The following is a 144,179-nucleotide window of genomic DNA, read 5'->3' as shown; positions in this document are numbered from 1 at the left end:
GGACCTGTTACAATACAATAGATTCCTACTCAGGGTATAAATCCAGGAGATGAAGGACTAACCCCAGGAAGAAAAGCCTCTGTTGACCATTCTGTGATCACCCTTCCAGACTCATTTTTGCTGCGCTCCAGGCATACCTCAGACCCCACACTGCTCACCACCGCAGCACCCATCCTCAGCCCTGCCAGCCCTCCAGGGCAAGGCCCCTGTGTCTCCTCTCCCACTTTGTCTTGAGGTCTTTTATTTCAGGAAAGAGGCACGTGTAGGATGGAGGGATTTCTCTTCCTCGATTACTTTCCAAATGTTCTCTAAGAGACCATCTATCCCCTGGTGATTCTTGAGTCTGTATCGCCAGCCTTGTCCTGACTATAGAATAACAGCTCGTGGGTGTGACACCCCCTAGGTACCCTACCTAGAATTCAAGCTCTAAATGCTAAAACTAGAACATATTAACTTGTGCCACCCTGCCCTTAGATACCCCTATGTCAGTAATTAGAACCACCAACCAGTTGACTTAATTAGAAACCCAAAGTCATCAACTCTTTTTAAATGTTCTTTATTCGCCACCTCCTCCAGTCCCATGACTTCTGACTTCATTTAGGACTTCACCATTTCCTGCCTGGATCATCACAATAGCCTCCTGACCCATCAAACTCCAGTATACTTCCCACAAAGCCAGATTGATCTTCCCAAAACACAATGTGATTGTCACTCCCCTTTTTAGCATCCTTCAGTGATATCTCACTCTTCTGCTTTTCCATGTCATATAAACTATGGCCCTTGGCTGAATCCAGCCTGCAGCCTCTTTTTGTGTGGCCTTCAAGATAAAAATGGATTTTATATTTTTTAAGTGTTTAACCAAAAAAAAGATGAACACCCAGCAATTGTCATATGTGGCTTACAAAGCCTCAAGTTTTCAGATCTAGCCTTTACAGGAAACGTTTGCCACCCCACTTAAGTTTAAAGGACTCCACTCTCGCCCTTTCCCCACCCATGCCCCTCCCCGCTCAGGGCAAGAAATCCCCAGCTATCCAAAGGGCTTTCTCACCCAGAGCCTGTGTCCTCCTCCTTCCAGACAATACCCCTGGGATTCCCAGCCCGAACAGCCTGAGCCCACCGCTAGGGCTCACTCAGGCCTCAGAGGAGGCCAAAGGCAGCTGTTTGCAAGGAGACAGGACAGACCCTGGACATGCAAGCTGAGTTGTTCACAAATGTGTGTGAGGAGGTTTGAATAACAAGAGCAGGGATGGGAAAAGAAGGGACCAGCCAGGATGCTGTACTTGTGCTTTTGGCCTGGGCCCCACAAGTGTATCTTCCCTGTTGCTCAGATGGTAAAGAATCTACCTGTGATGCAGGAGACCTGGGTTCAATCCCTGGGTCAGGAAGATCCCCTGGAGAGGGGACTGGCAACCCACTGCAGTATTCTTGCCTGGGAAATCCCATGGACAGAGGAGCCTGGTGGGCTACCTACCGTTCATGGGGTCACAAAGAGTAGGATACAACTGAGCGACGGACACGGCTACACTGCCACAAGTGTAAAGATACTTATAGAACCCTCTGGCATAATAAGTAAGACTTTTCATGATACATACCCTTGCACACCGCACTCAAGACAGGCGCTGACAAGGTTGACTCTTGGTACACCCTGCTCTTTCATCAGCATCTATGTACTTGCCTCCATTTTGCTGTTCATTATCTTCCTGGAATCCTCTCAAATTTGAGACTCAGCTCCAAGGTCAGTTCCTCAATGGAGGTTTTCCTACTCTCTCTTCTCTCCTCTCTCATCCTTTCTCATTCAATCTTGGGGGCCACTATACCCTACACAAATGTCTATCACAGTATCTCTGACACTTTGTTCTACCTGGTTTATCACGTCTGTTTCCTTCCAGTGGACTGGACCTTCCTTGTCCAGTGGACGGGACCTAGACTAAAAAGACTTAGTCTAATTTTTTTCTGTGATCCAATCAGTATAATGGAGTTTCTAGCACATAATATGTCCTCAATGCTTTTTAAAAGAATACATGAATAAATCAAAATATATGACCAGTCTATTTTACCAAATCCTGGGATCCACACTCAAAGGGCAGGGATACTTATATATTCCAAGTGACTATGGTCTCATCCCACTTTTATCCATGGGGAATTAAAATAAAAACTAGAATCCTACAACTATCTGCAGTTTTCTACAGGTACCACATGTTTATGGCCTTTGTGACCTTGTTTGAAGTTTGATGAAGTTCTCAAGGCTTAAAACTTACCTCGAGTGTCACTTCTTTCAAAAATGCCTTCAAGCTGAGTTTGCTCTTCCCACAGATGTACTCTTGTCTGATTGCATATTTCTATTACCAGATTTTCTCATTGTTTATGTCTTTCTCCCTAACAAGATGGAGAGTTTCTTGAAGGCAAGATCTATCCATGCATTTTTGCATTTCCAGGGACAAGGGCTATACCTAACACTTAAAAGTTGTTTAATAAATGTTTGATTAATGTTCATACACTTAGAGACTTTAGAGACTGTGGAAGTTATTCAATCCAAAGAAAGAATCCCAGTCACAGTATTTTCTATTATCAGCCCATCTTTGAATTCCAGTGACAGCCTCATTAGACTGCCCTAACAGAATGTACACCTCATTGGGACAAAAGTTTTCTTGTTTGTTTTTTTTTTTCCCTCACAGACAAATCCCTAGAACTTAGATCAGTGCCTGGCACATAGCTGTTGTTCTTGTTGTTCAGTCACTAAGTCATGTCCAACTCTTTGCAACTTCATGGATTGTAGCACACCATGCTCCCATGTCCTTAACTATCTCCTGGAGTTTGCTCGGATTCATGTCCATTGAGTAGGTGGTGCTGTCTAAGCATCTCATCCTCTGCCACACTCTTCTCCTTTTGCTTTCACCTCCAGCAACAGTCCTTCCAATGAACATTCAGGACTGATTTCCTCTAGAATGGACTGGTTTGATCTCCTTGCAGTCCAGGGGACTCTAAAGAGTCTTTTCCAACACCACAATTCAAAAGCATCAATTCTTCAGTACTCAGCCTTCTTGATGGTCCAATTTTCACATCTGTAATGACTACTGGAAAACCCATAGCTTTGACTATATGGATCCTTCACTGGCAAAGTGATGTCTGTTTAGGTTTGTCATAACTTTTCTTCCAAGGAGAAAGTGTCTTTTAATTCATGGCTGCAAACACCATCTACAGTGATTGTGGAGCCCAAGAAAATAAAATATGTCACTGCTTCCACTTTTCCCCCTTCTATTTGCTTTGAAGTGATATGATAGATGCCATGATCCTAATTTTTTCATGTTAAGTTTCAAGCCAGCTTTTTCACTTCCCACTGTATGAGGGATTTTGATTTAGGTCATAACCTGAATGGCCTTATGGTTTTTCCTTCTTTCTTCAATTTACGGCTGAATTTTGCAATATGGAGCTCATGCTCTGAGCCACAGTCAGCTCCAGGTCTTGCTTTTGCTGACTGTATAGAGCTTCTCCACTTTGAGCTGCAAAGAACATAATCAATCTGATTTTAGTACTGACCATCTGGTGATGTCCCTGTCTGGCACATAGTAGGTGCTTAATAAATATTTAGTAATGTTTGAATGAATAGTTGAAAAGTTTTTTCTGACACTGAACCAAAATTTGTCTCCTTGTAATTTCCACCCTTTGAACCTGGAATATATGTTTTCCTTCTTCACATGACAAGTTCCAAATATTTTTCAGGGAGATCTTGTGTCTCTCCCATTATGTTCCTCTTCTTTTCCAAGCTCAACAACCTCAGTTTCTTCCTAACTTATTCTGAGACCCTTTGCCAACTCCATGCCCTTATCATTAACATCCTTCTGATTCTAAAACAATAATAATAATAATTAAGAGGAGCTATGAAAGAGACAAGTATAATTAAAACTCACAGCCCTAGTCCTAGTATAACAGTTTAAACATTAAAGAGTTCAGAGAATCTCTCGGGTTAGCTAGTTTAAGCTTCTAATTTTGCAAATGAAGAAACTGAAGTTACAATGAGTTATTCATCAGAGCAAGACCTGCTCCTGGTCCAGTAGCTAATCACATGTAGACCCATCTCAACCCCAAGATTAATCATCTTACTCTATTTGAATTCTTATTCAAATGCTAACCTGAAAAAAACTTATTAGATTTGCCGTAATCTATCTCCTGCCAAAGACGATTCTCTCTACAGATATGATGAAATAGGAAATTTGGCCTTCTCTTCTTTATAGTTTTATTCATTTATTTATTTTTGGTTGTGGGGGCCTTTGCAACGGCCACTGCCTAGTTATGGTCCACAGGCTTCTCACTGAAGTGCTCTCTCGCTGCAGAGCCTCGGCCCTGGGGTGCTCTGGCTTCAGGAGCTGCAACACACAGGCCGCAGAGCATGGTCTCAAGAGCTGCCCAGCCGCTCCATGACCTGTGGGATCTTCCCAGGTCAGAGAGTGAACCCGAGTCTCCTGAACGGGCAGGCGAATTCCTCACCACTGAGCTGCCAGGGGAGCCCTGGCCTTCTTTTTAAAAGAATTTCATCACATCTGTAGAGAGAACAGTCTTTGTCAGGGAGCAAGATTTTGAAAATCTACTAAGTTTTTTTTCAGTTAAAAAAGAAGGCCACATTTCCTGGTTCTATAGCAATAATTTATACTTGTTTGAGCTGTTTTTCATGAATTACCAGATTCTTGGTAGCCTTTCTTTTTTCGGGGTGGAGGGGGACTTCTTTTTTTTTGTTTAATTGGAGGCTAATTACGTTACAATATTGTAGTGGTTTTGCCATACATTGACATGAATCAGCCATGGGTGTACCTGTGTCCCCCATCCTGAACCCCCCTCCTACCTCCCTCCGTATCCCACCCCTCTGGGTCATCCCAGTGCACCAGCCCTGAGCGCCCTGTCTCATGCATCAAACCTGGACTGGCAATCTGTTTTCTTGGTAGCCTTTCAAGAGAGAGTTATTAAAATGGTTTATAACTTGTTAGAAAGGCCATAGAGGTTCACTGACAGTCCAGTGGTTAAGAATCTGCCTTGCAATGCAAGGGACACTGGTTTGATCCCTGGAAGGGGAAGATCCCACATGCCTCGAGCAGCTAAGCCTGTGAAGCCCAAGTGTCCCCGAGCGCATGCTCCACAACGAGAGACACGACTCCACTGAGAAGCCTGTGCACTGTAAGGAAGAACAGACCCTGTCACGGAGTGCCAAAAGCCAGAGAAACCTGTGTGCGGCCATGAAGACCCAATACCACCAAAAAATAATAAAAAATACAAATATTTTTGAAAAAGAGCTATAAAAATCATTTTAATAAGTTCATATATAGACTTTTTTATGATACTTAAATTCTCTTAGGCCAAGAACTGAATCTCATTGTACAATATAAGGTAGAGGCAACCCAGCTGAACCACAAGAAGTCTGTGCCACATTTCTTTTCTTTTCTTTTACCTCATATTAGGATCAGATGGTAAAGAATCTGCCTGCAGTGTAGGAGACCCGGGTTCGACCCCTGGGATGGGAAGATCCCCTGGAGAAGGGAAAGGCAACCCAGTCCAGTATTCTCACCTGGAGAATCCCATGGACAGAGGAGCCTGGCAGGCTATAGTCCACAGGGTCACAAAGAGTCAGACACGACTGACCAACTAACACACACACACAGGAAATTAAATTAAAGCCAACTCTTCAGTACAAGAAAGGATCATCCATTCCCACCTCTGTTTAGCACTTTCTTTTTTCGATTTACCATTTTCTCTTATCTCAGAGAAGAATGAACAAAATTAAGTAAAAAATGTCAAATTTTTAGTAAAGACATTTAAATATTTCAAAGGCATGGGCAGTTACATACATTTCAGGAAATTCTGTCTTAATATTGATGAAGTAGAATAAGTAGCAGAGGGATTGTAAGGGTTACTTTGCATTTAGTAAGCACAAAGTCTATTTGCAACTAAGCCAATTTGCAGATAATCCAGTTGAAGAGCTGGTTTACTAACCCATTTTCCTAAAGTGGATCTACCTATTTGTAATTGGGAACTTCCTAGAAAATGGATAATGAACACACAAGTTGTACTTTCATGTTAAGTACAAACTTTAGTAGTCAACAATTTGTACAATTTTGAAAAGAATTTTCCCGTGTGAACTTCCCCATCAAAGACTTGTAATTTAACATAGGAAAATGCACAGTGTAGTTCAGTGTCAGAATTGCATCAGAGTATTACCAGGAGAATGCTGTAGATTTTTATCTTGGAAATTGCAGCTTAGGTAGGTCTTCTTTCTTTCCCTGTAATAATCCTCACCTTTGATAGCTCCGTCTGCCTCAGTGGTTTCCAAACTATGGTGTCTGGCTGCATCGGCAACACCTGGGAACTGGTTAGAAATGCAAATTCCCAAGTCCACCCCAGAACTACTGAATCAGAAACTGAAGGGTGGGGCCCAACAGTCAGTGTCTTTACTCGGAGGCCAGGTGATTCTGATGCATGTTAAAGTTTGAGGATGACACATGTTATATAGCAGCTCACCACATCCTGTTCCTTTACCTTTCACATGAAATGTTCTTCCCCTCAGACAAGCCCTTGTTACCTTACAGACATGAGAAAGAGAAAAGCAGTCCCTGATATCTGGAGCTACTCTGGCACCCATAGCTTAGGCCCTGGTGTACAACATAAACAGATTCACAGAACTTCATCAGAGCAGGCCACTCTGCAATCAGGACAAAAACAAACCCACTCCATAGTCATATCTGAATACAGACAAAAACAGGAACACGTCCAAACCACAAAGATAACCAAAATATTTTCCATCCTAGCTAAAATAAGCGGCCCTTGCCTCTTTGCCAATTAAAACTTTACACTGATTTTATTCTTGCCTCTTTCCAATAAGCTTTATTAAGATACCCAAACATAGAATAGTCCCCACTTCCTGACAGCATCCAACCCCAGACAAAGCCCCATCTCTCAGCATTACCTAACACAAGTCCAAATCATAACCTAACACAAATCATTACCTAACACAAGTTCAAATCATAGATCTTCCTAATTACACAAGCCCCTGTTTCTCTGAAGTTTCACTTTAGTCACCTGTGGTCAATCTCAGTCTAAAAACACTAAATGAAAAATTTCAGAAATAACTCATAAGTTTTAAATTGTGTGTGTGTCTGAGAAGCATGATGAAATCTCTCACTGTCTGCTCCATGCACCCACGATGCCAATCCTCCCTTTGTCCAGTTATTGTGGCCCTTAATCACTCAGTACCCAACTTGGTTATCAGGTCCACTGGTCCTGGTATCACAGCGCTTGTATTCAAGTCACCCTTACTTAACAAGGGCCCCCATTGTAGTGAGCAGTGATGCTGGCAATTCAGATCTGCCCAAGAGCAGCCGCAAGCAAGGTGCTTCCTTTAAGTGAAAAGGTAAAAGTTTTCAACTTGATAATGAGCGGAAAAAAATGGTTTGCTGAGGTTGCTAAGATCTATAGGAAGAACAATTCTTCTTTCCATGAAACTGTGAAAAAGAAGAAATTCATACCAGTTTTACTGTTATGCCTCAAACTGCAGAAATTATAACCACAGTGCATAAGTGCGTAGTTAAAATGGAAAAGGCATTAAATTTGTATAGTATTTTCAGAGAGACCACATTCACATAACTTTTATTACAGTATATTGTTTTAATTATTCTATTTTATTATTAGTTACTGTTTTTAATCTCTTATGGGGCCTAATTTAAAAATTAAACTTTATCATAAATAGGCATGTATTTTTAAAAAGAAGCACAGTATTATCCACATTTCAGTATAGAGTTCAGTATTATCCACAGTTTCAGGCACCCAATGGGAGTCTTGGAACGTATTCCCGGAGGATGAGGGCAGAGGACTATTCTTTCTAAGATGTTGCAGGTTGTAACTCATTTTGCTACAACTTTCTCAGGAACAGGTGTGTTCCTGTGGTCTTTGACTGGACAGCATTGATACAAGAATTATTGTGCAACCTCCTAGTCAGTGGGAACCAGTGCCCTCCCGTGAACAATTTGTTCCCAGTCCAACACAAAGTAAATACAGAAATTAGGATTTGTTATTTAGAAACACCAACAACCAATAGAGATAGTAATTTTATGTCTGTTGAATCTAAACATAGAACATCAGGCTGGTATTTTGCATACCAGTTGTTTAAATTTTATTTTTCTATTAATTCGTAATTACATCTTACAAATGATCTGCAACAGATTTTTTAAAAAGAAAAACTGGTACTTCATCACAAACTGATTGAGAGGCATTGTCCTACAGGGCTTCTCTAACACCTTTCAATATTGCTGTCACATTAATCTTCTGAAAACTCTGCTTTCAATATTTTGTGCCCTTTCTCAAGCATCTTAAACATTACAATCTCCTCTGTTTTCCAGATGAGGAGAGGTGAATCTAATATACTTTGAGTTTCTACTGTATGCTGTTAATTATCAACATTTAAATATACCCAATTCCCAGGAAGGAATTCTAAATAGATATTAACATCCTGTCTCAAAACCTATTTCACAAAAAATACAAGGACCCAATGTGTTTATGGGTGAACTTTTAAAAAATCTTTAAGGAACATTATACTGAATGTTATTTAGACAAGAATAAAACAGGACAGGGGCTTCCCTGATAGGTCAGTTGGTACAGAATCCTCCTTCAGTGGTGAAGACCCTGGTTTGATTCCTGCGTCGGGAAGATCCCCTGGAGAAGGGATAGGCTACCCACCCCATTATTCTTGGGCTCCTCTTGTGGCTACGCTGGTAAAGAATCCGCCTGCAATGTGGGAGACCTGGGTTCAATCCCTGGGTTGGGAAGATCCCCTGGAGAAGAGAAAGGTTACCCACTCCAGTATTCTGGCCTGGAGAATTCCATGGACTATATAATCCATGGGGTCACAAAGAGTCAGACACAACTGAGTGACTTTTACTTTCACTTTTCAAAACAGGACAGGCTTCCTAATTAATTTTTTAGAAGCCAGCATAGTAGGTCTGAAAAATGTCAGTTTTCATTCCAAACCCAAAGAAGGGCAATTCCAAAAAATATTTAAACTACCAAACAGTTGCACTCATTTCACATGCTAGCAAAGTGATGCTCCAAATCCTTCAAGCTAGACCTCAGCAGAATGGGAAACGGAGAACTTCCAGATGTACAAGCTGGGTTTAGAAAAGGCCGAGGAACCAGAGATCAAATTGGCAACATTCGTTAGATCATAGAGAAAGTAAGAGAATTCCAGAAAAACTTCTACTTCATTGACTACACTAAAGCCTTTGACTGTTTGAATCACAACAAACTATGGAAAATTCTTAAAGTTGGGAATATCAGATCACTTTACATGCCTCCTGAGAAGCCTGTATGTTAGACTCTAACCTCAGTTAGACTCAGACATGGAACAACTGACTGGTTCTAAATTGGTAAAGGAATATAACAAGGCTATATACTGTCACCCTGCTTATTTAACTTATATACAGAGTATATCATGTGAAATGCCAGGCTGGATGGAAACCCAACCTGGAATCAAGATTGCCAGGAGAAATATCAACAACCTCATATATGCAGATGATACCACTCTAAAGGCAGAAAGTAAAGAACTAAAAAAGAATCTCTTGATGAAAATGAAAGAGGAGAGTGAAAAAGCTGGCTTGAAACTCAGCATGAAAAAAAAACTAAGATTATGGCATCCAGTTCCTTCACATCATAGCAAATAGAAGGTGGAAAGGTGGAAGCAGTGACAGATTTTATTTCCTTGGGCTCCAAAATCATTGCAGACAGTGACCACAGCCATGAAATTAAAAGACACTTGTTCCTTGGGAGGAACTGTGACAATCCTAGACAGCATATTAAAAAGCTAGAAGCATCATTTTGCCGACAAAGGTCCATCTAGTCAAAGCTATGGTTTTTCCAGTAGTCTTGTATGGATGTGAGAGTTGGAACATAAAGAAAGCTGAGTGATAAAAAACCAGTGCTTTCAAATTGTGGTGTTGAAAAAGACTCTTGAGAGTCCCTTGGACTGCAAGGAGAGCAAACCAGTCAATCCTACAGGAGTCCTGAACATTAATTGGAAGGACTGATGCTTAAGCTGAAGCTTCAGTATTTTGACCACCTGATGCGAAGAGCTGACTCATTGGAAAAGACCCTGATACTGGGAAAGAGTGAAGGCAGGAAGAGAAGGGGACGACAGAGGATGAGATGGTTGGATGGCATCACCGACTCAATGGACATGAATTTGAGAAAACTCAGGGAGATAGTGGAGGACAGGGGAGCCTGGTGTGCTGCAGTCCATGAAGTTGCAAAAAGTCAGACTCGAATTAGCAACTGAGGGACAACAACAAATAGTAAAAGAAACTTGATCAATATAGCATTTGAAATTTCTAGTGCAATATTGTTAGTAAATACTGATGCAAAGGTGCTATACTAAACAGTTGTTAAAGTTTGTTCCTGACTTAACATTGATCAGGAACTTATTAAAAGCTGGCACCATTCACGGTCCCTTTGGCAGCCACATTTGTGCCACCTCCCCTTCTTCTGTCATTCTTGGCTCTAGAAGTAGGGAAGAGGCATAAGAAGAGCCAGTCAAAATACCTCACTCTTCTGGCCTCAATGATGGAACCAGTGGTGTGTTCATTTTCCATGAAGAATAAACCAGTTTTCCCCAGAATTGTGCTAAGTATAGGTAGCAGGGAAGATGCCCTTTATCCTTTGTTGCAAGTCATTAGGACATGGTGCGTATTGCCAGTAGTATACTCCCTAGAACATGAGAAAGATCTATCTAATATGGGGACAAAACAAATTGAAACTGCAGAAAGACACAGAGATAGAGCAAGAATAAGAGCAAGAGTGCAAGCGAGAAACTCTCAACACCAGAATTCCCTGGACCAAGTCAACCCAACACCTTCTCTTCCCTTTCAGGCTTGGTTTCGTAAAACAGCATTTCTTTTCAGGTTAAGGTAGTTTTGAAGCAGGAGACAGACAGACCCTGGGATAAACAGAGTCCATGCCCTGTGGACAGATACTCAAAGAGGAGCAGAGAGAGACGAGCTGACTCCTGCCCAGATAAAAACCACAGATTCCTCATTTTCAAAGTCAAGGAGACCTTCCCAACTACACATGTTCAGAAAGGCTCCATAGAGGTCAAAAGAGAGGGAGTATCACCTCATGGTAACTGATGTCAACCTAGCCACATGTCTCTTCCCTGGATTCCATCTTGGCTAAGAAATGCACATATGGGAGGACCCTGAGATATACCATATCTGAACTTAGAACCGGCAAAGCAAGATGACTGGCCCAAGGAAACTTGGAAGAAATGTCCCATAACTGATTCAAAATACCACAAGGGCGTGGCTCTCTCTCTTGAGCCCGCCTGCATGTCCATCTACACGTAGATTTTTTCCCCTCCTAATAAGCACTATATTGTTTCACTACTTTCTGTTTCTGTGTAGAAATTCATTCCTACACAGCTGACAGGCCAGGGTCTTGTCACTGGTCCCTGGTCCCTGGTCCCTGGTGGTCTGCTGGCTAGAATTCACAACTTTCATTGCTGTGGCCTAACTTCAATCTCTTGCCAGGATCCAAAACCCTGATTCAAGCTGCTGCAGGCTGAAGCCACCTTGAATCAGTTTGAGGTCCTTTTCTGTCATTTGCAACCCAAAAGCCTTCACTAACACAAATCTTCAATAAGTAGCTCATGTGATAGACAGAGCAAGGGCTAAAGACTGAGACAAATATAGTTTTTTCCAATTAATAATTATATAACAATTAGCCTCTCTGAACATCATTTGCCTTGTTTGCATCTGGGAATAAATACAGCCCACTCCTAGAGTTGGACTGTAAGCTTTGGAAGGACAGGAAACATGTCTACCTTTCTTCCTATGTCCTTCTCTCATGACCTGCCAAATGGGGGGAGGACCCCAGGAAGGTCAGAGAAACATTGTCATTTTCTCAGATTCCTTCAGCTTAAAATATTCAATATAATAAGATGTCATATTTTAGGATAGCATGTCCTAAACCGAGTCACTTGAAAACCAGAGTTTGATTTGGCAAATGTCCCCACAATTAAACCCAACTCACTGACCTTTTTGTGTTTCCGCTTTCACTTACTTTTTTAACCTCTAAAATTGCTAATTTCCTCATTCGTGTTTCTAAATGTCCTTTGTTACAAGGAAGAACAAAATATGACATGTTGGGTCTGTTTCTTTTACTTTAACCTTTGCTTCCTGTTGCCTTTGGATACTGTCTATACATAATTAAAAGATGCTTTCTCCTTGGAAGAAAAGCTATAACAAACCTAGACACCTATTACAATGCAGAGAAATCACTTTGCCAACAAAGGTCCATATCGTCAAAGCTATAGTTTTTCCAGTAGTCATGTACGGATGTGATTGTTGGACCATAAAAAGGCTGAGTGCCAAACAATTGATGCTTTCAAACTGTGGTGCTGATGAAGACTCTTTTGAGAGTTCCTTGGACAGCAAGGAGATCAAACCAGTTCATCCTAAAGGAAATCAATTCTGAATATTCATTGGAAGGACTGATGCTGAAGCTGAAACTCCAATACTTTGGCCACCTGATGGGCAGAACTGACTCCTTGGGAAAGACCCTGGTGCTGAGAAAGATTGAAGGTGGGACAAGGGGACAACAGAGGATGAGATGGTTGGATAGCATCACTGACTCGATGGACATGAGTTTGAGCAAACTCCAGGAGATAGGAAGGACAGGGAAGCCTGGAGTGCTGCAGTTCATGGGACTCCAAAGAGTTGGACACCACTAAGTGAATAAGGCAAGGAACAACAATAATACACAATGGGCTTCCTCAGGGAACCCTGCACCTCTGCCTGAATGTTAAACCGAAGTGCTTTGTTCATATCCTGACCCTGTCCACCTGTGAATGGCTGCAACTAAGTAGAAATTAACATATCCCCTCCCTGAAGCTGGCCATTCTTGGAGATATTTGTAAGATTAATGGCCTTTTTACTTTACTTCCTCACCCTCTCCCACTCTGTGTTCTACAAAAGAAACTATCATCCAGACCCAGATAAGATGGTTATTTTGAGACACTAATCTCAAAGAAGATTTCAGTTCCTCTGCCATCTTCTTGGTCTGCCAGTTTTCAAATAAAATCATTATTCCTTCCCTCAAGTCCCTTCTCCTGAATTATTGGCCTCTCACGCAGTGAGAAGAGTGAGCTTGGACTTGCTAACACCTTTATCCTTTATCCAACATTTTTATTGTAAGCATCAGTCAAGATATCTATACTGCCATTTTGCCAGAAACTGAAGTCTCTGATTAGTAGTTCTATTTACTATTCTTATGTAGTTTCACTGTTTTCATTTCAAAAATGTTCCCTGTACTTAGTATTTTCTATATTATTGTAGAATATTTTAACATTTTGTGCATGCTAAGTCACTTCAGTCATGTCCAACTCTTTGTGACCCTATGGACTATAGCCCACAGGTTCCTCTGTCCATGGGATTCACTAGGCAAGAATATTGGAGTAGGTTGCCATTTCCTCCTCCAGGGGATCTTTCAGACCCAGGGATCAAACCCGGATCTCCTGCGTCTCCTGCACGGGTAGGTGGGTTCTTAACCACTAGTGCCCCCTGATAAGCCATTTTAATCTTTTAGTCCATGTGATTTTCCTCCTCACGTTCATAATTAATTCATCTAAATTTTCGCAGATGTCTTAAAGTTTTCTAACCTTCAATTAAATCAAGTAAGTGGTCAGGAGCACAAGCAATTCTCATAAAATAACCAGTAAAGTAGAGTGGTTAAGAGCATGAATTCTGCACCAAACTTCCTGTGCTTAAATTCTCATTGCCACTTAGCTATGAGCGCTGTACCTTGAACTCCTTATGTGTAAAATGCAGGTGATAATAATAGTACCCTCCTGTTGGTATTAAAAAGAAAACCACAGTCCCCAAATGGCATCACTTCTGCTAAAGACCATGATACCAAACCTAGATTTAACCTAACCCAACTAGGGTTTCAACCTTCCCCTGAAATGTAATCTTAGTCACCCATCCAGGAATTTTCTGGTCAGTATTAAGGAGGTAATCTGTCCTAGTGGGTCCTCTCCATCTTCTCCCCACCCCCAAAAAGAATCTTTTCTTTTCTTTTGCTAACAGCTTCCTCACCCCACACTTCCTTCCATTTAGCACAACTTCTCAGAGTACCTTTCTGTTTTCTAGACGGGATGCTGCTGCCTGATCAGGACAGGCTGTCTCTGAGACTGGGATGCTTGTTCTAGCTAGCTAAGTGTCTAAAGGCTTCACTGACCCCAGGAATCTGACATGCTCATCTTCACCTCCGCAGCACCGTGTGTGGACCTAACACACAGTGGGTAGGCCATAGCTGTCTTTGGAATGTTGTAAAGGTTAGACAAATGAACGTGTCAATGAGTTAATGGATATGACTATGAAGACCAGGACAGAATTTTTTGACTGTGGCATCTTGTTTATGTGGTTACAGACAAGGTCTATGTGAAAACACCAGAAGATTTAAGTTCCTCTCAAACTCAATATAAAACGGTAGCAAGATATGGCTGATAAATAATTATGATATAACCTTCAGTTCGGTTCAGTCACTCAGTCATGTCCGACTCTTTGCAACCCCATGAACTGAAGCACACCAGGCTTCCCTGCCCATCACCAACTCCTGGAGGTTACCCAAACCCATGTCCATCCAGTCGGTGATGCCATCCAACCATCTCATCCTCTGTCGTCCCCTTCTCCTCCCGCCTTCAATCTTTCCCAGCATCAAGGTCTTTTCCAATGAGTCAGTTCTTCGCATCAGGTAGCCTTGCTATTAAGTTAAAAAGAGCATGGTACTCAGAAGAAAAAAAGTTAGTAGGGGATACTTCACGCCTATGGTCAGTTTCCCAAGCATTCCAAATGCTGTTCTCAAATGCAAAGGAAACTGATCTTCCTTTCCAAGACAGACTCACATCCATTTGTCCTGTTTCCTCACGTGGTTTTCTCCCACCCATAAAAAATGCTTTCCTTCTCATCCTTCATTTCTCTATTGTCCTTCCTGGAATTTTCTGCTGTTCTACAATCCCAGGCCCCATGCTCCCAACTTTTCTCTATACCGCCCAAACCTCTGTTACAATGTTATGGTGCTTATCTTTTATAATTTGACATTTTCACTATTTTTGTCCTTGACGTCTTTACCAAAAAAGTATCAGCCGTAAAGCACTGATCAAAGGCAAGCAAATATTGTTATTTTTGTTGTACTTGCTTCCATGTACATTTCACAGCTATTAGATCATAATCTTTTAAGGGTCCGTAAGAGACTCTTGCCATTTACATTATTTTATTTCTCTTTAATTTACACAGTGTACCTAGTTAGTTGTCCTGGACAAGGAACAAATGTTGCTTGTCTGATGGCTGACTCATGTATATCTACAAGCCACAACAAGAGGATGTTAACACACTAGCAAGGAACAAGGGTGTATATATACTCCAAGCCAGGAGCCGGGTTTTTGAAACATCTCTTAGTACATAGACATACAGATATATTTTCTGATTACATATTCTCATGTACATAAATTGAAAGTTAACCAACTAAGAATATGAAGAGATAACTTCCAGAAAGGGAAATACAAATGGCTGATAAAATATACAATGGTATGTCATCTTAGTAAAGAAGGAAATGCAAATGGAACAAAATGAGACACCATGATTTGCCTACTACATTGGCGAAAGTCAAAGACATAGATAATAATCAGTGTCAGCGACAGCGGGAATGTACATTTTAAAGAGCACTTTACAATACTGATAAAAATTTTAAAACACAGATTCCTTACTAAATAAGCCCACTTCTAAGAGCCTAGTCTTCAGAATAACTTTTTCCATATTGCCAGGATGTTGGCTGAAGAATGTCCTTTGTGTCATTAAATTTATATTAGTAGAAATCAGAGAAAATTGAAATATGTCAAAAATGAGATGTTCAAATAAACTATATTCATACTTCACACTCGGATGCTTCATAACCATCACAAAGAATGAAGCATATCTATGTGTGTAGACATGGGGAAATGATCACAATATATTGTCAAATTAAAAAAGCAAGTTGCAAAGCAATAAATTTGGTATCATCTCTTTTTTTGTGGGGAAAAAAACATACATTCTATGTTTCTATGTTCATATAAGTACACAAGTTTCTACATAACTATGTGCAAAAACAGAAGTAAAAATAAACCTACAAACAAAAACAAAGGTCTGAAATCTGAAAAGGAAAACACCCAGCTGCTAACCGAGGTTACCCCTGGGGAGGAAAAACAGGAAAGGCTTTGCCTTTTATGTATTTCTGTGTATTGTTGACATTTTCTTTCAACATTAACTTTGGCTTTTTTGAAATAAAATAATAAACTCAATTAAAGTAGTTATAAAATGTTTGAAGATTTAAGAAAGTGTTACCGAGTCCAAGCTCCCTCTACTTGCTCCACGATAGGCCAATGAATCTGAGAGAGAGGTATTGAGGTAAGAAAGAGACTAATCAGGGAGCCAGCAGACTGAGAAGACGGCAGGCTAGTGCCTCAAAATAACCATCTTATTGGGGTCTGGATGCCAGGTTCCTTTATAGATCAGAGAGAAAGAAGCAATGAGGAACTAAAGACAAAAGGTAGAAGAGAGAGGGAGAGGCAGCGGGGAAGTAAGGTGAAAGCATCTTCAGTCTTACGAGACATCGCCAAGGGAATGACCAGCCTTTGGAAGGGGTGTGTTAATCTCTTTCATTCACAAGTGGGCAGGGACAAACCATCTCTCCTTGAGCTGAATAAAGGCACCTCAGTTTACAGTCAAGCAGAGGGGCGGTGTCCTCCTGGCAAGCCATTGAATATGATTATAATAATAAAAACAAGTCAAAGAAACAGTCTCCAACATGGAGTCAGAATTGGCTTCCTCCCTGCAACAGACTATGCTAAAGTCTGACTGTATGAATCACAACAAACTGTGGAAAATTCTTAAAGAGATGGGAATATTAGACCAGCTTACCTGCTTCCTGAGAAACCTGTATGCAGGTCAGGAAGCAACAGTTGGAACAACAAACTGGTTCCAAATTGGGAAAGGAGTATGTCAAGCCTGCTTTTGTGATGCTGCTTATTTAACTTCTATGCAGAGTACATCATGCCAAATGCTGGGCTGAATAAAGCACAAGCTGGAATCAAGATTGCTGGGAGTAATATCAATAACCTCAGATATGCAGATGACACCACCCTTATGGCAGAAAGTGAAGAAGAACTAAAGAGCCCCTTGATGCAAGTGAAAGAGGAGAGTGAAATAGCTGGCTCAGGTTGAGTGAAAAACTCAACATAGAAAAAACTAAGATTATGGCATCTGGTCCCATCACTTTATGGCAAATAGATGGGGAAACAATGGAAACAGTGACAGACTTTATTTTCTTGGGCTCCAAAATCACTGCAGATGGTGACTGAAACCACGAAATTAAAAGACACTTGCACCTTGGAAGAAAAGCTATGACCAACCTAGACAGCATATTAAAAAGCAGAGACATTACTTTGCCATATTGTAATATTGCCATACTGCCAAAGGCCCATATTGTCAAAGCTATGGTTTTTCCAGTAGTCATGTATGGATGTGAGAGTTGGACTATAAAGAAAGCTGAGCGCTGAAGAACTGATGCTTTTGAACTGTGGTGTTGAAGAAGACTCTTGAGAGTCCCTTGGACTACAAGGAGATCAAAGCAGTCAATCCTAAAGGAAATCAGTCCTGAATATTCATTTGAAGGACTGATGCTGAAGCTGAAGCTCCAATACTTTGGCCACCTGATGTGAAGAACTGACTCCTTGGAAAAGACCTTGATGCTGGGAAAGATTGAAGGCAGGAGGAGAAGGGGATGACAGAGGATGAGATGGTTGGATGGCATCACTGACTTGATGGACATGAGTTTGAGCAGGCTCTGGGAGCTGGTGATGGACAGGGAAGCCTCATGTGCTGCAGTCCATGGGGGTCACAAAGAGTCGGAGACGCTGAGCGACTGAACTGAACTTGATGACTGCAACAGAAGCAGTGATCAAATCTGCAAGAACTGCGTGCATGAATTCTCTCTTTAAGTATTTTTTAGAACTCTATGTTCAAAAAATTATTCACACATATTCATGTCAGTTACTGAGACCTTAAGTGGTAGCATAAAAAGTCATTTCCATGTTGTAGAAGAGGTAAGATAGGAACAAAAAGAATTAAATTTCTTTCAACACTGTGGATGAAGAATGTCTCCTGTAATATCAGTAAACAAAAAATGCGGCAGTCACCAAGCCATCAGCAACTGCAGACACTCCCAAGTGTGCACTCTGAGGGAACTCAAGATGGGAAAGAACAGGGTACTGGCCCCAGACAGTTAAGATGCATACCAAAGGAATGATTTCAATGAGCCCAAACTCTTGCATCCTCCCCTATGCACATGAATGTGTGCTCAGTTCCTCAGTGTGTCTGACTCTTTGCGGCCCCATGGACGCCTGCCAGGCTCCTCTGTCCCTAGAAAAGTCCTATATTCATCAACTTGAGATGTCCGGGTTTTTTTTTTAATTAATAGTAATCTTCTGATGTTTCAACTACCTGGTCTTTGTAAAACCTCACATATCCTGGCTACCTCCTTATCTCTTTGGACCAATTCCTCAGAGCTATCTGAGAGTCCATCTCTCAGGTTTAAGTCCTCAGTAGGTACACCAAATAAAACATAATTTTCAACTTTTAGATTGTGTCTTTTTTCCTCAGTTGACAATACTTTTCTTTAAAGAAATTGACAAACCAAGCACAGGGCTCTCAGAAAAATTCACCTGATCATTGATTTGTGCTAGAGGCCACAAAATTTCACAGGAAACAGGCAAGTAGCAGAGATCAGTGAGGCCAGCTGGGAATAAGAGACTAAAGGCCAGAGGGGCTGTTTGGAGAGCGTGTACTGCTTAAAGATCATAGCAATTTCAAAACTCCAGCTAGTTGAGAGTTTGTATCTGGTATTACCAGATCTTTTAATATTTCAAAGAAAATCAGCAAACAGAATTTTTCATAGCAATGTTTCAGGAACAGGAGCCCCTTCCAGGGCCCAAGAGTGGGCTCTTGTTTAATACTTGGAAATGAATTGTCTGAATTCATGCTTACAAAGAAAGAGATTTTATTGGAAATGAACGCCCAGGTGCACAGAGCAATAGGGGAAGGGAACACAGGAGAACTGCTCGGCCACCTGGCTCACAGTCTCAGGTTTTGTGGTAGTAGGCTTCGTTTCTAGGTCATCTCTGACTTAGGGTTCTTCCTGGTTGCTTGCACATCACTCAGCCAAGATGGATTTCAGCAAGAAGGATTCTGGGAAATTGGGAGGAAATATAGACTGGTGTTTCATCTCTGCATTTGTCCTTTCCCCATTTTTTTCTGGTTGGTGGTAGGTTGTTAATTCCAAGTTCCTTACCTGGACCTCCTGTTGTAAGACAACTCCTGCAGATGGTTAGGTAACTATTGTGCCTGGCCAGGGTGAAGGCAATGGCACCCCACTCCAGTACTCTTGCCTGGAAAATCCCATGGACGGAGGAGCCTGGTAGGCTGCAGTGCGTGGGGTCACTAAGACTCGGACACAACTGAGCGACTTCACTTTGACTTTTCACTTTCCTGCACTGGAGAAGGAAATGGTAACCCACTCCAGTGTTCTTGCCTGGAGAATCCCAAGGACAGCGGAGCCTGGTGGGCTGCCGTCTATGGGGTCGCACAGAGCCGGACACGACTGAAGCGACTCAGCAGCAGCAGCAGCAGGGTGGGTAGTTTCAGTCAATGGTTCTCCTAACAGTAATAAACTCAACTTGTACATTTTAACAACCAATTCCTTTAAAATCTTAAATGCTATGTTGGTAGACATTGCACAAACCAAACAAAACACACCTCCTAGCTGGATCTGGCCAACAGCCTCCCATCTGCCATTTTTGGGTTTTAGTGTCTTCACAGAGTTCCAGTGGACTAATTCTAACACGTCCTTCACCACCCAAATCAGTCCCCTCTTCTCTCACTAGCACTTTGGCCATTGTATTATAGAAACTTAGAGTTCAAAGATTTTTTAAAAAATCATATTGAAATCTCTCAATTTCTTATGGTAGCAAAATATATATAACATAAAATTTGCCACTTTAACCATTTTATGTGTACAATTTGGTGTCATTAGTTACATTCAGAAGGTTGTGCAACCATCACCGCTGCTGCTGCTGCTAAGTCGCTTCAGTCGTGTCCGGCTCTGTGCGACCCCATAGACGGCAGCCCACCAGGCTCCCCCGTCCCTGGGACTATCCAGGCAAGAACACTGGAAGTGGGTTGCCATTTCCTCCTCCAATGCAGGAAAGTGAAAAGTGAAAGTGAAGTCGCTCAGTCGTGTCCTTCTCTTAGCGACCCCACGCACTGCAGCCTGCCAGGCTCCTCTGTCCATGGAATTTTCCAGGCAAGAGTACTGGAGTGGAGTGCCATTGCCTAACTGGTATCAAAACATTGTTTGTTGGGAAACTCTCTCTTGTCACCATGGAACTGTTTTCAGAACCATTTGTATGCATATAGCACATTTTGTTTACTCACTTCTCTTTGAATGGACACTTGGGTTGTTTCTACCATTTGAATACTGGGAAAAAGGTTGCTGTGAACATTGATTTTAAAATATCTGCGTCCAACATTTATTCTTTGGGGTGTATACCTAAGAGTAGTATTGTTGGGTAATATGAAATTCTATATTTGACTTTTTGAGGACCTGACAATCTGTTTTCTACACTAGTCACATCATTTTACATTCCTACCAACAATGTGTGTAAGTTCTTCATTTTTAAGATGAAGAAATCAGGGGCAAAACTGGTAAGATATCTTGACCATAGATACAGAAAGTCAACTACAGATCTTGTAGTAGCATGTGGCCATAGGCAGCCCCTGGCATGCTGCCTTTGCTATGTACAGTTAGCTCACTCCCTGTTACCAGGCAACGGTTACCATGAGACCATCAGTGGGCCCATTCAGCCAGCATGAATGGTGGCCATCAAGTGGAGAACAAGGTAAGAGGCAGGTTCGGGCTTTCTCCCCAGGGTCATCCTGCTGGTGAGCTGGGGGCCCAGGGATAGGCTGGGGGTTGTGTTCTTCAGGGTTCCAGAGCCCTTGCCTAGGTTACCCCCTGGCCGGCCCAGGCCTTGAGTGGGTGGTAAGCTTCTTCAGCAGCAGCAGTGTGCAAAGGATGTAGACTGTAGGACCTGGCCTGGGCAGGTTGAGAAGCCTGAGTGCCAGCTGAGTTGGGTGATTGACTCCCTCAACAATGACAGCTGGGCAAGGTCTGGGGACCTGGCCCCAAGGGAGCTGCCAACTGAGATCTGCCTCTTCAGCCAGGGCTCGTCCCTTAGAAGAGGAAACGTGTGCCTTGGGACCTTGCCCTTTCTCATCAGAACAGAGAGTAACATTTATTTGGTGGCGATGAATAGAAACACTCTTACCTGACCATGATCTGACCTCAATAAAAAAGGAACTGACACCGAGAACTTTGCTTGCAACAACTACATGACCCTCCCTCACCTTTTCTGTAAAAGGGCTTTCGGGGAGCTTGAGGTTTTTAAGGCATGAGCCACCCATCTCCTTACAGGGTCCTCAATAAACCTTTCTCTGTTCCAAACTCCAATGTTTTGGAACTGTTTGGCCTCACTGTGCTCAGGGACACAGGCTTGTGCTTTGCTAACAAGCTGACAAGAGAAAGCAAGTATCTTGACTCCTAGTACAACTCTCTTTTTTTTTTTTTTTTTATTTTATTTTTATACTTTACAAAATTGTATTAGTTTTGCCAATTCTCTTTTAAAAGTTAACTCCACTAGGATTTAACTCAGATATTCAGGCTAATGACAGCACTATCTATACAAAGAGTGGCCACTGGAAACAGGTCAGGAGATATATTAGAGGAAACAACAACAATATTGGAGGAAAGAATTTGAATTAAGTTCTGGATTTTCCTCTCCATATGGAGAGAATTTTATTTTGTTCTTCTTTAGGTCTAAGCTCTGAGAGAAGATAAAGTCATACTTGTCTTTAGCCTGATACCTAATTATAGAATAATCATACAAATATTTTTGTATCATTATTAGTCTTACCATTCTAAACTAAGGGCTTTAAAAAAAACTCCTTGAAATGCAATAAGTATTTGTTTTAGAGGAGTTGGAAAATTCAGAAAGGAAAAGAAAAGGGCACCTGTTGTTGTTCAGTTGCTAAGTCATGTCTGACTCTTTGCAACTCCATAGACTGTAGCACACCAGGTTTCCCTGTCCTTCACTATCTCTCTGAGTTTGCTCAAACTCATGCCCATTGAATCAGTAATACCAACTAACCATCTCATCCTCTGTCGCCCTCCTCTCTTTTTGCCTTCAATCTTTCCAAGCATCAGGGTCTTTTCCAGTGAGTTGGCTCTTTGCATCAGGTGCCCATAGTACTGAATCTTCAGCTTCAGCATCAATCCTTCCAATGAAAATTCTGGGTTGATTTCCTTCAGAATTGACTGATTTAATCTTCTTGCAGTTTAAGGGACTCTCAAGAATCTTCTCCAGTACCACAACTCAAAAGCTTCAATTTTTTAGTGTTCAGCCTTCTTTATGGTAAAACATATACAGGTATCTGTACAATCTGTACATGACTACTGGAAAAACCATAGCTTTGACTATACATATCTTTGTTGGCAAAGTGATGTCTCTGCTTTTTAATATGCTGTTTAGATTTTCCATAGCTTTTCTTCCAAGGAGCAAGTGTCTTTTCATTTCATGGCTGCAGTCTCCATCTGCAGTGATTTTGGAGCAGAAGAAAATAAAATCTGTTGCTGCTTCTACTTTTTCCCCTTCTATTTGCCATGAATTGATGGTACCAGATGCCATAATCTTAGTTTTTTTCATGTTGAGTTTCACGCCAGCTTTTTAACTCTCCTCTTTCACCCTCATCAAGAAGTTCTTTACTTCCTCTTCACTTTCTGCCTTTAGCGTGGTATTATAATCTGCATATCTGAGGTTCTTGATATTTCTCCCAGCAATCTTGATTCCAGCTTGTGCTTCCTCCTGCCCAGTGTTTCTCATGATGTACTCTGCATGTAACTCAAATAAGCAGGGTGACAATATACAGCCTTGTCCTACTCCTTTCTCAATTTTGAACTAGTCAGTTGTTTCATTTCTGGTTGTAACTGTTACTTCTTGACCTGAATATAGCTTTCTCAAGAGATAGGTAAGGTGGTATTCCCATCTCTTTAAGAATTTTCCACAGTTTGTTGTGATCCGCACAGCCAATGAAGCAGAAGTATGTATACATAGATATAGATATAGATACATAGATATGTTTGGAATTCCCTTGCTTTCTTCATGATTCAACAAATGTTGGCAATTTGATCTCTAATTTCTCTGCCTTTTGTAAACCCAGCTTGTACACCTGGAATTTCTTGATTCATGTACTGCTGAAGCCTAGCTTGAAGGATTTTGAATATAACTTTGCTAGCATGTGAAATGAGCAAACTGTATAGTAGTTTGAACATACTTTGGGATTGGAATGAAAACTGACCTTCTCCAGTCCTGTGGTCCTTGCTGAGTAAGCTAGAGAGCCAAAAAAATAACTATTAACTTTTTAGTACTTTTTTTCCAGGCTTTTCCCCCCTAAATATGGTGTTTTCGTTTGGTATATATGGCTGAAATCATAGAACCTTAAAGCTTAAGAAAATTATTACAATTTGGGAAGCAAGCTTAAAAACAGAATAAGGATAAATGAAGATTTCAAGGTTTAGAAAAGCACCCAGTATAGAGTCAGAACTCCTTCCTAGCAAGCCACGGCCCTCACTGTCTTATGATGCTCCTTTTGGTGGCGTGTTCTTACTTACCTGTCCACATGGAAATGTGCCATTTATCTAAATGTATAAGCTCCAAGGACACGGCCACACATTATACTATTTGTTCCTTCCTCCATGCCATGTAGAGTGCTACAAACACAGTAGGTCCTTAATAAAGAATTTCTGAATGCTTATTACTGATTTCAGACCATCTTCAAAGTTAACACTCCTCAGACTCTCCATTAAGGGTAATCTAACCCAGGACCTGTGGAGAAGGCAATGGCAACCCACTCCAGTACTCTTGCCTGGAAAATCCCATGGACAAAGAAGCCTGGTAGGCTGCAGTCCATGGGGTCACAAAGAGTTGGACACGACTGAGCGACTTCACTTTCACTTTTCACTTTCATGCATTGGAGAAGGAAATGGCAAACCACTCCAATACTCTTGCTTGGAGAATCCCAGGGATGGGGGAGCCTCTTGGGCTGCTGTCTATGGGGTTGCACAGAGTCAGACACAACTGAAGCAACTTAGCAGCAAGCCAGGACCTGCAGGACCCAGTCTTGTCAGGGCTTCACATTCTGTGACCTTTGGTTCAGTAATTAAAGATAATTTAAAGTCATCTGGGAGGCTTCCCTGGTGGCTCAGTGGTGAAGAAACTGCCTGCCAATGTAGGAGACACGGGTTCGATCCCTGGGATGGGAAGATCCTACATGCCTCAGAGCAACTAAGCCGGTGCGCCACATCTAGTGAGCCTGTATTCTGGAGCCCAGCAACCGCAACTTCTGAGCACTCACACCATGACACCTGAAGCCCACGTGCCCTAGAACTCATCCTCCAGCAACAAAAGAAGCCACCACAATGAGAATGTACTAGAACTAGAGTGTAGCCCACACTCATGGCAACTAGAGAAAAGCTTATGTAGCAATGAAAACCCAGCACAGCCCATAAATAAAAAAATAATTGATTTAAAATAAAAGTCATCTGAATCTTTACTTCCATTACTTGAATGCTATAGGAATTCAACTTGTAACCCATAATAACACTTCTTAAAACCTCCTTTGCCCCATTCTCTTCACTTCAGTACATCTCAAGTCCATGGCTGACTTAAAGCCCCCGTCTCAAAATCTTCAAAAATTCTCTCTCAACTTCATCCCCTGTGGTTCTTGGTTTCATGTTTCTTCCCCTTTAACTTCAATTACTTCTTTATTTCAGCCAAAAATTACAGCCATTTATATCGTTTTGGTGTTTTCTTATTTCTTTTTCCTACTCTTATTTCTTCAGCTCAGCCCCTCTCTCCTCAGACTCTGATTTTACATCAGGAAAGCTCAGGATTAGAGCTGCACACTCAGCCCCTCTCTCGGAAGGAGACCCAGAAGTTAGGACAGGGGGACAAGGAGGCAGAGAAGGTGGGAGAAGCCATAAGTGTTTATAATGTACTCTCTTTTCTTTTATTCTCATCACATGATGAAATTCTCACATATTATTTACTTGGGGTGGACTACATGAAAGTTCTTTGGAAAAATATGTGGCAAGTTGTAAAGGGAAAATGATGAAATTTTCTTTGATAAAGGAGGTCACTACCAACTCACCCTCTCCTCTTTAGGATGTCACCTTGAAGGTATATGATAGGCCTGAAAAGTAGAGTCTGATCTTTTGGTCTTAAAAAAGAGTCACAGGACTTCTGACCCTTGAAACTGCAAACATTCCTCTGGGATTAGCTCAGAGGTCTCTCATGGGTATAATAAGATAATTACAAGGTATATCATCTTGTCTCTCAGAGATAAGTTTTCATTTTTCTCTTTTCTACTTTCTGCATATACCTGTGTGAAAATCTCTCCAAACTTGGTATTCACTGTTGTGATAGCTGATATGCATGTTATCACTGATAACACTTAACTCAAATTTACATTCTCTCTTCTATACTGGTATAGAGTTTGGGTTCCCAATCAATGCCAGCCCCTGGCCTGTTAGGAACTAAGTCACACAGAAAGAGGCGAGTGGCAGGCGACTGAGGGAAGCCTCACCTGTGTTTACAGCCACTCCCCATAGCTCCTTACTTGCATTACTGCCTGAGTCCTGCCTCCCATGAGATCAGCATCAGATTCTCAGAGGAGTGAACCCTACTGCACTTGAATCAACCCCAAACCAACACTCACCTCCCCATCTTTCATGGAAAAATTGTCTTTCACAAAACTGGTGCTTGATGCCAAAAAGATTAGGGATTGCTGATATGAAGGGGTCTTTTGCTGGAGTCTTTGCTACCTTTCCCCAGCACTACGATATGGCCCTCCAAACAACCGTGACATCTATTTAACTATAATTCTTATTTGATCTCTTCCTCCAGTTCAGTTAATACCCAAAGTGCACTCTTGCCGAGTGAGAGCAAACCTAGGTAATACCCAACACTACTTGACATGAGTCAACAGGTACCAACAGATAATCACCGAAACTTTTTGTTCTCCCCAGCTATCTCTGCGTGCATTCTTGACGGAGTTTGCTATAAGACTCCAAAGGACAGGAGGACAGTAGAACCAAGTTCAGAAAGTGTGACTGAATATTCCAGGATAAGGGATATGGAGCTACCACTCATTTAGTTCTGAAGCCACAAAACTAGGATTCTGCCTTAGTTCTCTTTCCCTCAAACAAAACATCTGATCGACTCCACACTCAACCCACACGCCCAATGCATTCAGTTCTTCCATTTTCACTACTTCTATCCTCGTTCAAGGCACCATGCACCAGCCTCCTAACTGAACTTCCTGTTTCTACTCTTGCTTGTCTCTATAGCAGCTGGTGTAACCATTTATAAAAATACAAGTCATAACATGCTACTGCTAACTTTTTAATGGTTTACATCATATTTAAATTAACACCCAACTCCTCACCTGAAAAGCCCCAAGCCTCATCTTACATCTCTTTGCTTCAGCCACACTTGTTTGCTTTCTGTTCCCCCAACACACCAAGCTTGTCTAAAATGTACTTCCCCCTGGTTTTCACATGACTCTTTTTAAGGACTCAGTTCAGTTCAGTTCAGTAACTCAGTTGTGTCCGACTCTTTGTGACCCCATGGACTGCAACACGCCAGGCCTCCCTGTTTATCACCAACTCCCAGAGTTCACTCTAAGTCATGTCCATCAAGTCGGTGATGCCACCCGACCATCTCACTGAAGGACTCAGTTGAACTTTTACCTACTTAGAGAGGACTTACCTGTTTATTCTAAAGTAACTGCCCAGGTGTTCTCCATCACAATGTTGTGTTTTGTCAGCGTGACACTTTTCTAGTTGTTTCTTGAATATATGTGTGTGTTTTCAATTGCTCAAACTTTTGTTGAATGAATGAATGGTGAGCCTTACTCTTCAGTTTCCTAGATGGGAGAGGGAACACTAAGCAAGAATTAAGAGTCTAAGAATTTTATATCAGATTTTTCTTTAACTTCCTCACAACAGCTATTTTATCTACTTCAAATTTTCCATCTTATTAACCCTTACTATAGAATGGCTTGGGGATTTAGGCAACTAACTCCATATGAAGGTTTGAAGAAATAAAAACACCAAAGAATGGATACCTGGCAGTGACTTTAAACAGGAAAGGAAAATCTGCCTATTCCTATAGCTTCCTATAAAGAAGAAGCAGTCAAAGTAAGAGCTGATAAACAACTTGGGACTAACATTGGAAATGCCCATGGAACTCTCCGGTGCCCACCACCTGAAGTTTCTGAACTCAGACCTCACCTTCCTACTGCCTCACACAACATAATCCTGCGCACATCAACGATGAACAGTCTCCATCACCACCACTCTCCAAACCAAATCCTTCAGATTCAGACACAGCTCTCCAATTCCTTTTCTTTTCTTTTTTTTCCCCTTTGGTGGGGGGCAGTGGGGCCCTGGGTCTTAGTTACTGCCTATGGGGTCTAGTTCACTGATTGAACCCAGGCCCCCTGCATTAGGAACTCAGAGTCTTGGCCACTGGACCACCAGGGAAGTCCCTCCAATTCCTTTTTGAGAAGTCAGTCCTTAAAACCTTTAATCCACTAAGAATTTTCTTCTTCTTCTTCTCTGACTTCCTTGTTTCAAAAAGAAAATCCAGTATGAGTTCATTGGTCTTTCTTTGTTGTTGTTTTTTTTTACCATTACTTGTACATTTGGGTTTTGCTTTCTTTTGCTTTATTTTTACTTTTAAATATTTCTTGGAAGAACTGACACTGAAGCTGAAGTGCCAATATTTTGGCCACCTGATGCGAAGAGCCAATTCACTGGAAAAATCGTGATTCCGGGAAAGATTGGGGGCAGGAGGAGAAGGGGATGACAGAAGATGAGATGATCAGATAGCATCATCGACTCAATGGACGGGTTTGAGCAAATGTCAGGAGATGGTGCAGAACAGGGAAGCCTGGAGCACTGCAGTCCATGGGGTGCAAAGAGTCAGACACAACTGAGTGACTGAACAGCAACAATTTTTACTTTTACTCTTGTCTTAATCTTAGAATCCTATATAGCATCAAACACAAAATACAAGGAAGAGTTTTTGTTTTGGTTTGTTTGGATTAATTGAACAGATTCACACTCTGGCTGCAGTTTGTACTCCGAAGGGAAAAAACATGAAGATAAAACTAAAAGGAGAGGGAAGAAGGAGGTGTGACAAAAAAGAGGGGCTCGAATATATAAGGAAAGGAAGCAGGGGTACAAAAGAGGAAAGAGACCCCAAAAATCAGCTTTCATTGTGAAGATTTGATCACAATTTCTAACACGTAGTCAGTCTGCTAAAATGGAAGTTGACGGGAAATAGGCAGAGTCAGGGAAAAGGCCACAGGCCAACTGACTCTCTTGTGTTAAATCTTTCCACTGCCTTGCCTTATTTGCAGTTACCTCTCAGTCTTAAAGTCAGGCAGATTCTGATTTGTTCTTCATGCAAGTATGGCTTTCTCCACAGATTTATTTATATATAGGTAGAAAGTAAGAATCATCTGTGGACATCAAACCAGATGAGCCTTCCTCTCTCACCTCTTTCTTTTTACAAATAAAAATTTAGTGTGGGATATACATAAGTTTCGGTGGGAAAACATGAACTCTCAGTAACTTTCATATAGTCATAATAGAAGCAGTTTCTGTCATTCCTCTCCAGAACCTAACTCACTCTGAAACCACTCACTGGATCTATCATTTTATGTGACAGGTAGATCACGATTATTCACTGCTATTTCCTAGCACCTAGCACAGTGTCTGGTACATGTCATGTGTGTAGTAAGTTTTTGTATATTTTCTGATAGAGTGAAAGAATAAATGGTAGTTCTAATCTCTGGTACACCCCTGGGTGATCTTAAATCAAAAATACAGACATATGGGAAATACAGGATGGTGTTTTTGAAAAGGACATAACTGAGGGAGAAGAGTACCACAGTTTTGCTGCTCTGTTTATCTCTATCTAAAATTCATTCCATGAATAACCGAATGCCTTCTATGTGACAGGAAGTGTGTTATACCTTGAGGTACAAATATAGAGACTCGGACCCTGGCTCCAATGTGTGCTTTTCCATTATCCCATCATAGCCTCTAATCACATGCTCTTAGATACTAGGCTGTAACTGTCACTCTATCTGTCTTGCCAACATACTGAAATTTCTGTTAGGACCCAGCCCATCACACAGCAAGCACTAAATAACAGCTGGTAAAGCATCTAATGGAGATCATAGCCTCCCAAGGGAAGAGGACATACTCAACCATATAAAGTCAGGATTCTTAGTTGTGAGAAAGAAAAGCTGACTCTGGTTGAGACAGCAGAAAAGGAGCATGTTGAAGACACTGGATAGCTCTCAGAATTATTGGAGGGTAAAGAGAATCATCACAGAGGTTAGGCCTCCAGAAATGATGCACAAAACCAGCAGAACCAGACCAGTGAGGAAACCGTCTCCATTGCAGCTCCCCGCCAATGCCACTTCTGCATCAGAAATTCAGTCTTGCAACCCTTGAGAAACTGCTGCTGCTGCCAGGGCTGCCAACAAAATCAGCCACCTCTAGAGCTACTTTATCAAATGCCAAAGAACCAGAGAGCATCCCTTGCTCATGGAAAGGCAGGCTGAACCCGGACTGTGAAATGCTTGGACAGATGGGCAGACATCAGCACAGCTTATTCCTAAACCAGATTCCCCAATTAAATGGGGGCAGTGCTAGTCACTGTCGTGTCTGACTCTTTGCGACCCCATGGACCATAGCACGCCAGGCACCTCTGTCCATGAAATTCTCCGGGCAAGAATACTGGAGTGGGTAGCCATTCCCTTCTCCAGATTATCTTCCCCACCCAGAGACTGAACCTGGGTCTCCCACATTGCAGGCAGATTCTTTACCATCTGAAACACTGCTGCTGCAGCTGCTGCTAAGTCGCTTCAGTCGTGTCCGACTCTGTGCGACCCCATAGACGGCAGCCCACCAGGCTTCCCCGTCCCTGGGATTCTCCAGGCAAGAACACTGGAGTAGGTTGCCATTTCCTTCTCCAATGCATGTAAGTGAAAAGTGAAAGTGAAGTCGCTCAGTGGTGTCCGACTCTTCGCGACCCCATGGACTGCAGCCTACCAGGCTCCTCCGTCCATGGGATTTTTCTAGGCAAAAGTACTCGAGTGGGGTGCCATTGCCTTCTCCGTCTGAACCACTAGAGAAAGCTAAATCTGCAGTGCTTGCTTTTGGTATTTGCACATATGGTTGAATCAACAGATGAAAGTCTGTAAATTCAGAACAGATTGTCCCAGTTAACCTCTATGATTAGTCAGGTCTACAGTTCAGTCAGTAGAGTCACTCAATCATGTCCAACTATTTGTGACCCCATGAACCGCAGCATGCCAGGCCACCCTGTCCACTCTGTCCATCACCAACTCCCGGAGTTTACCCAAACTCATGTCCATTGAGTTGGTGATGCCATCCAACCATCTTATCCTCTGTCATCCCCTTCTCCTCCTTGCCCTCAATCTTTCCCAGCATCAGGGTCTTTTCCAATGAGTCAGCTGTTTGCGTCAGGTCGTCAAAGTTTTGGAGTTTTAGTTTCAACATCAATCCTTCCAATGAACACCCAGGACTGATCTCCCTCCCAACCAATGGACTGGTTGGATCTCCTTGCTGTCCAAGGGACTCTCAAGAGTCTTCTCCAACACCACAATTCAAAAGCATCAGTTCTTCGGAACTCAGCTTTCTTTATAGTCCAATTCTTACATCCACACATGACTACTGGAAAAACCATAGCCTTGACTAGACGGACCTTTGTTGGCAAAGTAATGTCTCTGCTTTTTTTTTTTTAATTTAATTTTATTTTTAAATTTTACATAATTGTATTAGTTTTGCCAAATATCAAAATGAATCCACCACAGGTATACATGTGTTACCCATCCTGAACCCTCCTCCCTCCTCCCTCCCCATACCATCCCTCTGGGTCGTCCCAGTGCACCAGCCCCAAGCATCCAGTATCGTGCATCGAACCTGGACTGGCAACTCGTTTCATACATGATATTTTACATGTTTCAATGCCATTCTCCCAAATCTTCCCACCCTCTCCCTCTCCCACAGAGTCCATAAGACTGTTCTATACATCAGTGTCTCTTTTGCTGTCTCGTACACAGGGTTATTGTTACCATCTTTCTAAATTCCATATATATGCATTAGTATACTGTATTGGTGTTTTTCTTTCGGGCTTACTTCACTCTGTATAATAGGCTCCAGTTTCATCCACCTCATTAGAACTGATTCAAATGTATTCTTTTTAATGGCTGAGTAATACTCCATTGTGTATATATACCAAACCTTTCTTATCCATTCATCTGCTGATGGACATCTAGGTTGTTTCCATGTCCTGGCTATTATAAACAGTGCTGTGATGAACATTGGGGTACACATGTCTCTTTCCCTTCTGGTTTCCTCAGTGTGTATGCCCAGCAGTGGGATTGCTAGATCATAAGGCAGTTCTATTTCCAGTTTTTTAAGGAATCTCCACACTGTTCTCCATAGTGGCTGTACTAGTTTGCATTCCCACCAACAGTGTAAGAGGGTTCCCTTTTCTCCACACCCTCTCCAGCATTTATTACTTGTAGACTTTTGGATCGCAGCCATTCTGACTGGTGTGAAATGGTACGTCATAGTGGTTTTGATTTGCATTTCTCTGATAATGAGTGATGTTGAGCATCTTTTCATGTGTTTGTTAGCCATCTGTATGTCTTCTTTGGAGAAATGTCTATTTAGTTCTTTGGCCCATTTTTTGATTGGGTCATTTATTTTTCTGGAGTTGAGCTGTAGGAGTTGCTTGTATATTCTCGAGATTAGTTGTTTGTCAGTTGCTTCATTTGCTATTATCTTCTCCCATTCTGAAGGCTGTCTTTTCACCTTGCTAATAGTTTTCTTTGATGTGCAGAAGCTTTTAAGGTTAATTAAGTCCCATTTGTTTATTTTTGCTTTTATTTCCAATATTCTGGGAGGTGGATCATAGAGGGTCCTGCTGTGATGTATGTCAGAGAGTGTTTTGCCTATGTTCTCCTCTAGGAGCTTTATAGTTTCTGGTCTTACGTTTAGATCTTTAATCCATTTTGAGTTTATTTTTGTGTATGGTGTTAGAAAGTGTTCTAGTTTCATTCTTTTACAAGTGGTTGACCAGATTTCCCAGCACAACTTGTTAAAGAGATTGTCTTTAATCCATTGTATATTCTTGCCTCCTTTGTCACAGATAAGGTGTCCATATGTGCGTGGATTTATCTCTGGACTTTCTATTTTGTTCCATTGATCTATATTTCTGTCTTTGTGCAAGTACCATACTGTCTTGATAACTGTGGCTTTGTAGTAGAGCCTGAAGTCAGGTAGGTTGATTCCTCCAGTTCCATTCTTCTTTCTCAAGATCGCTTTGGCTCTTCGAGGTTTTTTGTATTTCCATACAAATTGTGAAATTATTTGTTCTAGCTCTTTGAAGAATACTGTTGGTAGCTTGATAGGGATTGTATTGAATCTATAAATTGCTTTGGGTAGTATACTCATTTTCACTATATTGATTCTTCCAATCCATGAACATGGTATATTTCTCCATCTATTTGTGTCCTCTTTGATTTCTTTCACCAGTGTTTTATAGTTTTCTATATATAGGTCTTTAGTTTCTTTAGGTAGATATATTCCTAAGTAGTTTATTCTTTCCATTGCAATGGTGAATGGAATTGTTTCCTTAATTTCTCTGTCTCTGCTTTTTAATATGCTATCTAGGTTGATCATAACTTTCTTTCCAAGGAGTAAGTGTCTTTTAATTTCATGGCTGCAGTCACCATCTGCAGTGATTTTGGAGCCCCAAAAAATAAAGTCTGACACTGTTTCCACTGTTTCCCCATCTATTTCCCATGAAGTCATGGGAACGGATGCCATGATCTTCATTTTCTGAATGTTGAGCTTTAAGCCAACTTTTTCACTGTCCTCTTTCACTTTCATCAAGAGGCTTTTTAGTTCCTCTTCACTTTCTGCCATAAGGGTGGTGTCATCTGCATCTGAGGTTATTGTTATTTCTGCATCTGCATCTGAGGTTATTGATATTTCTCCCGGCAATCTTGATTTCAGCTTGTGCTTCTTCCAGCCCAGTGTTTCTCATGATGTACTCTGCATATAAGTTAAATAAGCAGGGTGACAATATACAGCCTTGATGTACTCCTTTTGCTATTTGGAACCAGTCTGTTGTTCTATGTTCAGTTCTAACTGTTGCTTCCTGACCTGCATACAGGTTTCTCAAGAGGCAGGTCAGGTGGTCTGGTATTTCCCTCTCTTTAAGATTTTCCACAGTTGATTGTGATCCACACAGTCAAAGGCTTTGGCATAGTCAATAAAGCAGAAATAGATGTTTTCTGGAACTCTTGCTTTTTCCATGATCCAGCGGATGTTGGCAATTTGATCTCTGGTTCCTCTTCTTTTTCTAAACCAGCTTGAACATCTGGAAGTTCACAGTTCACATATTGCTGAAGCTTGGCTTGGAGAATTTTGAGCACTGCTTTACTAGTGTGTGAGATGAGTGCAATTGTATGGTAGTCTGAGCATTCTTTGGCATTGCCTTTCTTTTGGATTAGAGTGAAAACGGACATTTTCCAATCCTGGGGCCACTGTTGAGTTTTCCAAATTTGCTGGCATATTGAGTGCAGCACTTTCACAGCATTATCTTTCAGGATTTGAAATAGCTCAATTGGAATTCCATCACCTCCACTAGCTTTGTTCGTAGTGATGCTTCCTAAGGCCCACTTGACTTCACATTCCAGGATGTCTGGCTCTAGGTGAGTGATCACACTATCGTGATTATCTGGGTCATGAAGATCTTTTTTGTACATTTCTTCTGTGTATTCTTGCCACCTCTTCTTAATATCTTCTGCTTCTGTTAGGTCCCTATCATTTCTGTCCTTTATTGAGCCCATCTTTGCATGAAATGTTCCCTTGGTATGTCTAAATTTCTTGAAGAGATCTCTAGTCTTTCCATTCTATTGCTTTCCTCTATTTCTTTTACTTTTTTTTTTTTTTTTTCTATTTCCTCTCCACATCCAAGGTAAGGAGCAGCGGCTCCACTTTGCTGGAGCAGCTGTGAAGAGGTACTCCACGTCCAGGGTTAAGAAAAACCCAAGTAAGACAGTAGGCACTAAGAGCGGGAATCAGAGGGCAGACAGACTGAAACCACAATCACAGAAAACTAGCCAATCTGATCACATGGACCACAGCCTTGTCTAACTCAATGAAACTAAGCCATGCCGTGTGGGGCTACCCAAGACGGATGGGTCATGGTGGAGAGGTCTGATGGGATGTGGTCCACTGGAGAAGGCAATGGCAAACCACTTCAGTATTCTTGCCTTGAGAACCCCATGAACAGTATGAAAAGGCAGAAAGATAGGACACTGAAAGATGAACTCCCCAGGTCGGTAGGTGCCCAATATGCTACTGGAGATCAGTGGAGAAAAAAACTCCAGAAAGAATGAAGGGATGGAGCCAAAGCAAAAACAACACCCAGTTGCGGATGTCACTGATGATAGAAGCAAGATCTGATGCTGTAAAGAGCAATACTGCATAGGAACCTGGAATGTTAGGTCCATGAATCAAGGCAAATTGGAAGTGGTCAAACAGGAGATGGCAAGAGTGAACATCGACATTCTAGGAATCAGCAAACTAAAATGGACTGGAATGGGTGAATTTAACTCAGATGACCATTATATCTACTACTGTGGGCAGGAATCCCTTAGAAGAAATGGAGTAGCCACCATGGTCAACAAAAGAGTCCAAAATTCAGTACTTGGATGCAGTCTCAAAAATGACAGAATGATCTCTGTCCATTTCCAAGGCAAACCATTCAGTTCAGTTCAGTTCAGTTCAGTTCAGTCACTCAGTCATGTCTGACTCTTTGCAACCCCATGAACCGCAGCATGCCAGGCCTCGCTGTCCATCACCAACTGCCAGAGTCTACCCAAACCCATGTCCATTGAGTTGGTGATGCCATCCAATCATCTCATCCTCTGTCATCCCCTTCTCCTCCTGCTCTCAATCTTTCCCAGCATCAGGATCTTTTCCAATGAGTTAGCTCTTTGCATCAGGTGGCCAAAGTATTGGAGTTTCAGCTTCAACATCAATCCTTCCAATGAACACCCAGGACTTATCTCCTTCAGGATGGACTGGTTGGACCTCCTTGCTGTCCAAGGGACTCTCAAGAGTCTTCACCAACACCACAGTTCAAAAGCATCAATTCTTCAGCACTCAGCTTTCTTTATAGGCCAACTCTCATATCCATACATGACTACTGGAAAAACCATAGCCTTGACTAGACAGACCTTTGTTGACAAAGTAATGTCTCTGCTTTTAATATGCTGTCTAGGTTGGTCATACTATCACGGTAATCCAAGTCTATGCCCCAACCAGTAATGCTGAAGAAGCTGAAGTTGAACAGTTCTATGAAGACCTACAAGACCTTTTAGAACTAACACCCAAAAAAGATGTCCTTTTCATTATAGGGAAGTAGGAAGTCAAGAAACACCTGGAGTAACAGGCAAATTTGGCCTTGGATTGCAGAATGAAGCAGGGCAAAAGCTAGTAGAGTTTTGCCAGAAGAATGCACTGGTCATAGCAAATACCCTCTTCCAACAACACAAGAGACAACGCTACACATGGACATCACAAGATGGCCAACACCAAAATCAGATTGATTATATTCTTTGCAGCCAAAGATGGAGAAGCTCTATACAGTCAGCAAAAACAAGACCAGGAGCTGACTGTGGCTCAGATCATGAACTCCTTATTGCCAAATTCAGACTTAAATTGAAAAAAGTAGGGAAAACTACTAGACCATTCAGGTATTACCTAAATCAAATCCCTTATGATTATACAGTGCAAGTGAGAAATAGATTTAAGGCACTAGCTCTGACAGAGCGCCTGATGAACTATGGACAGAGGTTCATGACATTGTACAGGAGACAGGGATCAAGACCATCCCCAAGATAAAGAAATGCAAAAAAGAAAAATGGCTGAGGGGGCCTACAAATAGCTGTGAAAAGAAGAGAACCAAAAAGCAAAGAAGAAATGGAAAGATATACTATTTGAATGCAGAGTTCCAGAAAATAACAAGGAGAGATAAGAAAGCCTTCCTCAGTGATCAATGCAAAGAAATAGAAGTCATGTCTACAATAAGAGACTGAACCTGAGATCAGAAAGTATACAATCTCTCATAACATATTTTAGGGAATTTAATTCCCTAAAATAACAAGGCCTTTATGTCATGAAATCTGGGTAAGGTACCAAAAGAACCAACAACATTTAGATCTGCAACATTTATAGTGTTGGGGTTTGGGTGTGGCTGGATCTTATGTGCCCTGGATCCTTCTCAACTGAGGGTTTCCCACCCAAATCAGGACTTAATTTTTGTCATTCTCTTGCATCAGCCACGGGTTACTACAGGTTATTTCACAGTTCTTAGTAGAAACAAAATGCAGACTTTAGGAGTACTGCAAGTCAAGACATGTGAGTAGCACTGGCTGCAAGGGCTGAAGAGACACTTAGGCAAAAACTATTCAGAACAGGTTATTCCATCCCAACTGGGACAGCAGACTCCTTCTCCAAGGAGAGAACAGACTAGGTTAGAAGTGTGCAAACTCGGTCTTGCCAGCTATACTTTCCTCTGAATAGCTACCAATTCTTCCGTGTCCCCTTGCCTCCATCTCCTCCACCTCCCCCCCCAGAGTCCACTTTAATAACCGCTTTAGGCACGGAAGCTGTCTAGAGAAGCCGGGAACCTGTGAAACAAGATGCGGTATAATTTGGGGTATAGAGATCATGGATGTTTTACGTATAGAGTGAGTGAAGTCGCTCAGTCGTGTCCGACTCTTTGCGACCCTATGGACTGTAGCCCACCAGGCTCCTCCACCCATGGAATTTTCTAGGCAAGAGTCCTGGAGTGGGTTGCCATTTTCTTTTCCAGGGGATCTTCCCGACCGGGGGATCGAACCAGGGTCTCCCGCATTGCGGGCAGACGCTTTACCGTCTGAGCCACCAACGAATCATAAACTTAAACGAATTTGTCTTTTCCACCCCCCCCCCCCCCCCGCCTCATCTCAGAAAAACAACAACAACAAAAACCCTCTGACGGCCCAGGACCCCTCAAAGGGGATCCCATCTACTCCAGCTTCTTTCCTGGACCTCCCTTTACGCCGCCCTCGCCCAAGGCTTCTCCCTGTCACTCGAAGCCGCAAGCATCCCCCGCACCCCACCAGAAAACTACTCTTCAAAGACTTCCTTCCGAGCCCAGCAAAGCCCGGCGCGCTCCCTATCCGGAGAGGCAGCAGGTGCTCGCTTTTTTCCAAAAAAAACGAAACTGCCATTTCCGGGGGGGGGGTGGGGGAAGGAACTTGATGAAGCGTTCTGGGGCTCGCAGACGCGCGCGGGAAGGGGAGGTGGCGAGGAGAGCCCCTCGCGCCCAATCGCAAGCCCCGCCCTGTCCCCGCCCCTCCGCCTCAGCCCCTCTGCCTCGGCCCCGCCCCACCGCCTCGGCCCCGTCCCTCCGCCTTAGCCCCGCTGCCTCGGCCCGCCCCTCCATCTCAGCCCCGCCCCTCCACCTCAGCCCTGCCCCGCCCCCACGTCTCGGTCCCGCCCCCTCAGCCCCCCGCCCAGCCCCCTCAGCCCCCCGCCCAGCCCCCTCAGCCCCCCCCCCCCCCCCGCCCCGACGCCTCGGCCCCGCCCAGCCCCACCTCCTGGGCCGGCACGCGACGCCCCCTCCGGGCCAGGTTCCCGCGCCCGATTTGGTGTTTGGGGGGAGGCGGCGGGAGGGGTGGTGTGCGCGGCGGAAGGGGAAGGGGGAGGGGAAGGGGAGCAGGCTCTCAGCCGTGCCGCAGCCGCTCGGTGAGGACCCGCGAGGCCTCGGCGTCCCGCCTCGGAACAATGGGACTCGGCGCCCGAGGTTTCCTGACGTTGCTGGCCCTGGGGGTCGTGCTGGGGGTGGCGCTGCTGAAGGTTTTCACGGACAGCGCGGACCCCGAGGGTGAGTGGCCGCGGGGTCGCCCACGGCCCGCGAGCCTCCCGGCTGGCTGTGGCCGCGCGGAAAGTTGTGCGAGTGTGGGGACGAGCGCGCGGCGGCCGTGCGCGGGCCTCAGGGCGGCGAGGGGCGGCCGGGCGGCCTCGCGCCTCGCGTGGCCGCCGGCTGACGGGGCGCCTGGCCCTCTCCTCAGCTCCGGGGCGCGCCGCGGTCGCGGCCGGAGGGCAGCGAGTCACCTGTTGCGCTACCGACGACCGGCCTGCAGCGCGGTTGTTACAGCCTTTCCCCGAAGTTAACGTTTCTCGGGGAGGTTAGAGTTCCTCTCAGGCTTCCTTTTGTAAACGGTTAGGGGGACTGGAAAATATGTCTACCGACTCCTGAGCGGACGTGTCTACCAGTTAGTTGTGAACCTTTCAGCGTTTTCTGGCGTCTCATCGCCTCGTGTAAAATCAAACCAATTATGCATATAGTCTTAAGGACCCCAGACGCCTCAAGTTTGCACTTTGGGGCTCATGTGGCAGGTTGGGAGCTTCGGGGGCATGCGGCAAGCCCTCCCGGGCTCAGGTGATGCTCGCGCCCTTGTGGATGGCCGCTCCGGTCCCTCGTGTACCGTAAACAGCTGCCGAGGCGCATCGGCTCTGCCGCCTTGAACAGCTGCGCGGATGTTAGGAGTTCAGGACACCGCCAGTAGAGTCATGACAGAGTGATTTTGACCTTTCGCTTCTGGGGGAAGGAAGGTGTCCCTTTAGGCCCTTGGCCTTTTGGGGACTTTTTCGATAAAGCGGCGAAAGCTGGGATTTCCTGTGTAAATTCTGTTTTCTCTTTGTCAACTCTAATAGAAGTCAGATAACTGGTTAATGATCAGTAAACCATAATAAGTTAGTTTAAAGACCCAAGCTTTTCATGGCTTTTAAATTCTCTCCACTGTATATTTAGCTTTACATTAGTTTTATCCAGCAGTTTGCAAAACCAGATAATTCAGACACAACGCCTACTTTTGCTAGAATAATCTGGGTGAATTAGACAACGATTTTCGTTTGTTTTGCTGAATTTTTTTGTTTGCTTTGCTGAATTGCACATGTGACAGACTAGCTTTGTAGACCACATTTTGAGATCACTTAAGGAAAGAAGATCAGTAAAAGCATGTCCATCGTATTTTCAATATTACGAGGTGTTTGATTGTAAAAGTGAACAGTCTAGAGTTAAAGAGTATAACTTTGTGCTAATTTTATACCAGTATTTATGTCAGTAGGTCTCCATTTTTTATGTTACTTTGTGAAAGTATACGTTTTTATTGTTTCTCTGAATTACTGAGTAGAGAAAAAGTGTCCTTGCTTTTCTTTTACCCTCATAACAGATTTTTTTGCCCTAATTTAATACTCACTGTTTGACAGTTCTGTTTATTACCTGATATCTCACTAGATGTTAATGCTGTTTGAAAAATTTGGAATGCTCTACTATGTGAGAGCCTTGATTTCATGAACCGGTATAACCAATGTAAGCAGGAATCCATTTCTCCAGACTATAATGTCACCTTGAAACTAAAGGAAGGTTCTATAAAGGACATCTCAAAAGAATGAATAAATGTTGTCCTAGTGTTTATAGGTAATCTGTAATCCGTTTAAAGTGTCATTGTGAAGTATAGTGATTTTTGTCATACTAGAGTTCCGTAACTAATTTTTACTAGACACTTTCATCTCACTCTGTGAGCTTCTCACTCTGTGCTAATTGAGGTCCATACTTCATCCCATTGGATCCTTCCAGTATTATACCCATTTTATAAATGAGGAAATTGAGGCTTAGAAGTTACTTAACTTGTGCAAAGTGAAACAACAAATAGATGTTTGATTTTAGAGGCCAGAATCAATCTTTCAACCATTTTCCACTAAGCTACATTGTGTGATGTTGACTCTTCAAGCAATACTGTCATTGCCCAGAATATTGTGGGAAAAGATAAAAAGATTACTGAAATTCTACTTTTAAGATTTTCTTCAGTCTGCTGCATAATTTCATACATATTTTCGCTGAAGGAGGAGGGATAGTATGAATAAGTTAGCAAGCCAGCAAACGGGATAGAATGTGGTAGTACAATGAAAGATATAAGGGAGGGGAAAGCTGTTAGTCAGGACTGTTAGCAGTAGCAAGTGACAGAAACCTACCTTAAACAAGCATAGGGGAAAGGAAGGACTTTAATGACCATGAAGGAAAAGTCCAAGGGTTGAGGTAGCTTCAGAAATGCTGCCTTCAAGAGTTCAAACAGGTTGCTAAGAGATGGCCATTTCTAACACTCTAGATTACATCTGTCAAACCTTAGGCAAGCCCTAAAGTGTTCTTAGCCTGCAGGGGGAATCCAAATAAGAGGAACTTTCTAAAGTGATTCAGTTCAGTTCAGTTTAGTCACTCAGTCATGTCCAACTCTTTGTGACCACATGGATTGCAGCACGCCAGGCCTCCCTGTCCATCACCAACTCTCGAAGCCTACTCAAACTCATGTCCACCGAGTCAATGATGCCATCCAACCATCTCATCCTCTGTCGTCCCCTTCTCCTCCCACCTTCAATCTTTCCCAGTGTCAAGATCTTTTCAGATGAATCAGTTCTTCACATCAGTTGGCCAAAGTATTGGAGTTTAAGCTTCAGCAACAGTCCTTCCAATGAATATTCAGGACTGATTTCCTTTAGGATGGACTGGTTGGATCTCCTTGCAGTCCAAGGGACTCTCAAGGGTCTTCTCCAACACTGAAGTTCAAAAGCACCAATTCTTTGGTGCTCAGCTTTCTTTATAGTCCAACTCTCACATCCATAAAGGACTACTGGAAAAACCATAGCTTTGACCAGATGGACCTATGTTGGCAAAGTGATATCTCTGCTTTTTAATATACTGTCTAAAGTGATTGCCACACTTCAAAAACCACCATAATGGGTAGCCAATTAGGAGATGAAATTAATCTTTAATGATTCTGGGCCACTTTATGAACTTAATTCCATTTAGAGTAGTATTGTGCTATATAATACTTGAGTCTTTTTTTGTCAAGTAAAGCATCCACCTCCTTGTACCTAGATTGTCCAAGACATTCTTTATTTCAGCTTGCACACAGTAAGTACTTCATAAGTATTTTTTGAAAAAAGGTGAAGAGCTTAGAAGATAGTTTCTGCCTTCTTCCTCAAGTCAAAAAAAGAAAAAAAAGTAAAGCACCCGTCATAAGAGTGACAACAGCAGGGAGAGAAAAACAGGAGGCTCTTGTAATCTGGGCAAAAAATGAAGACATGGGGTAATGGGGATAAGTGGGTAGACTCTAGATCTCCTTGGGGTGTGGAACTGAAATCATTGCTAATGGATTGGATGGTGGAGTGAGGAAGAAGGAAGACTCAAAAGATAACTTCCTGGTGTTAGGGTTGAGCAACCAGCAATGCAACAACTGGGAACAACTGCCAACTTCCAGAGGGCAGAAGCAGGTTTATTGTAGAAAATCAACACTTCCATTTGGCACTCTGATGTACACACTTTGGAATCAAACAGCCTGGTCCACATCTGAGACTCCGCCGCTTACTGGCTGGGTGGCCAGAATCTGCCTGAAGGCAAGAGACCCTGGTTTGATTCCTGAGTGGGAAAGATCCCCTGGAGAAAGGGATCGGCTACCGACTCCAGTATTCGTGGGCTTCTCTGGTGGCTCAGATGGTAAAGAATCCGCCTGCGGTGCAGGAGACCTGGATTCAATCCCTGGGTTGCGAAGATTCCCCTGGAGGAGGACTTGGCAACTCACTCCAGTATTCTTACCTGGAGAATCTCTGTGGACAGAGGTGCCTGGTGGGCTACAGTCAATGGGATTACAAAGAGTCAAACACAATGGAACAACTAAACACAGCTGGGTGGTCCCCTGTGGGTCTTTTATGGGTCTTCTATCACTGCCTAGCTGTATTCCTGTCACAGAATTGTTTTGGGGGTTAGATGGGCTAATGCAGGTTACATGCTCCCCACAAGGCCTGGCATGTAGTAAGCCCTTCATAGTATTGGCAGTTATTTGCTACCTGCTGCTAAATGCATCTAAATACATAGCCTACTGACCTTGATCTTTTTCAGGTTTAATCTTCACACCATAGTCTTTTGGGATAAATGCATTATGGTTCCAGCAAAAGGAAGAAATTTGCACACAGAGTAAAGATAGCTCCATCAGAATTGTTATTGCTTACTTTCTTTGTACTTGGGAGGTTTTTGCTGTGGGGAGGGCCTTCTTTGGAAGTACACAATAACATACTTGCTCGCCTCCCATGTAATATATGTATTTAATCTTCCCTTATACAAAGATCCAAGGTGAATAATGGACCCTGAAAAGTTGCTTAACTGGAGCATAGAATTCTTCCAAACTTTTTCCAAATTTTAAGTTACTAGTTAAAAATTCAAAGAATTGTATCAACAATGCTTCCAATTTTATGTGAAAATCCTAACCCACTTCATCTTCTCTCCATTGTATGAAGTTAGGCGTGCTGGTGCACAAGACCTTGGGCACTCATTAGTAGTAAGGGTGGTCCACTCTCCTCAGAAGAGCAAAGTTGTCTGTAGTAGAAATTCCTCATAACCACATGGCCTCCTGTCCAAACTATTTTATCAGTGGCTGGCACATAGTAAGTACTAGGTAAGTGTGTACATTAGCTATATGTTTTCTGTCTTAAAAAATCTAGTAATACAGATCTAGATTTATGAACAGTTTCAAGGCACATTTCATAGAAGCAGTGCAAAAGTAGAACTTCCTACAGAATAATCTACCCTGCCACCCCTCAGGGGCTGAAAGAAACATATCTCTAGTAACTTTAGTTAAATATTGATGGCCGTTATTCACAGGATATTTCTTTGTTTTTACAGGATCTGCAAGCCAAAAGAATCCTATGTCTGTAGAAAATTCCAATGATAACCAAGGAGGTGAGTTTAAAAAGGTCAGAAAACGAATTATGTGCCTAGCATACATAAAGTAATATCAGCTAGTCCAGTACATGTAAACTGGTACACTGACATGTCTTAACCATGATTTGTGCATTTGTGAATACTTAAAGCCTACCATCAAAGGCTTCCCTTAGTAGGCATCAGGAAATGATAGTTCACTGGATTCATCATCTTTCTCAGTTTAGCAAAGTTGTCAGTAAATTCTAGAACTATTAATTAAAAAATGCTGGAATTTATTACTGAGTTTTCAAGCACAATTTTAGGTATGACATTTTGCGCTCTGCCTATGAATACGAACTAGAATTCATAAATCTGCTGATCTTGCTGGTGGAAGAAATCACTTTAAGCTGGTCAGCCATGGCAGCCTTAATTTGCCTTGGTGGACTCTAAGGAGACCCTGCTTATATTTCACCCATCAGTTAGATTTCAGTCCACCCCCTTGCTTCCTTATTGAAAAGGTAGATGAGGCTTTTTTTCTTCTGCTTTTAGTTTAGGACAGATGGATTTCTTCCTTGATTTTCTGAACTAACATGGAAGCATAGGAACCAGACTAATGTTATAATAATAGTACCATCAACGCATGTTTCTTCTAAGTGATATTTAGTTTATCTTCTCACTGCCTTTATTAAGAGTGACAGAGGTAGAAACTTAAAAAAGGTACACAAATCCTATCACTGGACCCATTTTTTCTACTTATATTCAACAAATATTTATTAAGTGTCTTTAATGTGTGGACACAGTACAAAAGGGACCAAGCTCTGACTTCTTGGAGTTTTTGTTTGCTTTTTGTGTTATTTTATTGTTGAAACATGCATGTAACATAAAATTCACAACGTTAGCCATTTTTAAGTGTACAGGTGGCATTAGATACATTTACAATATTATGCAATTTTTTTTGAAAATATTTTTATTTTATAGCTGTGACTAGATGGACCTTTGTTTGCAAAGTAATGTCTCTGCTCTTTAATATGCTATCTATATAGTGATTGCCAAACTTCAAAAGCCACCATAATGGGTAGCCAATTAGGAGATGAAATTAATCTTTAATGAATCTGTGCCACTTTATGAACTTAATTCCATTTAGTGAAGTGTTCTCCTGTAATACTTGGTCTTTTTTTGTCATGTAAAGTATCCGCCTCCTTGTACTTAGATTGTCCAAGACAGTCTTTATTTCAGTGCTTGCACACAGTAGGTACTTCATACGTATATTTTGAAAAAGGTGAAGAGGTCTTAAAACTAGAAAGTGCTTAGAAAGAGAGCAGTTTCTGCCTTCTTCCTCAGTCCAGAGAAAAGAAAAATGGAAAACATGCATCATAAGAGTGACGACAGCAGGGAGAGAAAAACAGGAGGCTCTTGTAATCCAGGCAAAAGATGAAGACATGGGTAATGGGGATAAGAGGGTAGAGTCTAGATCTCCTTGGGGTGTGGAACTGAAATCATTGCTAATGGATTGGATGGTGGAGTGAGGAAGAAGGAAGAATGAAAAGATAACTTCCTGGCGTTAGGGTTGAGCAACCAGCAGTGCAAGAACTGGGAAAGTGCGGGCAGAAGCAGGTTTATCATAGAAAATCAGCACTTCGATGTGGCACTCTCATGTACGCGCTTTGAAATCAAACAGCCTGGTCCGCATCTGAGAATCCACCACTTACTGGCTGGGTGGCCAGATTCGCCTGCAAGGCAGGAAACCCTGGTTCGATTCCTGAGTGGGAAAGATCCCCCTGGAGAACAGGATCAGCTACCTACTCCAGTATTCATGGGCTTCCATGGTGACTCAGATGGTAAAGAATCCACCTGCAGTGCAGTAGACCTGGATTCAATCCCTGGGTTGGGAAGATTCCCTGGAGGAGGACATGGCAACTCACTCCAGTATTCTTACCTGGATCATCTCCATGGACAAAGGTGCCTGGTGGGCTATAGTCCACAGGATCTCAGAGTCAGACACAGCGGAGCAACTAAACACAGCTGGGTGGTCTCCTATGGGTCTCCTGTGGGTCTTCCTATGGGTCTTCTGTCACTGCCTAGCTGTGTTCCTGTCTCAGAACTGTTTGGGGGTTAGATGAGCTAATGCAGGTTACATGCTCCCCACAGGTCCTGGCACTTTTAAGCCCTTCATAATATTGCCAGTTATTTGGTAACTGCTGCTAAATACATCTAAATATATGGTCTACTGACCTTGATCTTTTCCAGATTTAATCTTCACACAATAGCTTTTGGGGAATAATGTACTATAGTTCCAGCAAGAGGAAGAAATCTTCTCACACAGTAACGATAGCTCCATCAGAATTGTTATTGCTTACTTTCTTTTTACTTCAAAGGTTTTTTTTGAGGGGAGGCCTTCTTTGTGAAAAGTACACAATAATACACTTGCTCGCCTCCCATGTAATATATGTTTTTAATCTTCCATTATGTAAAGATCCAGGGTAAATAATGCACCCTGAAAAGTTGCTTAACTGAAGCATAGAATTCTTCCAAACTTTTTCCAAATTTTAAGGTACTAGTTAAAAATTCCGGAGAAGGCGATGGCAACCCACTCCAGTACTCTTGCCTGGAAAATCCCATGGATGGAGGAACCTGGTAGGCTGCAGTCCATGGCATCATGAAGAGTCAGACCTGACCCGGTGACTTCATTTTCACTTTTCACTTTCCTGCAATGGAGAAGGAAATGGCAACCCACTCCAGTGTTCTTCCCTGGAGAATCCCAGGGATGGGTTGCCTGGTGGGCTGCCGTCTTTGGGGTCGCACAGAGTTGGACACGACTGAAGCGAATTAGCAGCAGCAGTTAAAAATTCAAAGAATTATCTTGAGAAGGCTTCCAACTTTACATGAAAACCCTAAGCGACTTCATCTTCTCTCCATTGTTTTACGTTAGGTGTGCTGGTGCACAAGACCTGGGCACTCATTAATAGTAAGGGTGGTCCCCTGTCCTCAGAAGAGCAGAGTTGTTAGTAGTAGAAATACCTCATAACCACATGGCCTCATGTCCAAACTATTTTTCAGTGGGTGGCACATAGTAAGTACCTGGTAAGTGTGTACATTAGCTATATGTTTTCTATCTTAAATAATCCAGTAATAGAGATCTAGATTTATGAACAATTTCAAGGCATGTTTCATAGAAACAGTACAAAAGTAGAATGTCCTGTGGAATAATCTACCCTCCCAACCCACATAGGCTGAAAGAAAAACATTGCCAGTACCCTTAGTTAAATATTGATGTCCTTTCTTCACAGAATATTTCTTTGTTTTTATAGGAACTGCAGACAATGATCCTAAATCTCTAGAAAACTCCAAGGATAACCAAGGAGGTGAGTTTAAAAAGGTCAAAAAATGGATTATCTGCCTAGCATACATAAAGTAATAACAGCTAGTCAAGTACACGTAAGCTGGTACACTGACCCGTCCTAACCATGATTTGTGCATTTGTCAGTACTTAAAGCCTACCATCAAAGGCTTCCCTTAGTAGGCATCAGAAAATGATAGTTCACTGGATTCACCACCTTTCTAAGTCTAGCAAAGTTGTGAGTAAATTCTAAAACTATTAATAAAAACATATGGGAATATATTACTGAATGTAGAAGCACATTTTTAGGTATGACATTTTGGGCTCTGCCTATGAATATGACTAGAATTCATAAATCTGCTGATCTTGCTGGTGGAAGAAATCACTTTAAGCTGGTCAGCCATGGCAGCCTTAATTTGCCTTCAATCCACCCCCTTGCTTCCCTATTGAAACACTAGATGAGGCTCTTTTCTTGCGCCTTTAGTTTGGGACAGATGGATTTCTTCCTTGATTTTCTCAATTAACATCAAAGGATAGGAACAAGACTGATGTTATATAGTACCATCAACGCATGTTTCTTCTAAGTAATATTTAGTTTATCTTCTCACTGCCTTTATTAAGAGTGACAGGAGTAGAAACTTAAAAAGGTACAAAAATCCTATCACTGGACCCATTTTTTCAGCAAATATTTATTGAGCGTCTCTAATGTGTGGACACAGTACAAAAGGGACCAAGCTCTGACTTCTGGGAGTTTTTATTTGTTTTTTTGTGACATTTTATTGTTGAAACATACACATAACTTAAAATTCACAGAGTTAGCCATTTTTAAGTGTTCAGTTCAGTTCAGTTCAGTCACTCAGTCATGTTCAACTCTTCAAAACCCCATGAACTGCAGCGTGCCAGGCCTCCCTGTCCATCACCAACTCCTGGACTCCACCCAAACTCATGTGCATCGAGTCGGTGAGGCCATCCAGCCATCTCATCCTCTGTCGTCCCCTTCTCCTCCTGCCCCCAATCTCTCCCAGCATCAAGGTCTTTTCCAATGAGTCAGCTCTTCGCATGAGGTGGCCAAAGTACTGGAGTTTCAGCCTCAGCATCATTCCTTCCAAAGAACACCCAGGACTGATCTCCTTTAGGATGGACTGGTTGGATCTCTTTGCAGTCCAAGGGACTTTCAAGAGTCTTCTCCAACACCACAGTTCAAAAGCATCAGTTCTTCAGCACTCAGCTTTCTTCACAGTCCAACTCTCACATCCATACATGACCGCTGGAGAAACCATAGCCTTGACTAGACGGACCTTTGTTGGCAAAATAATATCTCTGCTTTTGAATATGCTATCTAGGTTGATCATAACTTTCTTTCCAAAGAGTAAGTGTCTTTTAATTTCATGGCTTCAGTCACCGTCTACAGTGATTTTGGAGTGCAAAAAAATAAGTCTGTCACTGTTTCCACTTTTTCCACATCTATTTCCCATGAAATGATGGGATCAGATGCCACCATCTTAGTTTTCTGAATTTTGAGTTTTAAGCCAACTTTTTCACTCTCCTCTTCACTTTCATCAAGAGGCTTTTGAGTTCCTCTTCACTTTCTGCCATAAGGGTGGTGTCATCTGCATGTCTGAGGTTATTGATATTTCTCCCAGCAATCTTGGTTCCATCTTGTGCTTCTTCCAGCCCAGCGTTTCTCATGATGTACTCTGCATAGAAGTTAAATAAGCAAGATGACAATATACAGCCTTGACATACTCCTTTTCCTATTTGGAACCAGTCTGTTGTTCCATGTCCAGTTCTAACTGTTGCTTCCTACCTGCATATAGGTTTCTCAAGAGGCAGGTCAGGTGGTCTGGTTTTCCCATCTCTTTCAGAATTTTCCAAAGCGTGTTGTGATCCACACAGTCAAAGGCTTTGGCATAGTCAATAAAGCAGAAATAGATGTTTTTCTGGAACTCTTTTGTGTTTTCAATGATTCAGCGGATGTTGGCAATTTGATCTCTGGTTCCTCTGCCTTTTCAAAAACAAGCTTGAACATCTGGAAGTTCACGGTTCATGTACTGCTGAAGCCTGGCTTGGAGAATTTTGAACATTACTTTACTAGCATGTGAGATGAGTGCAATTGTGCAGTACTTTAAGCATTCTTTGGCATTGCCTTTCTTTGACAATACACTTTCTTTTTAAGTGTACAGGTGGCATTAAATACATTCACAATGCTGTGTAGTGTCATGGAGACTTTTTATTAAACTTTTATTGAAGTACAGTTAATTTGCAATGTTGTGTTCATTTCTGCTGTACAGCAAAATGACTTAGTTATATACATGTATACATTCTTTTCATTTTCTTTTCCTTGTGGTTTATTGCAGAATAGTAAATGGAGTTCCCTGAGCACCGTTGTTGTTTCTTAGTTCTGTATGTAACAGTTTGCATCTACTAACCCCAGACTCCTAGTCCCTCCCTCCCCGACCCTTCTCCCCCTTGGAAACCCTGTGTCTGTTCTGTATGTCTGTGAGTCTGTTTCTACTTCATAGATAGGTTCATTTTTGTCATATTTTAGATTCCACATATAAGTGATTTGTTGTTGTTTAGTTACTAAGTTGTGTCTGACTCTGTGACCCCATGGACTGCAGCATGCCAAGCTTCCCTGTCCTTCATCTCTCCCAGAGTTTGCTCAAACTCATGTCCATTTAATCAGATTACTGATTAATCAGTGATCAACCCATCCTGTCACTTCATCCTCTGTTGCCCCCTTCTGCTTTTGCCTTCAATCTTTCCAAGCATCAGGGTCTTTTCCAATGAGTCAGCTCTTTGCATCAGGTGGCCAAAGTATTGTAGCTTCAACATCAGTCTTTGCAATGAACATTGAGGGTTGTTTACTTTGGGATTGACTGCTTTGATCTCCTTGTAATCCAAGGGACTTTCAAGAGTCTTCTTGCAACACCACAGTTAAACACCATCAATTCTTTGGCACTCAGCTTTCTTTATAGTCCACCTCTCACACGCATACATGACTACTGCAAAAACCATAGCTTTGACTGGACAGACTATTTTTTGCAAAGGAATGTCTCTGCTTTTTAATATGCTATCTATAAAGTGATTGCCAGACTTCAAAAGCCACCATAATGGGTAGCCAGTTAGGTGATGAAATTAATCTTTAATGGATCTGTGGCTCTTTATGAACTTAACTTAATTCCATTTAGTGAAGTATTCTGCTGTGATACTTGGTCTTTATTTGTCATGTAAAGCACCCAACTCCTTGTACTTAGAAAGTCCAAGACAGTCTTTATTTTAGTGCTTGAACACAGTAGGTACTTCATAAGTATTTTTTGAAAAAGGTGAAGAGATTTTAAACTAGAAGAGCTTAGAAAGAAGGCAGTTTCTGCCTTCTTCCTCAAGCCAAAAAAAAAAAAAAAAGTAAAGCATCTGTCATAAGAGTGACAACAACAAGGAGAGAAAAACAGGAGGCTCCTGTAATCTGGGCAAAAGATGAAGACTGGGGCAATGGGGATAAGTGGGTAGAGTCTAGATCTACTTGGGGTGTGGAACTGAAATCATTGCTAATAGATTGGATGGCGGAGTGAGGAAGAAGGAAGAATGAAAAGATAACTTCCTGGTGTTAGGGTTGAGCAACCAGCAATGCAACAACTGGGAACATGCGGGCAGAAGCAGGTTTATCGTAGAAAATCAACACTTCAATTTGGCACTCTCATGTACGCGCTTTGGAATCAAACAGCCTGGTCCACATCTGAGAATCCACCGCTTACTGGCTGGGTAGCCAGAATCTGCCTGCAAGGCAGGAGACCCTGGTTTGAATCCTGAGTGGGAAAGATCCCCTGGAGAAAGGGATCGGCTACCCAAGCCAGTGTTCATGGGCTTCCATGGTGGCTCAGATGGTAAAGAATCCACCTGCAGTGCAGGAGACCTGGATTCCATCCCTGGGTTGGGAAGATCCCCTGGAGGAGGACATGGCAACTCACTCCAGTATTCTTGCCTGGAGCATCTCCATGGACAGAGGTGCCTGGTGGGCTACAGTCCACGGGATCACAGAGTCAGACACAGCGGAGCAATCAAACACAGCTGGGTGGCCTCCTATGTGTCTCCTATGGGTCTTCTGTCACTGCCTAGCTGTGTTCCTGTCGCAGAATATTTTGGGGGTTAGATGGGCTAATGCAGGTTACATGCTCCCCACAAGGCGTGGCATGTAGTAAGCCCTTCAAAATATTGTCAATTATTTGCTACCTGCTGCTAAATACATAGTCTGCTGATCTTGATCTTTTTCAGGTTTAATCTTCACAGCATAGTCTTTTGGGATAAATGGATTATGGTTCCAGCAAGAGGAAGAAATTGGCAGAAAGAGTAAAGATAGCTCTATCAGAATTGTTATTGCTTACTTTCTTTGTACTTGGGAGTTTTTTGGGTTGGCGGAGGCATACTTTGGGGAAGTACAAAATAACATACTTGCTGGCCTCCCATGTAATATAAGTGTTTAATCTTCCATTATATAAAGATCCAGGGTGAATAAAGCACCCTGAAAAGCTGCTTATCTGGAGCATAGAATTCTTCCATACTTTTTCCAAATTTTAAGTTACTAGTTAAAAATTCAAAGAATTATAACAAGGAGGCTTCCAAGTTTACATGAAAACCCTAAGCCATTTCACCTTCTCTCTATTGTATGAAGTTAGGCGTGCTGGTGCACAAGACCTGGGCACTCGTTAACAGTAAGGGTGTCCACTCTCCTCAGAAGAGCAGAGTTGTCAGTAGTAGAAATTCCTCATAACCACATGGCCTCATGTCCAATCTATTTTATCAGTGGCTGGCACATAGTAAGTACCTGGTAAGTGTTACATTAGCTACATGTTTTCTGTCTTTAAAAATCCAGTGATGCAGATCTAGATTTATGAACAGTTTCAAGGCATGTTTCATAGAAGCAGTGCAAAAGTAGAACTTCCTGTGGAATAATCTACCCTGCCACCCCTCAGGGGCCGAAAAAAACATATTGCCAGTACCCTTAGTTCAATGTTGATGGCCTTTCTTCACAGGATATTTCTTTGTTTTTATAGGATCTTCAAGCCAGAATAATCCTCAGTCTGGAGGAAACTCCAACGGTAACAACCAAGCAGGTGAGTTTTATAAGGTCAGAAAACGGATTATCTGCCTAGCATACATAAAGTAATATCAGCTAGTCCAGTACATGTAAACTGGTACACAGGCCTGTCTTAACCATGATTTGTGCATTTGTGAATACTTAAAGCCTACCATCAAAGGCTTCCCTTAGTAGGCATCAGGAAATGATAGTTCACTGGATTCACCATCTTTCTCAGTCTAGCAAAGTTGTGAGTTAATTCTAAAACTATTAATAAAAACATACTGGAATGTATTACTGAGTTTTCTAGCACATTTTTTGGTATGACATTGTGTGCTCTGCCTATGGATATGAACTAGAATTCATAAATCTGCTGATCTTGCTGGTGGAAGAAATCACTTTAAGCTGGTCAGCCATGGCAGCCTTAAATTGCCTTGGTGGACTCTAAGGAGACCCTGCTTATATTTCACCCATCAGATAAATTTCCATCCACGCCCTTGCTTCCTTATTGAAACAATAGATGAGGCTTTTTTCTTGTGCTTTTAGGTTGGGACAGATGGATTTCTTCCTTGATTTTCTCAATTAACATGTAAAGATAGGAGCAGACTGATGTTATAAATAATAGTACCATCAACGCATGTTTCTTCTAAGTGATATTTAGTTTATCTTCTCACTGCCTTTATTAAGAGTGATAGAGGTAGAAACTTAAAAAGGGTACACAAATGCTATCACTGGACCCATATTTTCTACTTTGATTCAACAAATATTTATTGAGTGTCTCTAATGTGTGGACACAGTACAAAAGGGACCAAGCTCTGACTTCTTGGAGTTTTTCTTTGTTTTTTGTGTTATTCTATTGTTGAAACACACACATAACTAAAAATTCACAGAGTTAGCCATTTTTCAGTGTAGAGGTGGCATTAAATACATTCACAATGTTGTACAGTGTCGTGGAGATTTTTTAGTAATTTTTTATTGAAGTACAATTAATTTACAATGTTGTGTTCATTTCTGCTGTATAGCAAAATGAGTTACTTATATACATGTATACATTATTTTTTATTTTCTTTTCCATTATGGTTTATTCCAGAATAGTAAATTGAGTTTCCTGTGCACTGTTGTGGTTTCTGAATTCTATATGTAACAGTTTGCATCGACTAGCCTCAAACTCCTAGTCCCCTCCTCCCTGACCCCTGCTCCCCCTTGGAAACCCTAAGTCTGTTCTGTATGTCTGTGAGTCTGTTTCTACTTCAAACATAGGTTCATTTGCTCCATTTTTTGGTTCCACATATAAGGGATTTGTTGTTGTTTAGTCACTAAATTGTGTTTGACTCTGTGACCCCATGGACTACAGCATGCCAAGTCTCCCTGTCCTTCATGTCTCCTGGAGTTTGTTTAAATTCATGTCCATTTAATCAGATCACTGATTAATCAGTGATTAATCCATCCAGTCACCTCATGCTCTGTTCTCCCCTTCTGCTTTTGCCTTCAATCTTTCCCAGCATCAGGGTCTTTTCCATTGAGTCAGCTCTTTGCATCAGGTGGCCAAAGTATTGTAGCTACAGCATGAGTCTTTCCAATGAATGTTGAGGGTCTCATTGCAGTCCAAGAGACTCTTACGAATCTTCTCTGGCACCACATTCAAAAGCATCAGTTATTTTGTGTTGAGCCTTCTTTATGGTCTAACTCACATCTGTACATGACTACTGTCAAAACCATAGCTTTGACTAGACGGACCTTGGTTGGACCTTTTTAATAAGCTAAGTATAAAGTGATTGCAGACTACAAAAGCCACCAGCCACCATAATGGGTAGACAATTAGGAGATGAAATTAATCTTTAATGAATCTGTGCCACTTTATGAACTCAAGTCCATTTAGTGAAGTATTCTGCTGAAATACTTGGCTTTTTTTGTCAGGTAAAGTACCTGCCTCCTTGTACTTAGATTGTCCAAGACATTCTTTATTTCAGTGCTTGCACACAGTAGGTACGTCATAAGTATTTTTGAAAAAGGGTGAAGAGGTCTTAAAACTAGAAAGAGCTTAGAAAGAGAGCAGTTTCTGCCTTCTTCCTCAGTCCAGAGAAAAGAAAAATGGAAAACATGCATCATAAGAGTGACGACAGCAGGGAGAGAAAAACAGGAGGCTCTTGTAATCCGGGCAAAAGATGAAGACATGGGGTAATGGGGATAAGAGGGTAGAGTCTAGATCTCCTTGGGGTGTGGAACTGAAATCATTGCTAATGGATTGGATGGTGGAGTGAGGAAGAAGGAAGAATGAAAAGATAACTTCCTGGCGTTAGGGTTGAGCAACCAGCAGTGCAAGAACTGGGAAAGTGCGGGCAGAAGCAGGTTTATCGTAGAAAATCAGCACTTCGATTTGGCACTCTCTTGTATGCGCTTTGGAATCAAACAGCCTGGTCCACATCTGAGAATCCGCCGCTTACTGGCTGGGTGGCCAGAATCTGGTGCAAGGCAGAAGACCCTGGTTCAATTCCTGAGTGGGAAAGATCCCCTGGAGAAAGGGATTGGCTACCCACTCCAGTATTAATGGGTTTCCATGGTGGCTCAGATGGTAACGAATCCACCTATAGTGCAGGAGACCTGGATTCAATCGCTGGGTTGGGAAGATCCCTTGGAGGAGGACATGGCAAGTCACTCCAGTATTCTTCCCTGGAGCATCTCCATGGACAGAGGTGCCTGGAGGGCTACAGTCCACAGGATTGCAAAGAGTCAGACACAGCGGAGCAACTAAACACAGCTGGGTGGCCTCCTATGTGTCTCTTGTGAGTCTTCTATCACTGCCTAGCTATATTCCTGTCGCAGAAATGTTTTGGGGGTTAGTTGGGCTAATGCAGGTTACATGGTCCCCACAAGGTGTGGCATGTAGTAAGCCCTTCATAATATTGTCAATTATTTGCTGCTGCTGCTAAGTGACTTCAGTCATGTTTGACTCTGTGCGACCCCAGAGACAGCAACCCACCAGGCTCCCCCATCCCAATTACTTGCTACCTGCTGCTGCTGCTGCTAAATCGCTTCAGTCATGTCCAACTCTGTGCGACCCCATAGACGGCAGCCCATCAGACTCCACCATCCCTGGGATTCTCCAGGCAAGAACACTGGAGCGGGTTGCCATTTCCTTCTCTAATGCATGAAAGAGAAAAGTGAAAGTGAAGTCGCTCAGTCGTGTCCTACTCTTAGCGACCCCATGGACTGCAGCCTACCAGGCTCCTCCATCCACGGTATTTTCCAGGCCAGAGTACTGGAGTAGGGTGCCATTGCCTTCTCCTAAATACATCTAAATACATAATCTGCTGACTTTGATCTGTTTCAGGTTTAATGTTCACACCATAATCTTTTGGGATAAATGCATTATGGTTCCAGCAAGAGAAAGAAATTTGCGCACAGAGTAAAAATAGTACCATCAGATATCTTATTGCTTACTGTCTTTGTACTTGGGAGGTTTTTGGGGTGGGGGAGGTCTTCTTTGTGAAAAGTACACAATAACTGACTTGCTCGCCTCCCATGTAATATATGTGTTTAATCTTCCCTTATGCAAAGATCCAGGGTGAATAATGCACCCTGAAAAGTTGCTTAACTGAAGCATAGAATTCTTCCAAAGTTTTTTCCAAATTTTAAGTTACTAGTTAAAAATTCAAAGAATTACATCAAGAAGGCTTCCAAGTTTACATGAAAACCCTAAGCCACTTCATCTTCTCTCCATTGTATGAAGTTAGGCGTACTGGTATACCAGACCTGGGGCACTCATTAATAGTAAGGGTGGTCCACTCTCCTTAGAAGAGCAGAGTTGTCAGTAGTAGAAATTCCTCATAATCACAAGGCCTCATGTCCAATCTATTTTATCAGTGGCTGGCACATAGTAAGTACCTGCTAAGTGTTACATTAGCTATGTGTCTTCAGTCTGAAAGAAATCCAGTGATGCAGATCTAGATTTATGAACAGTTTCAAGGCATGTTTCATAGAAGCAGTGCAAAAGTAGAATTGCCTATGGAATAATCTACCCTCTCACCCCCAAGAGTCGAAAGAAACAAAAAAAAAAGAAGCATAATGCCAGTATCGTTAGGTAAATATTGATGGTCGTTCTTCACAGGATATTTCTTTGTATTTAAAGGACCTCCAAACCAGCAGAATCTTCAATCTGCAGGAAACTCCAATGATAACCAAGGAGGTGAGTTTAAAAATTTCAGAAAACGGATTATCTGCCTAGCATACATAAAGTAATATCAGCTAGTCCAGTCCATGTAAGCCTGTGCACTGACCTGTGTTAACCATGATTTGTGCATTTGTTACTACTTAAAGCCTACCATCGGGCTGCAGTTCATGGGGCCTCTAAGAGTCGGACATGACTGAGCGACTTCACTTTCACTTTTCACTGTCATGAATTGGAGAAGTTGAAATGGCAACCCACTCCAGTGTTCTTGCCTGGAGAATCCCAGGGACGGGGGAGCCTGGTGGGCTGCCGTCTGTGGGGTCACACAGAGTCGGACACGACTGAAGTGACTTAGCAGCAGCAGCAGCAAAGCCTACCATTGGCTTCCCTTAGTAGGCATCAGGAAATGATAGTTCACTGGATTCACCATCTTTCTCAGTCTAGCAAAGTTGTGAGTAAATTCTAAAACTATTAATAAAAACATACTGGAATGTATTACTGAGTTTTCTAGCACATTTTTTGGTATGACATTGTGCGCTCTGCCTATGGATGTGAACTAGAATTCATAAATCTGCTGATCTTGCTGGTGGAAGAAATCACTTTAAGCTGGTCAGCCATGGCAGCCTTAATTTGTCTTGCTGGACTCTAAGGAGACCCTGCTTATATTTCACCCATCAGTTAAATTTCCATCCACGCCCTTGCTTCCTTATTGAAACAATAGATGAGGCTTTTTTCTTGTGCTTTTTGTTTGGGACAGATGGATTTCTTCCTTGATTTTCTCAATTAACATGTAAAGATAGGAGCAGACTGATGTTATAAATAATAGTACCATCAATGCATGTTTGTTCTAAGTGATATTTAGTTTATCTTCTCACTGCCTTTATTAAGAGTGACAGAGGTAGAAACTTAAAAAAGGCACACAAATCCTATCACTGGACCCATATTTTCTACTTTTATTCAACAAATATTTATTGAGTGTCTCTAATGTGTGGACACAGTACAAAAGGGACCAAGCTCTGACTTCTTGGAGTTTTTCTTTGTTTTTTGTGTTATTTTATTGTTGAAACATACACATAACATAAAATTCACAATGTAGGCATTTATCAGTGTAGAGGTGGCATTAAATACATTCACAACATTGTGCAGTGTCATGGAGATTTTTTAGTAATTTTTTGTTGAAGTGCAGTTAACTTGCAGTGTTGTGTTCAGTTCTGCTATACAGCAAAATGACTTAGTTATATACATGTATACATTCTTTTCATTTTCTTTTCTATTGTGGTTTATTGCAGAATAGTAAATGAAGTTCCCTGAGCACCATTGTTCTTTCTTAGTTCTATATGTAACAGTTTGCATCTACTAACCCCGGACTCCTAGTCCCTCCCTCCCAGACCCAGGCTCCCCCCTTGGAAAGCCTATGTCTGTTCTGTATGTCTGTGAGTCTGTTTCTACTTCATAGATAGGTTCATTTGTAGCATATTTTATATTCCACACGTAAGTGATTGTTGATGTTTAGTCACTAAGTCGTGTCTGACTCTGTGACCCCATGGACTGCAGCATGCCGAGCTTCCCTGTCCTTCATGTCTCCCAGAGTTTGCTCGAACTCTTGTCCATTTAATAGATCACTGATTAATTAGTGATTAATCCATCTAGTCACTTCATCCTCTGTTGTCCCCTTCTGTTTCTGCCTTCAATCTTTCCCAGCATCAGGGTCTTTTCCAATGAGTCAGCTCTTTGCATCAGGTGGCCAAAGTATTATAGCTCAGCATCAGTCTTTCCAAGGAATATTGAGGTTGATGTTCTTTAGGATTGACTGGTTTGATCTCCTTGCTGTCCAAGGGACTCTTAAGAATCTTCTCCGGCACCACATTCAAAATCATCAATTCTTTGTGTTCAGCCTTCTGTATGTTCTGACTCACATGTGCACCTGACTACTGTAAAAACCATAGATTTGACTAGACGGACCTTTGAAGGCAAAATAATATCTCTGCTTTTTAATAAGCTATGTATAAAGTGGTTGCCAGACTTCAAAAGTCACCATAATGGGTAGCCAATTAGGAGATCAAACTAATCTAATGAATCTGTGCCACTTTATGAACTTAAGCCCATTTAGTGAAGTATTCTGCTGTAATACTTGGTCTTTTTTTGTCATGTGAAGCACCCACTTCCCTGTACTTTGATCGTCCAAGACATTCTTTATTTCAGTGCTTGCACACAGTAGGTACTTCCTAAGTATTTTTTGAAAAAGGTGAAGAGGTCCTAAAACTGGAAACAGCTAGAAGGAGGGCAGTTTCTGCCTTCTTCCTCAATCCAGAGAAAAGAAAAATGGAAAACATCCATCATAAGAGTGACAACAGCAGGGAGAGAAAAACAGGAGGCTCTTGTAATCCGGGCAAAAGATGAAGACATGGGGTAATGGGGATAAGTGGGTAGAGTCTAGATCTACTTGGGGTGTGGAACTGAAATCATTGCTAATGGATTGGATGGTGGAGTGAGGAAGAAGGAAGAATGAAAAGATAACTTCCTGGTGCGGGCAGAAGCAGGTTTATCGTAGAAAATCAGCACTTCGATTTGGCATCTCATGTATGCGCTTTGGAATCAAACAGCCTGGTCCACATCTGAGAATCCGCCGCTTACTGGCTGGGTGGCCAGAATCTGCCTGCAAGGCAGGAGACCCTGGTTTGATTCCTGGGTGGGAAAGATCCCCTGGAGAAAGGGATCGGCTACCCACTCCAGTATTCATGGGCTTCCATGGTGGCTCAGATGGTAACGAATCCACCTGCAGTGCAGGAGACCTGGATTCCATCCCTGGGTTGGGAAGATCCCCTGGAGAAGAACATGGCAAGTCACTCCAGTATTCTTGCCTGGAGAATTTCCATGGACAGAGGTGCCTGGTGGGCTACATTCCATGGGATTGCAAAGAGTCAGACACAATGGAGCAACTAAACACAGCTGGATGGTCTCCTATGGGTCTCCTGTGGGTCTTTTGTGGGTCTTCTGTCACTGCCTAGCTGTGTTCCTGTCACAGAATTGTTTTGGGGGTTAGTTGGGCTAATGCAGGTTATATGGTCCCCACAAGGCCTGGCATGTAGTAAGCCCTTCATAATATTGTCAGTTATTTGCTACCTGCTGCTAAATACATCTAAATACATGGTCTACTGACCTTGATCTTTTTCAAGTTTAATCTTCACAGCATAGTCTTTTGGTATAAATGGATTATGGTTCCAGCAAGAGGAAGATTGGCAGACAGAGTAAACATAGCTTCTTCAGAATTGTTTCTGTGTACTTTCCTCGTACTTGGGAGGTTTTTGGTGTGGGGGTGGCCTTCTTTGGGAAAGTACACAGTAACATACTTGCTTGCCTCCCATGTAATAAATGTGTTTAATCTTCCATTATATAAAGATCCAGGATGAATAATGCACCCTAAAAAGTTGCTTAACTAGAGCATGAATTCCTCCAAATTTTTCCATATTTTAAGTTAGTAGTTAAAAATTCAAAGAATTATATCAAGAAGGCTTCCAAGTTTATGTGAAAACCATAAGCCACTTCATCTTCTCTCCATGGTATGAAGTTAGGCGTGCTGGTGCACAAGACCTGGGCACTCGTTAACAGTAAGGGTGTCCACTCTCCTCAGAAGAGCAGAGTTGTCAGTAGAAATTCCTCATAACCACAAGGCCTCATGTCCAAACTATTTTATCAGTGGCTGGCACATAGTAAGTACCTGGTAAGTGTTACATTAGCTACATGTTTTCTGTCTTTAAAAATCCAGTGATGCAGATCTAGATTTATGAACAGTTTCAAGGCATGTTTCATAGAAGCAGTGCAAAAGTAGAATTTCCTGTGGAATAATCTACCCTGCCACACCTCAGAAGCCGAAAGAAACATATTGCCAGTACCCTTAGTTCAATATTGATGGCCTTTCTTCACAGGATATTTCTTTGTTTTTATAGGATCTTCAAGCCAGAATAATCCTCAGTCTGGAGGAAACTCCAATGGTAAAAACCAAGCAGGTGAGTTTTATAAGGTCAGAAAACGGATTATCTGCCTAGATACATAAAGTAATATCAGCTAGTCCAGTACATGTAAGCCTGTACACAGGCCTGTCTTAACCATGATTTGTGCGTTTGTGAATACTTAAAGCCTACCATCAAAGGCTTCCCTTAGTAGGCATCAGAAAATGATAGTTCACTGGATTCACCATCTTTCTCAGTCTAGCAAAGTTGTGAGTAAATTCTAAAACTATTAATAAAAACATACTGGAATGTATTACTGAGTTTTCTAGCACATTTTTTGGTATGACATTGTGCGCTCTGCCTATGGATATGAACTAAAATTCATAAATCTGCTGATCTTGCTGGTGGAAGAAATCACTTTAAGCTGGTCAGCCATGGCAGCCTTAATTTGCCTTGGTGGACTAGTTTAAGACCCTTCTTATGTTTCACCCATCAATTAGATTTCAATCCACCCACTTGCTTCTTATTGAAACAGTAGATTAGGCTTTTTTGTTATGATTTTAGTTTGGGAGAGATGGATTTCTTCCTTGATTTCCTGAATTAACATGGATAAATAGGAACCTGATTGATGTTATAAATAATAGTACCATCAACACATGTTTCTTCTAAGTGATATTTAGTTTATCTTCTCACTGCGTTTATTAAGAGTTACAGAGGTAGAAACTTTAAAAAGGTACACAAATCCTGTCACTGGACCCATTTTTTCTACTTTTATTCAACAGATATTGAGTGTCTCTAATGTGTGGACACAGTACAAAAGGGACCAAGCTCTGACTTCTTGGAGTTTTTCTTTGTTTTTTGTGTTATTCTATTGTTGAAACACACACATAACTAAAAATTCACAGAGTTAGCCATTTTTCAGTGTTGAGGTGGCATTAAATACATTCACAATGTTGTACAGTGTCGTGGAGATTTTTTAGTAATTTTTTATTGAAGTACAGTTAATTTACAATGTTGTGTTCATTTCTGCTGTAGAGCAAAATTACGTAGTTATATACATGTATACATTGTTTTTTATTTTCTTTTCCATTATGGTTTATTCCAGAATAGTAAATGGAGTTCCCTGTGCACTGTTGTGGTTTCTGAATTCTATATGTAACAGTTTGCATCGACTAACTCCAAACTCTTAGACCCCCCCTCCCCAACCCCTGTTCCCCCTTGGAAATCCTAAGTCTGTTCTGTATGTCTGTGAGTCTGTTTCTACTTCAAACATAGGTTCATTTGCTCCATTTTTTGGTTCCACATATAAGGGATTTGTTGTTGTTTAGTCACTAAGTTGTGTCTGACTCTGTGACCACATGGACTGCAGCATGCCAAGGTTCCCGGTCCTTCGTGTCTCCTGGAGTTTGTTCAAACTCATGTCCATTTAATCAGATCACTGATTAATCCGTGAGTAATCCATCCAATCACCTCATCCTCTGTTGCCCCCTTCTGCTTTTGCCTTCAGTCTTGCCCAGCATCAGGGTCTTTTCCAGCGAGTCAGCTCTTTGCATCAGGTGGCCAAAGTATTGTAGCTTCAGCATCAGTCTTTCCAATGAATATTGAAGGTTGATTTTCTTTAGGATTGACTGGTTTGATCTCATTGCAGTCCAAGAGACTCTTACGAATCTTCTCTTGCACCACATTCAAAAGCATCAGTTATTTTGTGTTGAGTCTTCTTTATGGTTCAACTCACATCTGCACATGCCTACTGTCAAAACCATAGCTTTGACTAGGCGGACCTTGGTTAGACCTTTTTAATAAGCTAAGTATAAAGTGATTGCAGTCTTCAAAGGCCACCATAAAGGGTATCCAGTTAGGAGATGAAATTAATCTTTAATGAATCTGTGGCACTTTATGAACTTAAGTCCATTTAGTGAAGTATTCTGCTGTAATACTTGGTCTCTTTTTCTCACGTAAAGCACCCGCCTCCCTGTACTTAGATCATCCAAGACATTCTTTATATCAGTGCTTGCACACAGTAGGTACTTGATAGGTATTTTTGAAAAAGGGTGAAGAGGTCTTAAAACTAGAAAGAGCTTAGAAGGGAGTTTCTGCCTTCTTCCTCAAGGCAGAAAAAAGAAAAACGGAAAACATCATAAGAGTGACGACAGCAGGGAGAGAAAAACAGGAGGCTCTTGTAATCTGGGCAAAAGATGAAGACATGGGGTAATGGGGATAAGAGGGTAGAGTCTAGATCTCCTTGGGGTGTGGAACTGAAATCATTGCTAATGGTTTGGATGGTGGAGTGAGGATGAAGGAAAACTCAAAAGATAACTTCCTGGTGTTAGGGTTGAGCAATCACCAATGCAACAACTGGGAATATGCGGGCAGAAGCAGGTTTATCGTAGAAAATCAGCACTTCGATTTGGCACTCTCACGTATGCACTTTGGAATCAAACAGCCTGGTCCACATCTGAGAATCCGCCGCTTACTGGCTGAGTGTCCAGAATCTGCCTGCAAGGCAGGAGACCCTGGTTTGATTCCTGGGTGGAATCCCCTGGAGAAAGGGGTCGGCTACCCACTCCAGTTTTCCCGGGCTTTTCTGGTGGCTCAGATGGTAAAGAATCCACCTGCAGTGCAGGAGACCTGGATTTGATCACTGGGTTGGAAAGATCCCCTGGAGGAGGACGTGGCAAGTCACTCCAGTATTCTTCCCTGGAGCATCTCCACGGACAGAGGTGCCTCGTGGGCTACAGTCCACAGGATTGCAAAGAGTCAGACACAGCGGAGCAACTAAACACAGCTGGGTGGTCTCCTATGTGTCTCCTGTGGGTCTTCTATCACTGCCTAGCTGTGTTCCTGTCACAGAATTGTTTTGGGGGTTAGATGGGCTAATGCAGGTTACATGCTCCCCACAAGGCATAGCATGTAGTAAGCCCTTCATCATATTCTCAATTATTTGCTCCGGGCTGCTCCAGTTCAGTCACTAGTCGTGTCTGACTCTTTGTGACTCCATGAATCGCAGCACACCAGGCCTCCCTGGTCCAATTCCCGGAGTTCATTCAAACTCATGTCCATCGAGTCAGTGATGCCATCCAGCCATCTCATCCTCTGTCGTCCCCTTCTCCTACTGCCCCCAATCCCTCCCAGCATCAGGGTCTTTGCCAGTTAGTCAACTATTCGCATGAAGTAGCCAAAGTATTGGAGTTTCAGCTTTAACATCAGTCCTTTCAATGAACACCCAGGACTGATCTCCTTTAGGATGGACTGGTTGGATCTCCTTGCAGTCCAAGGGACTCTCAAGAGTCTTTTCCAACACCACAGTTCAAAAGCATCAATTCTTCGGCACTCAGCTTTCTTCCCAGTCCAACTCTCACATCTATACAGGACCACTGCAAAAACCATAGCCTTGACTAGACAGACCTTTGTTGGCAAAGTAATGTCTCTGCTTTTCAATATGCTATCATCTAGGTTGGTCATAAATTTCCTTCCATGGAGTAAGCGTCTTTTAATTTCATGGCTGCAGTCACCATCTGTAGTGATTTTGGAGCCCAGAAAAATAAAGTCTGACACTTTCCACTGTTTCCCCGTCTATTTGCCATGAAGTGATGGGACCAGATGCCATGATCTTCCTTTTCTGAAATTTGAGCTTTAAGCCAACTTTTTCACTCTCCTCTTTCACTTTCATCAAGAGGCTCTTTAGTTCCTCTTCACTTTCTGCCATAAGGTTGATGTCATCTGCATATCTGAGGTTATTGATATTTCTCCCAGCAATCTTGATTCCAGCTTGTGCTTCCTCCAGTGCAGAGTTTCTCATGATGTACTCTGCATAGAAGTTAAATAAGCAGGGTGACAATATACAGTCTTGACGTACTCCTTTTCCTATTTGGAACCAGCCTGTTGTTCCATGTGCAGTTCTAACTGTTGCTTCCTGACCTGCATACAGGTTTCTCAAGAGGCAGGTCACGTGCTCTGGTATTCCCATGTCTTTGAGAATTTTCCACAGTTTATTGTGATCCACACAGTCAAAGGCTTTGGCATGGTCAATAAAGCAGAAGCAGATGTTTTTCTGGAACTCTCTTGCTTTTTCCATGATCCAGCGGATCTTGGCAATTTGATCTCTGGTTCCTCTGCCTTTTCTAAAACGAGCTTGGACATCTGGAAGTTCACGGTTCATGTACTCTTGAAGCCTGGCTTGGAGAATTTGGGGCATTACTTTACTAGCGTGTAAGATGAGTGCAATTGTGCAGTAGTGTGAGCATTCTTTGGTATTGCCTCTCTGTGGGATTGGAATGAAAACTGACTGTTTCCAGTCCTGTGCCCACTGCTGAGCTTTCCAAATTTGCTGGCATATTGAGTGCAGCACTTTCACAGCATCATCTTTCAGGATTTGAAATAGCTCAACTGGAATTCCATCACCTCCACTAGCTTTGTTCGTAGTGATTTTTTTCTAAGGCCCACTTGACTTCACATTCCAGGATGTCTGGCTCTAGGTGAGTGATCACACTATGGTGATTATCTGGGTCGTGAAGATCTTCTTTGTACAGATCTTCTGTATATTCTTGCCAACTCTTCTTAATATCATCTGCTTCAGTTAGGTCTATACCATTTCTGTCTTTTATCGAGCCCATACGGACCTTGATCTTTTTCAGGTTTAATCTTCACACCATAGTCTTTTGGGATAAATCGATTATGGTTCCAGCAAGAGGAAGAAATTTGCACAGAGAGTAAAGCTGCTCCATAAGAATTGTTATTGGTTACTTTCTTTGTACTTGGGAGGTGATGGGGGTTGGGGAGGCCTTCTTTGTGAAAAGTACACAATCACATACTTACTCGCCACCCATGTAATATATGTGTTTAATCTTCCCTTATGCAAAGATCCAGGGTGAATAATGCACCCTGAAAAGTTGCTTAACTGAAGCATAGAATTCTTCCAGAGTTTTTTCCAAATTTTAAGTTACTAGTTAAAAATTCAAAGAATTATATCAAGACGGCTTCCAAGTTTATGTGAAAACCGTAAGCCACTTCATCTTCTCTCCATTGTATGAAGTTAGGTGTGCTGGTGCACAAGACCTGGGCACTCGTTAACAGTAAGGGTGTCCACTCTCCTCAGAAGAGCAGAGTTGTCAGTAGTAGAAATACCTCATAACCACATGGCTTCATGTCCAAACTATTTTATCAGTGGCTGGCACAGAGTAAGTACCTGGTAAGTGTTACATTAGCTACATGTTTTCTGTCTGAAAAAATCGAGTGATACACATCTAGATTTATTAACAGTTTCAAGGCATGTTTCATAGAAGCAGTGCAAAAGTAGAATTTCCTGTGGAATAATCTACCCTCTCACCCACCAGAGGCTGAAAGAAAAAAAAAAAAAAAGAAGCATAATGCCAGTATCGTTAGTTCAATATTGATGGCCATTATGCACAGGATATTCCTTTGTTTTTATAGGATCTTCAAGCCAGAATAATCCTCAGTCTGGAGGAAACTCCAATGATAACAACCAAGGAGGTGAGTTTTATAAGGTCAGAAAACGGATTATCTGCCTAGATACATAAAGTAATATCAGCTAGTCCAGTACATGTAAGCCTGTACACAGGCCTGTCTTAACCATGATTTGTGCGTTTGTGAATACTTAAAGCCTACCATCAAAAACTTCCCTTAGTAGGCATCAGGAAATGATAGTTCACTGGATTCACCATCTTTCTCAGTCTAGCAAAGTTGTGAGTAAATTCTAAAACTATTAATAAAAACATACTGGAATTTATTACTGGGTTTTCTAGCGCATTTTTTGGTATGACATTGTGTGCTTTGCCTATGGATATGAACTAGAATTTATAAATCTGCTGATCTTGCTGGTGGAAGAAATCACTTTAAGCTGGTCAGCCATGGCAGCCTTAATTTGCCTTGGTGGACTCTAAGGAGACCCTGCTTATATTTCACCCATCAGATAAATTTCCATCCACGCCCTTGCTTCCTTATTAAAACAATCGATGAGGCTTTTTTCTTGTGCTTTTTGTTTGGGACAGATGGATTTCTTCCTTGATTTTCTCAATTAACATGTAAAGATAGGAGCAGACTGATGTTATAAATAATAGTACCATCAACGCATGTTTCTTCTAAGTGATATTTAGTTTATCTTCTCACTGCCTTTATTAAGAGTGACAGAGGTAGAAACTTAAAAAAGGTACACAAATCCTATCACTGGATCCAATTTTCTATTTTTATTCAACAAGTATTTATTGAGTGTCTTTAATGTGTGGACACAGTACAAAAGGGACCAAGCTCTGACTTCTTGGAGTTTTTCTTTGTTTTTTGTGTTATTTTATTGTTGAAACATGCACATAACATAAAATTCAAAGTGTAGTCATTTATCAGTGTAGAGGTGGCATTAAATACATTCACAGTGTTGTGCAGTGTCATGGAGATTTTTTAGTAATTTTTTATTGAAGTAAAGGTAATTTGCAGTGTTGTGTTCATTTCTGCTGTACAGCAAAATGACTTAGTTATATACATGTATTCATTCTTTTTATTTCCTTTTCCATTATGGTTTATTGCAGAATAGTTAATGTAGTTCCCTTCTGTCACTGCCTAGCTGTGTTCCTGTCACAGAATTGTTTGGGTGGTTAGATGGGCTAATGCAGGTTACATGCTCCCCACAAGGCGTGGCATGTAGTAAGCCCTTCGTAATATTGTCAATTATTTGCTACCTGCTGCTAAATACATCTAAATACATAGTCTGCTGACCTTGATCTCTTTCAGGTTTAATTTTCACAGCATAGTGTTTTGGTATAAATGGATTATGGTTCCAGCAAGAGGAAGAAACTGGCAGACAGAGTAAACATAGCTTCTTCAGAATTGTTTTTGCATACTTTCTTTGTACTTGGGAGGTTTTTGGTGTGGGGGCAGCCTTCTTTGGGAAAGTACACAATAACATACTTGCTCGCCTCCCATGTAATAATGTGTTTAATCTACCATTATATAAAGATCCAGGATGAATAATGCACCCTGAAAAGTTGCTTAAGTGGAGCATGAATTCCTCCAAACTTTTTCCAAATTTTAAGTTACTAATTAAAAATTCAAAGAATTATATCAAGAAGGCTTCCAAGTTTACATGAAAACCCTAAGCCACTTCATCTGCTCTCTATTGTATGAAGTTAGGCGTGCTGGCGCACAAGACCTGGGCACTCGTTCATAGTAAGGGTGTCCACTCTCCTCAGAAGAGCAGAGTTGTCAGTAGTAGAAATTCCTCATAACCACATGGCCTCATGTCCAATCTATTTTATCAGTGGAGCACATAGTAAGTACCTGGTAAGTGTTACATTAACTATATGTCTTCTGTCTGAAAAAATCCAGCGATACAGATCTAGATTTATGAACAGTTTCAAGGCATGTTTCAGAGAAACAGTGCAAAAGTAGAATTTCCTGTGGAATCATCTACCCTCTCCCCCACCAGAGGCCACTAAAAAAAAAAAGAAGCATATTGCCCGTATCATTAGTTAAATATTGATAGCCATTCTTCACAGAATATTTCTTTGTTTTTATAGGATCTCCAAAGCAGAATAATGATCAATCTAAAGAAAAGTCCAGTGGTCAGCAAGGAGGTGAGTTTAAAAAGGTCAGAAAACAGATTCTCTGCTTAGGATACATAAAGTAATATCAGCTAGTCCAGTACATGTAAGCTGGTACACAGGCCTGTCTTGACCATGATTTGTGCATTTGTGAATACTTAAAGCCTACCATCAAAGGCTTCTCTTAGTAGGCATGAGGAAATGATAGTTCACTGGATTCACCATCTTTCTCAGTCTAGCAAAGTTGTGAGTTAATTCTAAAACTATTAATAAAAACATACTGGAATGTTTTACTGAGTTTTCAAGCACATTTTTCAGTGTGACATTGTGTGCTCTGCCTATGGATATGAACTAGAATTCATAAATCTGCTGATCTTGCTGGTGGAAGAAATCACTTTAAGCTGGTCAGCCATGGCAGCCTTAAGTTGCCTTGGTGGACTCTAAGGAGACCCTGCTTATATTTCGCCCATCAGTTAGATTTCAATCCATGCCATTGCTTCCTTATTAAAACAATAGATGAGGCTTTTTTCTTGTGCATTTTGTTTGGGACAGATGGATTTCTTTGTTGATTTTCTCAATTAACATGTAAAAATAGGAGCAGACTGATGTTATAAATAATAGTACCATCAACGCATGTTTCTTCTAAGTGATATTTAGTTTATCTTCTCACTGCCTTTATTAAGAGTGACAGAGGTAGAAACTTAAAAAAGGCACACAAATCCTATCACTGGACCCATATTTTCTACTTTATTCAACAAGTATTTATTGAGTGTCTTTAATGTGTGGAGTACATCATGAGAAACGCTGGACTGGAAGAAACACAAGCTGGAATCAAGATTGCCAGGAGAAATATCAATAACCTCAGATATGCAGATGACACCACCCTTGTGGCAGAAAGTGAAGAGGAACTAAAAAGCCTCTTGATGAAAGTGAAAGTGGAGAGTGAAAAATTGGCTAAAAGCTCAACATTCAGAAAACGAAGATCATGGCATCCAGTCCCACCACTTCATGGGAAATAGATGGGGAAACAGTGGAAACAGTGTCAGACTTTATTTTTCTGGGCTCCAAAATCACTGCAGATGGTGACTGCAGCCATGAAATTAAAAGACGCTTACTCCTGGAAGGAAAGTTATGACCAACCTTGACAGCATATTCAAAAGCAGAGACATTACTTTGCCAACGAAGGTTCGTCTAGTCAAGGCTATGGTTTTTCCTGTGGTTATGTATGGATGTGAGAGTTGGACTGTGAAGAAAGCTGAGCGCCTGAAGAATTGATGCTTTGGAACTGTGGTGTTGGAGAAGACTCTTGAGAGTCCCTTGGACTGCAAGGAGATCCAACCAGTCCATCCTGAAGGAGATCAACCCTGGGATTTCTTTGGAAGGAATGATGCTAAAGCTGAAACTCCAGTACTTTGGCCACCTCATGCGAAGAGTTGACTCATTGGAAAAGACTCTGATGCTGGGAGGGACTGGGGGCAGGAGGAAAAGGGGACGATGGAGGATGAGATAGCTGGATGGCATCACCGACTCGATGGACGTGAGTCTCAGTGAACTCCGGGAGTTGGTGATGGACAGGGAGGCCTGGCGTGCTGCGATTCATGGGGTCACAAAGAGTTGGACACGACTGAGTGACTGATCTGATCTGATCTGATCTGAATGTGTGGACACAGTGCAAAAGGGAACAAGCTCTGACTTCTTGGAGTTTTTCTTTGTTTTTTGTGTTATTTCATTGTTGAAACATGCACATAACATAAAATTCAAAATGTAGTCATTTATCAGTGTAGAGGTGGCATTAAATACATTCACAGTGTTGTGCAGTGTCATGGAGATTTTTTATTGAAGTAAAGTTAATTTGCAGTGTTGTGTTCATTTCTGCTGTACAGCAAAATGACTTAGTTATATACATGTATTCATTCTTTTTATTTCCTTTTCCATTGTGGTTTATTGCAGAATAGTAAATGTAGTTCCCTTCTGTCACTGCCTAGCTGTGTTCCTGTCACAGAATTGTTTGGGTGGTTAGATGGGCTAATGCAGGTTACATGCTCCCCACAAGGCGTGGCATGTAGTAAGCCCTTCGTAATATTGTCAATTATTTGCTACCTGCTGCTAAATACATCTAAATACATAGTCTGCTGACCTTGATCTCTTTCAGGTTTAATCTTCACACTATAGTCTTTTGGTATAAATGGATTATGATTCCAGCAAGAGGAAGAAATTGGCAGACAGTAAACATAGCTTCTTCAGAATTGTTTTTGCATACTTACTTTGTACTTGGGAGGTTTTTGGTTGGGGGTGGCCTTCTTTGGGAAAGTACACAATAACATACTTGCTCGCCTCCCATGTAATATATGTGTTTAATCTTCCATTATATAAAGATCCAGGGTGAATAATGCACCCTGAAAAGTTGCTTAAGTGGAGCATGAATTCCTCCAAACTTTTTCCAAATTTTAAGTTACTAATTAAAAATTCAAAGAATTATATCAAGAAGGCTTCCAAGTTTACGTGAAAACCCAAAGCCACTTCATCTTCTCTCCATTGTATGACGTTAGGCGTGCTGGTGCACAAGACCTGGGCACTCGTTAACAGTAAGGGTGTCCACTCTCCTCAGAAGAGCAGAGTTGTCAGTACTAGAAATTCCTCATAACCACATGGCCTCATGTCCAATCTATTTTATCAGTGGGGCACATAGTAAGTACCTGGTAAGTGTTACATTAACTATATGTCTTCAGTCTGAAAAAATCCAGCGATGCAGATCTAGATTTATGAACAGTTTCAAGGCATGTTTCAGAGAAACAGTGCAAAAGTAGAATTTCCTGTGGAATCATCTACCCTCTCCCCCACCAGAGGCCACTAAAAAAAAAGGAAGCATATTGCCCGTATCATTAGTTAAATATTGATAGCCATTCTTCACAGAATATTTCTTTGTTTTTATAGGATCTCCAAACCAGAATAATGGTCAGCCTGAAGAAAAGCCCGGTGATCAACAAGAAGGTGAGTTTAAAAAGGTCAGAAAAGTGATTATCTGCCTAGCATACATAAAGTAATATCAGCCAGTCCAGTACATGTAAGCCTGTACACAGGCCTGTCTTAACCATGATTTGTGCATTTGTGAATACTTAAAGCCTACCATCAAAGGCTTCCCTTAGTAGACATCAGGAAATGATAGTTCACTGGATTCACCATCTTTCTCAGTCTAGCAAAGTTGTGAGTAAATTCTAAAACTATTAATAAAAACATACTGGAATGTTTTACTGAATTTTCAAGCACATTTTTCAGTGTGACATTGTGTGCTCTGCCTATGAATATGAACTAGAATTCATAAATCTGCTGATCTTGCTGGTGGAAGAAATCACTTTAAGCTGGTCAGCCATGGCAGCCTTAATTTGCCTTGGTGGACTAGTTGAAGACTCTTCTTATATTTCACCCATCAGTTAGATTTCAGTCCACCTCCTTGCTTCCTTATTGAAACAGTAGATTAGGCTTTTTTGTTATGATTTTAGTTTGGGAGAGATGGATTTCTTCCTTGATTTTCTGAATTAACATGGATAGACAGGAACCTGACTGATGTTATACATAATAGTAACGCATGTTTCTTCTAAGTGATATTTAATTTTTCTCACTGCCTTTATTAAGAGTGACAGAGGTAGAAACTTAAAAAAGGTACACAAATCCTATCACTGGGCCCATTTTTTCTACTTTTATTCAACAAATATTTATTGATTGTCATGGATATTTTTTATTAATTTTTTATTGAACTACAGTTATTTTACAATGTTGTGTACATTTTTGCCATACAGCAAAATGATTAAGTTATATACATATATACATTCCTTTTTGTTTTCTTTTCCATTGTGGTTTATTCCAGAATAGTAAATGGAGTTCCCTGAGCACCGTTGTGGTTTTCAGTTCTAAATGTAACAGTTTGCATCTACTAACCCCAGACTCCTATCCTTCCCTCCCCGACCCAGGCTCCCCCTTGGAAACCCTATGTCTGTTCTGTATATCTGTGAGTCTGTTTCTACTTCATAGATAGGTTCATTTGCTCCACATTTTATATTCCACATGTAAGTGATGTGTTGATGTTTAGTCACTAAGTCGTGTCTGTGTCTGTGACTCCATGGACTGCAGCATGCCAAGCTTCCCAGTCCTTCACGTCTCCCGGAGTTTGCTCAAACTCATGTCCATTTAATCAGATCACTGATAAATCAGTGATTAATGCATCCAATCACTTCATCCTCTATTGCCCCCTTCTTCTTTTGCCCTCAATCTTTCCCACCATCAGGGTCTTTTCCATTGAGTCAGCTCTTTGCATCAGGTGGCCAAAGTATTGTAGCTTCACTATCAGTCTTTCTAATGAATATTGAGGGTTGATTTTCTTTAGGATTGATTGGTTTGATCTCCTTGCTGTCCAAGGGACTCTTAAGAATCTTCTCCGGCACCACATTGAAAAGCATCGATTCTTTTGTGTTCAGCCTTCTTTATGGTCCGAGTCACATCCACCCATGACAAGTGGAAAAACCATAGCTTTGACTGTGTAACCTTTGTCAGTGGAATGATGTCTCTGATTTTCAGTATGCTTTCTAGGTTTGTCATACCTTTTCTTCGAAGGAGCAAGCGTTTTTTCATTTCAAGGCTGCAGTCACCATCCTCAGTGATTTTGGAGCCCAAGAAAATAAAACATCACTGTTTCTGCTTTCACCCCATCTATTAGCCAAGAAGTGATGGGACCAGATGCCATGATCTTCGTTTTTTGAATGTTGGGTTTCAAGTCAGCTTTTTCACTCTCCTATTCCACTTTCACCAGGAGGCTCTTTATCTTTAGTTTTTTGCTTTCTGCCATAAGGATGGTGTCATCTGCATATCTGAGGTTATTGTTATTTCTCCTGGAAATCTTGATTCCAGCTTGTGCTTCATCCAGCTCAGCATTTCGCATGATGTACTCTGCATAGAAGTTAAATAGGCAGGGTGACAATATACAGCCTTGGCATATTCTTTTCCCAATTTTGAACAAATCTGTTGTTCCATGTCCAGTTCTCACTGTTGCTTCTTGACATGCATACAGGTTTCTCAGGAGGCAGGTAAGGTGGTTTGGTATTCCCATCTCTTAAGAAATTTCCAGTTTGTTGTGATCCACACAGTCAAAGACTTTAGCATAGTCAGTGAAACAGAAGCAGATGTTTTTGGAATTCCCTTAACTTTTTCTATGATCCAGCAGATGTTGGTGATGAGAAATTGGTTACAGGGAAAAATGAGGTATTTCCAGTATCATGAACAGATTGAAGTTTCTAATGACAGATCCAAAGGTCAGAGAAGTTCCCCTTTTTGCAGTAGTTTGGGAAATGCCAATAACAGCATTGTCTTCCTAAGAACGAGAGAAAAAGGTATACTGGCCTGGTTCTGTCAGCTGTCTCCTTCAGATGTCATCTGCTTCATTTCTTAGAGGTCTTTGTTTTCAAGTCACCAGTGTAAGTCCACTCTGGGTTTGATGCTTTCTTTACATGTGATGTGTTAATCCAAGAGTATTTCTTTTGGGATTTGATGACATAAGGTTGGTTAACAGTACCTGATTGAGGCCTTTTCAGTGGGATTGAAAGGAGTCTTTCTAGAGATGAAATTTCCAGACTGCAGAGTGTGGTGTCTGAGGTTTCGTCTCTCAGGAATACACTATGAACAGATTACTGAAGTTGGTTATTTCTGTGACATACATTTTAAGAGACTAACTAGATTATGACTGGTAACATCATACCAGGATATATCAGAATTTTATAAAATTTCTGGAACATTTATATTAATAACATTCACCATGCATTATAACCTAAGAAAGTTTATCATCACTTATTTAACAGTGCTTCCCATATAGTTTAACATGCCAAATGAGCCTAATTAGTTTGATTTCTCTTTTTGTAAGAAAGAAAACAAATCTTTTGAGATGTTGTAGGAGCCCTCTGGAAATATCCAATGTTACTTTCAGGTCAAAAAGACTTTATTTAGAGTTTGATCTTGGGGAAGTTTGTCAAAAACATCAGAAGCGTTCAGACATCTGACTAAATATGATCACAGATTATTATAAATCAATACTTTATTACCTAAGAAGGTTACATAGTTCTGAGCAAAATTTAGCTCTTTTAAAATTGAAAAGACTTTGTTTTCATAAGTAAAAACAAAGATCTGATTGAGATAACATGAAGCACAGAAAAATAATTCTGGTAAAACACAAAATCTTTGCTTTGTAGACAAGAGTACTTAAAAGGTAAGAAAGAAAACTTTCATAGAATTTTCTCAGAAGCAGATCATAGTCCAAGCAAACTTTGGTCTTTTAGTAGATGATGGAAAATTAAGTTCCAGTTTTACATAAGTACACTATTGATATTAAAGCTTATTTTTTTCAAACCCTTACAACAAATTTGTTCAATCTTACCCAGCTTGATCACTCATAAAATTCCTTTCCCAGATTCTCTTTCCAAAATCCTACAACTTTCATAATACCCCTTCAGATTTTATTCTGTGTTTTTCCTCTTTCCCTTTCTGAAATGATAAGCCTGCTTTAGGACAGTTATTTTCTTTTATTTCAACAAAAATACATCTCTTATACCTTCTTTTACCATCCTATTTTTCTTTTATATGAAGATTTTTCACTTACTATTTCTTGTAGCTTTAATTATGTTAAAGGATTAGAATTCTTAACCCTTGGTAACCTTGGTTTCTAATAAAGCATTCCTAAGTCAATTTATGAATACCCTTCATAATTTCTAGAATCATGCTTTCTCATAGTACAGTTCTTTTAGCATGGCACAAAACATGTTTACTAAGAAAACCAAATATCTTTAGTAATTCAGTCAAAGAAAGCCAAAACTGGATAAACCTATGTTCAGTATTTGCTTTTTCAGTGTTTTTTCTTATTTGAAAATGATTCAGATATTCAATGAGTTTAACTCACTATTTAGCTGAATTTAACAAAATTTTAAGGTTCTAAGGTACCAGAAGATTTAGGGAAATTTTTAAAAGTTTACCTAAAAGCTATTCTGTGTACATCTATTTAATTTACTTGTTTTTTTAAAAATTATATTTACATGAATTATGAAAGTCTGATCATACCGTTATTTTTCTTGCTGAATTATCATTAAAGGTCAGTGCAGTACTTTGAGAACAGCTTCAGGCTTGATCCCTGGATTGGGAAGATACCCTGGATTAAGAAATGGCAATTTACTCCAGTATTCTTGCCTGGAAAATTTCACAGATAGAGGAGCCTAGCAGACTGTAGTCCAATGGGTCGCAAAGAGTCAGACATGACTGATCACACACATACACACACGTTAGAGTCCATGAGATAACTTTAAATGTTCCTTCTAGCACAGGGTATTTATCTTGAGGGGGAAAAAGCATTGCCTCAAATTTTTTCCTGAAGAGACCAGATAATACAGCTATTATAAAAATGTTTTGTTTATTGTGTAAGATTTTTGCATAACTGTTTTATCCCTTTGATATATCTCTGAAGCTTGAAGATCCTTATGTAACCTGTTGGATTTGTTTTTTTAATTGGACATAATGCTTAGTGGAAATTAACAATAATTACTGGTCAGTATGTAGCCACATTGGCTTAACACTGGAGTGGGTAGCCTATATCCCTTCTCCTGCAGATCTTCAGAAATTGAACCAGGGTCTCCTGCATTGCAGACAGATTCTTTACCAGCTGAGCTATTAGAGAAGCCACCAAGACTTCCCTGGTGGCTCACTCAGATGGTAAAGCGTCTGTCTACAATGCAGGAGACCCGGGTTCGATTCCTGGGTCAGGAAGATCCCCGGAGAAAGAAATGGCAGTTCACTCCAGTACTATTGCCTGGAAAATCCCATGGACAGAGGAGCCTGGTAGGCTACAGTCCATGGGGTCGCAAAGAGTCGGACACGACTGAGCGACTTCACTTTCACTTTAATGCTTAGTATTTTGTTTTGTTAGTAACATTTCTAATTGTAGAAAAATTGTCATTTGAACATACTGTTTACCAATTTATTGGGTGCAATTTAGTGCAGTTTATTTGGCACGAGTCCCAAAAGGAAAACAGTACCTTTGAGAAATCCTGTATGATGTGTTCTCTAGGAATGTACTGTTGGCAAAAGAGGAGACTGCTAGCAGTACCACTTAAAACATGTATCTGTATCACTGTTACATTGGACTCACCATATTGAATTCAGCAAATCCAATTGTTCTCGATTTTGTTTGTTTGTTTTTGGTCTCCATCTGAGTTCTGTGAGTGCTTTCTAAGATTTATTCATCTTGGCACCTAACACTATATGGAACCAAGTACATATTTTGTAGTTGCTGATTTACAAAGAACCACTGTGCATGTTTTTCAGACTTGACTGGTCCATGCTCCAATCTTATCTGTTATTCTAGCTGGATTTTTTTGTCTATAGAGTAAGATAGACACTTGAGGTCAAAGAAACAGGAATTAAGGTTACTTTCTAACTGTACCACAGAGTTACATGTGATGGTTTTATTTTTTAGTATGTTCTAATAATTATTTGAAGACAGACATACTTTGGACATTCTTTTCTACAGGGACTTGTTTGATGCTTCATCTACTTAGAAAGAAAATAATTTCCCCCATTTCATGTATAGTCTGAGAGCATATTGTTTAGGGTCTGTGGATAGATAGATTTATCCTTCCTGTGCAAGAAAGGCACAGGCCCAGATTGTTTTTCATAACAGGGTTTGGGCAAGGAAATGTAACATAGTCTAGAATGGACAGTAGATATCAGAACAACAGTTCAGTATCAGTCAGGATACAGAAGCATTTTTCTTTATCAGCTAGGATTAATGCTTCCCCCAAAAGGGGAGTCTCAGGTTCAAGGTACCACCATCCAGTCTGAAGCTCTTTTCTTAGGCATAATTTTACAAAGCTGTATTCAAAGCATTTGACCTCCCTTAATGTTCTCGCCATACATGATTGCCTTTGGCTTGGTACAGTTGTTTGGTACATCCTTGGTACAGTTGCTTGGGCTACTCTAGTAGGGTTGGCTTTATCGACAGATCCGACAGGACCGTAGCAGTTTTGAACAGATGCACCTGGTTTGAGTGTTAGATTTCTGCAGAAGAGGGTAGTGGAAATTTAGAACAGCTTACTAAAATAATTATTCGAACTTTTACCCCCACTGAAAACACTAGAAGCCTTACTGATGTGGAAAGAATTCATCAGGTACATAATCTCATATTCCTCAGTAGCTTCCTTTATTTCCTTTGGGTAAAATGGTTTATGTATGAAAGAAACATTAGATGGAAACTTCCAGTTAGGTTGTAAGCTGCTATAAGACAGGAACCAGATGACCTGACAGGTTACCTCAGATGCATATGGTGTTAGATGGACAGACAGAGATGTAGATATAGATATTGTTATTTCTAACCAGGGAGTTGACATAGGAAACAGTTTCTCTGACTACTCCGAAGGTTACTGTGTACTTAAGGAAGTGCTTCAACTCCTTAAAGACTTTGTTTTGTTCAACTCATGTTTATGAGATTGCATTTGAAAATTGCTGATAATTTTTAACATCATTAGATTTTGTAGGAGTGTAGATTTCAAGGAATGTAGAGTGGGAAATCATTATGTTCAGTTTCAGGCTGAGTCACTAAGTCATGTCTGACTCTTGTAACCCCATGCACTATAGCCTGCCATGCTCCTCTGTCCATGGGGCTTCTCCAGGCAAGAATACTGGAGTGGGTAGTCATTCCCTGCTCCAGGGGATCTTCCGAACCCAGGGATCAAACCTGGGTCTCCTGCATTGCAGGAAGATTCTTTACTGACTGAGCTACGAGGGGTGGGGAGATACAAACTATGAGATAATCAACTGAAGGTGATTTCAGATCGTGATTTTTAGAAACAAACAGGATATTATGTGTGTGTGGTGGAGAATGTTGAGGAAGGGCTGCTTCAGACCAGGTGGTCTGGGAGGACCTCTCTGAGGTGGGGTCATCTGAGCTGAGCCCTGACTGACAGGAAGGAGCTGGCCCTGCACATAACAGAAGGAAGAGCATTGCAGGCAGAAGGAATAATTCGTGCAGGTGTGAAAAAGGAGTGAACCTCTGTGTCATGTGGCCGGCATGCAGCCATGGGTGTGCACTTATTACGTACAGGAATTATGAAATGGGAATACAATGTTTAATATGAAAGAGTTGTATTTTGAAACATCAAAAACATAGTAGAGCACACTTCAGAAGAAGAGGCCAGAAATGTGGATTCTGGCTACTTCATTAACTTTCCTGGGTCTTTTTAGTTGTCGTTCGAGTCGAGGTAGGTGTTAGTTCTTCAGGCATAAAATGTTATGGTGATTCTAAACCACAATGCACCTTCATATTCTCTGTACTTTGAAGACAGCAGGCATAGTAATAAAGTGGAACTGTTCTGGTGCTTTCTTTCCTGAAGTGTGCTGCTATCCCGAAGTTATAATTAGGAGCCAGATGAAAAGCTTCCAATTCAGATCAAGAACTGTTGCTTGTACTTGATTGTGATGTGAGCTTTAAAAGGGAACAGCAGATGTTTAATCAGTTAAATCATTTTAAGGGTTAGAGGTATGGGGCTGCGTACCAAGTTCTGGGAAAACCCAGGAAATTGTGGATGTTAGCTTGGGTTTGTGGGGGCCATGAGGTCGTGATAAATGGAGGTTAGGAGAAAGAAACGGTGCAGGATGCACATGCACTGAGAATTCAATGCAGAAATCCCAGAAATCCCGAGAAATGCGAAACAGCAACAGAAATGAGAAAAATAAAGGAGCAGTTTTTAATACTTTTGTTCCTTTTCACAGATGGTGTAGAAGATAAGCATAGGTGTCCTCTCCCCCCAAAAGTAAACCTAGGGCAGAAAGCCAGCTACCAGACCCTCTGTTCCTATTGTCTTTCAGTATGCCCACGAGGGTCTGACACAGTGAGTGCCCAGTGGGTCCTTGCTGAATCTGAATTCTAGTTTGAATAGGAGAATGAACTTACATGTCATTGAATACACGACACTCGTTTTTTTAGCTTGCTCTGGACTCTCATGTCATCTTTCAGACAAATATTATTGACTTATCTATTCAGTCATGTACAGTAATACATAGAGATTGCTCAAGAATAACTTTCCCAGATGCATAGTATTAAAAAAAAAAAAAAAAGACTTTGATGTACTGATTATAGAATTAAGCAGTAGTTGGTATCAGGTAAAGCATCTGCCTGCAATGCGGGAGACCCGGGTTTGATCCCTGGGTTGGGAAGATCCCCTGGAGAAGGAAATGGCAACCCACTCCAGTACTCTTGCCTGGAAAATTCCATGGATGGAGGAGCCTGGTAGGCTACAGTCCATGGGGTCGCAAAGAGTCGGGACATGACTGAGCGACTTCACTTTCACTTTCACTTTGGTATCAGGCATTCATCTTTTTGTTTGTCAGTATCTTCTTTTTCTCCTTAATATTTTAATTTTGTTTACAACTTATTATAAAATATGAGTAATGCATGTACATAATTTGAAAGTTCAGAGAGTATTTGAAAATATGAAATACATAATACCTGCCTTCCTTTCTCTGTTGAGTCCCACTGACTCCTTTTCTCAGATGTCCTTTAATGGTCAAAAGCCAGACTCATTATTTCCATCCAAAGATCGATATTTCGTGTCTCACTTGAATGACCAACCATTTGTATCTAAAGCAAGAAATTATTACCAGTTCTGCATGTATTCTTCCAAAAGACACTTTAAAAGTGAAAGTGTTAGTTGCTCAGTCGTGTCTGACTCTTTGCGACCCCACGGTCCATAGCTCACAGGGATCCTCTGTTCATGGAATTCTCCATGCAAGACAGTTTAAGCCTAATCCATATATAGCATATGTGTTTTTTATGAACATGAATGGATAAGCACATGAATGTGTGAAGCACACCTTTCCCTGCTCAGCTGGTCTCACTTACGCTTATCCTTCCTGGTGGCTGCATGGTATTCCACGGTACAGATGCAGCACAGCTGATTCTCCCAGGCCCCCACTGAGGGATGTGTAGGTTATTTTCAGTCTCTGCTCATTTAAGCAGTGCTGCAGTGAGCATCCCCCCTGTTGTGTGCTGGCTTCCCTCTGCTAGGGCCCCTGTGATGCTCTTTCCAAGTGGTGGAACTGCTGAGTCAGATTGTGCATGTATTTTAATTGATGTTTTACTAAATTTTCTTGCAAGGAGATTACACTAGTTTACTCCCACAGGCAGTAAAAGGGGCTTGTTTTCCACAGCCTCAACAGCACTGGGTAATAGCAAATATTTTAATATTTGCCAATCTAATATGTGATTAATGAAGTCTCCTTGTTTGGAGTTACAGTGCTTTAAATAAGTTTAGACTATTTTCATATTGGTTTTGAAGGGGCTTGGTTCTTTTTTAAAAAAACAGCTTTACTGAGATATAAGTCACTCATTTCAGGTGTATAATTCAGTGGTTCTTAGTATATTCAGGTATGTGCAACCATCACCAGTTAATTTTTGAATATTTTCATTGCCTCAAAAAGAAATTCTGTGCCCTTTAGCAATCACCCCCCTTACACCCATCTCACCCTGACCCCTCAGTCCCTAAGCAGTCATTTATCTAGTTTCTATTTCTAGATTTCCTTATTCTGGACTTCCATATGAACGGAATCATTTTAGTATGTGGTCTTTTATGATTGACTTCTTTCACTTATGTTTTCAAGATAACGTGAGTTGTAGCAAGTTGTCAGTACTTCATTCCCTTTTATGGCTGAGTAATGTTCCATTGTACAGAGATACCATATAATGCTTATATATTCATCCCTTGGTGGACATTTAGGCTGCTTCAGCCTTTTGACTGTTATGAATAGTATTGCTATAAACAAGTGTGCAAAATTGATGGGTCATATGGCAACACTGTGCTTGATGCACTGCCAGGCTGTTTTCCTAAAAGGCTGTCCCATTTCACATTCCCACTAGTAGTGTGCACTGTGTCAGGATTTTGATTTCTCTACATCCTTTCCAGCACTTTTAAACTTTTTGATTCTAGTCATCGTAGTAGGTATGAAATATTATCTCATTGTGGTTTTGATTTGCATGTCTTTGAGGATGCTCAATGATGTTGAGCATCCTTCATGTGTTTATTAGTTATTTGCATATCTTCCTTGGAAAAATACCTGGTTTTTTAGTTTGAAGTATAGTTGATTTACAGTGTGTTAATTACTGCTGTACAGCATAGTGATTCAGTTGTATTGTTGTTTAGTTGCTAAGTTGTGTTCAACTCTTTTGCAAGCCCATGGACTGTAGCCCACCAGGCTCCTCTGCCCATGGGATTTTCCAGGCAAGAATACTGGAGTGGGTTGTCATTTCCTTCTCCAGGGGATCTTCCTGACTCAGAGACTGAACTTGTGTCTCCTGCATTGACAGGCAGAGTCTTTACCACTGAGCCATCAGGGAAGCCCTGATTCAGTTTTACATACATATATATAAATTCTTCTTTTACATGTTCTTTTCTATTATGGCTTATTGTAGCATACTGAATATAGTTCTCTGTGCTACACAGTAGGACCTTGTTGTTTATCCATTCTATATATAAAAGCTTACATCCGCTAACCCCAACCACCCATTTCAAAATATTTAAGTATTTTGCCCATTTTTAAATTTTTAAATTTTTTCTGATTATAAAAATAATTCTTGTGAAGATTTTGGAAACTACAGCAAAGTATTTTTTAATTATTCCAATTACTCCCACCAAGCACTTTTAATTTTTTTTAGACTCAGAGTTGATATATAGGCACAGTTTCTTAAACAGAAACTAACACTCTTCCACAAAACATTTTATTATGGTTTCAAGTTACAACACGAGAACAACTAGTTGAGAAGTGACACTTTTAGCCTATTACCTGTTACAATAATAACTTACTTATTGCTCAGTAAGTTTTGGTTTGGCTACTTTTTTCACTCTACAGTGAATTTGATTTGCCAGTTTTAGTGTTTTTCACCCCAGTGTGTGTGCCCTGTTGTATTTGGGGGAAGATACAAAGAGAAAAGTAATTGTTTTGCCGTTAAGTGAACTTGGATTAGGTACTTAACCTCTCTGTGCTTCGGTTCCTTTTTTAAAAATAGAACTGATAAAATAATACAGATCTTCTAATGGGGTAAATTACAAGTAAAGCACCTGACTTTAAAACAGTACCTGGCACAAATTAAAAACTAAATAAATATGTTCCTCTTTGCTCTCCAGCCATGATGGTCCTTTTCTTTTCATTGAAATATAATTAATTTAAAATGTTATGTTAGCTTCAGCAGGTGTTTAGCATAGTAATTTGGTATTCTTCTACATTAAGAAATGTTCGCCACGGTAAGTCTAGTTATCATCTGTCACTATACAAAGCGTTTACAATATTATTGATCATATTCGCTGTGCTGTACATTATCTCTTCACGACTTACTTTATGATGAAAAGTCTGTGCCTCTTAGTCACCCATTTCGCTCATTCCTCTGCCCCTCTTCCCTGTCACTGCCGGTTTGTCCTCTGCGCCTGTGAGAATGGCCCTTTTTGATCCCCAGCTGTGCTCTCTGCCCCAGAACCTTGGCATATGCTGCTCTCGCTCCCTCAGGCACTCTCCCCTCCCATCTCCGCTTCTGCCTGCTGAACACCCATTCTGCACTCAGGGCTCTGCTCCAGCCTCACCTCCTCCTCGGGAGAGTAGTCCTTGACCTGTGCTTACAGGCCTCCCGAGGACCATATCTGTCTGTGTTAGGCTTTAGTGAAGACTGCCTTCTCAGCTGAAAAGTCATCTTCCTCAGCACCACATCACCAGTGTCCAGCTCAGGCCTGACACATTTTTGTTGAAGCAAAGGACGAGTGAATGCTCTGGGAGGAGTCTAGTTTCTGTGCTTGCTACCCCAGCCTTACCTTCAAGGTTAGTTGGGAGTCCTTTGATCACAATAAATCACCGTCTGCTCTCTACATACTTCTCTAATGGGATGCAGGGCTTTTCACTTTACAGTTGGGAAGAACAGGCTTACATGATGGTAGGACCGTTGCCATAATTCTGTCACTGTGTTCCTGGGCAACTCCTGTCTTTGCTCTTGTTCCCATGAAGCCCCTCCAGCCAGGCCCTGATCAGTGAGGGGTGTGGGGAAAGGGGGTGGACAGGGGCCTTCAGATCCGTGAGGACAGAGCAGAGCTCACCAGGCTCAGCAGGGCCACACTGTACTCAGTCTTCCTGACGAGTCAGGGGTAGTCAGGTCATTCAGCCCTGGTGACCTCCTGCAGGAGGGGACCATCTGTGCTTTGTGTGACGCAAGAGGTCATAGCGGTCATGCAGGGAGGAGGCGTTGGGTTTACTCATGTTGGGGGATGGGAGGGGTTGCCCAAGTCCCTTAGGGAGTATGGGTTTGACAGTAATGTGGTGGGAAGACATTGCAGGGTTTTAAACAGATTAGTTCAAATGGATGGTGGGCCAGGATGCTACTGGTGGACATGAAGACAGATTTTGCTGATAGGCTGACTATGGCAGGTGAGAGTTTGGGTATTCGAGTTTGAGCTCAGATGTTGTACTGGCCCAGGAAAACCCAACAGCTGGCCACCACGTGTCCAGGCAGTTACTACAGGAGAGGAGTTAAAAATGAGAATGGCTGAGAGATCCCAGCAGGCTGGGTCTCTGTCCAAAGATGTGAGTGTCCATAAGAGTGTCCAAAGATGGAGAGCCTCATGACGAAAGACAGAGGGAAGAGCACAGACAGAGAAGTGGGGGGTGAGGAGAACCCCACTTTGTATGTTTCATTGTCTTTGAGAAAGTTGAGAGTTAGGGGTGACAGTGTGAGAATTAGGCAGTTTTAACTTCCTACATGAGCCAGTTTTGGGGGGTCTTTACAGGGTAAGTCTTAGAAATTGTCATCTAGTATTAATAGTTATATTACTGCATTTTATTGTTTTAAATTATCAAACCTTAGAACTAGAAGTAACCTTTGAGCAGTTTTTCTCGTTATTAGTACCACATTCTAACCAACTGAGCAACCTGTCATTCCCTCAGTTGTATGATTTTTTTTTTTTTTTGGTTATTTAACCTGTTTGTGCTGGGAACTATGATAATGGTTAGTTAGGTGAAAATTATAAACCAAGAAGTACCATACAGTCCTAAAGTAAACATCCAAACTTAACCAGAGAGGAGAAAGTATTTAGTTTCTGACGTTTTCCAGTTGAGTTTAGCTATTCAGTTTTCTTGTGAATTGTATAATCCAAGTTTTGCCATGACTTCATCCTTTCTAGTCACAGAGTTTGTGTTTCACAAAGCAGCCTTAAGATTCAGCAATCTGCAGGAACTGTGACACACCAAGGCTGCTACATGCTTACCACAGCATAATTGTCTTGATGAGACGACATGATAACAAATGTATGTGTGGCTGTCTCTGTAAAGAGGTTAATCTCTCTGTGTTAAGTTTTCTGAGGATGATTCTGTTTTTAACTAGACTCTAGATCATGCTGACCCAGGATAAACTTTTCAGACTAAGTGCTTTAAATGATGCTAAGTCTGTAAGTTCAGTGAGTCTGGCTGCATCTGGGATCCACACTAGTTTACCAGTGAAAGTTGCTATATATAAGACGTAAAACTTCTGCTTAGTAGAATGCTACGATTTTAACAATTTACTTTAGAATCAAAACTTAGAGTCTAGTTGACTCAGTGTAAGTATTGTAACATTGCAGCACACAGGAATTCATGTTCGTTAGCTTAGTCAGAAGTTCATAAAGGGGTGTGAAAGTCTATTTCAAAAAGAAAAGTCTAATTTTAGAAGCTTCCATTTTACACACCAGAACTTTCATTTCAATAAATAGCTTGGGTAATTTTCCTGCTGGCACAAGTTGAAAAGTACATTCTGTTGGAAAGGAAAAAAGAAAATAACCTGACGAGAAACTATAAGCCTGTCTATGAAGCGAAGGAACAGGAAGAAGAAAGTAAACACCACAGATTTAATTTTCATATTTCATATTTCCTGTTACATGTATTTGGTTGCAAGCAACAAAAACCAACTCCAGCTAAGCACTTAGGCAAACAAGAAATTGTTGGACACAGATGGGGTCACTCACAGAATCAAAGAGAAAACATTGAACAGCTAGACCTAGCACTAGGTATTTTAAGGGCAGGAGTGAACAGAAAGAATCTTTTAAGGAGTTGTCAAAATGACTTGTCAGCTCTTTTCCATTCTATTGTACGCTGCTTGAGTTTCAAATTTGTGGGAAGATCTGATTGACCTAATTTGAGTCATCGCCTACCCATTGACAGTCCCTCCAAACTGCATGGAGGGCAGGACTGAGGGGTCTTTAAAGGAAGAGTGGAAGCTATTATAAAAAGTGAGGACCAGGAGCTAGACAAGGGAAAAACAGTGAATGTTCACTACACCAGCCGCGTAGCCACGGTCAGTAGTAGTGATTCTGCCCGAAGAGCCAGATAGTTACTGTCTTTCTCTTCAGAAACAGCTCTTGTCAGCTTTGTATTCATACGTGAACTGTGGTGAAAATATTATGCCACTTTGAATTGGAGAGGGATCCTTTCCCTTGAATTTCAGAATATCTTTTTCATTTAGCTTTATAAATTGTCCAGATGACCAGTAATTTCTGATATGGAGTAAAAATAATCTAGAATCACTTTTCTTGTTTGCTTCAATTTTTTTTTTCCAGAAAGTTCTTATATTTGAAGTATGTGTTGCCAGAAAGTTATCATGATAATTCTCAGAAGGTATATGTGTATTCTTCTTTTCTACATCTCCGTGTAGAGAGAATATTCTTTGTCTTCCTGAATGAACTGGTAGATTGTTTACATTTAAAGTCTATTTCCTAGGATTTCCCTGGTGGTCCAGTGGTTAAGAATCTGCCTGCCAGTGCAGGGGACACAGGTTCAATCTCTGGTCCAGGAAGCTCCACATGCCGTGGGCCAACTAAGCCCGCACTCCACAGCTGCTGAGCCTAAAGTCTGGAGCCTGTGCTCCACAGTAAGAGAAGCCTCTACGGTGAGAAGTCTATGCACTGCAGCTGGAGAGTGGCCCCCCTCGCTGCAACCAGAGAAAGCCCATGCAACGCAGCGAAGACCCAGGGAAGCCAAAAGGAAAAAATGAAGAATTGGTTTTTTTTAAGTCTATTTCCTTAGAACTTACACACACCCTACTCTTGTTCTGCCATTTCTACCTTTCTCCTTGTCCCTCATAGTTCTTGTCCCCTAGTTGGTCAGGTACTAAGGGACCTGGGGCAGCTTTTGTGAAATTCAAAACAATCAAAAAGCCCGAACAGGAACTAATTGAAATATGTTGGGGTAACATTGTGCCATTAGCCTTGAAGAGCAGTGGCCACTGCTCAGTGCTGCCCCACGGCCACGACTCGGCAAGCGCCCCAAGGTGGCCAGGTACACTCGGTTTATGTGGGCCTGTCCCCGAGGTGCATGGGCTCACCCGGGGTGAGTGAGCGTGCACACAGCGGGCTGTTCAAGGCCTCTGAGCACTAGTGGGCCCTCCAGTCCACGAGGAAGAGGGTGGGGCCTCCACCGTGCCAAGAGGAAGAGGGAGGGCTGAGCAGCCCTAAGGAAACCGGCTGCAGAGGAGGACTGAGCTGCCTTCCTCCCAGTGCACACCGAGACCTTTACAGGGACAGAGAGGCGGGTACGGCTTAGGACATTAAGCCAGCTGTGAATAATAGTGTTGGTCAGCACTCTAGCTTGATACAGGGTGTGGATAAGAGACATGTAGTGAGTTCCAACCACAGACTGAAGGTTGTGAAAAGAGAACCTGCTAAAGACCAAAACCTTGCAGCTTAATTCTGCAAGTTAAAGCATTCCACAGTAGACAGTAACACATTCACAATTAGAAGACTTCATTCGGCTTGGTGACGTCCCACCTATTCTAGACTAGCACGTTAACTGATTGTATATGCCCAGACACGAAGCTGTTTATCCACAGCTGGCTATTCAGTTAATAAATAGGTTTGTGACTAGGCATATACATCAGTTATTTGCTCTTTATAGTAATCCTGATATCGCCAAACAAAATAGAAGTTTTCTAATTATAAATGTATTAGTCAGATTTTAATCAATAAGTAGGGAATAAAACAGCCTTTGTAAACACTAGGCCACATGCTCATTCAGTCTTTATCATCATACTCTAGTACTAAAGTAATTTTGCTTTCAGTGTTAAACAATAACAACAAAAGGCATACCAAAATCCTCACATACCTTGGGTGTAAACTTTCCTGGGGTTTTCCATTATTAATGAAGTCAAAGACAAATTTTATAACTTCCTTGAGATAGCTAAAACTTACATAGCAATCTCTGTATGTAGGGATATTAGAGTATTAAAAGAAACTGACCTTGCATTATTTTCTACTCAAGACAGGGTTTTGGTTAAATGCAATTTTTGTTTTTTAAAATCTCATATATGCTCTGTCCATCCCACTAGTTAGCTGCAAGACAGTTGACCTCAGGCAAAGTTAAGTCCCTCTGGAAGTTCATTGCCTAGAGATAGGAAGACAGTTTACTTGATATTGACACTGTTTAGTTAGAAGTAAGTAAAAGTGTCTCAGTAGATCAGTGGAAATTGATTATGATAGTAGATTAAGAGGTAGAAACTTCGTTTACCTTAAGGAAAACATAAATACTAATATCACTGAAATATGAATAGGAAAAGAGTGGAAAATAAAGCACAGAACTAATTCTAACCGACAGAAATTTTATGGAGATTACTGAGGTAAACTATGAGGAGCTTTGCAACTCTTAAATTCTCCTTACCCATTTTAGCTTTTTAAAATTGTTGGCTCCTGTTTTTACCAATCTGAGTTTTCATTAGTCTTCCTTTTTTTTACACAGTTAGAAGGAAAAGAATTGAAATTTTTGTACCTCAGTTTTCTCCTAGCACTTCTTTCTAAGGTTGTTGTGAGGGTTAAGTGAGTTGATATACATAAAGGATTTAGAACAGTGCTTGGCACATCATAAATGCCATATATATATATATATATATGTACACACATATATATATATTATTATTATTGTTAAGAATGATCCAGATGTTCAAGAGTGAGAAGTCAGAGTTCTAATAGAATGCTGTAGTTACTTAGGGGCTTTCCAGATGGCTCAGTGGTAAAGAATCCACCTGCCAAGCAGGAGATGCGGGTTCGATCCCTGGGTCAGGAAGATCCCCTGGTTTGATTCCTGGGTCGGAAAGATACCCTGGAGAAGGAAATGACAACCCATTCCAGTACTTTTGCCTGGAGAATCCCATAAACAGAGGAGCCTGCCAGGCTACAGTCCATGGGGTCGCAAAGAGACAAGATTTTGTGACTAAATAACCACATAGTTACTTAGACTCAAAGCTATAAAAACCTAGCTGACCTTTCTGTCAGAGTTCAGTGATAATTCTGCTACATAAGCCTCTGATATTCTTTTCTTACATCCACTCATCAAAGGTTCCTTTTGAACCTAATATGTGTTAGGCAGTGTGCCAGACTCTGGGAGTTGTAGAGACCAACTGGATATAGACACTGTCTTTATGATACTTGGAATTTACTTCCAAAAGTAATAAGAACCAAAATAGCTATAATCAAAAATGTGCTTAGTAGAAAAACACACTTGAAGGAGGGAGAGATTACTTTCAGTTAGGAAAACCTTGAAGGAAATAGCACTTGAACATGTCTAGGTGGATGTGGCATTCACAAATGGAGTAAGGAAGAACAGATTTGTCATTGGAGGACACGATGTGAGGAAAGGTGTGGGGAAGGGACGGGATCTGGGCTGGACGCCGGTCCAGGCTGTCTTTATGTCGTGCGTTCCCTGTTGTGAATTGAGGGTGAGGGTGGTGGCAGTAACAATGGTAGCCTCTGGCTGCCAAGCATCTTGCAGTTCTTCACCCTTGTTATTGAATTCTGCGTGATAACCAGATGAGTTAAGTATTGTTTTCCCTATTTTAGAGATGAGGAAACGTTGTACACTTAGAAAACAATTGCATGACCGTTTGAGCATAGGAAGGAAAGTGAAAGTGTTAGCCGCTCAGGTATGTCCACTCTGTGCGACACCACAGACTGCAGCCCACCAGGCTCCTCTGTCCGTGGGATTCTCCAGGCAAAGAGTACTGGAGTGGGTTGCCATGCTCTCCTCCAGGGATCTTCCCGACCCGGGGATCGAACCTGGGTGTCTTGCATTGCAGGAAGATTCTTTACCATCTGAGCCACCTGAGAAGCCCAGGAGTTGGTTTGAAAATGAGGGGTTTCTTTCTGACATACCTGGCTGCCTCTTCAAAATCTCCAGGGATTGATTGACAGATAATTAGATACGTATTCTACCATCTTGAGAATACCAATTGATACAGATTAGAATTTTCTTCCGGAGAAGGCAGCGGCACCCCACTCCAGTACTCTTGCCTGGAAAATCCCATGGATGGAGGAGCCTGGTGGGCTGCAGTCCATGGGGTCGTGAAGAGTCAGACATGACTGAGCGACTTCACTTTCACTTTTCACTTTCATGCATAGGAGAAGGAAATGGCAACCCACTCCAGTGTTTTTGCCTGGAGAATCCCAGGGACGGGGGAGCCTGGTGGGCTGCCGTCTATGGGGTCGCACAGAGTCGGACACGACTGATGCAACTTAGCAGCAGCAGCAGAATTTTCTTCAATACTACTTCTGAATTTTCATCAGATTTTTCTGCCCCCGGTGTTTCCCAGAAACCCGAGGTTTGTCTGTCTTATCCCAAGACCTTTTTTGAAAATGTAGCAAGTGAGCGTGCAGTCTGTGCAGAGTTGGATGGTTGGAGGGAGCACTCATTCTGGCTGAAGTGACAGGGTCCCGCATCTACAAGCCTGACCCTGTCCCATTTCCGTATCAGATAAATAGCATTATCTGTGTAATCAAGTTCTAATTCAGAATGGAATTCAGGGTTTGTGTGCCTTGGCTCCATGCACTTCCTGTCTTTGTTTCCAGATCTGTAAAACATCAGTAAAAATACTTCTGTATGCGTTGAGGTTTATTGTGGGGTAAAGTAAAAATCAGTACATGGAACAGTTCATCAGCTGCTCACTGCTTTATTGTTTCTATAATCATAGTCTTGTGAGGAAGTTATATCCTCAGAGGCTTCTCGATACATAGGGGTCTTTGTTCCTGTACTCTAGTGGCTTCAGATGGCTTATTTTAGCTTCTCCTTTTTTCTAACAGACTCAATTGTCATGTCTTTGTATTGGCATTATGCTTCCCTCTGATACCCACTCTTCCATTTGCTGCTTTTAATCAGCAGTCAACTAGGAAACCACAGAATAGAACTTTTTAGCAATATGTCTAAAATTAAAGTAATTTTGTTCTTTTTCACAAGGGGTGAGAGGAAGTTTTTTTAAAATCTCAGTTGGTTTAAAATTTCATGTTTATTTTTGAAATCTTTTTTAAGTTCTTAAGCATTTTTAGAAATCAATAACGCTTGCAACTTAATCCTTTAAGCAATACAAAAGCATATAAGATAAAAAAATATCTGATGCCTCTCTCCCTTTCCCTTTTCAGTAACTCCCTAGAAATAATCACTATTTGTGGAATGAATATACAAAATAGGCTCATGATGTTCTGCACCTCGTTTTTTTGACCAAACTATTAACCTTTTTGTATTAGTACATTATTGGTTGTGTGCACACGTGCTAAGTCACTTCAGTCATGTCTGACTCTTTGCGACCCTGTGGACCATAGCCCACCAGGCTTCTCTGTCCATAGAACTCTCCAGGCAAGAATACTGGGGTGGGTTGCCATGCTGTCCAGGGGATCCTCTGGACCCAGGGATCGAACTGCATCTCTTTATGTCTCCTGCATTGGCAGGCAGGTTCTTTACCACTACCGCCACCTAGGAAGCCCACATTATTGGTTATTGCTGCATAACAGACCCCCCAGGACTTAGTGGTTTGACTGTATATATTACCTCAGTTCCTGTGGGTAAAGAGTTCAGTAGTGGCTTAGCTGGGTACTTTGCTGAAGGTTTCAGGGTTTCCCTGATAGCTCAGTTGGTAAAGAATCCACCTGCAATGCAGGAGACCCCGGTTCATTTCCTGGGTCAGGAAGATCCACTGGAGAAGGGATAGACTACCCACTCCAGTATTCTTGGGCTTCCCTTGTGACTCAGCTGGTAAAGAATCTGCCCGCAATGTGGGAGACCTAGGTTCGATCCCTGGGTTGGGAAGATCCCTTGGAGAAGGAAAAGGCTACCCACTCCGGTATTCTGGCCTGGAGAATTGCATGGGCTGTATAGTCCATGAGGTTGCAAGGAGTCAAACACAACTGAGCAACTTTCACTTTTCACTGAAGGTGGATTTGAAGTTGCAAATACTGGAGGCTTGAGTGGGACTGAAGGCGCCACTCTAAGGTAAACTAACTCACAGACAGGAGGCCTCAGTTCTTTCTGCATCGCTTTGCTTGAGCATCTTCACAGCATGGTGGCAGGCTTCCCCAAGAGTGAGCTCTCTAGAGATTCACTGGATCCTAGAGAGAGCCATGGAAAAGGCAATGGCACCCCACTCCAGTACTCTTGCCTGGAAAATCCCATGGACGGAGAAGCCTGGTAGGCTGCAGTCCATGGGATCGCGAACAGTCAGACACGACTGAGCGACTTCCCTTTCACTTTTCACTTTCATGCATTGGAGAAGGAAGTGGCAACCCACTCCAGTGTTCTTGCCTGGAGAATCCCAGGGACGGGGGAGCCTGGTGGGCTGACGTCTCTGGGGTCGCACAGAGTTGGACACAACTGAAGTGACTTAGCAGCAGCAGCAGCAGAGAGAGCCAAGTAGAAGCTATCGTTTTTATGACTTAACCTCAGAAGTTATAGTTTTGACATATTCTTTGCTAGAAGCAGGTTTCTAAGTTAGGTCCACCTAGAAGGAAACTGAAATAGAAATAGTGTAGGAAGTGCTTTGAAACAGTAAATTATAAACAAATCTACAATAATTTCAGGATAATGGTTACTTTGAAGGCACTGCATTTGATGAAGGTGCACCATTTGAGGGAATTTCTTAACTGACAATTTTATGTCTTTATCAGACTAATGAGAACACAGATGTTCTTAACCATGAGATGTTCTTAAACATTGCTTAATGGAAATTTAGAGAGGCTCTCGATTTTTAAATTCTGACCTCTTATTTTAGTTTCAGCTTACATGTATACATTTGCTTATTGATGGTGATTGTAGTGCAGTGAAGATAGTCAATGGTAAAATTAAAACCTAAAGTAAATGCAGTAGGCTCTGGAATTCAGGAGGATTTCCATTAACAGACAATGAGCAAACCAGTGGAAAGTTCACCAGGCTTGGAGAAGTCCAACAACCTGTGTTAGGGTCTGTTCATCACTGTGTGTGACAGTGATTTGGAGCATTTACTTAACTGGAGTCAGTTTCTCATCAATAAATTGCAGGGAACAAGCCCACTTCTCATGCTGTTATACAGATCACATGAAATATTTTTCATTAAAAATATGAAATATTTAATTTTTAATATGAAATATATCCAGCTACTGGCACACAACAGATCCTCAGTATTTTCTTCCTACTTGCACAGATTATTTCCTCTTGATTCTGGTTCCGTGTCTAGCATTTTAGCAAGTGTGTATTTTTAGTAATTGCAAGTTTTGTATTTTTATTTTGTTGTGCAAGAAAAAATGTTCAGTATTCAATACTAAACTTTCTAATGCCTTTATACAATGAGCTAAAATCATTTAATAGTGGATGTTAAACTGTAGAATTGCCATCTCTAGGGATTTCTTTTTGCTGACATTTGAGCAGTTTTTTTTGCTGACTGAATATCTCTTTGTGGTGGTGCTTTGAGCTCATTAACAACTAAATTCTTATGTGGCAGCTGCACATTACACATGCTTATTCTCCGTGTTCAGACCATAAATCTTCTGTGACTGAGTGACAGCACCACCTGCATAGTCTTTTGAGGTTGCAGATATAGGTCTAATAATGTTATTTCAGAATAGTCCAGATATGTTTTCTCGTACATTTTAGCACAACTGGGACAATGAAATGGTGTTTCAGAGTATGAGAAATTATTGTTATTTTTTGTGTGTGTTTTACAATGCAGACAGATGGTAGAATTTCCTGTATGTAGGATTGTATAACATGTAGAACATCCAGAGTATTTGGTACATACCTAGCTGGGGGTTATTAAATACTGAGAGTAATTTTGAAAATGTTCATGTTATTTTCTCTCCCTAAAATCTATTTTCTAGCTTATTCTTAGCAAAACACGTTGAATGAAGGTCATTAGGGCAATGACACAGTCACTCACTCATCCCGACAAAGCTTTTTGCTTTGATGGCACTACTTTTCATGACTGGTAGCCAAACACAGTGCTTGAAAACAGAGGCTCTTGGGCCAAACTGCCTCAGTTCACATCCTGGCTCTTCCCTCCCGAGGTTGTTCTCAAGTCACTGAGCCTCTCTGTTCCTCAGTTTCATCTATGAAATGGGGATGAGCATAAAATCTGCCCCTTAAAGTAATATGAAAATTGCTAATGTTTACAAAATACTAAAGCAGTGTCTGGTTCATAATGGGGACTGTTCAAATGTTCATTAAGTAAGCATATTAAATAAGTACAGCAGACAGACAGCTGTAGAGCATAGAGCACACAGGACTGGGCTCAGCTCTGCGAGCTCATCCCAGATCGGATCAGTCCCCAAACAGTAAGACACTGTCCTTTCAGTCAGATTAGTCATACAAGCTCATAAGGATAAGGAGGAGTATAAATCATCAATGAATGATGCTTTCCCTTTGGCTTAACCAAACCAGAAGCCTAGGGGGTCAGCCTGTGTCATTTTTCAGGGCAGAAGGCTGGTGGGACAGGGGTAGGGAGGGATCTGGAGGGACAGACAGAAAATATCCATCACAGTTTCTGAGACAGAGTGCATATTTATATATAATGCATATATAATATGTAGATACGTGCATATTTCTGTATTAAATTTCCATTATCTTCCCATGTATTTTCTAACTCTCCACAGAAAGAAATTTGATCTCAGCATGAAAGTTTCAGTCACTTAAAGAGTATTTCAGCATTACTATTCCCTGGCTTAAAACAATGGAGGAACACAGTTCGTTTTCTATTTAATCCAAAAAAACCATTCCAAGCCTGGTAGGAAATGTTGAAGAGCTGATAGATAGAATTGATAATACTACCTCCTATTTAGAAATGCCAGCAAAACTATTTCTTCAGTCTTTATACCAAATGGTTCTAATCTGCACCAGTAATTTCTTTTCATAAACAGAACAGAATTGAATCTGTTCATAAATTCAACAGAACATGTTGAATGAGGTTTTTAAAGTACTTCCTATGCCTAAATCAGTCATTTCATTTTTCTTCTAGGCCCCATTGAGCTCACTCTGATGTTCATGTCTTCAGTGGGAGGTAAAGGTGATATGCAGTATTCTGAACAACAAAAGTAGTTAATTGAACATTTCAAAAGCAATCTCTATATAACAGACTGAACGCACAGTTGCCTTGGGGAATTGAGGTAGCTGGGAGACGACAAATGAGCAGGCTTTAATTCTCTTAGTTATTGTTCCTGGAGGACCATTTTAAATTTCTGCATTCTGAAGAAGGAAACTCACTTAACCTCACAGCATTGTGTTAATTCTGTGTTCAAGCACACAGGGGACATGATTAGCCTCAATTTGACAATTAACATTTGGCCAGTCAGTCAGTTCAATCTCTCAGTGGTGTCTGACTCTTTGCGACCCCCTGGACTGCAGCACTCCAGGCTTCCCTGTCCATCACCAACACCCAGAGCATCCTCAAACTCCAGCCATCTTATGCGGTTGGACATTTGGTAGCTAATAAGTAATGATTCAGGGCATGAGGAAACACATTTTTGTAACACCCAAAATTATGTTTTACATAGGAGAACTTTAGCTTGCCTATGGTTGGGATCCATTTTTTTTTTTTTTTTGGCCTGAGTTTGAACCTTTGAATTTAATGAGGGCTTGCTCACACTTTCTCTCATTCACCAGCTAGGAATTTAGTTTTCTCATATTTGCAAGCAGGATCAACCTTACTCCCAAAACACTGTGTGGTAGGCAGAATTCTAAGATGACCCTCCAGTGACCCTCTCCCTCTGTCTAATTCTCTCACTTGTGAATATCAGCCATCATTCCTATCACAGTCACAGAAAACTAACCCATCTGATCACATGGACCTCAGCCTTGTCTAACTCGGTGAAACTATGAGCCATGCCAAGTAGGGCCACCCAAGACAAACGGGTCATGGTGGAGAGTTCTGACTAAACGTGGTCCACTGGAGACAGGAATGGCAAACCACTTCAGTATTCTTGGTTTGAGAACCCCATGAACAGTATGAAAAGGCAAAAAGATATGACACTGAAAGATGAACTTCCCAGGTCGGTAGGTGCCCAATGTGCTACTGGAGATCAGTGGAGAAATAACTCCAGAAAGAATGAAGAGACGGAGCCAAAGCAAAAACATCACCCAGTTGTGGATGTGACTGGTGATGGAAGCAAGGGCCAATGCTATAAAGATCAGTATTGCATAGGAACCTGGAATGTTAGGTCCATGAATCAAGGCAAATTGGAAGTGGTCAAACAGGAAATGGCAAGAGTGAACGTCAACATTTTAGGAATGAGCAAACCAAAATGGACTGGAATGGGTGAATTTAACTGAGATGACCATTATATCTACCACTGTGGGCAAGAAGCTCTTAGAAGAAATGGAGTAGCCATCATAGTCAACAAAAGAGTCCTAAATGCAGTACCTGGATGCAATCTCAAAAACGACAGAATGATCTCTTGTTTGTTTCTAAGGCAAACCATTCAATATCACAGTAATCCAAGTCTATGCCCCAACCAAAGAAGCTGAAGTTGAACAGTTCTATGAAGACCTACAAGACCTTCTAGAACTAACACCCAAAAAAGATGTCCTTTTCATTATAGGAGACTGGAATGCAAAAGTAGGAAGTCAAGAGATACCTGGAGTAACAGGCAAATTTGGCCTTGGAGTACAGAATGAAGCAGGGCAAAGGCTAATAGAGTTTTGCCAAGAGAATGCACTGGTCATAGCAAACACCCTCTTCCAACAACACAAGAGAAGACTCTACAGATGGACATCACCAGATGGTCAGCACCGAAATCAGATTGATTATACTCTTTGCAGGCAAATGTGGAGATGCTCTATACAGTCAGCAAAAATAAGACCAGGAGCTGCCTATGGTTCATTCTGATCATGAATTCTTATTGCCAAATTCAGACTTAAATTGAAGAAAGTATGGAAAACCACTAGACCATTCAGGTATGACCTTAATCAAATCCATTACAATTATAGAGTGGAAGTGAGAAATAGATTTAAGGGACTAGATCTGGTAAGAGTCCCTGATGAACTATGGACAGAGGTTCATGACATTGTACAGGAGACAGAAGTCAAGACCATCCCCATGGAAAAGAAATGCAAAAAAGCAAAATGGCTGTCTGAGGAGGCCTTACAAATAGCTGTGAAAAGAAGAGAAGCAAAAAGCAAAGGAGGAAAGGAAAGATATACCCATCTGAATGCAAAGTTCCAAAGAAGAGCAAGGAGAAATAAGAAAGCCTTCCTCAGTGATCGGTGCAAAGAAATAGAGGAAAATAATAAAATGGGAAAGACTAGAGATCTCTTTAAGAAAATTAGAAATACCAAGGGAACATTTTATGCAAAGATGGGCTCAATAAAGGACAGAAATGATATGGACCTAACAGAAGCAGAAGATACTAAGAAGAGGTAGCAAGAATACACAGAACTATACAAAAAAGATCTTCATGACCCAGATAACCACAATGGTGTGATCACTCACCTAAAGTCAGACATCCTAGAATGTGAAGTCAAGCGGACCTTAGGAAGCATCACTGCAAACAAAGCTATTGGAGGTGATGGAATTCCAGTTGAGCTATTTCAAATCCTAGAAGATGATGCTGTGAAAGTGCCATTCTCAATATGCCGGCAAATTTGGAAAACTCAGCAGTGGCCACAGGACTGGAAAAGGTCAGTTTTCATTCCATTCCCAAAGAAGGGCAATGCCAAAGAATGCTCAAGCTACCACACAATTGCACTCATCTCACACGCTAGCAAAGTAATACTCCTAATTTTCCAAGCCAGGCTTCAACAGTATGTGAACCAAGAAATTCCAGATATTCAAGCTGGTTTTAGAAAAGACAGAGGAACCAGAGATCAAATTGCCAGCATCCATTGGATCATAAAAAATGCAAGAGAATTCCAGAAAAACATGTATCTCTGCCTTATTGATTATGCCAAAGCCTTTGACTGTGTAGATCACAGCAAACTGTGGACAATTCTTCAAGAGACGGGAATACCAGACCACCTTACCTGCCTCCTGAGAAATCTGTTTGCAGGTCAAGAAGCAACAGTTAGTACCAGACATGGAACAACAGACTGGTTCCAAATTGGGAAAGGAGTCTGTCAAGGTTGTATATTGTCACCCTGCTTATTTAACTTCTATACAGAGTATATCATACGAAATACTAGGCTGGATGAAACACAAGCTGGAATCAAGATGGTCAGGAGAAACATCAGTAACCTCAGATACGCAGATGATACCACCCTTGTGACAGAAAGTGAAGAGCAGCTAAAGAGCCTCTTGATGAAAGTGAAAGAGGAGAGTAAAAAGCTGGCTTAAAATTTAACATTCAAAAAATGAAGATCATGGCATCTGGTCCCATCACTTCATGGCAAATAGATGGGGAAACAATGCAGACAGTGACAGACGTATTTTCTTGGGCTTCAAAATCACTGCAGATGGTGACTGCAGCCATGAAATTAAAAAGATGCGTGCTTCTTGGAAGAAAAGCTATGACCAACCTAGACAGCATACTAAAAAGCAGAGACATTTCTTTGCCAACAAAGGTCCATCTAATCAAAGCTATGGTTTTTCCCATAGTCATGTATGGATGTGAGAGTTGGACTATAAAGAAAAGTGAGCACCAAAGAATTGATGCTTTTGAACTGTGGTGTTGGAGAAGACTCTGAGAGTCCGTTGGACTACAAGAAGATCCAATCAGTCCATCCTAAAGGAAATCAGTCCTGAATATTCATTGGAAAGGGTGATGCTGAAGCTGAAACTCCAATACTTTGGCCACCCAGTGTGAAGAACTGACTAACTGGAAAATACCCTGATGCTGGGAAATTGAAGGCAGGAGGAGAAGGGGACGACAGAGGATGAGATGGTTGGATGGCATCACTGACTCAATGGACATGAGTTTGAGTCAGCTCCGGGAGTTGGTGATAAACAGGGAAGCCTGGCGTGCTGCAGTCCATGGGGTCGCAAAGAGTCAGACATGACTGAGCGACTGAACTGAACTGATGATTAGTGATGTGGAACACTTTTGATCTGTTGGTCAACTCTGTCTTTTTGGGAAAAATATCTATTCAGATTCTCTGTGTTTTAAATGAGATTATTGATTTTCTTGCTGTTGAGCTATATGACTTTATATAAATTGGATATTGACCTCTTAACATATATGATTTGCAGACATTTTCCTTCATTCAGTGGTCTGCCTTTTCATTTTGTTAATGGTTTTCTTTGCTGTGCCAAAGCATTTTAGTTTAATGTGGTCCCACCTGTTTATTTTTTGCTTTAGTTATCTCTGGTTTTGGTGTCAAATCTCAAAAACCATAGCCAAGCCTTATGTGAAGGACTTTATTACCTGTGTTTTCTCAGATGCTTTATGGTTTCAGGTCTTACCAAGTCTGTACTGCACTTTGGGTTAATTTTCTGTGTGTGGTACAAGATAGTGGTCTAGTTTCTTTCTGTTCCATATCGTTATCCAGTTTTCCCATCACCACTATTGAAGAGATTGTCCTTTTCCCTTTGTATTGATATATTCTTGGCTTCTTTGTCATAAATGAATTGGCCATATTTGTATGGTTTCTAGGCTGTCACTTGTGTTGATATGTGTTTGTTTTTATGCCAATACCATACATTTGATTACTGCGGCTGTGTAATTGGTTTAAATTTGAACAGTGTGGTGGCTCCAGCTTTGTTGTTACTTCTCAGGATTGCTTTGGCTACTCAGGATCTTTTGTGATTCTATATAAATTTTAGCATTATTTATTCTGAGGAAAATACCATTGAAATTTTTATCAAGATTGCATGAACTCTGTAGATTGCTTTGGATAGTGTGGATATTTTAACAATATTCTTCCAATTCATGATCACAGAGTATTTTTCCATTTATTGGTATCTTCTTTAATTCTTTTCATCAGTGTCTTATAGTTTTCAGTGTACAGGCCTATTACCTACTTGGTTAAATTTTTTCCTAGGTATTTTATCTCTTTCATGCAATTGTAAATTGGATTGGTCTTAGTTTCTTTATGTGATAGTTTGTTATTAGTGTATATAAATGCAATAGATTTTTATATTTTTTATATTCTTGAGCTTTACTGAATTTGTTTATTTAGTTCTAACAGTTTTCTGTGGTGTCTTACGGGTTTTCTGTTTATAATACCATATTATCTGCAAATAGTGACAATTTTACTTCTTCCTCTCTAACTTGGATGCCTTTTATTTCTTTTTCTTGCCCATTTGCTCTGGCTAGGACTTCCAATACTGTGTTGAATAAAAGTGGTTAGAGTGGGCATCCATGTCTTGTTCCTGATATTACAGGAGAAGTTTTCAGTGATGCGTACTTTAGCTATGGTCGTGTCATTTATGGCCTCTACTATGTTGAGGCACATTATGGCCTCTCTTCTGTTGAGACACATCCATAAATGAATGTTGAATTTTCTTAAATGCTTTTTCTGCATCAAAGGCTAGCTACTCCAGTATTCTGGCCTAGAGAATTGTAGGCCACACTTTATAGTCCATGGTGTCGCAAAGAGTCAGACACAACTGAGCAACTTATACTTACTTGCTATTGAAATAATCATATGGCTTTTATCCTTCATTTTCTTAATGTGGTATATAACATTGATTGATTTGCAGATGTGGAACCATACTTGCATCCCTGGAATAAATCCCACTTGATTATAATCTATGATTCTTTTCGTGTATTGTTGAATTCAACTTGCTCATATTTTGTTGAGGATTTTTACATCCATTTTCATCAGTGATATTGGCCTGTTCTTTTGTTGTGGCATCTTTGTCTGATTTTGGTATCAGGGTAATTTTGACCTCTTAACACTTGATTGACTGGAGATGTGTTACTACATCTTCTGTTACCCAAACATTTATCAACCACAGACATACCACATATCAGTACGTTTTTAGAGAGTGATACAGTTAACATCACTGTGCGAAGTTGTTAGAGCTTAAAATTGATCAAGAATTCATTATGATTATCATCAGTAATCATACAACTTATAATTATTATCATTCACATTTTGTTCCATTAGCTTTTGGTTTCAACCTTGCATATGTTATAATAAACATAAGATTTTCAAAAATGATGCAGTGAAAAATTTTGAGTGAAGAATATTTCAGTAAATTTTATGCAGATACTTTCTCTGATTATCTGAGTAACATATACTAATGTCTCAGAAAATGGTAGTTCTTCAGAGAATAGTTCTGATTCACATATGATGAGTAGACCAACAAAAATACAAAAAACCTTACTGATTGATTCTGACATGGCAAGTGAAAATGAAATGGTGCTAGAGAATGCTCCAATGCTTCTACAGAAGAGTGGATTGGAGACAATATTTTACAACAATTAAGAGACTTTACAGGTGTGTCAGTTGTAACTATTGAGTGTAATAACCCACAAAGTGTTAGTGAAATGGCAGACTTAAATTTTGGCCAGTCAAAATAAAAATCACTGGCCACAGGTGTTAGTTTCTGCAAAAATCCCCCAGTCAACAATGAGTTAAAATTAGCTTTTAAATCTTCTTATCTCTTCTGTTTTTTGGAAGAGTTTTAGAAGGATTGGTGTTAATTCTTCTTGAATATTTGGCAGAATTCACCAGTGAAGCTGTCATGTCCTGAACTTTTGTTTGTTAAAAGGTTTTATTACTGAATCAATGTCCATATTAGCATTTGTTCTGTTCATATTTTCTATTTCTTGAGTGAGTCTTGGAAGATTTTATGTTTCTAAGAATTTATCTGTTTTCTCTTGGGTTGTCCAATTTGTTGGCATATAATTGTTCATAGTGGTCTCTGAAAATTCTTTGTATTTCTGTGGTATAAGTTTTGATGTCTCTTATTTCTGACTTAATGTTTGAGTCTTCTTTTTTCTTGATGAATCTAGCTAAGTTTGTCCATTTTTTGTTTATCTTCTCAAAGAGAGAAACAACTCTTGATTTCACTGATCTTTTCTGTTACCTTTTTAGTCTTTATTTCATTTTTCTACTCTGATCTTTGTTATTTTATTGCTTCTACTGACTTTGAGTTTAATATTTTTTTCTAGTTTCTTTAGGTGTAAATTTAGGTTGTTTATGTGAGTTTTGTTTTTTGTTTGTTTCTTGAGGTAGGCATTTATAGCTGTGCATTTCACTGATAGAATTCTTTTGCTCATTCCATAAGGGGCTTCCCAGGTGGCACTAGAGGTAAAGAACCCACTTGCCAGTGCAGAAGACATAAGATATGCTTATTCTATTCTTGGTTCAGGAAGATCCCCTGCAAGAGAGCATGGCAATCCACTTCAGTATTCTTGCTTGGAGAATCCCATGGACAGAGGAGCCTAGCAGGTTACAGTCCATGGGGTCACAAAAAGTTGGATACGACTGAAGCAACTTAGCATGCATGTATGAATTTTGGAATCCTATATTTCCATTTTCATATGTCTTAAGGTATTTTTTTGTTTCCTCTTTGACTCATCGGTTGTTCAGTAGCATGTTGTTTAATTTCCACATCTTTGTGCATTTTCCAGTTTTCTTCTGTAATTGAATTCTAGTTTCCTACCATTGTGGTTAGAAAAGATACTTGATATTATTTTAGTCTTCTTAAGTTTGTTAAGAACTTGTTTTCTGGTCTAATAATATTATTTATCCCAGAGAATTTTCCATGTGCACTGAGAAGATTGTGTGTTCTGTTGCTTTTTGGATGGAATGTTCTGTACTAGTTTGTTAAGTCTTTTATGTTCTAACTTGGCATTTAAGGTCAATGTTTCCTTATTGATTGTCTGATGGATGGTCTATCCATTGATTTAAGTGGGATATTAAAGTCCCTCTTGTTATTGTGTTGCTGTCTTATTTTTCCCTTTAAGTTTGTTAATGTTTGCTTTGCTGACTTATTTTTCCCTTTAAGTTTGTTAATGTTTGCTTTATATACTTAAGAGTTCCTATGTTGGGTGCATAAATATTTGCAAATATTTTCTTATTTGGTTGACCCCTTTATCATTATGTAATGCCCTTCTTTGTCTCTTATTACAGTCTTTGCTTTAAAGTTTACTTTGTCTCATGTAAGTATAGCTACCCCAGCTTTCTTTATATTTCCATTTGCAGGGCATATCTTTCTCTGTTCCCTCTCCTTCAGTCTCTCTGTGTCATTATACCTGAAGTGAGTCTCTTGTAGGCAGCATACAGATGGGTGTTTTTTTAAATCCATTCACCCACTCTGTCTATATCTTTCAATGGGAAAATTTAGTCCATTTGCATTTAAAGTAATCATTGATAAATATGGACTTATTTCCATTTTGTTAACTATTTTCTGGCTCTTTTGCAGTTTCTCTATTTCTTTCTTCTTTTTGTTCTCTTTTGTGGTTTGATGACATACTTTGTGGTATGCTTTGATTCCTTTCTCTTTGTCTACTACAGGTATTTTTCTTTGTGGTTACCATGAAGCTTACATTTAACAGCTTATTTATAACATTCCCATAAGTTTTCCCATAAGTCCCTTAAAATATCTTCATTTTTTTGACTCTTTTTTCTTCTTGCTGCTTTAAGAGAGTCCCACTGTCCTGTCCTTGAGTTCACTGATCCTTTCTCTTGGTTTATTTATTCTGCTGTTAAACCTCTTTATTGTATCAGTTATTTTATTCTTCAGCTCTGTGTCTCTTGTTCATTCTTTCTTATATTTTCTCTTTATTGAAGTGTGCTCATCCATTTCTCTCCCAACTTCAGTGAGAATCTTTATGACAGTTATTTTGAATTTTCTATCAGGTAAATTTTTTATCTTTGTTTCATTGAAGTATTTTTCTAGTGTTTTATCTTGTTCTTAACTTTGGAACATATTCCTACTTCTTCCTTTTCCTTGACTCTCTGTCAAACAGCCATCTGGCCCAGACCTGAATGAGTGGGTCTGTGTAGGAGATGAGCCTTGTTCAGTCCTGCCCTAGCTCATGGTTCTCTCTCAAACCTTTTTGTTTGTTAAGTAGTCTGTTTACTTTTAATGGATGCTAATAGCTGAGGGTGTGCCAAGACATGTCAGCGTAGGAGAGGATCTCAGTGAGCACCGATTGGAAGCCAGACCCACAAGTAACAGCTTTCAGAGTATGCCAATATATGCAGCCCTGCAGGACCACAAACACAAGCCCCACAGGCAACTAGAGCTGGGTGATCTGGAGCTGTCCCACGGCAGCATCACAAAAACTGGGGCATCAGAAAAAATATGTAGCCCCCTTTGCAGAAGATCTTGAAAACCTTGGGTTAGGCAGAGAGAGGGGGGAAAGATGGTGTCCTCCAGCCTCCATCCCCTTGGAGCACCTTTGTGGGCCTCTAGATGTGTGCCAAACCTGAAACCTGCCCCTCGGGCCAGAGCGTCTGCCTCTCAGAAAGACAGATGTGTTTCCATCTGCTGTCTGTGCAGTTCTCTGCGGGTGGCAGTCCGCCAGGAACTACCTTTCATTTGTTACAGTCCCACGGGATCTAGGAACACGAGTGTCCCTGGCCTCCAGAGCCAGGTGCTCAAGGGGTGTCCCCTGGGGAGCAGCCACAAAAAAACAGGGCACCAGACACACGTCCACGCCAACTTCAGGATATACTCCAGGTGCTCTGGAGTGTGGCAGAGGGGGAACATGAAGATAGCACCCACCCCAGGTCTCCAGAAAGGACTGTGGTCAGCTCTTCGATGTGTGTTTAATTAGAAGTCTGCCCCTCAGGCCCAGCGATAAGAGCCCTCTGGGCGTGTACCCAGTCCTGTGGCCACTGCTGGGTCTTCCAAATTTGCTGACATAATGAATGCAAAACCTTGATGGCATCCTCCTTTAGGGATGTGAGTAGTCCTGCTGAAATTTCATCACATCTACTAGCTTTATTAACTAAAGCAGTGCTTCTTAAGGCCCACTTGACTTTGCACTCCAGAATGTCTGGCTCTGGGTGAGTGACCACACCATCGTAGTAATCTGATTCATTAAGATCTTTTTTATACAGTTCTTCTGTGTACTCTTTCAATCTCTTCTCAATCTCTTCAGCATCTATTAGGTCTCTCTCATTTTTAAGCCTTTATTGTGCCATCTTTGGGCGGAAAGCTCTCTTGATGTTTCCAATTTTCCTGAAGAGATCTCTAGTCTTTTCCCTTTTGTTGTTTTCTTCTATTATTAAACACTGTTCGTTGAAGAAGGCCTTCTTGTCTCTTCCAGCTGTTCTCTGAAACTGCATTTAATTGGATGTACCTTTCCCTCTCTCCCTTGCTTTTCGCTTCTCTTCATTCTTTGGCTATTCATAAAGCCTCCTCAGATAACCACTTGGCCTTCTTGCTGCCCTTTTTCTTTGGGATGGTTTTGTTCACTGCCTCCTGTACAGTATTATGGACCTCTGTCCATAGTTCTTCTGGTACACTGTTAACTAGATCTAGTCCCTTAAATCTATCATTACCTCCACTGCAAATTCAGACAGGATTTGATATAAGTCATACCTGGCTAGCCTAGTGTTTTTCCTAGTTTTCTTTAGTTTAAGCCTGAATTTTGCTACAAGAAGCTGATGATCTGAACCACAGTCAGCTCCAGGTCTTGTTTTTGCTGACTGTATACAGCTTCTCCATCTTCAGCTACAACGAATATAATCAATTTGATTTTGGTATTGACCATTTGGTGATGTCCGTGTGTAAAGTTGTTTCTTGTGTTGTTGAAAAAGAGTATTTGCTATGACTAGTGCATTCTCTTGGCAGAATTCAGTTAACCTTTGCCCTGCTTCGTTTTGTTCTGCAAGGCCAAGCTTGCCTGTGACTCCAGGTTTATATTGACTTCCTCCTTTTGCATTCCAATCCCTGATGATGAATAGAATATCATTTTTAGGTGTTAGTTACTTCACGTTCTTCAGCCATCATTGGTGGGGCATAGACTTGGATTACTGTGATGTTGAATGGTTTGCCTTGGAAATGAGCTGAGATTGTTCTGTCATTTTTAAGGTTGCACCCAAGTACTGAATTTCAGACTCTTTTGCTGACTGTGAGGGCTACTCTGTCCCTTCTAAGGGATTCTTGCCCACAGTAGTAGATACAATGATCATCTGAGTTAAATTCACCCATTCCCGTCCATTTTAGTTTGCTGATTCCTAGGATGTCAGTGTTCACTCTTAGCATCTCCTGCTTGACCACTTCCAATTTTCCTTGATTCATGGACTTAACATTCTATTCTAGGTTCCTGTGCAATACTGTTCTTTGCAGCATTGGATTTTACTTTTGTCAGCAGACACATCAACAAATGAGTGTCTTACCGCTTTGGCCCAGCCGCTTCTTTCATTCTAGGGCTATTGGTTGTTTTCCTCTGCTCCTCCCCAGTAGCGTATTGGACACCTTCAGGCCTGGGGGGACTCATCTTTGGTGTCCTATCTTTTTGGCCTTTTGTACAGTTCATGAGGTTCTCATGGCAAGTATGCTGGGTGGTTTGCCATTCCCTCCTCTAGTGGATCACGTTTTGTCAGAATTCTCTGCTATGACCCATCCATCTTGAGTGGCCCTGCACAGCGTGGCTTGTAGCATCATTGAGTTAGGCAAGCTCCCTCGCCACAACAAGGCAATGATCCGTGAAGGGGTATACAAAGGTAGTTGAAATAAATCCAGACTCTGAAGAGGATGAGTACTTTTACTTGGTGCTAAGAAAAACAGGCTGCTTCATAGTGTCCTTGGTCCTGCTGTGATAGAAGGCTGCTGGCTGGTGTTAGAAACAGGGTTGGAGTATCCCTTTTTTCTTTTTTGGATGTTTGTATCAGTGAACTGAAAATATCTTCAATAGCATCCCCTTCACGTGCTGTGATTCCGGCGGCAGTGGTGCTAATCGTGGAAGTAGGTCTGTTCTGAGCATCTCTGCATCAGTGGCCCAGCGCCCCTCGTCGCCACAGGTACCTTGTCCGTCTCGTTCCTCTCCCTCTGAGCGCGGCAGCTGCTGGCACGGAGGGCACATGGCGCCCTCACTGCAGGCCTTCGCCTCCTCTTCCTGTGATTGTTAGCTGAAAACAAGAGTTAAGGTCAGGACATTTTTATAGCTCTGACTGAAATCTATAGATGATCTCAGGTTTTACTTAAGCAAGTTTTGAGAGTGGTTTGACAAGTACTGACTGACTGAATTTGTCTCAAAGATCTGAGTTTCAAAGATCTGTGAAAGGAACCAGCTTAGCACAGCCACCAGCCGGTGCCGTTGCCCAGAGACACGTCTTGTTAGAAATGGAAGAACTGTGATCCTGAGTGCATTCGTTTGCCAGGCCTACCACAGGAAAGGGTGGTGTAAACAGCAGAGATGGATTGTCAGATTGTTGACAGACTGTCAGATACATCTTCCTGAGGGCTGATGACAGAGGTCTGTTCCATGCCTGTTGCCTCATTTCTGGTGTTTCGCTGGCAAGCTTTGGCTTTCCTTGGCCTCTTGGAAGCACCACCTTGATCTCTGTCTTCATTTTCACACGGTGTTTGTCTGTCTCCAAATTTCCCACTTTACAAGGTTACCAGGTACTTAAGCCTCTTCCCGATAACCTCATTAACCTCATTTTAACTTGATTATAATCCTCTGTGAAGATCCTATCTCAAATAAGGCGACATCCTCAAGTACTGAGAATTAGGACTTCACCATATGAATTTTAGGGGGACACAGTTCAACACATAACACTAAATAAGTGTTGACAACTGTGTGCCCCCATACCCTGTCCCGCAGCTCCACCTGCGTTCACTTCAGTTGCTCAGTTGTGTCCAACTCTTTGCGACCCCATGAATTGCAGCACGCCTGGCCTCCCTGTCCACCACCAACTCCCAGTGTTCACCCAAACACATGTGCGTCGAGTCAGTGATGCCATCTCATCCTCTGTCGTCCCCTTCTCCTCCTGCCCCCCAATCCCTCCCAGCATCAGAGTCTTTTCTAATGAGTCAACTCTTCACATGATGTGGCCAAAGTACTGGAGTTTTCAGCTTTAGCATCATTCCTTCCAAAGAACACCCAGGGCTGATTTTCTTTAGAATGGACTGGTTGGATCTCCTTGCAGTCCAAGGAACTCTCAAGAGTCTTCTCCAACACCACAGTTCAAAAGCATCAATTCTTCAGCACTCAGCTTTCTTCACAGTCCAACTCTCACATCTATACATGACCACAGGAAAAACCATGGCCTTGACTAGCCGGACCTTTGTTGGCAAAGTAATATCTCTGCTTTTGAATATGCTATTTAGGTTGGACATAACTTTCCTTCCAAGGAGTAAGCATCTTTTAATTTCAAGGCTGCAGTCACCATCTGCAGTGATTTTGGAGCCCAGAAAAATAAAGTCTGACACTGTTTCCACTGTTTCCCCATCTATTTGCCATGAAGTGATGGGACCAGATGCCATGATCTTCGTTTTCTGAATGTTGAGCTTTAAGCCAACTTTTTCACTCTTCACTTTCACTTTCATCAAGAGGCTCTTTAGTTCTTCACTTTCTGCCATAAGGGTGGTGTCATCTGCATATCTCAGGTTATTGATATTTCTCCCGGCAATCTTGATTCCAGCTTGTGCTTCTTCCAGCCCAGCGTTTCTCAAGAGGTACTCTGCATATAAGTTAAATAAGCAGGGTGACAATATACAGCCTTGACGTACTCCTTTTCCTATTTGGAACCAGTCTGTTGTTCCATGTCCAGTTCTAACTGTTGCTTCCTGACCTGCATACAGGTTTCTCAAGAGGCAGGTTAGCAGAGGTGTTATTGATGGTATGTATGCTCAGCTTGTTGAACGAGTTGTAGTTAGTAGGATGTCTGTCTTGTTCAGAATGAAACCAAAAGGAATAGCACTGTGATGAGTGGGATTCCTCCCTCCGGCAGCACAGGCCCTGCAGGGGGGCTGCATTGCGGCCCCCGTCCTTGCTCCCCCTTCTCCCCTCACCTCTGCTGTTTTGACCTCACGGAAGCAGGCCTGAAGGGCCTTGGGGAGAAGCCCGCTGGGATGTTTGCAGCCGGTGGAGGTGCCCCTGCGTGGCAGATGTGATTCTTGGGGAGCTTCTGGAGAGACTCTCAGCTGGCGCTTCCCCCGCCAATCTCTGGATGCCCTGGGACCTCCCCCTTGCTGGCCCTCACACTCCACTCCCTTCAGTCCAGTTCAGTTCAGTCGCTCAGTCGTGTCCAACTCTCTGCAACCCCATGGACCGCAGCAGGCCAGGCCTCCCTGTCCATTGCCAACTCCCGGAGTTTACTCAGACTCATGCCCATTGAGTCGGTGATGCCACTCCCGTGGCCCCCGCTGTTTGATGTCCCACCTCTCTGCTGGGTCTCTCCACCCCTCTGTGCAGAACTCTCTGCGAAGCTGCCGTGTAAAGCAGCCCCATGCTGGCTGTGTTCCACAGGGCCTGATTTGCTTCATGGGAAACAAGCACCTTTGTTGTCACTGGAACCAAGAATCGACTCCCAGAGTAGCCTTTTTAAACTCTGCTGACAGAGACAGCTCACCCACGGCCTCTCGCCTTTAGAGTTACTGTTCAGGCCGGAATAAGATCCCAGTGTTTGTCCCTTCAGGTCCAGTGGACGCTGGGCCTGCTCTTCAGGTGATTCCCTTGAAGCCTTTCCAACTTGGCTTGAGGGCAAGGGTTTGTGTTCCCCTCTTTTACTCCGTGGGCAGAGGTGGGGGTGGACAAAGAACACACATCACACTTTCCAGTAACATACCCTCCGTGGGCCTTTGTACCTTCTTTTGTCTTGTTTTAACTTGATGTTTTTGTCTTGGATTGAAATACATAGTTGATATATAACACATTAGTTTCAGGTATACAACATAATGATTTGATACTTGTCTATATTGCAAAATGATCACAGTAAGTAACATCTATCATAATATATATAAGAATTTGTATAACATCTGTCATCATATTTAGTTACATTTTTTTCTTGTGATGAGAACTTTCTAGGTCTATTCTGTTAAAGACTCTTCCAATACACAGTGTGGTATTAACTAGAGTCACCGTGTGTTTTACATCACATCCCCATGACTGACTCACTTTATAACTAGAGCTTGGTCCCTTTGATGCCCTTTGCTCATGTCACCCGCCCTCCACATCCTTAAAACTTCTGCTTCTCAGAGGCTGCGGAGACTGAAGGGCTAACACAGCAGAGCTTAACCCTTCCCAAGCCCTGCGTGCATGGTCTGTTCTTCCGACGTCTCTGCAGGTGTTCACTGTGCCTTGCCATGGAGGACACTGGCCAGTCACTGAACAGTTATGGGAGAGGGAAGATGCCCAGATGCCCATGGAGGGATGGTCTCATTTGTAGAGGAGCCCAGAGGACCATTCACTTATATTATAGTATAGTGGTGTGGGGGGGGGGAGTGACTCACTGAATGTGAGCTCTGACCTTGAAGAGAGCATCCTTGCATTGCAGCTAACACATTTAAACATCACAGAACACACCTTAACATGAAACTTATTTGCCTGTTTTGTCAGGCAAAATTTGTAGAAAATTTTAGCTGCTTAGTCATTTCTTTAACACATTTGGATTTTCCTAATGAACTAACCTGACAGGTCCCTGTTTTGCCTGTGTGACTTTGTACAGTATCTGTGAAGAATATCTTATTATGGCCGGGAGAAGACAGTAGGCTCTGTGTGTGTGTGTGTGTGTGTGTATAATCCAAAAGCAGCATTGTGCTCATTGTTTCACTCTGCAAAGATCATTCTGTTCTAAAGATATGATATAAACAATGGTTCTTTGCTGTATTTAATTTCACTATGATAGAATTAATTCAGTAGATTAAAATAATAGTTGATTATTTCAATGCTAAAGTATATTACTTATATCTGTAGAGCATTTTAATTGATTAATAAAAGATTAGTTCAAGTTCATAACATTTCTATCATCTACTTGAATAATGATAATTTATTAGTCTATATAATACAAAAGTTTTTGTAGTATCACCAATGCAGTGGACATGAACTTGGGCAAACTTCAGGAGATGGTAAGGGCCAGGGGGGCCTGGTGTGCTGCAGTCCATGCGGTCATAAAGAGTCAGACACAACTGGGCTACTGAACAACAACAACATAATATAGAAGTACTAATTCCTTTTGTCTTTTTTAAAAATCAGATAATACCCGGTAGACGAGATAACACAATAAAGACCCAGAGTTCAGAAAAGGTGATAGGAATTTAAATAGTAAAAGCTGATGGCCAGATAAGAAGCACTATTAAAATAGCCTGTAAAGCTGAAAATAAATATTTGAATTCTTTGAATAAAAAGTCCAGAATAATTGTGAAAGGGTGATAGTACCTGAAGTCATGGCTTTTGGATGTGACAAGGACCCTGAAGGCCTGATGCTTCTGTCGGTGGAGACGGCAGCCCAGCGGCGAATTCTTTCCACTTTGGTTCTTGGCCAGATAGAGTGAAATGAGAAAATGCAGGCAACATAGCAACTACTAAACCTACAGACACAAATAAAGAAATAAATTGCAACCAGTCAGTCCTAAAGGAAATCAACCTTGAATATTCATTGGAAGGACTGATGCTGAAGCTGAAGCTCCAATACTTTGGCTACCTGATGCAAAGAGCTGACTCATTGGAAAAGACCCTGATGCTGGAAAAGATTGAGTGCAGAGGAGAAGGGGGCGGCAGATGTTGAGATGGTTGGATAGTATCACTAACTCAGTGGACATGAGTTTGGCAAACTCAGGGAGATAGTGGAAGACAGAGGAGCTGAACAACAATAGGGCAAAGAGAGATTTTTGATTCCTTGGATAGTATATAGTAAAGTAGTATTTATTATGCTTCCTTCGTGGTTCAGACAGTAAAGAATCCGCCTGCAGTGCGGGAGACCCAGATTCGATCCCTTGGTTGGGAAGATCCCCTGGAGAAGGGCATGGCTACCCACTCCAGTATTCTTGCCTGGAGAATTCCATGGACAGAGGAGCCTGGCAGGCTACAGTCCATGGAGTCACAAAGAGTCAGACACGACCGAGCAACTAACACACATTTATTTAGTAAATTATAAATAACTAAAGTATCTTTAGTTGTAAGTATCAGTTAGGTTATGGTGTTACAATGAAGATAGAGTATGAAAAAATATTAAGACAGAAATGTTTGCTTTTGGCCATAGGGCATTTTATACATAGATATTTAGTATTTATTTTTTGGTAATAGTGCTTACTTATTTCCAGTTGTTTATTTTAAATTAACATGAATGGTTTCCCCTTATAAAACTGGCTTTTGCATATTTTAAGCTTTCTAAAATATTTTTAGAAATATGTTTCCAACGATGGAAAATTATCACCACTATGAGATTTCCAACCAACCATGTTCTACAATGTTATTTCACTTCCTAATGTATCATGGGAAGTTGGTTTTACTCTTATAAAGAGTGTCCCACTTATGCTCACATCCACTTCAGGCGGTTAGAAGCATGTAGCTACTGTTTGTCCCCAAAGCCTTTTGGAAGAATGTGGCAGGGAAACTTTAAAAACCCTATTTACATCCATTGGTTTAATAATCTTTTCAACTAATACTGTGACATAAAGTATGGCATATTCAGACCGAGGTGGTTAAGACACTGTCCCTGTACTGAAAGAGCTCCGTCTTCTAGGTTGGGTCTCCTTCCCCCTCCCCACTCCCTGCCCCACCATATGGTCACAAAAGTTGCTAACTCTATGTAAACCCAGGCAGGCTTGGTTCCTTTTGAATATTTTTCTGTTTTGAGACATTTTATGGCTTATTGCTGTGTACTGCAGAGTATTAGTAGACTAAGTATCTTCATGCTGCTGTGTTTGTTAGACGTTTTCCTTTATGTGTGACCATGAAAGGCAGTGAAGTGGAAGCTTGATTATCCGAGTCACAGCTCTTGCTTTAATGTTTCTATATCTTCTCATAGACCCAAAGGGACATCCCAGCCATAGACATGAATCTCCCAATGTCAGTGCGAAACCATCAACAGCTTCAGTTTCCCCAGTCTCAAAGAATGTGACCACTACCACCTTGAAACCCATAGGAAAATCATCATCAGAAACGAAAGATTCCTCAGCCTCAAATCATGGGACAGCCACCACCTCGAAACCCTTTGCAACATCTAAAATGATAACACCAGTGGTCTCAACAAATATGACTTCTGCCACCTTAAGGTCTACACCCAAAATAACAAATGTTTCACAAAATACATCCCAGGTATCAGTATCCACAGTGACCACAGCCCACAATAGTTCTTCATCAGTAACAGGTATGTATAAAATGGACCTGTTTTTTCCTGTGCTGAAAAATAGTTGTTAAAATGCCGCATTTATACCATTCCATTCTGTAAAATGTAGAAATTTAGGCAATTATTTCTCATTTCCTATATAAATTAGTTGTAGAGATCAGGAAAAGAGTTGATGTAGTAACTGTCTTGTTCCTTTAAGAAATTAGCTTCCAACTTAATCATGCCAAATAATGACTGTATAAGATCCATCTGTAAATAAATAAATTATCCTAATGGAATTTTATTTTGCATGATTTGAAAACTTGTCATACCTTTAATTTTTTGTACCTCACTCTACAAGGGAATTAGGTAGGGTCAGTCTCCATGATTCTAAACCTAAATCATGGTGAACTTCGGTTTTAATCCACTTGTGCCATAAAGATATTTTTTAATGGTATTAGATATAGTCACATATATATTATTAGTCTCAGCACTCTTTTTCTTCATTTGTTTAAAATATAATGCCTGTGAAACCTGGAATTCAAAAACCTTAAAATTCTCATTAAGTTATCCAAAGTTAAACTTCTCTTTAAAAGCTGTTGATTACATTTACCAGAACAAATATCAGACTTTATGGTTTCTTTTTTGTGTTTTTATATACTTTTATTCTGAATAGTTTCTCTTCTTTATTACTACAATTTATGTATTGACTTCACAAAATTAAAATAGTTAAAATTCACAATTTGTTCAAAAGGAGAAATTTCAGTTAGAAACATTTATTCAAATTGGGTCCAGTTTCAGGATTACAGCTGTTACCCAGACACGTTTTGTTTAGGGCATGAACTCTTAAAGAGAATTCATAAAAGAATTCCCCAACTCTTGCTGCCTTGGATGGTTTTGGTAGCCCATCCAAGTCCAGTCTTGCATTAAGATCTTGGGACTGCAGGCAGTGGGGGTTTCTTTAATAAGGGATGTGTTGGGTCAGCTGAAGAAAACTAAAGCCAGGCAGTCACTAGACACAAAACCAACTGGAGAGCAACTGCATGACCTTCTCATCATATCCAACTTACTTTAAAAGAATATCAAGGTGGTGTTTTGTCAGATTAAAGCACATTCAGAAACATTCATTCTTCCTCTTGTAGCCTAGCCTGTAAAAGAAGAAGAAGAAAAAAAGGAAACTAACTAAATCAAGTCAGAGTGCTTACATGGAAATTCAGAATGTTTTAGTTGATTACAATGTATTTTAAAAGCACTAAAACCTGTTTTTTGTTTTGTTTTCTTCTAGTCACAACAACTATTATTTCTAAGGAAAATAAAGGATCAAAATTTGATACTGGCAGCTTTGTTGGTGGTATTGTATTAACATTGGGAGTTTTATCTTTTCTTTACATTGGATGCAAAGTGTATTATTCAAGACGAGGCATTCGGTATAGAACCATGTAAGTTTTGATTGGCCAGGACTTTTATTATTATTATCATTATTATTAGTTCTTTATTTAAATATCATGACAAAATTTGAGAGTAGAGCCAATGTTCATCTCAGTGATTAATAATTCATAGATTTATGACTTATATTCCTATTAATCCTTTGTGCCTAAAGCAAATTGGGTATAAGCTCATGATTATAATTATTTGCAAATGAAAATGGATGTATATACCTGTAAAAATGATTGTATTTTATTAATGTGCCATCCTTTTTCTTTTTTTAACTGGAGACCCAAGTTTAATCGCCTTTTTCACACACTTACACCTCTCATCACAAGAAATACCCTATCAGGTCTCCTGAGGCTGTTGACTTAGTGCTGCCGACAAACGTAAGACACACTAAAGTCGCATCCTCGATAAAACATGATTTCTCCTTTCTGTGACAAAGAAAATAGATTCTGACAGCCTCATTTTCCTTGATAATAAGTTGTTAGTATAATATATATTATCAGTTAATCTGTAGTAAAACCATCTTTTCAGGTGAGCTTTATCAACAAGTCTTCAACAACAAACCATGTCATTCTATAGAGCTGATGGTTTTTAGAGGTATCATCTCCCAATTTTTGTTACTACAACAAAGTCCTTTTGGTTTTTCTTTTGAGTCTTATATGTACAAGAGTGAATTTATTCTTTTGATTGTTCAGTCCAGTCACTCAGTCGTGTCCAACTCTTTGAGACCCCATGAACTGCAGCACGCCAGGCCTCCCTGTCCATCACCAACTCCCGGAGTTTACCCAAACCCCATGTCCATTGAGTTGGTGATGCCATCCAGCCATCTCATCCTCTGTCGTCCCCCTCTCCTCTTGCCCTCAATCTTTCCCAGCATCGGTTAATGTATATATAAAATAAATACCATAGAACACATGGCATTTTCCAAAATTTAAGTTGTCATATGTCAATACATATGTGTCCCATAGAGTTTCCATGTCAGAAACATTTGGGAAATGCTGATTGAGCACAGTAAAATTCTGTAAGCCTTTGATATATTGATGTACATTATGAATTTCTAGGAGGAAATTATAATATCAAAATAAGTCTCAGATTTTTCATTGAACTAAGAAAACCAGACTTTAAAAAATATTTAAACTGTAACTTACCTTCCATGTATAGTAGCCATCATATCCAACTTACTTTAAAAGAATATCAAGGTGGTGTTTTGTCAGATTAAAGCACATTCAGAAACATTCATTCTTCCTCTTGTAGCCTAGCCTGTAAAAGAAGAAGAAAAAAAAAAGGAAACTAACTAAATCAAGTTAATTCTAAAAATGCGTTAACATTTGGAATATTTTTTAAAACCACTCTGTTCCTAGAAATATTTATACTCTGGATTTTTTTTGTTGTTGTTGTAAATTTCAGTTAAAGAGAAGGCACATTTTGATTAAATTTAATACGTCTCCTTTTTTATAATATCAATATTTATTGATATTCTTGAGACTATAAAACTATGAAGGAACTAAATTTAAGTGTGCTGTTTTGATTTTAAAGTGCCTTAACTACGAAGTATGTAGTTTTAGCTTTATGGGCCAGCTTTTTTGTCACAGTACATGACCAAATAATGCTGCATGCCCTGTGGAGGACATCAGGTCCAGAGTCCCCATAACTGAGGGAACTGTGTGGTGTATAAGGCGGTGTAACTGTAGAAGTAGTCTTATTCATATCATACCAGTAGCTAGTGAAAACACCTTATTTCATTGAGTCTCAGAACACATTTTTGGTTTTGAGTTTTTCTACATTTTAACACCTCCGAAGTAGATGTATCTTACAGTCTATGGGATGAGAAAGCCTTGTGTTGTAGTTTAATTGGCCATGTTTTTCTTAGTGCTACACTTTTTTTTAAAGTGTATTTTAAAGCCATTCATTCCTTTGAAGTTATAAACAATGACATTCCATAAATAAAGACTTACTATTTTCCCATTAAGGAAACTGAGACCAGTATCTAGTAATTATGAGCATTTCTAATTTCCTTTATTGGATAACAACACTGATTAAAGTGTTAGCCACTCCAGTGTTCTTGCCTGGAGAATCCCAGGGATGGGGGAGCCTGGTGAGCTGCCGTCTATGGGATTGCACAGAGTCAGACACGACTGAAGTGACTTAGCAGCAGCAGTAAAGTGTTAGCTGCCGTGTTTCTTAGGGTTGCATGGATAGACGGTGGAGTGATGTGTAAGAGATGGGGTTGGGGCAGACAGACTTAAATTCGAGTCTGGTTCTACTGTTGACTAGCGGGGTGCCTACCTACATTCATGTAAAGGGTGTAGCGCAGTGTCTAGTAGTCAGGATGAGAGTCCACAGGCTTACATGCTTGCTTAGCTTCTGATCTTCTGCAAAATGGAATTGATTGATTAAATACCTACCATTATCCACACATAGACACACACACGTTTTTTTCAGCGCCCTCCCCCTGCTTAGGGCTACTGTGATGACTGAAAGAGATATGGGTGCAAAGTCTGTAGCAGAACACCTGGCACATAGTAGATGCTCATAAAATGATTGTTCTGGTTATCTTCTTTTTTAAAGAGGTTTATAATAGCTAATTGATGAAAAGTCACAGCCACTGTAGAGCAGAGATTTGAGTGTAGATCCATTTTGCAACCTGAATACACTGCTTGAATCCTTAACCACTATAGTATACCAGGTACTTTTGCTTAAGAAAACACAAAGCAATAACAGTTTTGATTCTGAAGCTTGAAATTATTCATTACTTAAAAATATGAACTATAAGTATTTTGATACAAATATAAAACATAAAGTAATTTTAACTTTTGATTTATTACAGTGATGAACATGATGCCATCATTTAAGGGACTCCAAGAACCAATGGAAAGAAGAGTGATACAGCCCTATCAGCTAATTTTGATTTATTACTTTAATACAGTATTCTTTTCTTGAAAATAGCATAAACAGGCCATGCATATAATATACAGTGTATTATATAAATATGTAAAGATTCCTCATGATTATTAAAGGAAAAAGGTTTTAGTTTGGGGGTTTTTAATGAACATATGGAGCATATAGTTAATGCAATGGTTTTATATTCAGTTTTAGAAAATACATAGTAAGACAAACAAGTCTGGTCTTACTTTTCTGTGGCATTGGTCACATAGGCCAGTAATTGGAAAGCACCATCACTGAAGGGTATGATGCCATCTGGTCATTCAGATAAGGAGCTTGTCTCAGCACTAAGGATTTTGATGTCTTTGTTAGTCACACAAAGAATCTCAGTGCTAATAAAAGCTGGATATATCCTAATTACCATTGCCACATAGCAGAAATTATATGAATAAGCCACGACTTAAGCATAATTTTAGTTTATTGTCTCTTCAGAAACCATCAATATTTTCTATATTTAAAGTTAGTTATTTTGTTTAGAACAAAATACATGCCCTCCCCCACCAAAAAAAAAAAAAAACAACTAAAACTAGAAACCGTATCTGGGCTCATCCTTGTTAGAGAGCCATTGGAGAGCCTGTACTTTTCTTCTGCGCTTTCAATAGCAGTTGATGTAGCTGCCTTTTTTCCCCTCTGTAATTGCAGTGTTTAACATAATAATGTTTTAAAGACTTAGTTGTTAGTATTAAATAAATTAGATTATTTGCTACTGTGAGAACACTGGCATCACTGGAAATTGCTTTATTTCATGTTCAGTTGTTAATTTTATATTTAGTGAATATTTTTAACAGATGTAGAACTGCTTTCAATGTTTAGAAATGGTTAACATAATGTAAACAGACCTAGCTTTAAAAAAAAATAAGACCTTTCGATGATTTCCACAGCAGCACTTAGCACTCTTTGGTCCAAATGAGAGATAAGTGCTGTGTTTGCCAAGCCAGGGGCTGTGGGCTCCCCTCGGGCTGCTACACATGTAGGCGCACTCCGTCAGCGTCACTCAGAGATTTGGGGAAATAGCATTTTTACACTAAAACACCAGCATATTTTGGAATAAATTCTTACACAGTTTTAAAACAGGAGTTTTTAAGACCGGACATTCCTGCTTCCGTATTTGGGTCTTCTCTCAACTACTCCTCTTCTCCCCTGCTGAGGAGGAGGCACTTTCAGATGTATTATGTTAATGGAGAGGAAAAAGCATAATATTGTAAAGACAGCAGTATTAGCCAACATATTTTGGAGTGTTTCAGCTTTACAGTTTATATTCCAGCACTCAAAACTCAGGGTCAAGTTTTAACAAAAGAGATACTTAGTCATACTACATACTAACATACTGTTTCTTCTATCTTAGACGGTCAAAGTAAATCACACCAATTTCTGACAGCCCAGAAATGAGCTAAGAAGTCCTAATAAATGTGTACGTTCATTTAAGAGGAATTAAATGTAACTTTTGTGCAGAGAATCAAGAATTCTGATGTGAAAGGATCATTTCTACTCACTGTGTATTGTGGCCAACTGGCATGATGAATAATAAGAATTATCCAAAATGTGGATGTGACAGGATGGTGGATGTGACGCATGCAGTGTGAAGGAGTATTAGGAAACGTGTGTTTGCATTAGTTTGAAAAGAGATCTGGGCTGATAGATAACTTGTATGTTACTAACTTATCCATAACTGGTCCTCTAACCACTGCTTCACTTTTTTGCAAAATATACTGAAGACACGTTTTATAGTAAAGAAGGCTTTTTAACCTTAACTTGTCTTCTGAATTCTTGATATTTCAGTACTTCAAGTCAGTCAGAACTTTGTAAACAGGCCTGAAATTTTCTTGAATACTTGTTTCTTAGCACTTTGAAAATATAAAACCACTTTTTAAGTACTGAATGTCATTATTTGCCTTTAAAATTTCCTGTGCTTGGGGCTTGAAAAAATTTAGTTATGTCTTTTTCTGTATATAAGTTGTATAATTTGTTACTTTCAAATATCAGTAGTTCAATGCAATCAGGTTTTGGGGTTTGGGGTTTTTTTTGTTTATCTGCAAAAAATAAGGGAAACAGCTATATAAACCAGTATTTCACTTTGGAGCACATTTCCTAAGTATAAATTTATCTTCCTCATTATGTTTACTTCAGCAAATGTTCAGTTTCATTTGCATTCTTTAAGAATGTATTTACTTGAAGATAAAAGCAATTCAAAAGTATGTTTAAATATTAGGTAGAATTCAACTTATGATTTTTAAATTTCCTTGGATAGTCCATACAATAAATAATTCAAATACAGTTAATGAGAGCTGGCAAAATTAGACTAATTTTGTATTTTTCAGGAAAAAATTATAAAGCAAATTTCTGTTATTTTTTTCTTTTTATTATAAGGACCAACTTTTGGTATTTCCTTGTTACTGAGATCTATTTTTAGAATAAAATTTTGTTCTTTATCAGAGAGTAGTGTGTGGTTTTGCTTCATTTTTATCAAACTCAGGAGAAACTAACAGAAAATGCCCAAAGTGAAAAGGCAGATTGTTGTGCGGTTGCCTGGCCCAGCAGCAGGCTCACGCGGAAGCTTGTTACGATAGATCCCACCCCAGGTCTACTGAATCCCAGTCTCTGGGGTGGGGCCCAGCAGTCCTTTAGCAGTCCTGTCAGGTGATTCTGAACACCAGAGTCTGAGAGGCACTGCCAAAGGACTTTGATTTAAAGCCATTTATTTTTATTCTTCTGGGTAGAACCTTTAAAACAAGTATATCTGTTGTAGAAATTTAAAAATTACCATTCCTGATATAAATCAACTGCAAATGTATTAACATATGGTTTTTCAACACTTTTTCTTTACAACTGGATATAATTTATCGAAAGGATGACTTGGCTTCCCAGGTGGCACTAGTGGTAAAGAACCACCTTCCAATGCAGGAGACATAAGAGATGGGGGTTCTACCCCCAGTTGCGAAGATCCCCTAGAGATGGGCATGGCAGCCCGCTCAGAGAATCACATGGACAGAGGAGCCTGGCGGGCTACAGTCCATAGAGTTGCAGAGTCAGACATGACTGAGTGACTTACCACACATGCAAGGAAGACTTAAATACATATTGTTACAGAGGGGAAGGGCTTCCCTGGTAGCTTGGATGGTAAAGCGTCTGCCTACAATGCAGGAGACCCAGGTTCAATCCCTGGGTCGGGAAGATACCCTGGAGAAGGAAATGGCAACCCACTCCAGTATTCATGCCTGGAAAATCCCATGGACCGAGGAGCCTGGTGAGCTACAGGCTCTACAAAGAGTCAGACACGACTGAGCGACTTCACTTCACTTCACTTCAACCACGGGGAAAAGGTGCAGTCTGCAGAAAATTCTTTATATAATAAAAAGTACTCCTACAGTAATATTTGTACATAATTCTTCCTCCCTCCCCATCATTACTTCAGCTTCACCCTGGGCAGAGTTATGCCCCCAGCATCAGGCTTGAATGTGTGTCTTATTTAGGTAAACAATGGTATGAGTATAGATACAATAAACATCACATTTGTCGAGGAAAAAATGCCCTTTTAAGGTTCAGCTAATCATTTTTTAAAAGATTGAAGTACCTTATACATACAAAAAAAATGTCGTGTGTCATCACCAAGATGGCAACATAGATTGTTCCTGACTTCCTCTCTCCCCACTTACACGAAGCACAGCTAGCTAACAACTGTTGTGCGCCGAGAGAAGCCTGGAACACAGGAGTGAGGCTGACGCATCCCCTTGCACAACAGACACCAAGAAAGACCACACTTAAAGGTACAGAGGAGGGGCTGCATGGTGACTCACTGCCCCTCCCCTAGGCCAGCACCACACCTTACCAAGAGGTCTCCCTTGAGCTTAGAGTTACCCATTTGGAAGAGAAAGCCCAGAGTGGACATCCAGTTCCCCCAGCAATACAGGTCACTTCTTTGGAGCACCCACTCGTCTCACCCCATGGGAACTGCAAGGAAATCTGGGGGGCTTGACCACTGGGAATACAACAGAGAAAAGGAGAAGGCTTGCAATAACCAGCAGTCAGAACGTGGCAGGTGAAGTCCGACCAGCAACCTGCAAGTGTTGTAGTCCCAGCAGCTTTGCTCATCTGCAGAATCAATTTAGTGGCACAGTCTAACCTGGGAACTCGATGAGGTGCAGGTCTGCCTGATTTGGGTCCTCAAAGGGATTTGGCAGCCCTGGAGCATGGTCTACTCTCACCCCCGAAAGCTGAGGCATACCCTGGCCCACTGCTGAAATGGAAAAAAAAAAAAAAAACACATATAACCTGCCAAACTAACTCAGAAGAAATAAAAAATTTGCACAGACCATTTATTAATAAGGAGACTGAATGGGTAGTCAAAAATTCCCAGCACTAAAAATACCAGGACCAAACAGCTTCACTGTAGTATTTTACAAAACACTGAAAGAACTAAATCATTATCAAAGCTCTTACAAAAAAAAAAGAGGAAGGAATGCTCCCAAATTGGTTTTATGAGGCTCGCATTACTGTAATACCAAAGTCAGAAAAGGCTACTACCAGGAAAGAGAACTATAGGCCAATATCCCTGATGAATATAGTTGCAAATTCTGCATAGAGTACTGGCAAACTGAATTCAGCAACACATACAAAAAAGATCATTCACCATGATCAACTGGGACTTTTATTTCTAGGATGTAAAGATGGTTTAACATATGCAAATAACTCTGTGATACATCACATTAATAGAATGAAAAAAATATCTCAGACACAGAAAAAGCATTTGAAAATTTCAACATCCGTTCATCTTAACATAATTAAAGGAATGTACCTCAACATAATAAAAGTTATATTTGATAGGCCCATAGCTAACATACTCATTAGTGAAAGGTTGAAAGCTTTCCCTCTAAGATAAGAACAAAACAAGAGGGAGGTCTCTGGTGGTCAGGTGGATAAAATTCCATGCCCCCAACGCAGGGGGCCTGAGTTTGATCCCAGGTCAGGGAACTAGATGCCATATACCACAACTAACAGAGTTTGCAAGCTGCAACTAGACATTCCGCATGCCGCAACAAAGACTGGCATCCATGTACTGCTGCCACTAACACCTGCTGCAGCCAAATACATATTTTAAAACTTATTTAAAAAAAAAAAGAACAAGACATGGGTGCCCACTCTGACCACTCCTATTCAACAAAGTTCCAGAAGTCCTAGCCGGAGCAATCAGGCAAGAAAAAGAAAAGGCAACAAAATCGGAAAGGAGGAAGTAAAACTGTCCCAGTTTGCAGATGACATGATTTTATATATAAAAGAGCTTAAAGACTCCACCAAAAAGCTTTTATTTTGTTAAATACAGACTATGGACAAAACATAAATCTTTTTTAAAAATGTATAGGCTGCACTGGGTCTTCATTGCTCTGTGCAGGCTTTATCTAGTTGAGGCAAGTAGGGCTACACTCTGGTTGCAGTGCAGAAGCTTCCGTGGTGGTGGATTCTCTTGTTACGGAGCACAGGCTCTCGGCTTGCAGGCCTCAGTAGTTGCGGCACACGGGCTCAGTGGTTGCGGCGCATGCGCTTAGTCGCCTCCCAGCATGTGGGACCCTCCCAGATCAGGAATCCAATGTGTCCCCTGATTTGGCAGGTAGATTCCTAACCACTGTGCCACCAGGGAAGCCCCACCAAAAAGCTTTTAGCTCTACTCAACAAACTCAATAAAGTTGCAGTTTACAAAATAACATTCAAAAACAGTAGTTTTCCTATACACCAATAATGAATTATTTGAAAAATAGAAAAATGGTCCCACTTACAATAGCATCAACAACAAACAAATACCTAGGAATAAATTTAATCAGGAGATGAAAGATCTCCACTCTGAAATTATAAAACAGTGATGACAGAAATAGAAGACACAAATAAATGGAAATATAGCCTGGGTTGGAAGAATTAATATTGTTAAAATATCAATACTACCAAAAGCCATTTAGAAATTCAGTGCAATCCCTACCAAGATTTAAATGGCATTTTTAACAGAGGTAGAAAACAATCCCAAAATTTAGATAGAACCACAAAGACTACAAAGAGCTAAAGCAATCCTGAGAAAGAAGCAGGGCAAAGGCTAATAGAGTTTTGTCACGAGAACGCACTGGTCATAGCAAACACCCTCTTCCAACAACACAAGAGATAACTCTGCACAAGGACAGCACCAGATGGTCAACACTGAAATCAGACTGATTTTATTCTTCACAGCTGAAGTTGGAGAAGCTCTGTACAGTCAGCAAAAATAAGACTGGGAGTTGACTATGGTTCAGATCATGAACTCTTTATTGCAAAATTCAGACTAAAATTGAAGAAAGTACAGAAAACCACTAGACCATTCAGGTATGACCTAAATAAAATCTTTTATGATTATACAGTGGAAATATAAATAGATTTAAGGGATTAGATGTGATATTCCAAGTGCCTGAAGAACTATGGACAGAGGTTTGTAACACTGTACAGGAAGCAGTGATCAAAACCATTCCAAAGAAAAAGAAATGCAACAAGGCAAAATGGCTGTCTGAGGGGGCCTTACAAATAGCTGAGAAAAGAAGAGAAGTGAAAGGCAAAGGAGAAGGAGCAAGATATATCCAACTGGATGCAGAGTTCCAGAGACTAGCAAGCAGAGATAAGAAAGCCTTCTTACGTGAACAGTGCAAAGAAATAGAGGAATGGGAGAAATAGAATGGGAAAGACTAGAGATTTCTTCAAGAAAATTAAGAGATACCAAGAGAATATTTCATGCAAAGATGGGCACAATAAAGGACAGAAACAGTGAAGACCTAACAGAAGCAGAACAGATTAAGAAGAGGTGGCAAGAATACACAGAAGAACTGTATAAGAAAGGTCTTACTGATCCAGATAACCAGGATGGTGTGGTCACTTACCTAGAGCCAGACATCCTGGTATATGAAGTCAAGTGGGCCTTAGGAAGCATTACTACAAACAAAACTAGTGGAGGTGATGGAATTCTAGCTAGGCTATTTAAAATTATAAAGGATGATGCTTTTAGAGTGCTGCACTCAGTATGCCAGCAATTTGGAAAACTCAGCAGTGGCCACAAGATCAGAAAAGGTCAATTTTCATTCCAATTCCAAAGAAGGGAAATGACAATGTTCAAACTACCATACAATTGCACTCATTTCACACACTAGCAAGGTAAAGCTCAAAATCCTTTAAGCTAGGCTTCAACAATACATAAACAGAAAACTTCCAGATGTACAAGCTAGATTTAGAAAAGGCAAAGGAACCAAAGCTCAAACTGCCAACATCCACTGGATCATGGAAAAAGCAAGAGAAATCCAGAAAACATCTGCTTCATTGACTATACTAAAGTCTTTGACTGTGTGGATCACAACAAACTGGAAAATTTTTTAAGAGATCGGAATACCAGACCACCTTACCCACCTCCTGAGAATGTATACAGGTCAAGAAGCAACAGTTAGAACAAGACACGGAACAACGGACTGGTTCCACATTGGGAAAGGAGTCTGTCAAGGCTGTAAACTGTTGCCTTGCTTATTTAACTTATATGCAGAGTACATCATGCAAAATACTAGGCTGGATGAATCACAAACTGGAATTAAGATTGCCAGGAGAAATAACAATAGCCTTAGATATGCAGATGAATCACCCATATGGCAGAAAACAAAGAAGAACTAAAGAGCCTCTTGATGAAAGTGAAAGAGGAGAGTGAAAAAACTGCCTTAAAACTCAACATTCATAAAACTAAGATCATGGCATCTGGTCCCATCACTTCATGGCAAATAGATGGGTAAACAGTGGAAACAGTGACAGACTTTATTTTTATGGGCTTCAGAATCACTGCAGATGGTGACTAAAGCCATAAAATTAAAAGATGTTTGCTCCCTGGAAGAAAAGCTATGACACACCTAGATGATATATTAAAAAGCAGAGACATTCCTTTGCAATCAGTGGTCCCTATAGTCAAAGCTGTGTTTTTTCCAGTCATGTACAGATATGAGAGTTGGACCATAAAGAAGACTGAGCACTGAAGAATTGATGCTTTTGAACTGTGGTGTTGGAGAAGACTCTTGAGAGTCCCTTGGACTGCTTGGAGATCAAACCAGTCCATCCTAAAGGAAATCAGTCCTGAATATTCATTGGAAGGACTGATGCTGAAGCTGAAGTTTCAACACTTTGGCCACCTGATGTGAAGAACTGACTCATTTGAAAAGACCCTGATGCTGGGAAAGATTGAAGGCAAAAGGAGAATGGGACGACAGAGGATGAGATGGTTGGATGGTATCGTTGACTCAATGGGCATGAGTTTGAGCAAGCTTCAGGAGATAGTGAAGGACAGGGAAGCCTGGTGTGCTGCAGTCCTTGGTGTTGCAAAGAGTCGGACATGACTGAATGACTGAACAATATATGGTAAAGTAATATTTGACAAAGGAGCCAAGAATTCTCAATGGAGGTGTGTCAGTCTTCAATAAATGGTGCTAGGGAATTTGGACATTCACATGTAAAGTGTGAAATTAGATCCCTATCTTAACACTCCTCACAGAAATTAACTCAAATGGATTAAAGACTTAAATATAAGACCTGAAACCATAAAACTCCTAGAAGAAAACATAGGAAAGAACCTCTTTGACATGGGTCTTGGCAATGATTATTTTTAATATACCACAAAGCAAAAGCAACAAAATAAAAAATAAACTGGTGGGACTACCTCAAACTAAAAAGCATCTGCAGAAGAAATGATCAACAAAATGAAAAGACAATCTATTGAAAATGTAAAAGTATTTGCAAACCATATATGTAACAAGGGGTTAATAGCCATAATATATAAAGAACTCTTGCAATAACAGCAAAAAAAAAATTTAATTGGAAAGGAACTGAACAATATAGAGGTTCCTCAAAAAATTAAAAATAGAACTATCATGTGATCTAGCAATTTCACTTCTGGGAATGTATTCAATGGAAATAAAAACACTACGTTGAAGAGATATCTGCACCCCCATGTTCATTAGCAGCATTATTTACAATAGCCAAAATGTAGAAACAATCTAAGTGACCACTAACGGGTGCATGGATAAAAAAGCTTTTGGTGTGTGTATATATATATACACAACAGCATACATGGACTTTGAGGACATTATGCTAAGTGAAATAACTGGACAGAGAGAGACAAATGGATATATCACATATATGCAGAATCTAGAAAACAATAACACAAATTCATAGGAAAAGAGCCAATTTGCGGTTACCATAAGTGAGGTGTGGGGGGAGGGGCATTTGGATAAAAGGTCAAAATGTACAAACTTCAGGTTATAAGGTAAATATATACTAGGCATATAATTACAACATGATGACTATAGTTTATCACTGTTGTATGATATGTAAGAAAGTTGTTCAGAGTAAATCCTAAGAATTCTCATTCCAAGGGGAAAAAAAATATGTCAATATGAGATGGTGGGTGTTAACTAAACTTACTGTGGTAATCATTTCACAGAGTATGTAAGTCAAATAATTATTCTGTGAACTTTAAACATACAGTGTCATACATCAACTATCTCTCTATAAAACTGTATCAGTTCAGTTGCTCAGTCGTGTCCAACTCTTTGTGACCCCATGAATTGCAGCACGCCAGGCCTCCCTGTCCATCACCAACTCCCGGAGTTCACTGAAACTCACGTCCATCGAGTCGGTGATGCCATCCAGCCTCTGTTGTCCCCTTCTCCTACCACCTTCAATCCTTCCCAGCATCAGAGTCTTTTCAAAGGAGTCAGCTCTTTGCATCAGCTAGCCAAAGTATGGAGTTTCAGCCTCAGCATCAGTTCTTCCAATGAACACCCAGGACTGATCTCCTTTAGAATGGACTGGATGGACCTCCTTGCAGTCCAAGGGACTCTCAAGAGTCTTCTCCAACACCACAGTTCAAAAGCATCAGTTCTTCAGCACTCAGCTTTCTTCACAGTCCAACTCTCACATCCATACATGACTACTGGAAAAACCATAGCCTTGACTAGACGAACCTTTGTTGGCAAAGTAATATCTCTGCTTTTGAATATGCTATGTAGGTTGCCGGCAATTTGGTCTCTGGTTCCTCTGCCTTTTCTAAAACCAGCTTGAACATCTGGAAGTTCATGGTTCACATACTCTTGAAGCCTGGCTTGGAGAATTTTAAGCATTACTTTGCTAGTGTGTCAGATGAGTGCAACTGTGCGGTAGTTTGAAAATTCTTTGGAATTGCCCTTCTTTGGGGTTGGAATGAAAACTGACCTTTTCCATCCCTGTGGCCACTGCTGAGTTTTCCAAATTTGCTGGCATATTGAGTGGAGCACTTTCACAGCATCATCTTTCAGGATGTGAAATAGCTCCACTGGAATTCCACCACTTCCACTAGCTTTGTTCGTAGTGATTCTTTCTAAGGCCCACTTGACTTCACATTCCAGGATGTCTGGCTCTAGGTCAGTGATCACACCATCGTGATTATCTGGGTCATGAAGATCTTTTTTGTACAGTTCTTCTGTGTATTCTTGCCACCTCTTCTTAATATCTTCTGCTTCTGTTAGGTCCATACCATTTCTGTCCTTTATTGAGCCCCTCTTTGCATGAAATGTTCCCTTGGTATCTCTAATTTTCTTGAAGAGATCACTAGTCTTTCCCATTCTATTGTTTTCCCCTATTTCCTTGCATTGATCTCTGAGGAAGGCTTTCTTATCTCTCTTTGCTATTCTTTGGAACTCTGCATTCAGATGCTTATATCTTTCCTTTTCTCCTTTGCTTTTCACTTCTCTTCTTTTCACAGCTATTTGTAAGGCCTCCTCAGACAGCCAGTTTGCTTTTTTGCATTTCTTTTCCATGGGGATGGTCTTGATCCCTGTCTCCTGTACAATGTCATGAACCTCATTCCATAGTTCATCAGGCACTCTATCAGATCTAGTCCCTTAAATCTATTTCTCACTTACACTGTATAAACATGAGGGATTTGATTTAGGTCATACCTGAATGGTCTAGTGGTTTTCCCTACTTTCTTTTATTTAAGTCTGAATTTAGCAATAAGAAGTTCATGATCTGAGCCACAGTCAGCTCCTGGTCTTGTTTTTGCTGACTGTATAGAGCTTCTCCATCTTTGGCTGCAAAGAATATAATCAATTTGATTTCGGTGTTGACCATCTGGTGATGTCCATGTGTAGAGTCTTCTCTTGTGTACATAAATATACAGCACAATGAATAATCATAAAGTGAACAGACCTCTTTAACCCCCACCCAGATCAGAGTCAAGAATATTACCAACACTTTGGAAGTTCCTTTTTTGCCCCTTCCCAACCACACTTCCCTCCTTCTCCTCTGAGGTTAACAAGTGCTTGTCTTTTAGCATCATAGATTAGTATTGCCTGTTTAAGAATTTCATGTGATAGAATCATGCTTCTTTTCATCTAGATTCTTTCAGTCAACGTTTGTGAGATTCATTCATATTACTTACTGTAAGTAGTCACTAATTTATGTTCATTGCTGTTTAGTATTCCATTTTGAGCATACTGATTTGTTGCTCTACTGTACATTTGGGTCTTCAGAATTTGGCTTATACAAATAACATGGGTATGAACTATTTATACATGGCTATTGATGCAAATTTGTAAACATTTCATTTAGGTATATACCCAGGACAGGAACTGCTGGGTCAGAGGGTTTGTGAGTATAGCTGAGCTGCAGTAGAAAATGCTAAACTCTTTTCAAGGTGGCTCAGTTTGCAGCCCCATGGTAGCCTAAGAGTTCTTATTGTCTCATGTTTTTGATTTATCAGGCCCGAATTTCAGTCATCTTGGCAGGTGACAGTATCCCACTGGGTGGGATACACCCAGTATCACCTGGGTGTACTTTGCATTTCTCTGATAACTACTGATACAAGATTACACACCTTTTCATTTGTTTGTTGGCCATTTGGCTGTACTCTTGGGATGTGCCAATTTGAGTCTCTTGCCCATTTTTTGATAGGCTTTCTTATTTATAATTTTCTATATATCCTTTTTCTGTTTTTTAAAAATTTTATTGGAATATAGTTACCTTACACTGTTGCATTATGTACTATATGGCAAAGTGAATCAGCCATACATATCCTCTCTGTTTTGTTTTCCTTCCAACTTAGGGCACCGCAGAGCGTTGAGGAGAGTTCCCTGTGCTGTACAGTAGGTTTATATGTCCTTGATGAAAGTCTCAGTCAGTAATACATTTACAAATGTATCTCTCCAAATCCATTTAATAAATATAGAAAAATTAAATTTTTGTTCTATGCAAAGTGTATAATTTAAAGAACAAATAGCATATTTTCATTAAATATGTTTCTGGCAAAAGAGATATTTGTTATTATCCCTGAAATTGTTCTGTATTAGAGTGCAGTGACTGACAACTTCCTAAAAAGTAATGCATAATATTATAAAAAGAAACATTTGATAAATATGAATATTTTATATCTGCTCTGCTGTTGTGTGATCATAGATGCACAGGTTCATTAATAAGTTTGTAGCAAACGGAGAACACAATAGATATCTCTGGATACAAATAGCGGATAACTAAGAAGAAACTGAGTTGGAGATCTGAGATTAAGTCCTAGAAGATTTTTACTGAGTAGAGAGTGCTCAGCTTCCTCCACTTCTCCTACAGCAGCACCACTGCACCCACCATCTGCCCCTTCACACATCCATCCATCCCAACACTTTCCCATTTCATCTGAAGAAGAGATAGACTTCTGCCCCAAAATACCTACATATATCACCCCCCAGCTACTCAAAGGCCTTGTCTATTTTTATTAATAAAATATCATAATCATTATTTACTAATTTCTAAAGCTCAACATTCAGAAAACGAAGATCATTGCATCTGGTACCATAACTTCATGGGAAATAGATGGGGAAACAGTGGAAACAGTGTCAGGCTTTATTTTGGGGGGCTCCAAAATCACTACAGATGGTGACTGCAGCCATGAAATTAAAAGATGCTTACTCCTTGGAAGGAAAGTTATGACCAACCTAGATAGCATATTCAAAAGCAGAGACATTACTTTGCTAACAAAGGTCCATCTAGTCAAGGCTATGGTTTTTCCAGTGGTCATGTACGGATGTGAGAGTTGGACTGTGAAGAAAGCTGAGCACCGAAGAATTGATGCTTTTGAACTGTGGTGTTGGAGAAGACTCTTGAGAGTCCCTTGGACTTCAAGAAGATCCAACCAGTCCATTCTAAAGGAGATCAGCCCTGGGTGTTCTTTGCAAGGAATGATGCTAAAGCTGAAACTCCAGTACTTTGGCCACCACATGTGAAGAGTTGACTCATTGGAAAAGACTCTGATGCTGGGAGGGATTGGGGGCAGGAGGAAAAGGGGATGACAGAGGATGAGATGGCTGGATGGCATCACTGACTCGATGGACGTTTGTCTGAGTGAACTTCGGGAGTTGGTAATGGACAGGGAGGCCTGGCGTGCTGCGATTCATGGGGTCACAGAGTCTGACACAACTGAGCGAGTGAACTGAACTGAACTAAGAGCCAGTTAAAGTGCCACCTGTTTTATGCAGAACTTTTCCCATGCCCCCAAGCCTGCTCTTTTTCTTCTGTTATGTGTCTTCTGATATTGATGCTTCAACGTGTTGACAGGACGGCACACAGCAAAAGGATTCTCAAAACATGTCATATTCTGCTACTTTTACTGCAGGATTAAGAAGGAAATATCTAGGAACTACAAAATGCTCTGCACCAAAGGAAGTTAGGAAAAAAATCAACTGAGCTACAACACTTCCTAACTCATTCTGTGAATGAGTATCATTTGGTGTCATTATCCTGATACCAAAGCCAGACAAACTCACCACAAGAAAACTACAAACCAATATCCCTTATGAATATAAAGGCAAAAATCTTCAACAAAATATAAGCAAACTGAATCCAACAACATATTAAAAAGATTATACACCACAATCAAATGGGATTTATCTCATGAATACAAGGATGTTTCAACATAACAAAATCAATCGATGTAACATACCAAATTAATAGAACAAACGTGGAGGGGATCATGTGACCATCTCAATGAAGAAAAAGTACTTGTTAATAGCCAACATCTTTTATAACACTCAGATAACTAGAAATAGAAATGACTTCATCGACCTGGCAAATATCATCTATTAAAAAAATAGATAAAAAGAGCTAATGTACCCAATAGTAAAAGATTGAAAGTTTTCCCTCTAAGGAAGCCTACTTTCATCACCGATGTTCAACATCATGTTGAAAATTCTAGCCAAAGCAATTAGGTAAGAGAAAAAGCTTCAAAATTGGAAAAGAAGACAATCCCTATTTATAAATGTTATGATTCTATATATAAAAATTCCCAACAAATAAACAAGGAATATAGAGCTATTAAATTCACAAAGTTGTAAGGGTATGAGACCAATACACAAAAATCAGTTGTGTCTCTACATACTAACAATAAACAGTTCAAAATGACATTAAGAAAACAGCACCCAAGAGAATAAAACACCTAGGAGGAAATTTAACCAAGAAAGGGAGTCTTGTACACTTTTCAAAAACTTTGCTGATATTAAAGACCTAAATAATGGAAAAAATCCCCATGTTCACGGATGAGAAGATTTAATATTGTGAAGATGGCAACACTATCCAAGGCAATCCACAGATTCAATGTAATCTGTATTGAAATTCTTGGATCACAGGGGGCCACAAATATCCAAAACAACATTGAAAAATAAGAACTAAGTTTGAGGCTCACACTTCCCAATTTAAAAACTTACTAGGAGGCTACAGTAATTAAAACAGTGTGGTACTGGCACAGGATGACATATCAGTATCAGTTCAGGTGCTCAGTCGTGTCTGACTCTGCCACACGGTGGACTGCAGCAAGCCGGGCTTCCCTGTCCATCACCAACTCCTGGAGTTTTACTCAAACTCATGCCCATAGACTCAGTGATGCCATCCAAACATCTCATCCTCTGTTGTCCCCTTCTCCTCCTGCCTTCAATCTTTCCCAGCATCAGGATCTTTTCCAAGGAGTCAGTTCTTCACATCAGGTAGTCAAAGTATTGGCTTCAGCATCAGTCCTTCTAATGAATATTCAGGGCTGATTTCCTTTAGGATGGACTGATTGGATCTCCTTGCAGTCCAAGGGACTCTCAAGAGTCTTCTCCAACACCACAGTTCAAAAGCATCAATTCTTCGGCACTCAGCTTTCTTTATAGTCCAACTCTCACCTTCATACATGACTACTGGAAAAATCATAGCTTTTTAAAAAAAACTAGACAGACTTTTGTTGCCAAAGTAAAGTCTCTGCTTTTTAATATGCTGTCTAGGTTGGTCATAGATTTTCTTCCAAGGAGCAAGCGTCTTTTAATTTCATGGCAGCAGTCACCATCTGCAGTTATTTGGGAGCCCCCCAAATATAAAGTCTGTCACTGTTCCCATTGTTTCCCCAACAATTTGCCATGAAGTGATGGGACTGGATGCCATGATCTTAGTTTTTTGAATGTTGAGTTTTAACCAGCTTTTTCACTCTCTTCTTTCACTTTCATCAAGAGGCTTTTTAGTTCCTCTTCACTTTCTGCCATAAGGGTGGTGTCATCTGACTATCTCAGGTTATTGTTATTTCTCCCCGCAATTTTGATTCCAGCTTGTGCTTCATCCAGCCTAGCATTTCACATGATGTACTCTGCATAGAAGTTAAATAAGCAGGGTGACAATATACTGCCTTGATGGATTCCTTTCCCAATTTGGAACCAGTCTGTTGTTCCATGTTCAGTTCTAACTGTTGCTTCTTGACCTGCATACAGGTTTCTCAAAAGGCAGGTCAGCTGGTCTGGTATTCCCACCTCTTTTAAGGATTTTCCAGTTTGTTGTGATCCACACAGTCAAAGGCTTTGGCATAGTCAATAAAGCAAAAGTAGACGTTTTCCTCAAACTCTCTTGCTGTTTCAGTGATCCAACGAATGCTGGCAATTTGATCTCTGGTTCCTCTGCCTTTTCTAAATCCTGTTGATGCCTGGCTTGGAGAATTTTGAGCATTGCTTGGCTGACGTATAAGATGAGAGCAATTGTGCAGTAGTTTGAACATTTTTGGCATTGCCTTTCTTTGGGATTGGAATGAAAACCTGACCTTTTCCAGGACAGACATATACACCAATGGAATTGAATTAAACATCAGGAGTAAACCCCTAATCTATGGGCAATTAAGATGTTTGTGTATGTGCTCTGTGCCCTTGAGAGCAAGTGTCCATTTTTTAAAATTTTATATTTTACATTAAAAATATATTTGCCATGTAATTTTTATGATGAGAGAACCCGATTCTATTCTCTTTGCAAATTTCCATTACTTAGTACAATATTATTAACTATAACTATAGTCATTATGCTGTACATTGTATCTATATTCATCCAAAATAACTGCAATTTTGTGCTCTTGACCAGCATGTCTCCAATTCTCCCACTTCCTTCTTCCTAGGTCCACAATTATACTACTTCTATTTATCTGACTTTTTTAGATTCCACATACAAGCGAGATCATGTTTTGTTTTTTCTGTGTCTGGCTTATTTCATTTAGCCTAATGTTACCCAGGTTCATTCATGTTGCAAATGGCAGGATCTCTTTCTTTTTCAAGACTGAAATATATTATGTATATAAAATCTCTCACAATTTTTAAATCCATTCTTCATTGAATGGACACTTAGGTTGTTTCCACATCTTGCCTATTATGTATAATACCACAATAAATGGGAGAGTCGATAACTCTTCAAGGTACTGATTTCATTTCCATGGTTGATATACCCAGAAGTGGGATTGAAGGGTCATGATAACTTTATTTGTGTTTTTTTGAGGAAACTTCATACTGTTTTCCACAATGACTATACAATTTACAGTCCCACCAGGAGTGTACAAGGGTTCCCTTCACATTCTCACCAACACTTGTATTGTCTTTTTGATAGCAACCATCCTAACAGGGGTGTGTTGCTATCTCATTGTGGCTTTGATTTGCATTTCTGATGATTAGTCATGTTGAGCACCTGTTCATTTACCTATTGGCTATTTGTATGTCTTCTCTGGAAAAAGTCTGTTCAGTTCCTCTGCCCATTTTTAATTGATACGTTTGGCTTTTTGCTAGTTGTATAAATTCCTTATTTATTTTGGACACTATCAGATATATGGTTTACAAATGTTTTTCCCTCTTCATTTTGTCGACTGTTTCCTTTGCTGTGAAGTAGCATTTTAGTTCGGAGAAGGCAATGGCACCCCACTCCAGTACTCTTGCCTGGAAAATCCCATGGATGGAGGAGCCTGGTAGGCTGCAGTCCATAGGGTCGCTGGGAGTTGGACACGACTGAGCGACTTCCCTTTCACTTTTCACTGTCATGCGTTGGAGAAGGAAATGGCAACCCACTCCAGTGTTCTTGCCTGGAGAATCCCAGGGACGGGTGAGCCTGGTGGGCTGCCGTCTCTGGGGTCACACAGAGTCGGACACGACTGAAGCAACTTAGCAGCAGCAGCAGCAGCAGCATTTTAGTTTGATGTTGTCTCACTTGTTTATTTTTTCTTTCGTGTCTAAATTTTAGATGTCATACCCAAAACATTATAGCCAAGAATAATGTAAAGAAGCTTTTTCGCTATTTTTTTTTTCCACTCAGAAGTTTTACAGTTTCAGGTATTAAGTCTTTGATACATTTTGAGTTATTTTTGTTAAGGTGTATGATATGGATCCAGTTTTATTCTTTTGAATGTTGATATCATTTTCCCTATACCTTTTATTGAAGAGACTGTCCTTTTCCCATTGTGTATTCTTCACATCCTTGTCAAAAATTAGTTGACTGTGTTTGTGTATGCTAAGTCATTTCAGTCGTGTCTGACTCTGCAACCCTGTGGACTATCTGCCAGCTTCCTCGTCCATTGGATTTGCTAGGCAAGAATACTGGAGTGGGTTGAAATGAACTCCTCCAGGGGATCTTCCCAACCTAGGGATTGAACCTGCACCTCTTATACCTCCTGCATTGAAAGGCATGTTCTTTAGCACTAGATCCATGCTTCGGTTTATTTCGAGGCTCTCTACCATGTTCTACAGGTCTATGGGTCTGTTTTTATGCCAGTATCATATTCTTTTGATTACTATAGATTTGGAATATAACTTGAAATCAGGAAATGTGATGCCCCCAATTCTCATCTTCATTCTCAAGATGGTTTTAGCAAATTAAGGGTTTGGGTTTTGTTTTATTTTGTTTTTGTGGTTCCATACAAATTTTAGAATTTTTTTCTATTTCTATGAAAAATGTCACAGGAATTTTGATAGAGATTGCATTGAATCCATCCATGTCTTTGGGTGGCATGAACATTTTAACAATATTAATTCTTCCAATTCATGTACACAAGATATATTTTCATTTATTTTTTTAAAGTTTTTCCTTCAATGATCAAGTGATCTTAGATAAGGGTTCCAAGGGCATTCAATGGGTAAAGAATAGTCTCTTCACAAATATCCAGTTGTCCCTGTTCAAAAATGCAAAAGAATGGAGTTGGACCCTCACCTCATACCACATAGAAAAAATAATTCAAAATGAATCAACAATTTAAATACAAAAGCCAAACCATAAAACTCTTAAAACAGGAATATCTCTTATGACTCTGAATTTGGCAATGGATTCTTAAATTAACACCAAAATCATGAGCAACCAAAGAAAAACTAGATAAATTAAACTTCATCAAAATTAAAAACCAGGGGAGTTCCCTGGTGGTCCAGTGATTAAGAATCCACCTTGCAATGCAGAGGATGCAAGTTTGATCCCTCATCTGGGAACTAAAACCCATGTGCGGCAGGGCAACTAAACCCACACACCACAGCTACTGAGCCCATGCACTCAAGAGCCTATGCTCCACAAGAGAAACCCATGTACCACAACAAAGAGCCCTCACATTGCAGTGAAGACCCAGGGCAGTCAAATAAATAAAAATCAATTCAAAATATATCACTGAGTTAAATAGAAAACAAAATATATATAAAACATTAAAAATTAAAAACCACTCACCACTACTATTCAACATAGTTTTGGAAGTTTTGACCACAGCAATCAAAGCAGAAAATGAAATAAAAGGAATCCAGATTGAAAAGAAGAGGTAAAACTCTCACTGTCTGGAGATGACATGATCCTCTACATAGAAAACCCTAAAGACTCCACTAGAAAATTACTAGAACTAATCAATGAATATAGTAAAGTGGTAGGATATAAAATTAACACACAGAAATCCCTTGCATTCCTATACACTAACAATGAGAAAACAGAGAAATTAAGGAAACAATCCCATTCACCATTGCAATTAAAAGAATAAAATACTTAGGAATATATCTACCTAAAAAAAACAAAAGATATATATATATATATATATATATATATATATATATATATATAACTATAAAACACTGGTGAAAGAAATCAAAGAGGACACAAATAGATGGAGAAATATACCATGTTCATGGGTTGGAAGAATCAATATAGTGAAAATGAGTATACTACCCAAAGCAATCTATAGATTCAATGCAATCCCTATCAAGCTACCAATGGTATTTTTCACAGAATTAGAACAAATAATTACACAATTTGTATGGAAATACAAAAAACCTCGAATAGCCAAAGCGATCTTGAGAAAGAAGAATGGAACTGGAGGAATCAACCTGCCTGACTTCAGGCTCTACTACAAAGCCACAGTCATCAAGACAGTATGGTACTGGCACAAAGACAGAAACATAGTTCAATGGAACAAAATAGAAAGCCCAGAGATAAATCCATGCACCTATGGGCACCTTATCTTTGACAAAAGAGGCAAGATTATACAATGGAGAAAAGACAATCTCTTTAACAAGTGGTGCTGGGAGAACTGGTCAACCACTTGTAAAAGAATGAAACTAGAACACTTTCTAACACCATACACAAAAATAAACTCAAAATGGATTAAAGATCTAAATGTAAGACCAGAAACTATAAAACTCCTAGAGGAGAACATAGGCAAAACACTCTCCGACATAAATCACAGCAGGATCCTCTATGACCCACCTCCCAGAATATTGGAAATAAAAGCAAAAATAAACAAATGGGACCTAATTAATCTTAAAAGATTTTGCACAACAAAGGAAACTATAAGCAAGGTGAAAAGACATCCTTCAGAATGGGAGAAAATAATAGCAAATGAAGCAATTGACAAAGAATTAATCTCAAAAATATACAAGCAGCTCCTGCAGCTCAATTTCAGAAAAATAAAAGACCCAAAATCAAAAAATGGGGAGATTTGGGAGAATGGCATTGAAACATGTATAGTATCATGTATGAAACAAGTCGCCAGTCCAGGTTCGATGCACGATACTGGATGCTTGGGGCTGGTGCACTGGGACGACCCAGAGGGAGGGTATGGGCAGGGAGGAGGGAGGAGGGTTCAGGATGGGGAACACATGTATACCTGTGGCGGATTCATTTCGATATTTGGCAAAACTAATACAATATTATATAAAGTTTAAAAATAAAATAAAAATTTAAAAAAATGGGCCAAAGAACTAAACAGACGTTTCTCCAAAGAAGACATACAGATGGCTAACAAACACATGAAAAGATGCTCAACATCACTCAATATCAGAGAAATGCAAGTCAAAACCACAGAGGTACCATTTCACGCCAGTCAGAATGGCTGCTATCCAAAAGTCTACAAACAATGAATGCTGGAGAGGGTGTGGAGAAAAGGGAACCCTCTTACTCTGTTGGTGGGAATGCAAACTAGTACAGCCACTATGGAGAATAGTGTGGAGATTTCTTTAAAAACTGGAAATAGAACTGCCATATGACCCAGCAATCCCACTGCTGGGCATACACACCGAGGAAACCAGAATTGAAAGAGACACGTGTACCCCAATGTTCATCGCGGCAGTGTTTGTACCGCCAGGACATGGAAGCAACCTAGATGTCCATCAGCAGACGAATGGATAAGTGTGGTACATATACACAATGCAATATTATTCAGCCATTAAAAAGATTACATTTGAATCAGTTCTAATGAGGTGGATGAAACTGGAGCCTATTATGCAGAATGAAGTAAGCCAGAAAGAAAAACACCAATACAGTATACTAATGCACATATATGGAATCTAGAAAGCTGGTAACGATAACCCTATACACGAGACAGCAAAAGACACACAGATGTATAGAACAGTTTTTTGGACTCTGTGGGAAGAGGGCAAGGGTGGGATGATTTGGGAGAATAGCATTGAAACATGTGTATTATCATATGTGAAACGGATCACCAGTCCAGGTTCGATACATGAGACAGGATGCTCGGGGCTGGTGCACTGGGATGACCCAAAGGGATGGTATGGGGAGGGAGGTGGGAGGGGGGTTCAGGATGGGGAACACATGTACAACTGTGGTGGATCCATGTCATTGCATGGCAAAACCACTACAATATTGTAAAGTAGTTAGCCTCCAATAATTTATATTAAAAAAAAATTATACTGTCTTCATTTTGAACTAAGTGAAAAAAATTAAAAACCAAACTTTTGCACCAAGGACATTAGTAAGAAAGTAAAAAGATAAGCCTCAGTCGTGTCCGACTCTGTGCGACCCCAGAGACAGCAGCCCCCCAGGCTCCCCCGTCCCTTGGATTCTCCAGGCAAGAACACTGGAGTGGGTTGCCATTTCCTTCTCCAATGCATGAAAGTGAAAAGTGAAAGTGAAGTCGCTCAGTCACATCTGACTCTTAGCGACCCCATGGACTGCAGCCCACTAGGCTCCTCCATCCATGGTATTTTCCAGGCAAGAGTACTGGAGTGGGGTGCTATTGCCTTCTCCAAAAAAGGGTCTACTATACAGCATATATTACATAAAGAACTCCTCAACAAAAAGACAAGCAACCCAACTGCAAAGTGGACAAAGAGCTTGAATAGACCTTTCTCCAAGAATACATTAGCCATTAGAAAAATGCAAATGAAAACCATAATACGAACCAATTCCACATCCATGAGGACAGCCATAAAAAAGAGAAAGAAAACAGAAAATACCAAGTGTTGCAGGGAATGTAGAGAAATGGGATCCCTTGTGTATTGCCTGCTTGTGGGAATGTAAAATGAATGGTGCAGCTGCTGTTAAAAACAGCCTGGCAGTTCCTAAATAAGTTAAACCTATTCCAGGTACATAACCAAAAGACCTGAAAATAGGTATCCAAACAAATACCTGTAGAAGAACATTCATAGCAGCACTATTCACAGTAGCCAAAAAGTAGTAAGTACCCCAAGTCCACCATTAGATGTATGGATAAACAAAATGGTATATATGTTCAATGTAGTATTCAGTTCAGTTGCTCAGTCATGTCTGACTCTCTGCGACCTCAGGAACCACAGCAAACCAGGCCTCCCTGTCCATCACCAACTCCTGGAGTCCACCCAAACCCATGTCCATCGAGTCGATGATGTCATCCAACCATCTCATCCTCTGTTGTCCCCTTTTTCTCCTGCCCTCAATCTTTCCCAGCATCAGGGTCTTTTCAAATTAGTCAGTTTTTCGCATCAGGTGGCCACAGTATTGGAGTTTCAGCTTCAACATCAGTCCTTCCAATGAATATTCAGGGTTGATTTCCTTTAGGATGGACTAGTTCGATCTCCTTGCAGTCTAAGGGACTCTTGATAGTCTTCTCCAACACCACAGTTCAAAAGCATCAATTCTTCGGTGCTCAGCTTTCTTTATAGTCCAACTCTCACATCCATACATGACCACTGGAAAAACAATAGCCTTGACTAGACAGACCTTTTTTGGCAAAGTAATGCCTCTGCTTTTTAATATGCTGTCTAGGTTGGTCATAACTTTCCTTCCAAGAAGTAAGAGTCTTTTACTCATCTATAAAAAGGAATGAAGTACTGATACACGCTATAATGTGATGAACCTCAAAAACATTACGCTAAGTGAAAGAAGCCAGGCACAAAAAGCCACATATTGACTCCATTAATATGAAATATCCAAAATAGATAAACCCAGAGACAAAAAGCAAATTGTTTGCCAGGACAATGGGGAAGAGGGTATGGAGACTGACTGCTTCAACAGGACAAGATTCTCTTTTGGCTTTAGTCATCTACATAAGTTGCAATCCCCTTCTCCATTTTTTAGCACAAATATTATCTTTTATATTATTTATGGTGTTTATGAATTGAACTTCAAGTCCCATCAACTAGCCTTCCCAAACTCCTTTAAATTCAATTCTGCCACTATATTATTCTTTATAACAGCTATAATCACATAACTACTCTGCTAAGAAAACAATAGCTCTTCATCACCTTTAGAATGATGTCTAGACAGCAAAGCTCAATATCTGTATCTTTTAAAATCTGGTTTCCATCCTAACTTCTTAAACTTGCTTCCCATTATTTATTCTCATTGACCCTATAACTACTTAATTTTTCCAAAAAATACTTCATGCATTTTTATCTTTCTTCGGATTTTTCCCTCTGCCTGGAAAATACTTCCCAACACCTCTGTTCTCCAACTTTATAGACTTTAATCCTATTTAATCTTTAATAACCAATTGATTACTACTCTAGTTAATATTCTTCTTAAAAATCCCCAGAGCACTTTATCTGAACCTCTTTTATAGCAATTATTTTCTACTTTGAATTAAAATATATTTCTCAGGGCCTCAGTGCCTCTGTCTTCTTGCTTTGCACCTCTGTGCTTTACATATGCCGAACCTGTCACCAGTCTCCATGCCTGCCCCCAGGCTTCTTCGCCTTTGGCATCTGCATATATCCTAATTATTCCAAATTACATTGTTCTACAAATTACCTTCTCAATCACAATAGCTTCAAAATGAATAAGCTTCCTCAAGAGACAGTGAGTTCTGGTGGAAACAGATTGTACATGTAATCACCTGAAGTGCTATCGAGATTATATATACCAGATACTAAAAAGTAGTTCAGCTGTGTCTGACTCTTTGTGACCGCATGGACTGTAGCCCACCAGGCTCCTATGTCCATGGAATTCTCCAGGCAAGAATACTGGAGTGGGTAGCCATTCTCTTCTGCAGGGGTTCGTCCCAACCCAGGGACTGAACCTGGGTCTCCAGCATTGCAGGAACACTCTTTACAGTCTGAGCCAACAGGGAAGCCCCAAATACAAGAAAAGGACAGAGAAAATCTTTAGTTTCCTTGTAACTTTGAAACCAAGATTATGATTTCTGTTTGCGTAGAAAAATCATGGAGTATGTACCTACGGACTTTGAAAAGTAAGGAAAAGTAAAGATCTTCAAGGCATATTGCCAAATGAAAAAAAACTGAAGAAACCCATACTATCTATGCACATGTATATATGCGCAACCACACACATTACATAGCAAATTTAAAGGTGATTAGCCCTGTGAAGAAGATTGAAAGTAGCAGTAAGGAGAAATTAAGGAGGACTTGTGCATTTTACTTTACTTTATATACTTTCAACGTGGGATAGCTCCTCTAGGCCCTCCTGTGCCCACGCAGCAACGGCTCCTTGAGTGGCAACAAAAGAGTCTGAAATGCAGTACTTGGATGCAATCTCAAAAACGACAGAATGATCTCTGTTAGTTTCCAAGGCAAACCATTCAATATCACAGTAATCCAAGTCTATGCCCCAACCAGTAATGCTGAAGAAGCTGAAATTGAATGATTCTATGAAGACCTACAAGACCTTTTAGAACTAACACCCAAAAAAGATGTCCTTTTCATTATAGGGGACTGGAATGCAAAAGTAGGAAGTCAAGAAACACCTGGAGTTAACAGGCAAATTTGGCCTTGGAATACGGAATGAAACAGAGCAAAGACTAATAGAGTTTTGCCAAGAAAATGCACTGGTCATAACAAACACCCTCTTCCAACAACACAAGAGAAGACTCTACACATGGACATCACCAGATGGTCAACACTGAAATCAGATTGATTATATCCTTTGCAGCCAAAGATGGAGAAGCTCTATACAGTCAGCAAAAACAATACTGGGAGCTGACTGTGGCTCAGACCATGAACTCCTTATTGCCAAATTCAGACTGAAATTGAAGAAAGTAGGGAAAACCACGACACCATTCAGGCATGACCTAAATCAAATCTCTTATGATTATACAGTGGAAGTGAGAAATAGATTTAAGGGCCTAGATCGGAAAGATAGAGTGCCTGATGAACTATGGAATGAGGTTCGTGACACTGTACAAGAGACAGGGATCAAGACCATCCCCATGGAAAAGAAATGCAAAAAAGCAAACTGGCTGTCTGAGGAGGCCTTACAAATAGCTGTGAAAAGAAGAGAAGCAAAAAGCAAAGGAGAAAAGGAAAGATATAAGCATCTGAATGCAGAGTTCCAAAGAATAGCAAGAAGTGATAAGAAAGTCTTCCTCAGCGATCAATGCAAAGAAATAGAGGAAAACAACAGAATAAGACTAGAGATCTCTTCTAGAACATTAGAGATACCAAGGGAATATTTCATGCAAAGATGGACTCGATAAAGGACAGAAATGGTATGGACCTAACAGAAGCAGAAGATATTAAGAAGAGATGGCAAGAATACACAGAAGAACTGTACAAAAAAGATCTTCATGACCCAGATAATCACGATGGTGTGATCACTCACCTAGAACCAGACATCCTGGAATGTGAAGTCAAGTGGGCCTTAGAAAGCATCACTACAAACAAAGCCAGTGGAGGTGATGGAATTCCAGTGGAGCTATTTCAAATCCTGAAAGATGATGCTGTGAAAGTGCTGCACTCAACATGCCAGCAAATTTGGAAAACTCAACAGTGGCCATGGGACTGGAAAAGGTCAGTTTTCATTCCAATCCCAAAGAAAGGCAATGCCAAAGAATGCTCAAACTACCGCACAATTGCTCATCTCACACGCTAGTAAAGTAATGCTCAAAATTCTGCAAGCCAGGCTTCAGCAATATGTGAACCATGAACTTCCAGATGTTCAAGCTGGTTTTAGAAAAGGCAGAGGAACCAGAGATCAAATTGCCAACATCCGCTGGATCATGGAAAAAGCAAGAGAGTTCCAGAAAAACATATATTTATGCTTTATTGACTATGCCAAAGCCTTTGACTGTGTGGATCACAATAAACTGTGGAAAATTCTAAAAGAGATGGGAATACCAGACCACCTGATCTGCCTCTTGAGAAATTTGTATGCAGGTCAGGAAGCAACAGTTAGAACTGGACATGGAACAACAGACTGGTTCCAAATAGGAAAAGGAGTACGTCAAGGCTGTATATTGTCACCCTGCTTATTTAACTTATATGCAGAGTACATCATGAGAAACGCTGGACTGGAAGAAGCATAAGCTGGAATCAAGATTGCCAGAAGAAGTATCAATAACCTCAGATATGCAGATGACACCACCCTTATGGCAGAAAGTGAAGACGAACTCAAAAGCCTCTTGATGAAAGTGAAAGAGGAGAGTGAAAAAGTTGGCTTAAAGCTCAACATTCAGAAAATGAAGATCATGGCATCCAGTCCCATCACTTCATGGGAAATAGATGGGGAAACAGTGGAAACAGTGTCAGACTTTATTTTGGGGGGCTTCAAAATCACTGCAGATGGTGACTGAAGCCATGAAATTAAAAGACACTTACTCCTTGGAAGGAAAGTTATGACCAACCTAGATAGCATATTCAAAGGCAGAGACATTACTTTGCCAACAAAGGTCTGTCTAGTCAAGGCTATGGTTTTTCCTGTGGTCATGTATGGATGTGAGAGTTGGACTGTGAAGAAGGCTGAGCGCTGAAGAATTGATGCTTTTGAACTGTGGTGTTGGAAAAGACTCTTGAGAGTCCCTTGGACTGCAAGGAGATCCAACCAGTCCATTCTGAAGAGATCAGCCCTGGGATTTCTTTGGAAGGAATGATGTTAAAGCCGAAACTCCAGTACTTTGGCCACCTCATGAGAAGAGTTGACTCATTGGAAAAGACTCTGATACTGGGAGGGATTGGGGGCAGGAGGAGAAGGGACGACAGAGAATGAGATGGCTGAATGGCATCACTGACTCGATGGACGTGAGTCTAGGTGAACTCCAGGAGTTGGTGATGGACAGGGAGGCCTGGTGTGCTGCGATTCATGGGGTCGCAAAGAGTCGGACACGACTGAGTGACTAAACTGAACTGAACTGAACTTATACAGTTTGAATTTTTTACAAGTTATCTATTCAAGTATTCAGTTCAGTTCAGTTGCTCAGTCGTGTCCGACTCTGAGACCCCATGGCCCACAGCATGCCAGGCCTCCCTGTCCATCAACAACTCCCAGATTTCCTCAAACTCATGTCCACTGAGTTGGTGATGCCATCCAACCATCTCATCCTCTGTCATCCCCTTTTCCTCCTACCCTCAATCTTTCCCAGCATCAGGGTCTTTTCAAATGAGTCAGCTCTTTGCAACAGGTGGCCAAAGTACTGGAGTCTCAGCATCAGCATCAGCCTTTCAATGAATATTCAGGACTGATTTCCTTTAGGATGGACTCATTGGATCTCCTTGCAGTCCAAGGGACTCTCAAGAGTCTTCTCCAACACCACAGTTCAAAAGCATCAATTCTTCTGTGCTCAGCTTTCTTTATAGTCCAACTCTCACATCCATACATGACTACTGGAAAAACCATAGCTTAGACTAGATGGACCTTTGTTGGGAAACTAATGTCTCTGCTTTTTAATATGCTGTCTAGGTTGGTCATAAGTTTCCTTCCAAGGAGTAAGCCTCGTTTAATTTCATAGCTGCAGTCACCACCTGTAGTGATTTTGGAGCCTCCCCAAAATAAAGTTTATCATTTTTTCCCCAACTATTTGCCATGAAGTGATGGGACCATATGCCATGATCTTAAGTTTTCTGAATGTTGAGTTTTAAGTCCACTTTTTCACTCTCCTCTTTCACTTTCATAAAGAGGCTCTTTAGTTCTTTGCTTTCTGCCATAAGGGTGGTGTCACCTGCATATCTGAGGTTATTCATATTTCTTCTGGCAATCTTGATTCCAGCTTGTGCTTCATCCAGCCTAGCATTTCACATGATGTACTCTGCATAGAAGTTAAATAAGCAAGGTGACAATGTTCAGCCTTGACATATTCCTTTCCCAATTTGGAACCAGTCTGTTGTTCCATGTCCAGTTCTTGACCTGCACACAGATTTCTCAGGAAGTACG

At 40.7% G+C, this 144,179-nt stretch overlaps 1 protein-coding gene across 14 annotated transcripts; it reads left to right on the top strand.

Annotated features, from left to right (window-relative positions):
• The first annotated feature begins 38,090 nt into the window (after window positions 1-38,090).
• TMEM123 (transmembrane protein 123) lies at window positions 38,091-118,458 on the top strand. 14 transcript variants are annotated; one of them, XM_045163024.1, is made up of 13 exons: window positions 38,092-38,284; window positions 43,139-43,195; window positions 46,465-46,518; window positions 51,545-51,604; window positions 55,676-55,753; window positions 59,683-59,742; window positions 65,116-65,175; window positions 67,212-67,268; window positions 70,170-70,226; window positions 93,553-93,594; window positions 111,348-111,689; window positions 112,933-113,086; window positions 115,909-118,458. In XM_045163024.1, exons 1-13 carry the CDS (start codon window positions 38,185-38,187, stop codon window positions 115,931-115,933), a joined length of 1,146 nt encoding a protein of 381 aa, XP_045018959.1. In that variant the 5' UTR covers window positions 38,092-38,184; the 3' UTR covers window positions 115,934-118,458. The 14 variants fall into 14 exon arrangements, with proteins under 14 accessions (XP_045018961.1, XP_045018962.1, XP_045018971.1 ...); XM_025267017.3 differs by having other exon boundaries at window positions 38,093-38,284; window positions 55,697-55,753; XM_045163026.1 differs by lacking the exon at window positions 46,465-46,518 and having other exon boundaries at window positions 38,091-38,284.
• Window positions 118,459-144,179: the final 25,721 nt, after the last annotated feature.

This window comes from Bubalus bubalis, chromosome 16 (assembly GCF_019923935.1).
Source record: "Bubalus bubalis isolate 160015118507 breed Murrah chromosome 16, NDDB_SH_1, whole genome shotgun sequence".
NCBI lineage: Eukaryota > Metazoa > Chordata > Mammalia > Artiodactyla > Bovidae > Bubalus > Bubalus bubalis.
This window is presented reverse-complemented; position numbering and strand designations above follow the sequence as displayed.

Bases quoted from the DNA above. Each gene is read 5' to 3' on its own strand.
- TMEM123 (XM_045163024.1), top strand. From the start codon at position 38,185: ATGGGACTCGGCGCCCGAGGTTTCCTGACGTTGCTGGCCCTGGGGGTC. The intron at 51,605-55,675 runs GTGAGTTTTATA...CGTTCTTCACAG, and splicing joins CAACGGTAACAACCAAGCAG to GATATTTCTTTGTATTTAAA. The intron at 113,087-115,908 runs GTAAGTTTTGAT...GATTTATTACAG, and splicing joins GGCATTCGGTATAGAACCAT to TGATGAACATGATGCCATCA.